The sequence below is a fragment of the Schistocerca nitens genome, chromosome 11 (genome assembly GCF_023898315.1).
Source record: "Schistocerca nitens isolate TAMUIC-IGC-003100 chromosome 11, iqSchNite1.1, whole genome shotgun sequence".
In the NCBI taxonomy this organism is placed as follows: Eukaryota; Metazoa; Arthropoda; class Insecta; order Orthoptera; family Acrididae; genus Schistocerca; species Schistocerca nitens.
In genome coordinates this window covers 30,356,765-30,500,943 of record NC_064624.1, presented here as the reverse complement: position 1 = coordinate 30,500,943, position 144,179 = coordinate 30,356,765, and the positions used below count along the sequence as shown (strand labels likewise).

At 42.9% G+C, this 144,179-nt stretch overlaps 1 protein-coding gene across 1 annotated transcript; it reads right to left on the bottom strand.

The window, feature by feature from the left end:
* Positions 1-32,800: 32,800 nt before the first annotated feature.
* LOC126212586 (uncharacterized) lies at positions 32,801-118,769 on the bottom strand. Its single transcript, XM_049940016.1, has 7 exons — positions 118,435-118,769; positions 94,555-94,718; positions 78,069-78,175; positions 67,580-67,752; positions 64,873-65,081; positions 48,581-49,072; positions 32,801-32,937 (listed from the first exon to the last, which is right to left on the bottom strand). The coding sequence occupies exons 1-7, from the start codon at positions 118,767-118,769 to the stop codon at positions 32,801-32,803; spliced, it is 1,617 nt and encodes a 538-aa protein (XP_049795973.1).
* Positions 118,770-144,179: the final 25,410 nt, after the last annotated feature.

Sequence of the window (144,179 nt, the reverse complement as noted above, 5' to 3'; positions counted from 1 at the left end):
CATTATAGCCATTAACATTTACGGTCGTTCCCTTGAGCCACCGCCTTATATGTCAATTTAGCTTGGATGGGTAGTATAAAGAGAGTTACCATAAGGAATTCGAGTTCCATGACGATCACCCTTTCCCTGACACCCTTAGTAAGGCCAATCACTTTGCCTCCTACCTCTCTGATGTATTTTCCATCACCGATGATCCCCAGTTCGATTACTCCCTCTTCCCGGATATCCGCGATCGCACTGACACCTCTGTCCCTCCCCTCCCTCCTGGTTTCCAGTACTTGGACAACATTGCACACACGGAACTCAATGCCCCTATCACTACACAGGATCTCATTGCTACACTCCGCACAAAACGCAACACCGCTCCTGGTCACGATCGTGTCACCTACCGCCACCTTCGTGAAGCTCCTGTCTCTTTCCTCTCCACCCTGGCCAGGCTCTACAATGTAGTCCTGTCCACCGGTTACTACCCTGACCTGTGGAAAACCTCCCGTATCCTCATGTTCCTTAAACCTGGCCAACCGCCGTCCGCCGTCTCCTCCTACCGTCCCATCAGCCTTACCTTGGTCTTCAGCAAGGTCCTAGCATCTATCCTCACCTGCCGCATCCACCAGCATCTCCGCCAGCACCCACTCTTTCCCGTTACCCAGTGTGGCTTACGGCCGTCTTTCTCTTCTGACGACCTTCTCCTTCACCTCACTCATCTCCTTTCTGACCAGCTTAATTCCCGTCGCTCCGCAATCTTCCTCTCCCTGGACCTCGAACGTGCTTATGACCGCATATGACATTCCGGTCTCCTCTTCAAGTTCCAAACCTTCGCCCTTCCCATTAACTATGTCCGTCTGATCGGCTCCTTTCTCTCCCGCAGTCCTTCCTATGTCACCATCCATAACACAGATTCCTACACCTTTCTCCCCTCCGCCGGTGTGCCCCAAGGCTCCGTCCTCTCCCCCCTTCTGTACCTTTTGTACACGGCGGACATGCCGCCGCCGTCACCCCCCGTCCCCCTTCTCCAGTTCGCCGATGACACCACCTTCCTTGCCCTTGCCCTCACCCTGCAGCGCTCCCAACACCTTCTCCAATCCCATCTTGACCAGTTCACCGCTTGGTGCAACCATTGGTTGCTCAAGGTCAATCCCTCAAAAACCCAGGCGATCATTGTAGGCAAAACCACCCCTTCCTTCCGCCTCCTTGATTTCTATCTCACCATATATGGCCGTCCTATCGCCATCACTCCCACCCTTAAGTACCTTGGCGTCACCCTCGACCGTCGCCTCTCCTGAACTCCCCATCTCCAGACAATCCAAGCCAAGGCACACTCCCAACTGTCTCCTCAAGCTCCTTTCCGGCCGTACGCGGGGTCTGGATCCCTCCACCATACTCCACACCTATAAATCCCTCATCCGCCCTATCCTTTGTTACGCCCATCCAGCCTGGATCTCCGCCCCCCCTACCTTTTATAAGTCCCTTCAGATCCTTGAATGCCATGCTCTCCGCCTCCCCTATCGCATCCGTCTCCCCTCCCCTGCGGATCCTGTACGACCGCATTCTGTTCCCCCACCTCATCCTATTCCTTGAAAGGATTCAGATCCTGTACACCTCCCGTAAACTCGATCCTCCCCACCTGCTTGTCTCACCCATCCTCTCCCGCCCCCGCCCGCTGCCGCGCCAGTATTCCCATGTCCCACCCGGTCTCCATCTCTCCACCCTCCATACCCTCTCCCAAGGTGGCTTCCGCCAGCTCCCCTCCCTGATGATGTCCTCCTCCCCTCCATCTACCCCTCCTACCAACTTTGATCCTCCCTCCCTCTTCCTGTGTCTGCTCCTTTGGGCACCCTCCCTCCCTTCTCTCCCCCCTTCCCTCCCTCCTCCATTTCTCCCCACTCCCCCCCGGGCTTCCCTCCAGCCCTTCCTCCATTTTTCCTCCGTCTCCTCCTCCATTGGCATTCTTGCTCACCCCTCTCCCTCCCACTCCCCTTTCCTCACCCTTGGCAGGTCCCTGGACTCGTACACAATCTGTGGACTTTCGCGCGACGGAGATCATAGCCATCAGTTTCACGTGGGTGTGACGTCATTTGTGTTTTTAGCGTCCGCCGTCACGCTTCTACGTTGACTTGGGCCGTCGGATTCATCAGTGTTACGTGCGCCGTGTCAACGTGTTTCCAGTGTCGTTATCGTCGAGTGTGAACGGCTCCGTGTTTTTTGTGTATCTGTGACCACTATTTTTTGCCCGTCACTATGTTCATTCTGATTCTCCATTCTGTGTTCAGTTATTGTCAACACTATGGCTGAAGAGCGGCGTAGTATGCCGCTGACAGCCTACCTGATTGTTTAGGTATGAAAATAACAATAAAGGGAAAAAAAATTACCTCTGGCAGTTATCGTTATTGGCTCACAGCTCTCATTCACTTGCAGTTATCGGGCTACCATTACAGGTAACCTGGAAGTTGGTAACGGAATAACTGTGTGTCTGTGTTCCTGACACAGTGACTCCAGTTTAAGACCCCAGTGATATTTCCAGAGACGATAGTTACGGGAGCGAACAAACGTGTACATACTTCTTCGGAAATAGCCGCTGGCCATCGCGAATGACAAATAACATGTCAGAAAGTATAACATAAGACAGTTGAATATAATAATTACTATCCTCATCATTTGTCAGGAGATTGTCAAAATATGTGAATATATTACAGTAACTGCTAATGTTTACAGAATTGATACACTGTCAGAATAAAACACATTTACGCACTTTTAATAAATTTATCATACACAGAATACCTGATCTTGACTGTTGCGACCAAGTGCTGTCAAAACTGAAATATAGCAGAATTTTTACCTAAGCTGGTCTCTGTTACGATATTCATCTACAGAGTAGACGGAGGGGTGAATGGAAGCGTCCGATTCCACCCGTCTGCTTTGACATGAGTGTGTGTGTGTGTGTGGAGGGGGATGGGGGTGGCTGGCCGATCAAGTTTGCAGTGCCGGAATTTGCTGGTGGTGGTAACTATTATTATTTTTTTTTTCTAGTTGTGATGTTTTGAGAATTTATGGAGTATTGAATGTGATTTAATTTATGTAGGGATGTTTGATTTGTGGATTTTTGGGATTGTGGTTTTATTTTTCGCTGTTGTAGGTGTTGGTTTTTTGGCATCAGTATTTGTGGTGGACCTATATAGGTCACCGGAAATGACCGATTCCCATTTTCATAGTTGTAGTTGTTGATGTTTTGGTATCGTCATTTGAGGTTGACCTATGTAGGTCAAGGGAAATGTCCGATTCCAATTTTCGTACTTTTAGTTGTGGGTACTGATGTTTTGGTGTGGTCACCTATGGTTGACCTATATTGTTCAAGGGAAGTGTCCGATTCCTGCAGATTTTTCTTGGTGTAGCGGAATGCTCTATTTTTTTTTCTTTTTGTTCTTCATTTTGCGTTTTGGGATCATAGTGTGTTTTTTTTACTAGCTTATCCTCACCCTAAAACCCCCAACTTCCTGCAGTTGTCCCATTGGTTTGATTGTATTTTTAGTGGAAGATATTATTGTATTATTTATATGTATCTTCGTGTTTGTTGCCATGTGTCTGTAGTGACGTCATAGACACACTTAAAATAGCCTTTTCCGGGATATTGATGACGTCCTGGGTCAAAGCAGATGGGTGGAATCAGACACTTCTGTATCAAAAAGTCAAACACACTGTAAACCGTGCTTTATCTGAAACCAAGTTTTTAATGGTTGCTGACTTGCTGGAAGTTTGTTGAAAATGCATCGTCCTGAATATTGGACTCCTTTTGGACCAAGGTAAGTGATTTTAGGTCTTTATGTAGATTGCTGTTCCTATTTCTAGTGCTGATATTATATGTTGAGCTATTGGTTGGAAATACTTGTAACAAATTTCATTAAGGAATAAATATTCTAGGAAGCAGTGGTTAGAATACAAAGTTCCTTGAACAGGTTCCTACATGATGATCTTGAATTTATACCACAAATTGTTTTTATTACACGCTTTTACATGCGAAAAACTTTTACTACGTTTCATGAGTTACCACTGAATATGCTCCCTTATGAAATAATAGAGTGAAAATATGCAAGCTTTTCTATATTTATGTCTCCTACATCTAACATCATTCAGACTGTAAATACAGACTTGTTTAGGCGCTTCATCAATTCTGTGGTATGCCCTTCTCAACTGAATTTATTATCGAGTTGTAGTCCCAGAAATGTAACACTGTCAACCTTTTCGATCTGCACGACTTCATATGTTATAGACTTGCTGTAGCTGGAGAAATCTTGCAAATCTCACATAAACCTTGGATTAGCGTACTCACACTTTCCCCAATGGGCCTATCTTGTACAAGACAGGAGTAAACGAATCTGTCACATTACGTATAGTTTTTGTTGTATTACAAGGCTGTACGCTTATTCTGTTAAGTGAGCAGAACAAGAAATGAAGCTTTGAATTTAACCTAGAGTTTTCAGTTTACATATTACTTCATACTTAAAAACGCTGGTTGTTAACATTTTACTTAAACAGTGCTGTGTCGAAGTTCCGCGTACTTTCTGTTGCAGCTGCGGAGATAATATTTCCAATAGCGACCGATAACCTACAAACATATAATATGAAACACTAAAAATCGTTCTAACATCAACTAAAATGTACCCGGAGTTAATTAGCTAAGGTTATGACACGATTCATACGACATTCCTGCCATTCCACACTACTCGCAGTTATACTGAAAACTAAACTGATGGATTCCAACTATGTCGTTATTTAACTGCATCCCCATCGGAGTATTCGGTATACGCTAGCGGAAAATAAGTTCACAGCTATTAATAACCGTTAAAAATAACGATTATCAAAGAATAACTGTAACTGTGATAACGGATACTCCAGAATAACTGTTTTGGCCCAACTCTATTTATCACCCATTTCCGTACTGTATCATGACAGCCACCATCGCTCACGCGATGTACTGCCCGCAAAATATCAGTAATCATAAGTAACATACAATACGAGCTACGAGTAATATAACACACTTTGTAAACCGTTTGACTGAGCAAGAAGCATGCCCACGAAAAAGATTTAAGTATTAGAGTCACATATATCAGCCGTACAAATAAAAAGAAGAGCAAGTAATCGACGCTACTGCGAAAACTTCAGTTGGTTGAGATATTTTCCTCTAAAAGTAAAAAGAAACAAAATGAAGTCGGTTACGGCTGGTAGTGACATCTAACGGCGCATTACGCAACTAATTCCCTGTTGCAAGCTATTGCCACGAGATGGCAGAACAATAATCAGCCTTACGCGATCATTACTCGACGAAAGTTTCGACGTAGACGGCGACGTCGTCAGGTTCCGGACTCTCAGAACTCTGACACCTGTAATTCGCACAGCGTGGAACCGCGCCGCGGCCCCACCGCTGCCGGTACTTCACGAAGCAACGCGACTGGCGCCACAGCTCTGCAGGCTGCGTGGCTGAGCGGTCGGCGTCTCCGTCACCCAGGCCTCCATCTGCAACCAACCCACCAATGTTTAGGACTAAACCTCGACAGAATACTAACATGGAACACACACCTCGTCATCGCTCATCAGAAGTCACTGCCATCGCCTGCAAATCCCTCCTCAGTCGCTGTCCCACAGAACGGAACGAAACTGATCCTGCCTGTGCCCTTGGCTGAACTGCCAAAGCTGCGCCCCCTCCATTCCCTCCTACCGAAAACTACTTCTTTGCAAATGGATGTATTTATGGACCTTTTTAAGTTGTAAGGTATGTTTAATAAAAAAAGAAGCGTCACTGAAAAGTATTACTTGAATGCGCTACATAACTGAAAAATTAAGTATCATTGGTGCAAATAAAAAACAAAATGTATAATAAATTTCCCAAAACAATTGCAAGCGAAACAAAAACTATTTCTATTGTTGATGGACCTACTACTGGAGTTCGATATGATGTATTATAAAGAATTGGTCCTCATAAATTATTATTAGCCATGAATTATTAATCCATATATATATATATATATATATATATATATATATATATATATATATATATATATATATATAAACCACTGGACCAATTTCAACCAAACCTGGTACACAAATCACACAGCTATGGTCTTAAAATTAGGAGGAAGACTCCTTTCTTTACTGTTTGTACACATCATTTGCAGTTCTCATTAGTTAGGTAAACTATTCACGCATCAATTGCTGCAGTCACCCCACACTTTTCTTTTTAAATTTTCCACGTATTGTCGCAGTTATTAAAAAATCACTGGTGGACATTTTAAGAAAATTTAGGAATGTATATGCGGCTAAGGGAAGTTATTTTATACTTTCTAGTCCGTTTTAAAACGTGTTAAATAAAGCATTTCCTTAATTTTTCAATTTTTCTGACAAGAAATGGAAACTGGGTGAGCTGAATTACGCACGACCCTCTTCTCTTCGTTGTTTGTCCATTCTGTTGTGTTTCACTCTGCAGAACCATGAGTGCAGAAAGCTGCAGGAGGTAATGACGGATCACACACTGCCCGCTCCACGTAGTATACGGGGGCGATGAGAGATGGCAGCAGCTGTTGGCCTCGGCTAGAGAGCCTGTATAGGGAGAGTGTGTCCAATCGGACGATACGGCGGCCATTTTTCTGCCAGACTGCGGGAGGGACTTTTGAATGGTCAGTACTGGAATAGTGGAGTACACACTCACCGAATCAAAAGCACAAGACAATATGGCGAAATCATTCGTTAAATGCCTTTCTTTAAAGCTATAATATACTCATAGTATCCTACTACGTACAGCACAGGAAAATTTGATACAGTGGCTGTAAAAATTATTCGTTACTTGCATTTATCTCCTTTAAAGTTCGTTTACTAGACATATTGCAATGAAAGTAACGTAAATAAAAAAATATAGTGTATAGCATTTGCTTTGTATCGGAAGTGCATAACGCTAAATATTTAACGTACCTGTATTACGTCAAATGAATGAAAGTCGTAAGCAGTTGTTTACTTGTGACATGCAAAATGTGTGAGACGTATTAGTACTGCCTGTCACGTCTTCAAACTTTTTGCATGTCACAAGTAAACAACTGCTTACGACTTTCTTTCATATATATATTGAATACCTCTCGTAGATAACAAACGAAAAAGATTACAAAAATCAGGTAATGTTAAATGTAGGCTACCGTAATAACGACCAAATGTAACAAGAAAACTACCGTATCCCTTCTACCCCACAGTAAGTAGGCCTATTAAAAACTGTCGTCAAGAGTACCTACAATTATTTACTACGAATAATGTTTCAGCAACCACGACAACTGCGGAAAACATGCTTACAACTTGCCTTCGTCAACAGTCAGGCAATAATACTGAAACCAAAATAATGCCTAGCGTTCTGATTCGGAACTAAATAAAGTTTGACGCTATAAAGTCGAATGAGCATAGCACAACAATTACAGGAACTTTCCGTTTCCAGCAAGGACTGTCAGATATTGGCTTCAGAAAAGCTTCTGATGCTACCAGTATGCACGCAAACGCTAATTACGTACTAAAAACGATATACAACTAAATCGAACATGCATGCACAACGCGTAACAAGTCTCTCAATAATTCAAATACCTTTTAATCGTTTCCAAAAGTCCTCTGAACTTCAATTCAACTCAAAAGCACGGCGAACATAGGAAGCGTGAGAGACGTTTGGCAGAAAAATGGCGCCAAAGCTAATCAACCAATTACGGGCAACTTCACCTATGGCCACTCTCTCTGTATACAGGCTCTCTAGCCTCGGCTAATGGTCTGCACCTCATAGTAAGAACTGCCACCGACAGATGGCAGAATAGACTCTTTGCCACCTCCTGCAAGTTCCCGGCCACCTGGTACTCCACAGCAAAACGCGATTTCACCAGCAAAAATGGATCCTTTTGTTTTTGGCTGGAGACTACCATTATTTGCTCAAAGTGAAAAAAATCAAACGCTGTTGTTAGCAAGGGAAGAACAACTCAGCCATGACAAACACACACACACACACACACACACACACACACACACACACACACACGCACACACTCAGATACCATGATTTTTTATGGTAAATTTTTGTTGTGAACAGGCAGAATACGGCCCAGCGGTCGGCAACGTCTATATAAGACAACAAGCGTCTGGCGCAGTTGTTAGATCGATTACTGCTGCTGCAATGGTTGGTTATCAAGATTTAAGCGAGTTTGGAAGTGGTGTTACACACGAGCCATGGATGGATGGGACGCAGCAGCTCTGGGGTAGCGATGAAGTGGGGATTTTCCCGTACGAACATTTGAGGAGTGAATATCAGAAATCTGGTAAAACATGAAATATCCGACATCGCTGTTGCCGGAAAGAGAGCCTGTAAGAATGGGTGGAACCAATGAGGACTGAAGAGAATCGTTCAACGTGACAGAAGTGCTACACCTCCTCAAACTGCAGCAGATTTCAATGCTGAGCGTGAGGGCGTGAACCTGAGGCAACCTGATGAATCTAAGGCCCTGCACGGCAGCGGGAGACTGTTCAAGCTGGTGGAGGCTTTGTAGTGATGTGGGGTGTGTGCAGTTGGAGTGTTATGGGACCCTGATTCGTCTAGATACGACCCTGACAGGTGACACGTATGTAAGCATCCTGTGTCGTCACCTGCATCCATTTATGTCCGTTGAGCATTCCGGCGCACTTGGGCAATTCCAGCAGGACAATGCGTCACCCCACACGTCCAGAATTGCTACATTTCTGAGTTTAAATACTTCCGCTGGCTGCCTAACTCCCCAGACGTGAACATTATTGAGCATATCTGGGATGACTTGCAACGTGCTGTTCAGAAGGATCTCCAGCCGCTCGTAATCTTACGGATTTATGGACAGCCCTGCAGGATTCATGAAGTCAATTTCCTCCAGCATTATTTCGGACATTAATCGAGTCCATGCCACGTCGTGTTGCGGCACTTCTGCATGCTTGCTGGGCTCTGCACGATATTAGGCAGGTGTACCAGTTTCTCTGGCTCTTCAGTGTATTTGTGCAAGGAGCAGCGAAAGCGTTTATAATTAGAAAAGAGATGTCGTTACTTTCTTTTCAGAGGGACAGGCTGTGTAGTTGCAGTAACTGAAGCTTACATTACGTGCTGCCACCTCATGGTTCTTGGAAGAGGGACGATCACATGAGCTGTGGCAAGCGTGTATCGTACATTATACCAGGCGGGAAAAGGTTCAGCTGCGTACGGACGCGGTAGCTCGCCACTGAAGACGCTGTAACCACGTTGCCGAAGACGGCCTCAGAGCCTTCTGTTGGCGACGCGAAGCCACAGCTGTGTAGCCCTCGCTCGGTAGCAGTCGATCGGTAGCAGTCGAGAGCAGTCGATCAGTTGCAGTCGCTTCTGTGTCTCGCGTTTTGACGTTCTGTGGAAGAGTAAATCAAGTTAGCGCATGGCAACATCTGCACATTTCTTTTTCTTTAATGGTGTTGATATAAGTGAACACAGATTTGCAATGCTTTAGCCGAGAATGTTTCATACTCGTTCTATTGATTCGTTGTGAATGCTACCCACACCTGCTCTATTGTACGCAATTTCTGATGGATTCAAATCGTATAAACACTACTGGTGGTGCAGGACGGTAATTCAATCGTATGAGTAGTAAGGGACTTGTTGTTCTGTAACTGTGCACTTCGCTGTGCACCACAGGTTTTTAATAGTGACTTTCTGCAACTTTGGAGACTTGAATCGTACGACTTCTCCTAAAAGTAATGGATACTGCTTTAAGTCAGCTACAGACCGTTTTAAATAATAAATTGCTTCGATAGGTATATTGGTTTCACATTGTTCAACCATAACAAGTTTATAGTGATCACTTTCTGTATCTGTGGCTTTCACTTGTGTTGTGGAATTCTCAGCAACCTTCGTATTCAGTTTGTTTCTGCAGCAAAGTTTCTGAAATCATCTCCTTGACGATCTTAATGTCATTTAAAGAGGTAAATGCATCTCGAAAATGTGTAGTCTTGAACTGAGGAGCCGAGAGCGTGGCAACAGCAAAGATATTAACATTTTCAGTGTGTACCAATTGTTTTTTAATTTCGGCAGTTACGTTATTTTTAAAACTCTCTGCAATTGTTTTTTTCGGTTGAAAGCCAGGTACTTTTATAGTAAGTAATCTGGTAAGTGGTATTACTTTACTACAGATTATAAATCTTTTTCCACTGATTTTACGAGTCCTTATCTCAATTGGTCATAATATCTCGTACACTTCGCTTAAATCAATTATTTGTTTTGCATTTAACATTTCTGGTGCACTGGTGTGGCAACTAATAATCTTGTTGATGTCAGGTGGCAGTTTTAAACCTAGCATTACCAATGAGCTTTTCCATAACCCGTAAAACCATGGTTGCAATGGACGGGGGGGGGGGGGCACTTTATGTTCACCAACAATAAAAAAAAAATAAATTACTTAGCAACATCAACGCATTTTTCATAACGCTTACGTCAAGTGGTGGGGTACGTTACAGTCATCAGAAAAGATTCTAAAAATTTAAAATTTTGTTAATTGTTAGTTTCCGTTCAAAACAGACTTCTTACAGTTATGCAGATGTGTAAGAAGATTTCTGAATTTGGAAATATGAATAAGACATTTGTTGCAAAAAGTCACATTAACTAGTAAGACAAATTGCTGGATTACATTTCACTGAAAAATTTAAAACGGTTTCGTAATTTGATACAAGAAACCAACAAAAGCAATAAATACGATTTTTTCAAAATTTTAAAATAGAAAGTGCCAGATTCGATTACGATATTTTGAAAAGGTGGACACAAATTACTCCCTGCCCATGGAATTGTGAGGGAAAAATCTTTCAGTCATATGAAATGTTGAATTCCTAAGTGTGGGAACATCGTGAATAAACTTCAAATCGGATTCCTACCTCAACTCGTAATTAGCGGTAATACATTGTTTGAACCATGTTACTATTCTTTTAACTGCTGCTACTGAGTGAAGCAAATTAGACGTTCTGTCAACTGAGTCTTGTCGTACCAAATGCAACGTGTGTGTATAGCAGCCTATATGGCGATTTCTACTGAAAACAATATCTACTGCTTTTGCGATATTGACGCCAGTGACACTGAGAACTGGGAGAATTATACTGATTTCAGAATTCCAATGTTCGCTGGTCTTCAATAACGTATTTGCTAATTATTCCACACTATGGGATTTAGTTATTAGGCTTGTGCATAAGTTTATTAAATTTTTGATTTTCATGTTGGTGTCTCGGTTGCTATGGGTTTATTTATCGTGTGTCATTTTCGTCTTCAAATGGTTGTAAATTAAAAATAAAGCAATAGCTGTAATTATTTACCATCTGAGAAAGGAAACAAATTAAAAAACTGCTTTAAATAATTTAATTTACTGAAAAAAAGTAAATATTTAGTCTCTGCCAATCCAAGCAATCTAAAGAAGTAACAAGAAGTAATGTGGCTTCGCTTCTCAGAGTGTACCCACGTTTCATTAGACCGACAAATTGAGTGTGGAGGTATCGATGTTCCAATACTACTGTATTCTCATACCATCAATGTGTCGATGTTTTATAGGACTTAACAGCGATGTAAAGGCATTGATGGATTCCCACTAAACATTGATGTTTATAATTAAGATAGATGGTTGACGATCATCCCTAGTTTGTGAGTATTGCTACATGTTGGCGTACTGTCATGGATAACAAGCACTGATGAAGGTGAATGATGCCGCAGTGTAACGGTGATGCCAGATGACACATGAATAACTGTCACGATGAAGGCGTGCTTATCAGTATGACTATGTGGCCCTGCAGAACCGCATGTAGCGACTAGAAGTCAGCAGTGTGGGTGAAGGGGGAAGGAGAAAATAAGGAGGATGGTGTGAGGTGCTGGATTGTGATGAGGGTTGGAAGCGGGGTATATCTCCAGACGAATTCCATTGTTGGGGGGGGGGGGGGGGAGTTGGTTAAAATTCCGGCTGGAGGGAGTCGATAAGGCATGGAGGTGCATGGAAGGTGGAACATGGGTCTACTGTCGCAGCAGGACACGAGGATGGGTTATTAGTGGATGGGAAGTCGTGTTCCGAGAATGGGTTTTGCGATTGATGTATCGCATCCGAAGATGCTCTAGGAAGAGAAATGTTGCGGGAAGTGGATAATTGGTAGGAATAAAGAAGGTTGCGACAACCTTTCATGTGTGGATAACAGACAATTAAGTGCTGCCACTGATCAGCTTGATGTCAGGTGGTACAAGGCATCCATTCTGGACCTGAGAGTAAGTGAGTGAATATGAAGATTACCCGGTGTCTTAGTATATAGGTGTGTGTGAAGCATACAGATTCATTTATACGAATTTAAGAACCTGACAAAACATGACAACTGTTTCGTAGTGAAGAATGCTGCAGTGTTGTGCAGGAAACTGCTATTCGAAAGCAGAGGGTTGTAGCAGATCTTTCCAAAGGCGGAAGGACTCCCGAAATATGAAAGAGATGGCTGCATCGAATTTAGAGGAAAGATAATTATCTGTACGAGTCTGCTGGACCATGTAAAAGAAATAAACCTTTCTATGTGCAGTGCTTAGCAATGAGCGTATGTATTCACTTACACGAAACTCACAATGTGTAAACACGTGTAGTGCAGTTATTAGCGTGCTGCAGCGCCACTACACTATTCGCAAGGCAGATACTCAGTTACACCAGCCTTTTTTTTTTTTTTAATTGCTTTCCTGTTCACTTAATACTGTCTCTTTAAGTTTACTTTTTTCGTTATACAGTTACATATGTGCTTTAAATTGGGCATCTTATTACATTTTAATACCTATTTTAATTTTGAGGTGAATCACAAGGATGGTTCTGAGAATTTTGTTTCACGCCTGATGTAGCACTTTCTCCGATGAATGTTGGAAACCATTTAACAATTTCCGACCACATTAATCTTCCCAAACAAGTAGTTGAAGACCACAAGTTGCCGCATGCAGCTGCCCCACTCATCCTGTCGTAAAGCTGTATCATTTCGACAAAAGAGAAATAAACTGATCATTGCTTGGAACCTAAGAGAAATATCTAAGAAGACCAGGGCATTACGATCAAACGAAAGTTGGTCCCGCTTAAGCACTTTTTAATCACAGTGTTTCGACAGCACTGAAGTACGCAGCAGGAGAACAGGTAGTTGAAGACTCTACTGTGTCAACTGCGTGTTTTATAGACGTAGTTTAAGTTAATCACCTGGAGGAACACGACAGTTGTAACACGTGTCAAAGTGCCAAACGAAAACACAATGATGTTCTGCAGCTACACATGAACGTTATTAGGCTGTTTGCGAATTTAAAAATCTGGGAAAGAGGTACCTGAAAAATAGTAGCAGTTCTGGCAACAACCACACCAATTAATAATCACAATTAACTCTTGAATGAGAAAGGTTTGCACTGTATTTTATTGTGCCTCTTTCTCAAGATGCCTTGGAGTAACTACTCGGCTTGTTTTGAGCATATAACCCAGTATTAAGAAAACTGTGTAGTTTATTGATGTCATGGTATTTTCGTTCTAGTCACCATGGCAGTTATCAGACAAAAAATGCACAGTTCCTCATCGAGTGCCTAGAACACATAGGCACTTGCGAGGTGTCACAAAGCAACCACTATGCCGCCGTGACCGTAGGTGAAAATTTAGACACAAGTGACGTAGGTGACATTCCAGTCGAGGAAAAACAAAATTATCTGCGTAGGAGAATGGTAAAACAAGTTAAGCTGAAATACGTGTTACTGATGTGTACCGTGCATAACTTTCAGTCTGAATGAGAAAGAGTTCCTAGATTAACCGAACTCAAAATTATGTGACCGACAACAGCTTAGAACGTGTATGAGAACTAGGGGTGGTGGTTGTCGCTGGAACAGACTGTTTTCGGTTATTTGGTTTTTGTTTTTCCACGTCTGTTTAACCTGATTGTTAAAAATGTTGAAAGTAACCGATTTCTGAAATAACCGATTTTCGATTTTTATTCTTATTTTTCTCCTGTAACGAACGTAAGAACTGACTAAATATTGAAAACTTTTGACCGTCTCAATTTGAAGATATATAGAATCAAAACATTAAATGAAACAGACAAATAAAAGAAAACATCCGTCCATCGTACGCTGCTTTTCTCGAAAAGTGAGAAGCGCTAGAATCCTACAAAAAAAATCAGGAGTGTTCTATTGTTTATTCCAATTTTTTGAAACTCTGCTCAAAAATTGAGTTGTAATCGGGGATCATACCATTATTTTGGCGTCATGAGTAGTCAATGCTAAAGGATGAAAACTGAGGTCGACTCTGTTCTTCTATTTCTTTTTTTTTTCTGTTTTTGGGGGCTACAAGTAGATGAAGGCATGTTATGTAGACACTGGCAGTAGATTAGCTACTCCCTATATTTATTGTGTACCATGGATGAACTGTCGCTAAGTTATTAATTTATTGCTGTTACTATAATTTCCTTCCTCTTTTATTATTTCATAGAAGTGGCAGACAAATCATTGATGTTTTAAAGCAAATGAAGCATTGCACTTCATTTGTACGTCACATCGTAAAAATATCTCCAGACTAGCGTCGACGCCATTCTGCGCTACAGCGGATGTCGGCGGGCGGCAGCGAGGAACTGCCGTACAGACCGCGTGTGGCTGAAGTCCTGCTCACTGCACGCACACCGCGTGCTTCAGGCCGCGACACAGGGCAACAGGGGCAGGCAGCGCCGTCTCAGCGACGCCGTACCAGTTCTTATGCCATGCGTTTGTTGCTCCTTTCTGTCGGCATTGTTAATAAAATAGTACTGATCGTTTTCCCGGTTCTCTACAATAGTGCAGTATTTCCTAGCAGTGCCAGTTTTTCAATTAAAACTTATTTCTTTTTTTTAAAAAAAAAAAGGTTTGTTTAAAACCGAAAAAACTGTTTCACTGTTGCTAAGGGTAATTGATATTTCATTTATTTTGCTCGGTCATTAATAAAAAATTAAAAGCTCCTGTTATTACCGAGACCAAACATATACCAAAAATACTGGATATTCAGGTCTAAAATAACAGCATCGTCTTTAACTGATCGGTTTTTCCCATCCCTGAAAGTAAGCCTCAAAACAGGATGGATAAAATCATGACGACCAGGTCTCAGAAAAGGATTAAAAATCGGGAAATAAAATACTTAGGCGCTACTACATAGAATATACCTTCATGGAATAATAAAGGTAAGGAAATTGTTGTGGAAATAGAAGTACATAAAATAAGCGTATGCACACTGACCGAGATGGAAAGCAACGGGAAAGGCTCAACCGTAAGAGGAAGTAACACACACTATTCTACTCTGGTGCTGATAAACATCTAGCAGCACATGCAGGAGTGGGAATTCTAATTCACAAGAAGTCAGGTGTGTCAAGAAAAGGATAACCAAGATGACAATGGAAAAACTAAATCTGTATGTGCGGTTGATGTGGGAATACTTAGAGAGACAATGAGCTTCAAGCTGTAATTGACACTGTTTCCTAAACACGGCAAATTTTCCTCGTAGGAAATCTCAGTGGACAAACTGGTGATTCGATTATCCAAGCCTCAAGTAAAGATTTAGCAAAACAGAAATAAATGAAAGTGGGGGAGAGCTAATTAATTTTTGCGCATTGAACTAACTGTGTATTAATAACTCATAGTATTATGTAAATGATGTAGTAGAAAGCTTTGTGTGCCGTTTATGTCGGTTAACTGCCAGCGTTTACGTTACGTTTTCGTTGCTATGTTTTATTGCAAGGTACAGGAAGATTTTGCTTCGGGAGGCTTGCGAGTTGGTACAGTTATTCCACAAAGTATTCGCCTAATACACGACTGTATGTTTAAGGGTTCATAAAGCGTGGAAAACTGTGGGATTGAGGTAAAGCAGGGACAAGAACATCTTTATTGATCAGTGAAGATGAGAACACAATAAAAAACCGCAGGTTTCTATATAAATAAACATGGTTAAGCATTCAGAAGTCCAGATAGGCAATGTAAGACTCAAAATAAGTATTCGTCTACAGTACTGAAAATCACTCTTTGAACATAGAATGTTGTTGTTAGTACTTAGTAGGGCCTCGTTTCCTCTTTATAATCGCTTGCATTCTTCTTGGAATGGATTTCACCAGAGATTCTGTTGTTTGAACTGTAATTATACGCCGTACGCCATTCCTCTTGTAGAGCGGTCTTTTGATCATTTCTACTCGATATCTGACGATTCTTGATGTTTTTGTCGCGTAAATGTCACAAATTCTGGATAGGATTAGTGTCTGGGGATTGCGGTGGTGTCTGCATCCAGTGGGGCGTGTTGTACAATAGCCACAGCTTTGTGTCGAGAGCCGTGTGTTCTGGATCACTATCTTGTGTGAAAATATAATACCCACTAAGTCCTATATGATTCACGCTACTGGATAGATGTGTTTTTATGATATTTATGTAGATCTTGTGGTCCATAATGCCATCAGTAAAACACAAAGCCCCCACACCATTTGCACTCATGCACCCCCATACAAGTACTGAACCTCGTTCATGTTTAACTGAGGCTGTTATATTTCTCTCTTCAAGTTCACAATTCTTTTTTCTCCACACTGTTACGTTCCCTTCGGACTTAAATAGCTGAAATTGACTGTCATCAGTAAATACAACCTTCTTCCAGAAATCAAACCCATCTGATTAATGTTCCCTTGCAAATGCTAGTCGCTTTCTTCTGTTGATGTTACTGATGTACCGTTTTCTACGGGCTGTGTGGCCTCCATACCCAACTCCATGAAGCATATTACTTACAGTCTGTGCTTAAACAGACCTTCCTGTACGCATATGAAAAGCAGTAGCAAGGTGTAGAACGCTTAGTTTCGGAATTTTGATGACTTTTCGAAGTAGCTGTCTTTTCTCCACCTTGGATAGAACTACAGGACGACAACTTCGTGATTTGTTTTCGAACTTTTCGCACTCATTAGAACGTATATAATATCCTTCACTGTACTGGTAGGTCTACTGACGGTTTCTCCGATTTCTTGAAAATATTTTCCTTGTCGAAACTACCTAATGCAGATCTCTCTCTGCCTCTTCCTTGGTAGTTTCGCAACGTTTTTGACCCATATTGCGTAAATATCACTCAACGGCTTTCAGACCGGAGAGAGAACTATTCACTGTGCTGGATAGAACACAACTGCATAACGAACGTGAGAGGGCCGTGTTTCAGTGCCGCCCAGTACCACAGATATTGCTTACTAGACGAATACTTGTTTGGCGTCCGCTGCAGTGTGATTTTACACAGCGTGTATTTGGTCACAGCGCACCAGATGGTCGCATAGCGTGGGAGGGGCCGGGCGAGCGACAGCCGTACCGTACTGGAGCAGAGGGAGGCACAGTGGGGACTCAGTCACCTCGCTGGCCATCAAGAAGCGAATCTTTCATCAACTATATTTACTATTTAAACAGCCGTACTGATGACGTTACTTGCACTGAAAACTTGTTAGTAATAATTTCAGTATCACTCCATTAGAAAATGATAATTATAAATTTCAGTTACTGTCAGCGCTTATTGATGGAAAGGATGGACCAGGCGCCAAACTGTTAAGATAGCTCTCGACTAGTGGACGATCGGTTTCCAAAGTAGCACCACGTGAACTGAAATGCGAAGTGCAACTCCGGATAAACATAGAGTAAACTGTTCTGTTGTCTTGGAAAATATATTTGTGCCATTTCATGTTGATTCTAAGATCGTGTGAAGCATTTTTGAGACTTTGTCGGTGTTTGGGAACTAATGAATAATGACTGGGAAACTAATTTTTATTATTAACGGTAGACTGGCTCTATAAATCATCTTACTAATTTTGTGATTGGTGAAATAAAACATAATTAGTTGGCATCCTAACATTTTACTATTCTTATTATGCTTATCATTTAAACCTACTCACTCGTCATATTATTATGGACTGTTTGTGATAGAAACGTTACAGATCGCGACCGAAGGAGAAGAAACCTAGTGGGGCAACGTCTATGAGACGCCAGGTAAGCAAGTCGACTACAAACCAGTTGCGAGAAGTGTGGGTGGACGTAAATAACACGTAGCACCACCGTGCTTCCCCGTGAACGTATTGTGGGAGACGACATTCACTCCCCTGTGTGCTGTGCGTGGACATGTGACCAAAGTGGCAGACTAAATTCTGAACAAGCGCTTCTGGAGCTCTCATGTGACAGTGTTACAGCTGGAAGCTCTTTAACACTGTTCGCGCACGATGCGGCTGTGCATAAGGAAGTAGTGACGCGAGAAGACAGTATCACTTAGCTGAAGGACCTGCAGAGGACTGATGAATGGTGCAGGCTCTGCTAGTTCACCCTGATCGTAAGTAAATGTAACATACTGCGAATACATAGGAAAAGAAATCGACTACTGTACAACTACAATATTGATGACAAATTGCTGGAAACAGTCTCTACCATAAAAATCTAGGACTAACTATCCAGAGCGACCTTATGTGGAACTACCGTATAATCCAGTTGTTAGGAAAACTGGACACGAGACAGATTAATAGGGAGAATGTTCAGGAAATGTAACTCACCCACGCAAGACGTGGCTTACAAGGCGCTTGTGTGACCGATTCTTGAGTATTGTTCATCAGTCTGGGGCACATACCAGGTAGGACTGACGAAAGAGACAGAAGATTCCACAGAGAGGGGGTTCGTTCATTCCGCGAAAAGCGTTACACAGACACTCAACAAATGCCAATGGCAGCCGCTGCAGGAGAGGCGTTGTGCATCACAGTGAGGTGTCCTATTGGATTTTAGAGAGAGCACTTTCCATAAGAATCTGACGACGTGTTACTTCCTCCATCAAACTTCTCGCGAAATGACCACGATAAGAAAATTCGATTTATTAGAGCCAGTACAGACGCTTACCGACAGTTACTTTTCTCCATTCGCGACCGGAGCGGGGATGGGGTGATCAGATTCGCGACCAGAGCGGGGAAGAGGGTATGAGTCAGTGGTACAGTAGCTACCGTCCGCCAAACGCTGTTACGTGGCTTGCGGAGTGTGATGTAACTCCGACCGAACAGGCATTGGAAGGCCCAGCGGTACCGACCGGCCGTCGTCAACCCACAGGCGTCACTGGATGCGGATATGGTGGGGCATGTGGTCAGCACACCGCTCTCCCGGCTGTATGTCAGTTTACGAGGCCCGAGCCGCTACTTCTCAATCGAGTAGCAAGCGCTGGGTGCACCCCGCTTCCCAACAGCGCTCGGCAGACCGGATGGTCACCCATCCAAATGCTAGCCCAGCCCGACAGCGCTTAACTTCGGTGATCTGACAGTAACCGGTGATACCACTGCAGCAAGCCCGTTGTCGGAGTATGACGTAGATGCAGATTAATTTTATGTGGTCGTTCCAGTTCGTATCGCTCTGTAAGCATACTCCGAGATATTTTACGGTAGTAACTGCTTCCAGTGATTGTTCTTTAACTTTGCAATCATACAATAAAGGTTTTCCCTGTGTCTGTATTTGCAATACGTCACGTTTGTTTGTGTTCAGGGTTAACGGCCACTTACTGCACCAGTCATCGATCCTTTGCGGGCCTTCCTGCATTTCGCTACAGCTTTCTAGCATTTTGACGTCTCTGTCTATACCATCACCTGCAAAAAGCCTCATTGAACTTCCGGCTTCATATACTAGGGCATGTGTACGTGTATTGTGAAAAGTGACGGTCCTGTAACATTTCCCTGGGTAATACCAGAAGTTTCTTTTACGTGTGAAGACCTCTCTCCGTTCAGACTGATATTGAAACGTCCCCTTTGAACAATTATACACGACTGTCCTTTAAACTGACACACAATATTTTTAGCGCAACGCAATCTGACTTTCAAAAATCCCTACAAAAGAATGGCCCTGACTAACATTAAACTATACCTTTCACAAATCACTTACCTCACAAAAATCTTCATTACTCGAACTACAGCAATACAGCGAGCGCCACTACTGCCAGCTAAATAAAAGATTCAAACTACGGAAGGCACTAACTACTGATAGGGATAGTTAGCAAATGAAAGATATTAATAGAGAACAAACAATGTATTTACCTTAATAGTCATAATATATATAGCAGTTCATGACAAATTACAAAACTCCGCCATCTCTCTCCCCACATCCACCACTGCTGGCGGCTCACCTCCAACTGCGCAACGCTACACACTGTTCACAGCCAGCTGCCTAACACTACAATGGCGAGTATTACAACAATGCAAAGCAGCCACAGACTGCACACAGCACAGCCAGTGATTTTCATACAGAGGTGGCGTTACCAATAAAAAAACCTAAACAGCCTACTTACATAGCCCCCATGCTCCCAACAAAAAAAATTTTACAAATGGTTTTGGGCACTGGGCAATACATATTTGTTAAAATTTTTCATAATCGTAATTACAATAACAAAGAAATCAAATGCACACACTTATTGATACAATGGTGGTCAAAAGCTAAAATTTTCTCACAGTCCATAAAGATAGTCCTGATCATTCATCATAATAGTAATTACAGTTTTTTTTCACAAAGTCTCATTAGTAAAAGAAATTGCACACAGAAGTAGTGGATTTCCATACAGTCTTGAAGAAGTAGTGTTGTCCTTCCAACGGAAAGACAGTGCTGACTCTTGACATGCTGACAGGTAATGGGCCACAACAGTGCAAAGCCACCTCAGAGTCAGTCGAAGTTTTGAAGAGTATTGGTAGGTAGGTCATCACAGAGCTTACCCACTGTAGTCCTAGTAGAGATTACGGTACTGGTGGGCCACCAGAGGTGCAGACCCACTGTCGTCCTGGTAGAGATTACGGTACTGGTGGGCCACCAGAGGTGCAGACCCACTGCAGTCCTTGTAGAAATAATGGTATTGGTGGGCCATCAAAGATGCAGATCCACTGTAGTCCTTGTAGAGACGGCCAGCAGCCATCTGTTGCGACTGTGCAGGTGCACAATCACCATTGAAGAGTCTTGCGGATAATATAGCAAGTCCATAACCACCACTTGTGCACTCACAAAGTTTTTGGAATTGTCCTTAGAACCAGCAATGCTGTTATCCAGTCCCTTGCTGAATTATTAATACACGTGCAAACACTAACAGTCCCTACTTCTCACATATTGTCCATATACTATGACCAACAGAAACGTGTGCAGTGAAATGTAACTTACTAGTTAATAATATGATGAACTGGTGTCAATTACAATTTTATAACATAAGAATACAATTACAAAGGTACAAAACACATCATTAAAAACATAATAATACAGATAACATTTGTAGTAATAGGGGCTTTACAAAAGAATAGAAATAAACATACACATCAGTGTTACAGGAATTATGACATAAGTACATACATAAAAGATCAGAATAACTTTTGAAACATCAACTTCACACCTAAGCATTAAAACAAAACAGAATAAATACTGTCTTAGCATCTTTACAAAGTAAATAACATATTATCAATGCAAATTATATTTGAGGATAACAGTATTCCTCATCATAGTGAATGTAACTTAGTATTAGAAAAATTCTACAACATAAGTGTTATCAGATAAACATATAAATACAGGAAAAACATAAATACACAAGGAACATAAATACACAAGGGAACACAAACACATAGTGGGATAACACAAGGAAAGGACAGGGTTTGTTTTACTGCAGTATTTTGCAAACAAAACTTTCTTTACTTCTCAGAGATCTCCCTTCATTCATCATTATTCCCAAAACGTCCTATCTATACCTGCTTTCTATATTCTATTCATATTTCTTTCAAAATAATTATTTCTCAGTGCACAAAACTCATTTTTGCCAAATCTGTTTCTTATAGCTTCTCAATGCATTTCTTCCAATTCATCATAGTTAGTTTCTTATATAGTCTACCCCGTCTTAAGCTAACTTAAATCTACTAAGCTCAGATGCTAAACTAAGGAACGAGGCAGTGCAGCAGCACAAAACAATTAACACAAACATCAATGACAAAAAAATGGATAATTGCAAAGCAAGCTACAGGAAATCTAAATTACCAAGCAATGCAACGTTACAACTAATATGAGCCAATGTGCAGCAACAAGAAAAATAAATCAGTAGTAAAACTAGCTTAACAGAGTAATACAAAGTTAAATTCAGTAACACTATGCCTGGCAAACAGCAGCAGGAAATAAAATTTAAACCTAGACCTCAAGCAGAAAAAAATATTACACTAAAAATGGCCATGCCTAATACCTATGTCACATCTCAACACTAGAGTGATGCATCACGATAACTTACTCTATGAAATAAATTACCAAGTATTGTAAAGAAAATTATGTATGCAGTTCCTGTGAAGGGAAATGTCTTTTTGTGCTCCCTCATTTTTTGGAAATATATCACAAAACTATTATTTACTGGATCTGTAGACAGAAAATATTTATATTAGTACACCTATAAAATTTTATTTGAACCAATGCAGCAGTGCAGCTAGAAACTAGATATCAAATGAAATAAGCAACTATGTACAAAGCAAAGCATAAGAACATCGTTCAATAGCCATGTGGCATTTCATAAGTTAGTAGAAAAATCTCTCAACTAGAGAGACAGTAGTCATAATCAGGTGTATAGACATAAAAATATTTCTCGTCATTTCATTAGGCATCCAGTGTAATCATATGTTTTCAAGTTCGACCGTGTCGTTTTTGCGATGCTTTCTACAAAGGAATGTCAGAAGCGAGGTTAATGGCGTCCCTTTTTTTTTTACCTGTGCCGCTGAAAAGGGCTCGCAATAATGGCTTTTCCTCCAGGCAACTGGCACACCTGGCCGCTCGTAACGCATTACGTCACGGTCACTTACCATTCTTACCGACATATTTACGACAGCAGTATCCGCTACAGTGACAGTCTCATATAAACATTTCACAGGTCGAAAATTTGCGTAACAAATGTGTAGAAAAAAAATCCTGTAAATATAACAGTGTCTAAAAAAATTTCGTCAGCATTGTGATACATTCAAGCATATACACACATTTCATAACTCGTAAAGTACGATTCTTGGTTTCCAACATCCTTTTTCACAAGTCAAAGTCCCAGTACTCATTACTCCTTACCTTATTACACATATATATATTCGTCGACACGTCAATCTTGCGACAACACTTCAATATGTCATCATAATTGCATCAGCTTATTGATCATAAACATACCTCAACAGCATAATACACATAGTCATTGTAATAATATCATAACACCTCAGTCAACTCTCAAAATCGTCGTAGCTTCCTCCAATAATTTCAAAACCTAAAAAAAAATTCTCTGCACATGTCAGTAGTGTCATTTACCTCAAACGTACTTTAAAAATCATGCTCCCTTACCTAATACATCATTCAAAGCTCTCATAGTATCACAATGGTTCCAAAAAAATATGAACATTTCACAAAGTACAGACAAAATACAATTTCATAAGTGTGAAGGTATCCAACTGTGAAATTGCGTAAACATGAAGTTATCCAATGGTGTAGTTACGTAAACATCTGTCACTGACGTAGTAAAAAAAAATGTTTATCTCTCAGTTAAATGATCAGATAGCTGTGTAATTTGTGTGTTACAGAAATATGGTACCGATGTGTAAAGTTGTATAAGCAAATACCATATTAGGTAGGGTTCCTTGTGGTTGCCACACACATGGTACACAAAGTAGGCGTGTACCCCCCTGAGGATTAATGTAATTATACCCTCAGGTGTTACAGATTACAGCAATGGAATGAAATGTATCACAGAAAACCCTTGTATCATTGCACTTCAAATATCTTAAAAAAATAAATGTTTTAAGTGCGAAGTTAATCACTCAAATACGTGTACTGTAGCGCTAAACTGTGCGTCATGTTGTAAGATAATCTCTGTGGAAGTGTCGTAGTTATCGCCCTCGAAAGCTAAGTTCCGCAAAAGTCAATGTACTTACCTCATGATAAACAAAAGTGAAATGCTTTGCGTATAGATATATTAGTTATTACGCTTATTGCCGTGATGAAGAAAGTACTGTGCTGTAACGTATTGTTGTGCTATGGAAAAGGCTGTCTCATTGTAGCTATACCACAAAAGTTACTACTAAAACATGTTTTTCTTTCCAGAAGAGTTCAGAAAACTGTGCAGATATAAAACAGAAACACCGCAAATCAACATTGTAAATTGTCACTCATTAGTAGCGTCGTGATAAAATCGTGTAGCTGTCAAAGAAACCAAATGCTTAGTCATCTTTAATCCCACAGAAAGTACTTCAAATAAAGGATGTATTTTCAAGCAAACCAAAATGTTACATGAAAATCTCATTAGCAGTGCCAGTATATATTCTAAGTATGTGAACCTGATAGTTGTTACGTAATCGTGCAACTAACAAGCAAGAATGTACAAATACAACACTGTGTCGTCTGTTCACTATAACAATGCAATCGTAATTTCTGTTTAAAAATGTTCCCTAGGTTTTAGACTGGATATTTAACTTCAAACATTGTTGCATGTTAACAGTTTCTTAAGTCTGACAAAGCATACTAGAAATGTGAAGTGAAAAGTTTTATGGCAAAGACAAAGTTAAAAAGCAGATTATTTTTCAATAAACGGTTTTACATGTGAAATATGGTGTAACCCTTTGCTCTTCCTAGTACGCAGAGTTTCAACTTTAACGCAATTGTCAAGTGGTATACGTCGGTAAAGAATACTGGAATTTTTCTCAAGGTTAGCGTCTATGTTATTTTTCCCTGAGCCAGCTGGTGCATGCGGCTGCCTGCTGTGCGGGTCATTGTCTGTCTCTTTGTTGGCGCGCGTCGTTATTGGGATTAGGAGACCTAACTTCTACAAATTCGCCTTGCCGAGAGGGCCCAGCTCTGTTAGAATCCCGCCAGTTCTGATGCAATTCAGGTCTGTCGTTACGATCATATCGTCTATCGTCATGTTGGTAGTTCCTGTGGTTTCTTTCTTGTCGGTTAAGTGGTGGAGAATTTCTCCCTGAATCGCAACTGCGCGCTGGACCGTTGCGTCTAAAGTTATTCTGTCCCCCGTGATAATAATTATTTTGGTTCCCAAATTGTCTGTTTCTCTGATTGTCTCTGTGATAGTCACTACCACGGAGAGGTGATCTTTCCCTGTAATTATTACTACTCTGCCAACGGTTGTCATACGGGTGGTGTCTGTTTTGGTCACGATTTGCGTTGTAAGAATAGACTTGTCGTGTCCAGTTATTTTTTCTTTCATCGCGGAACTGCGACGGATGTGATCTGTAATTGTTGTGCTCGTGCGCTCCGCGATTGTCAGTGTCAATTTCCAGTTCTTGTAACAGTCCCTGAAAAGCTTCAATGTCGTCTTTGCAACGTCCTGCCAAAATAATATGTCGTAAATGTTCAGGTAATTTGATTAAGCAAATGCGGATGAGTTCTGAGGGGCTGTATGGGTTTGACAGGTACTGATTCTTGTGCAACATGTCTTCAAAATATTTCATAAGACTGGAAAATTCAGATTGTTCGAAACGTTTCATCATTATGATGCTATGTTTCACTCGGTCTTGTGTGGCTTGAGACCAATACGCTGAGAGGAAGGCATGGTAAAACTCTCCTTCACTGTGGCAATCGTGAATGACCGACCGCATTCTTACAGCTGGTTCATTCTCTAAGTAGCCACACATAAATTCTAACCTGTGCTCCAATGACCAGTTGGGAGGAAAACAATGAGAGAATTGATGGAGCCATGCTTGTGGATGAATGTCGTTGCCAGAATTCTTAAATGTTTTGAATTTACGTGTGGTAATGAACAGCTTATAGTCAAAATCATCATGTCGGCGAGTCGCATGTCGGTCATTGTTACGTCGTTTCAGCGGTTCCATCTCATAATTCGGTGTACCTTGCCAATTTCTTTCATAGTTTCCGAAATGCCCTGTGTTATTATTTTGTGGCTTTTCCGTATTTCTATGTCCCTCTTCCCGTATTGGGGCGCGAGTGTCCTCTGAAATACGTAACTCTTGTATTACCTGTGTCAGCTGATCTTGCACTTCCCGGATTTCTCTTTGGTGTTGCGTATTAATTTGATTCAGATTTTGTTTCAGTTTCCTAATTTGTTCGCACTCTTCTGTGTCATTAAAGACTATCGGTTTTGTGTCGTTCAGATTATCATCTACCTTCGTAGATAAGTTAGTGAACTGACCCGAAAGTTCGGCTACTTTCTCCGATAGTGAACACATTTCCTCAGTGTGTTTTTCTGAACCAAGTTTCAGAGTGTCCATTTGTGTTGAAATCGAATCTACTGTGTCCTTTAAGTTTTCTTGAGTTTTTGCAAGTTGCGTAACCGAATCGGTAGATGCAAGTGAGTCAATTTTAGCCGACAAGGTCTCATGATTTTCATGCACAATGGTTTGCAGTTCTTTTATGGCTGCTTCGTGATTCTGTAATGCATTTTCATGCCGCGAAAAAATAGGTTGAAAATGCTCACAAATTTGTGTTTTTACGTCATTACAGACTTTTTGACATTTCGATTCGATGTTATGTAACTCAGTAGTTAAATCTTCACGTGTTTGTTCAAGTGTGGTGTGAAGATTTTGTTCCATTGCGTCTAACTGTTGCTGTGTTTGTCTCTGGTGTTGTTCCATTGTGTCTAACTTTTGAAGATTTTGTTCCATTGTGTCTAACTTTTGAAGATTTTGTCCCATTTGTTTCTGATTTTGTTCAAGCGTTGTGTCTAGCTTTTGTAGCCTTTGCCCCATTTGTTGCATTAATTGTAATAACAATGCACTGGTGTCTGAAACATGTTCCACAGTGCTTTTCGGCAGTGAATTTGCACCGGCAACATTCACATTTTGACAAGTGGAAAATGTGTCTTGACTCATTTGAGAAAACGGTGTGAACCCAAAACCTGAGTCTACAATATTTGCAAAATTGTGTCCTGTCATTCCCAATTCCTGAGGCGAGCTGTTGCCGACCGATCGATCGATAATGCTTCCCTCTTCACTAATTGTTTCACTGTCCACGCCATTGTTTGACGCCCGCTCCATTTCCCTATGCACAGTTACCAAATTACTACTTTGAACGTCTGTTAATTCATTACTCGGTGGCGCTAACACACTGCTTTAGTTTTCACTGTCATTTCTCAGTTTACTTTGGAGCCTAGTATTACGTTTTTCACACGCCATTATTGTCACAATATTTCACACGACAACACAGAAAAGCACAATTTGAAGAGCAAAAATAAGAGAACACATTAACATAACACTGAAAATAATATCTAGTTAATTGCAGCTGCGAAATACTTGGTGCAAATCTACATGCATGCCACAACTGTTTTACTGTACAACAATGAAAGACTGCAACTACAAAAGAAATTCTCTCTATAATTACGCGCTAGCAATAAACAAAATCTGCACTAATTACACAAACTACAAGAGAAAATCAGAAGATTCCAGTGAGGGATCCTCGGCTAAGGGTCGACATATGAAACGTCCCCTTTGAATAATTATACACGACTGTCCTTTAAACTGACACACAATATTTTTAGCGCAACGCAATCTGACTTTCAAAAATCCCTACAAAAGAATGGCCCTGACTAACATTAAACTATACCTTTCACAAATCACTTACCTCACAAAAATCTTCATTACTCGAACTACAGCAATACAGCGAGCGCCACTACTGCCAGCTAAATAAAAGATTCAAACTACGGAAGGCACTAACTACTGATAGGGATAGTTAGCAAATGAAAGATATTAATAGAGAACAAACAATGTATTTACCTTAATAGTCATAATATATATAGCAGTTCATGACAAATTACAAAACTCCGCCATCTCTCTCCCCACATCCACCACTGCTGGCGGCTCACCTCCAACTGCGCAACGCTACACGCTGTTCACAGCCAGCTGCCTAACACTACAATGGCGAGTATTACAACAATGCAAAGCAGCCACAGACTGCACACAGCACAGCCAGTGATTTTCATACAGAGGTGGCGTTGCCAATAAAAAAACCTAAACAGCCTACTTACAATATGTTGTGTTCTTTTTGGTAACAACTCTTCAGTCCAGCCACACAGCTGGACTGATATTCCGTGCTCTCGTTATTTTGTTAATTAGGCGGCCGTACGAAACTGAATCGAATGATTTTCGGAAGTGAAGGAAAATTTTTGAGTTAAAGCAGATACTTTTCTCCCATACTGGACAATCATTTTGAAAGAAGAAGTAGATATACGAATCGCACCTGTATGCCTTTATTTAAATAGTTCCCTTCAAAATGTTACTATGTGCTTTGACGTATTCGTGGCAAAGCTACTGCAAAACTGACATATGCATTGTGATTTGCATTTTTCGTACACAATCATGCTATTATTTTATAATTTGTATTTCTTATCATGGTAATAATAGATCTATTTTATTATTTGAATTGTAACTGTGTATGTTTATGTGCACAAATATCGATTATTCTGGAAATATTTATTTGGCGCCAACAAGCACACACATTTGATGTCTTCAAATGGTGACAAGGAAGCTTGAGCGTCTTTCAGTATTTTTGTATTTTACATTTTTAATATGGAAAGTTACATTTATAATGAGGATGTAAAGACTTAGGATCACTTCTTAACAAATATACTGTGTACCCTTATCTTATGCACTCACTTATTTATTTATTTATTGTATATGTACACAACATCTGTTAACAAATGTGCAGTCACTAGCTAGCACAATCTTACACCTCCTGATATAGCTGTTTTATCCATTAGATTGCTTCATGTGATGCATGGTGAATGTCCATTATGATTCCTTTGTTGGCTCGAAGACAATGGTCAGCAGCAATATGGTGGACTGACTGTATGGAGGTACCACAGTCGTAGTGTGCATAACTAGCTCATCCCCAATTGTCAGTTAGATAATATAGGAGAAGTGTTCTTTTAAAGACAATTCAAGGTTCGTATCTAATTACGCCAGTTGCAGTAGTCTCAGTACTGTCATAGCAACAACAAGGTGACACGTTGCAACACCCCCTGAGGTGGCTGTGTCTCCCCCCCCCCCCCCCCATCTGATGTAGTGTCACACAATGACACAACTCTGCTAAGTGGTGAGACCTCTGGATCCATAGATGTTTTGGTTCGATTACCTGCATGTTTAATTATCAAATTATGTTGTTACCCTCCTACTATGCATGGATCCTGAGATATATGTCATCATGTCGTCAGGTAATTATGTAAGATATTACACAGGCCAATGAAAAACTTTTTTTGAAAAACATTTTTTACTTTAATAGCTCTTCTTCATAGATTTTTGAGAATTGAATCTCAATGTAGCCTTAGTTTTTTTGTATCACCCATAGTTTTCGAGTAATATCCTTTTTATTATGTAGTATAAAAATCCTATGCTATATAGTAAACAGAGAAGCTAATGAAATGCTTTGTTACAACATAAGCATGCTTTTTATTTAGAGTAAGCTACATAGAACAATGTTATGAGTTAATAGAGGTTTCACTTGTCAGCTGGTATTGGTTTGTATTTTCTTTCTCTTTTTCCTTTGATGCTTTTGTGTAGCTTCTTCTACAATGAGTGGCTTGCTGAACTTCTTGGTAAAGTGGCCAACCGTAGTCCCCCATCATGTTGTTGTTCCAGCGGCCTTGGTAGCATTCCTGGTGAAAGCCAAACTCATTCATCAGACTGTGAATGTCTCATCAGTACACTAAATCACCTTCTCGTCAAAAAAAAAAAAAAAATTAAAAACTGCTGTTCTCTCTTTCTATACATGTATACGCTGGTTCCAACTGCCAGTAAGTTCTTTTCTTTTAATCTAGAGCCAAACAATTCAGCTTTTTCTTTCGTTACACCCAGATCCCTAACCAAATCGTTATGCTGGGTCTGAGTAAATAATTTGGGCTCTAGACTTTCTGTATTACAATGGGATTCATCATCGTCTGGTTCATCTCAATCAGATTGTACATCAGAAAATACTTCTGTTGGAATAGAGTTTAAATCTCCTGGTGGTTCAGGAACCGGCAAATGTACACCATGCCCTACTGGTCGGATGCCAGACGAAAGGTTAGGGTAGCTTAGTACCTTCATTTTTTCGAATTATTACCTGTACTATCAACAGTACAGTGGAATGATTTCTTGGCTCCCTCCATATCATAGGAACAGCAAATCTAAAGGATTTTTTTCTCCTTTTTGGACAATTTTCTCAGATCTTCAACACACACACGTAACATACGTTATGCGGCGCCCAAGATTTTTTTTTTTTTTTATCACCAAGTTTAGATCCAAAGTATGGTAGACAAACCTTTTCCACTAAGTCTGTAATGTTTCTTTGGTGTTTTTTAATCACCACAAGTATAACAAAAACTGACAGCAGAGTTTTTACAACCACGATTAGACATTGTACTTAGCACATGTACAGGAAAGGGGAAAGTGAGGTTAGGTTGACAGTAAACAAGACACCATCTGTTAACAAAATATAGGATCGGCCTTTTTTGCCAGCAAATGTTTTTCAGCAGTGCTACCAACGTCATCTACATTCATTACACCTCCTTTTTAAATTATTTTAACTATATAAAAACTGTTAAATTCTTTAAAAATCGCTTAATTTTATAAATTTAGCTGTAAAATGTGAAGAAATGGTGGGCAATACAGTTTTTTAAGTATCATATTTGGATTTCCCTCCCTATAAACATAAGAATGAGGTATTTTCAGCAAAAGAGTTATTCAATCGTTGGCCTGTGAATTATCAGACAATTATGTTGCTCCTTGGGTCCTGGGATTTTGTCCTCAGATGTATGTCATAAATTTGTCAGATAACTATGCTGTCCATAATGTGATATTTCCCGTTATACTCTTTGAATATGAAATGCACTTTTCAGGTTCTTGGCTATAACATTAACCGAATCATCAGGCAAACGTAATTCACTCACTGAACAGTGAGAAAATGAACATGTTATCTGCTCAAATTGTATGTGTCAGGGAAGTTTATAACTCAAATTACATGAGTTGTGTGCTGCACCACACAATTTAATAATTAAATAACAGTGATTCCTAACAACTTTTTCAGTTGTTTTATCTTACAGTTGACTGCAAACGCATTCTCATATAATGAATGACTTTCAGGTGTTTTGAGTATGTGAACAGAGGTGTTATAAAGATCATCAGTCTCACTGCAAGTTCTTCCAGCTCAGCGAGCAACCATCTCGCAGGACCTGTACCAATGTACAATTCGATATGGTGAAGTGATGGATCGTATGAACATATGGCTTTCTATGCCACTGCAAAGAGTACATGTTGTTCTGTGATAGCGGTTTGTGAAATATTGGGATCTACTTCATATTGTACTACAGGTATGAGCACAAATTCCAAGTCTGAGTAAACAGTGAAAGGTAGTCGCTGTTTGAGGAGAAAATTTTTAAATTCTGTGTATTTATCATCACCTGTCTATACAATGGGGAGCTTTTATAGAACTGTCATACTACTGCTCAGAAAAATTTTCGCTCTTGTCAAATGTACTCAAATATCTACTGTAGATGTACTGTACACCATGACGTTTATTCAGCTGTGATAAAATAAGATGTGACAACAGGTTTTTTATCAAACAGTAATGCTGCTTTGTATTGTTTTCATCAGAAATGATCGGCAAATCTGTAAGTTTTTCTCGATGAATGGTAAATTCTGAAAAATGTGGGAGCCAACAACTTTATGAGCAATCTTACCATCACTATCCTTGCATGCATCCAAGGTGTATACATGAATAGAGATATGCATATTCTGCTCTTCAAATTATCGATGAGCTGAATTTGAATTGGATAACCAATGCTTTTATAGTTATAATCACTGGGAATGTCGTAGATGCCATATTTACCAGGACACTCCAGATGGTCTCCAAATTATTCTCACAGCTCACACAATGCAAAACAGAATTCATCTTTATTTATTACTTTAATAGCCATATGTTTTGACACAGTATCTCCTGGAAGTTTTATGTATGAAGAACTCTCATTACGTTGATAATGGATGTATGCAAAAACGTCCAAAAACAGCATGTTACTTTATACTTTCCAGAGCCTCTTTCTTCAAATTCTGATAACCTTGTTCGTAAGTGGTCGTAGACATGTTTCTCTTAACATTCACTGAGCGAGGTGCTTTGCAGTACTACATTTATTCTGCTCTACAAATGTATGACTGCCATCTCAGTCACATTGCGATGTGTAGGAATTGCTATCTCATAGCATAGCATTGCTTAAACTTAATTGAAGAATACTGAGAGTTCTTTAAATTTTAGACATCCTTCGCCTCCAAACAGGTTTACATGCACCAGAAGTATAGGGGGAGGGGGGGAGTCCAGATATCCAACAGCACTCTTAATACGAGCTTGTGCAATTCTGTTTCTAATAGAATACCAAATCACTGGTTAATTTAGGTTTTCGGTCTGGCTGATCACAAGCAAGTGGTCTTTATTACTGGAACTGCTGCTGGTACTTCTGCATTGACCACTGATGGAACTCTACTGCCATCGCATCGTTTGCACCGATTGTGCACCTCCAGCATGGGTGAGAGGTGGGTGTGTTTCCCAGAGTGAACATCCAGGTTGAGGTGATGTCACGCTGCTTCTGCCACTGCTATGTGACGTAGGTGTTGGAGTGAGAATAGCAGCGTATTTCCCACTGGCATCGTGCTGCTGCCCCCACCATGGCCACCTCCTTGCCTATGTTGATGTAACGAGTTTACACACAGAAGTGTTGCTCTGCAATGTGCATATACCACATTTATAGCATATCACCATCACATTTTTTCAAATGTAGTTGTAAGATTATTTCTTCTCCACAGAAGTTGCAAGTTGACTGTCTTGGTTAACAACATTCACCTCAAGCACATGCAATGTTTGAACAATTACAGGGAGGTACGTAACACTAGATGGAGTCTCTAATATTTTGTATCCAGCACACACTGCAGGAAAAAAATAAAAACAGAAATTGTATGTAGCAGCTTATCCTTTAAATACATATCTCTTGCGACATTGCATTAAACATGAATTTTCAGGAATATACACTCCTGGAAATGGAAAAAAGAACACATTGACACCGGTGTGTCAGACCCACCATACTTGCTCCGGACACTGCGAGAGGGCTGTACAAGCAATGATCACACGCACGGCACAGCGGACACGCCAGGAACCGCAGTGTTGGCCGTCGAATGGCGCTAGCTGCGCAGCATTTGTGCACCGCCGCCGTCAGTGTCAGCCAGTTTGCCGTGGCATACGGAGCTCCATCGCAGTCTTTAACACTGGTAGCATGCCGCGACAGCGTGGACGTGAACCGTATGTGCAGCTGACGGACTTTGAGCGAGGGCGTATAGTGGGCATGCGGGAGGCCGGGTGGACGTACCGCCGAATTGCTCAACACGTGGGGCGTGAGGTCTCCACAGTACATCGATGTTGTCGCCAGTGGTCGGCGGAAGGTGCACGTGCCCGTCGACCTGGGACCGGACCGCAGCGACGCACGGATGCACGCCAAGACCGTAGGATACTACGCAGTGCCGTAGGGGACCGCACTGCCACTTCCCAGCAAATTAGGGACACTGTTGCTCCTGGGGTATCGGCGAGGACCATTCGCAACCGTCTCCATGAAGCTGGGCTACGGTCCCGCACACCGTTAGGCCGTCTTCCGCTCACGCCCCAACATCGTGCAGCCCGCCTCCAGTGGTGTCGCGACAGGCGTGAATGGAGGGACGAATGGAGACGTGTCGTCTTCAGCGATGAGAGTCGCTTCTGCCTTGGTGCCAATGATGGTCGTATGCGTGTTTGGCGCCGTGCAGGTGAGGGCCACAATCAGGACTGCATACGACCGAGGCACACAGGGCCAACACCCGGCATCATGGTGTGGGGAGCGATCTCCTACACTGGCCGTACACCACTGGTGATCGTCGAGGGGACACTGAATAGTGCACGGTACATCCAAACCGTCATCGAACCCATCGTTCTACCATTCCTACATTCCTAGACCGGCAAGGGAACTTGCTGTTCCAACAGGACAATGCACGTACGCATGTATCCTGTGCCACCCAACGTGCTCTAGAAGGTGTAAGTCAACTACCCTGGCCAGCAAGATCTCCGGATCTGTCCCCCATTGAGCATGTTTGGGACTGGATGAAGCGTCGTCTCACGTGGTCTGCACGTCCAGCACGAACGCTGGTCCAACTGAGGCGCCAGGTGGAAATGGCATGGCAAGCCGTTCCACAGGACTACATCCAGCATCTCTACGATCGTCTCCATGGGAGAATAGCAGCCTGCATTGCTGCGAAAGGTGGATATACACTGTACTAGTGCCGACATTGTGCATGCTCTGTTGCCTGTGCCTATGTGCCTGTGGTTCTGTCAGTGTGATCATGTGATGTATCTGACCCCAGGAATGTGTCAATAAAGTTTCCCCTTCCTGGGACAATGAATTCACGGTGTTCTTATTTCAATTTCCAGGAGTGTATTTACAGGCAGGTCAGATTTGTAAACCTTTTCAGCATCCAATGCTAGATGTTCTCCTCTCAAAAAGCCTAAAAGTAGTATTACTGAACCTTCATTAACAAAGTCAATACCCTCTTCAGTTGCTCATATCACTGCTTTAAGTGTCTTGGTATTTGCAAGTAACTTGAACCCTTTTTGTGCTGTTTTAAATGTGTGTTAGTATTGTCGAAACTTATTGACTCTCTGCCATACTCAAACCATTCAATCAGTGAGTGAGTATATTTATGTATGTATGTTTAAGTTTTTGCAGAATAGTATGACCTATTTATCATATCTGCAAGTATCTTGCGTAATATTTGTTTCCCAATGCCTTTGTTGCAATAAAAAACAAATATACATTGTAAATAATTATGTTTTTTAACGTTTTTACATACAGGAAATAAAAAAATATGCCCTTGATACATTTCTTATTATTCATTCTGCCTTACATATCTACAGAATTGTTGAAATAGCATTTTTATACCCTATAAATGCTGCTTGCATTATGTTCAAACCAACAGGATGAAGGATATATTTCGTTTCTCCATCTGTAAACCAAGTTCTATAGATTTAATATTTATAGGAGTTATGGTAGGAGACTTCAGTACTGCAAGCATACATACACTTATGCATAAGTGATTTTGTATAGTACATTTCATGTACATAACTTATAACATCTTTAAATAATGCTTTCACATATCGTTGCCACTGACTACACTGTTCCAATTCATATTGCACTTTATTGCCACTACAATTTCATAACTCTTCAAGTTTTAAATAAATACATTGTGAAGAGTCTTGTGATGATGATGATGAGAACTTCAATACTGGATTATCAGACAGATTGATCATGGTTGCCTTATTTCTACAGATGTTCATGTCAGGAGGAATTTGAGACAGAGCATAGTCTGTTGTCATCGACTTCTCAGTGCGCTTCATTGGCTACATTGCTCTCCCTACTTCATCTCTGTAAATTGTGTTTCAGCATTATGACGAACATTCTCAGTTTCTACTATAATTTTACATTCGCAAAGATATACTAATCTTGCATTTGCATGTTTGGAACCATATGCTGTTAACATAAATATCCTGATGATTAAACATGGAGATAATAGAATCTTTTTGGGGATAAAGGGATCTCTGGATTAGCACAATTGGATCATCATGTGATGTCATGACAGGGGGCAGGGCATGCACCCGCCTCAGAGGGTGTTGCAACATGTGACCTTTCTGTTGTTATGATAATATTGAGGCTAGGGCAAATGGAATATTTAGAAAGTCACATAGAATTGTCTGTAAAAGAACACTGACTCCCTACTTTAGATAAGGACATCTGCCTTGTACAGTGCTAATCCAGTTCATGATCCTCTACTGACGTCTGGGGAGATCGAATCCTTCTGTCTGCATGACAGCAACCTTGACTAGATGTTTGTTCGCTACTGACGACTGCGCTTACTAAATTTTCCATGAATATTTGACAATGAAAGAGGACACAACAAGGTTTTTTGCTGTGCACCATGAGATTTTCCTAGATTTCAAGCGTTGGTGTTCTGCTTGTGCAATATCTCGATGAATGGGTAGCCGAGATTTCCTGTGAATGTTCTTCCAGACCTTTAGCAGAGCTGATCTTCTTACAGCTGGAGGTGGGGCGATGCTGAGAACAGGAAGTGTTAGAGTGTTTGTACTCTGAATACATCTCGTAATGCCTGATTGAGTTGCACATCTATCTTCTTAGTGTGAGCACTATTGATCCTTGTCAAACAATAATCTTCAGTAAGAGAGCACATATAATAAAGTTAAAGCTGTGGATCTTAAAACACGAGCACTAGCTCACCATACGGTGCCACCAAATTTTTGAGGACTTGCTTCTCGTTTTGACTTTAGCTGCTACAAGTGAAAGATGCTACTTTTAAATTAATATTTTTGCCTAGAGCTATTGACCTCTGAATCTGACGTCTGGTATGTAATCTGACTGTCTTGTGCATAGATGTAGTGCGAATATAACTGTTTTCTGTGGATTTAGGTACAGTCACCATTTCCTGAGGTATACATCAAAGACTTCCAAATCAGCGGATAAAGAGGTTTCAGCATCAGAAACGTTGTGGCTCTGGACAACCAAGCTAATGTCATCAGTATAAATCAATATTCTTGAAGACTTTCTGTTAAGCCATGAATGTACAGACCAGAAAGGTGTGACCCCAGCACATACACTTAAAGTAAACAATAATTCAGTTTAAGTACCATGCTTCTGTCTTTGTCAGAGTACATATGGAATTTTGTTTGCTTAACATGTTATAAAGTAAGTCCTTAAATGTACGACATGAGATAACAATCGTGAATTCCAATTTAGACAAAAACAGAATAGCAGTTTTCGAGATGAGGTGCTACAGAAGAATGTGGAAGATTAGGTGAGTGGATCATGTAACTAGTGAGGATATGCTGAGCAGATTTCAAGGGACAAGAAATCTGTGGCACAACTTGACGAAATGGAGGGATCGGTTGGTAGGACACGTTCTGAAACGTCAAGAGATAACCAGTTTAGTCTTGAAGCGAAGTGTGTGTATGTGGGTGGGGTTAAAATCGTAGAGGAAGACAAAGTGGTGAATACAGTAAGCAGATTCAGAAGGACATAGGGTGCAGTAGTTATTTGGAGATGAAGAGGCTTGCAAAGGATATAGTAGAATGGAGAGCTGTGTTTAAAACCAGCCTTCAGACTGAAGGCTACAACGTCTTTCTGCGTTATAACACCTTATTTCACAGTTTCTGTATTTCTTCATTGTTTATAACTGACTGGCAGAATATGTCTGATGTAACTCCAAGGATGGTGTGTGGGGAATACAAATGTATTTAAAATATGGGTGGTTGAAGGTCCCAGGTTGGTGCTGAAGGACAGATTTCGTTGATCCAGTGTATTTTAATCTATTGAGCTTATATTAGCGTCTTTCCCTTTTCGGTATTGAGTGTGTCGTTACAGAGGCACAGGGAAAGTCATATGCTAGATTTTGAGTTACTCACAGGATCATCTTGTTGTTAGATATGATTTTCTTAGTTTGATTGCTTGTCATTAGCCATACCTATATTGCATGTTCAAGTTCTGGGTGAACGAGTATTTGATTTGTAAACAATGACACTGGTTCAACATTGTATGTTTCACGAGTCATAATAGCATGAGTTCTCTGCTTTTTTGGTCTATTTTGTTTTTCTCCGCATTTAATAGTTCGTCTAAGTTAATTCCAAGGGTTTTACATGGGTTTGTGGGGTGGTCTCGGACAGAGAGTAGAATATTTAGCTTGTTTGGTTTCTGTGCTTGCAAATTAATATGGTGTCGGTGCTAGAACAACGTTAACTGACTTTTTGTGGGGTTGGCTCTTAACATCGACTTGCTTAGCGAAGGTTCCTGCTTGTTTCTGAAGTGGCTGACCTGCTCTTTAATTCTGCCGCATGTTGGGCCGTGACACCAGTATTCAGTGCCGTCTGTGTACATGGCTGTTCTTTCATTCCTCGACCGAGCTTTAGCGATGTCAGCTGTGTCGTTTGTGTGTAGCAGTGGAGATGTGGCTGTTCCACGTGGCGTCGCTGCAGATGGCGTAATACTTATCGAATGGTGGTCACCAGGCAGCGCTTATACTTACCTGTTTCGAACAACATTTTTTAATAAACTGCACAGTTTGGCATGGGAAGTTCAAAATTAACGTTTCAAAGAACAGCCCAGCATGCCACAACCAATGGAACGCGCGTTCGCCGTCCACCAGGTAGCGTGCTGCCGTTGCTTCTGCCTTGCTGCGTTGAGCCGGCGTCGCTTTGCTGCTCAGTCCTAGGACCGGGTTACCTGTGCTGTGGTTGCCGCTGAATCCGGCTTGTTCTTGTGGTATTATGTTGCTTTATTCCTTGAATTTTTTTATTCTGTCTCCAAAGTTTTCCGTATCACTAAGAGCACGGTAATCTATGAGTTCAGGTTGCTTTTTGGTCTATCGGGTTTGGAAATGACCTTCATTTTAGCTTGCTTATATTTTAGAGACACTGTTTTCAGTTTCATGGCCGGGCTGAAGAAACTTTTTAATGTGTTTGAAGCAGGTGTCTTGTGAAAGGTGTGATTTACGTTATTATCTTCTTGTGACTCTAGTCCCTCGGCTGCTTTTCTTCCACTTCAGATTCCTTAATCTTACGAAGTAGTGGCTGTTAAGCGGTTGCATTCGGTTTTGGAATGTCGTTTCTTCGTGAGTTTTGTCGAATTTTGGATACTATGGATGATCGCGACTCTTTTTTTCTAGCTCTTTGAGGAACTCTCTTGTGGTGGTCGCTAATCGTATGTTATGGCTCGTTTGAAATTTTTTCCAAAAACGACTGGCATTACGGGGCCTAATTCTTGTGATTTTCTCGCCCATCACTTGGTGGGTTTCTTTTCGTATTAGGTCATTGAGACTATTCATGCCGATCTTAGAACGTCTGTTTGGTTAGTGCTGTATTGTCTGCAGTATTTTCCTTCTGTTTAATTTTGTTTATTATGCATGTAAGATGTGTTTCTCTGTGTTGTGTTTTTTCTTCTTAGGGCCGTTTTCAGCTATACCAGGTTATATTGCTTCAACTATTTGTTGTTGTAATTGTTATAATAAGTGGTTTCAATAGTTAATACGTTAGGTTTTGTGCTGAACCCTCTCAATCTGAATTTTTCGATGATCCGATTTCGTGAGTCGATGATTCTTTAATTTTTTCCTCTTTTTTGTGGTTAATAGCTGAAGTTCATATGACAAATGGCAGGTACTCATTAGCTATGCTGTCACCAAATTCAGTCTCGCTTCAGCATCTTGGTACTTATGGTGTACATATTATGTGATCTAAGATAGAAGTGCCATAGTGATTGATAGTAGCTGGGGGCGAGTCATTTCTGAGTTTGGTGAGATTCAAACTGGCTACAAGAAGTTTACCATTTTTATTGTTCGATTCTGTCAGCAAATATCATGGATTTAGCACGGAGTCTCCTGTGACTTTAGCTGGGGCGAGTGAGGGTACATAAATAATGAGGTCAATTAGCAGTTCCTCGATACGAGGTACATATATACTGTGCTCTAATTTTTAACTCGATGGCGTGGTGAATGTTTAGATTTTACTGTAGGTTGAATTGTATTGCAGCTAGGTGTTTAAAATGAAACACTGCAACGCATCTATTTCAACTTCTACCATGGCCTGGTTTGGTTTCGTCAAGTCGGTGACAGAAGTAGCTATGTAGATTGATTTCTTTGCCTGGGCATCAGGTATGGGCTACGACTATAATGCTATCTTCTTTGTCTCTTACTAAGTGTTCGAGCAGTTTGTTTTCCGCACAGAAACCAAATGCATTCACAAAGCAGACAATGGCAATATCTTTCCTAGGTTTGAATGTGAGAGTTGAATTGTGTTTCCCGGTGTCTCATGCAAGGATAGGTCCGTCGGCTTGGCGATATAGATGTGGATCCGTGTTCGCCAAAGAACGTCGTAGGAACTTTTTTGAAACTGTTGTTATTCTTTGCCTCCTTTCAGATATAACGTTGAGGAGGGCTCTAGTGAAGGCTCAGAGAAAGTTTTCCGTTTGATTGCTTCTTCATGCTCTGGCTCAAAGATTATAGTGGTTTCGTCAATCCACTTAACATTCTTAGTTTCGTTATTGAGAAAGGCTTTTTTGGTCCTTCTTTGCAACTCTCATCGTTATGAAAGTTATCAGTGTAACCGCTGCTGCATTTTGGTGCCTCTTTTTTCGGGTATAACTTACAATTAAAAATTCGATGTGGTCGACTCCATTTTCTACATTTCGGTTTATTACGGCTGTTTTTTGTGACGTATTGGAAAGTGTTGCAACTTGGACCTTGCTGTTATTGAGGAGGTAGTGTTTTGGATCGTTTAACCTTGTGAGGTGTACAATGCATTCTGAAATGGCGAGCAAGTTGGCTGTTCTGACTGTACATGACTCGAATTTCTTAATAGATCTTGGACTGATGTCTGAAATGATAGCACGGAGTTTGGATTTAGTCTCCCGGTACTTCTAGGTTCTCTTCAGTTTTTTCATTTGTTATATCACAGTAAACCTCGGTTATCAGAATGGTGAGCGTGACTCTGTGTGGTTTCTATTTTTCTTGCTGTTTGGCGTGCTGTGTGGTTGTTGTTATGGTTGCCTCTGATTAGTAAGTAGGTCAGACTCTTTTCTCGGATTTCGAAATGGGTGTGCTGTGATGGTGGCAAAGTTTTTTCGGAATTTTTGGTGAACGACTTGGTGGACGGCAACTGTTTTAGTGTAGGTTACAGCAATTTTGCGGTTTCTTTGCTTATTTTAACGTTTGTTGAATTGGCATAAGGTGTGTTAGATGAGCTGGAATTCCAGCTGCATCTAACCGGTTGTAAACCCTGTTCTTTGTGAGAGTAGGAGGTTAATGTAGTGGAACGTCGCTTGTTTAAAAGTTGTTGACAGGTTGTAGATGAATGAGTGTGAACTTTTTGTAATTCGAGTGTCATGTTTGTGGCTGCTTTGGCCGTTTACTTCGGATTTCTTGTCGGAGTTCTCGGCTAGTTCACGTAGTTTTGCGTTTTTCAGATCTGGTGCAGATGGCCTACTTACAAACCCTCGGCCTACTTACAAACCCTCGCACTCAGCCTTGAGTTCTGCGTCGTTAGCCTCGCCAGATGCGGGTTGGTCGTCCATCCCTGCCTGTCGCCGAGTTTGGCGGCTGTGCAGACTGCTGACCCCAAATCTGGAGGGCTCTGGCAATGCACGCGACGGTGCCGCATTTTACGGCAATGGAACGAGTTACGTACGATGTAGTTGGCAGCAGTTTTGTCTGAATGACACGTGTGATGTCGAACAACTACGTACATGTAACAACAGTTCACACATTTTCGGCTGCGAGAATGCTTGTCTCCAGATATGTCAGAGGAAAGGCCTTAATAGGTACATTGGTTCCAGAAGTTAATGTTTGATACGCCACGAGTGAATGCGTTGTAACAGGTGATTTCCCGAGCACCCGTGTCTGCTAGCTGGTTCACCTTTTTGAAGATCAGAACGTGACAGAAGCGGCTGTAAGCAGCAGCAGGGAGTGGCGAGGGGTGGGGCTTCCAGTTCTCTCCTGGTCTAGACTGGTTGAGAGGCCCTCGTGTAGAATGATTTCGTGGAGAGCCTCGGAGCTCGGGAAGTTGACAAGTTGGCCGTCGGCACCCGTGTGGCTGACGTGGCGGATCGCGGCTTCTCTGGAGCGAAGTTTTGTGTCTTGACGCGGTTACCACACCAGAGTTCTGGACTTTCATAACGCGTTCTCGTGTGTGCGCATCGATTACTGCTCAAGGACTTTCCTGTCGTTCTCTGCGAACATTGCAGAGCAATGAGTGCGGCTGTTTTCGGCGAGTTGTAACTTGATGATATTAGCTAAGTGACAGTGGTGGTTCGGTTCAAAGTAATTGACTTGCCTGGGGTAATCGTCTCAGAAACGCAATAACTCTAATCTCATATAACTCTGTCATTCGAACCTTTGCGTTCACTTCAAGCCACATTTCACACAAGAAGTTATTTATTACTTTGTTACCATACCTGTTTGAGCCACTCTATGGAATCGAACCACTAATAAGCTCAACAAACCCATTTACACGTTCATCCACATACTGCTTCCATTGGATTCTCTTTCGATTTTGTAAGGATCTGACTGTCTCTTCTCATGGTACTTAAATTTCAAATCACATAAAAGTACAACTTTCACGCACATATAGAAAATTTCCTTGTTTGAGACAACATATGTTATATACATATATTATACAATGTACATTAATAAAACCGACAAACTGCAAAGACAGCGCCCCAGCGGAAAAGGGAGAAAAAAAACATCCTATGAACATGTGCCACAGAAAACTTTCGAGTAGGGGAGGAAACGCCCGCGACAGTGCCGAGGTGTCTGGCAGTGGGAAGGGGAGTCAGGCTTATCAACCGCTATTGGCAGGGAGGAAGCGATGCCCGAGGTATCCATGACAGCCGATCCAGAGTCCCGGGTGGGGGAAGGAGCCACCAATCCTCCCGGAGGCCCTCAGGGAGATGGCAACCGGGGGCAGGGATGGTGACTCGAGGACCACGTCTCTACCAGAAGGACGTAGGGAAAGAGGCGGCAGCACGTGTCCCGTGGGGGCACACAGGCAGAGCTGATTATGATGGCGGCGCTGCAACCCTTTCGACGTCTGCACCGACGTCACCCGCCACCCATGGGCCGCGATGACCGTGGCACGAGTCCAACCCACCTTGCACCCATACTCGTGGGCCCATATTGCCATGCCAGGGTCATACCGCTGCAAGGGCCAGGAGTGGGGACAAGAGAAGGAGGGTATCAGGAAATGGAGCAGGGTCCACGGCTGTCGCCCATTAAGGAGCTCTGCTGTGTCCATCAATTGGCGTAGTTCGATAGATGCTCAAAAACAGGGTGAGGGCCGATGTGGACGGAGGTGTCGACTGCCTTAGTCAAAAGTTGTTTAAAAGTGTGGACAAGCCTCTCTGCTGCACCATTGGACGAAGGGTGGAATGGGGGGCTACAGATATGTTTGATACTGTTGGCCCAACAGAAGCACCGAGCGAGTTGGCGCAGTGGTTAGACACTGGACTCGCATTCGGGAGGACGACGGTTCAATCCCGCGTCCGGCCATCCTTATTTAGGTTTTCCGTGATTTCCCTAAATCATTCCAGGCAAATGCCAGGATGGTTCCTCTGAAAGGGCACGGCCGACTTCCTTCCCTAATCCGATGAGACCGATGACCATGCTGTCTGGTCTCCTTCCCCAAACAACCAACCAACCAACCAACCCAACAGAAGTTGTGGGGGAGAGCGTCGTGAATTGGGGACCATTATCGGAGACCAATGTGCATGGCAGACACTTGATGGCGAAAACTTGGGCCAGGGCCGTGAGTGTAGCCTCTGTGGTGTTGGATGCCATTCGGACAACATATGGGTATTTGGAGTAGGCATCAATGATGAGTAACCACATGGACCCCAAAAACGGGCCCACAAAATCGATATGGATGCGATCCCAGGGCTGGCGAGGCACAGGCCAGGGTGCAAATGACTGAGGAGGGCTCGCCTGGTGATGTGCACAGACTGTGCACCCATGGACCATGCGCTCAATATCGCCATCGATGCCAGACCAATACACATGCTGGCGAGCCAAGACTTTCATATAGGACCCCAGTGCCTGTGGGGTAACAAACCAAGCACCCGAAGCCATGATTCTGGAGGGATGACCACCCGATGGGCATCTGACTTCGTGGTCAATAGAAGGACATCATCGACCATGGAGAGCCTGTGGGACAGGTGGCGCCAGGGGCTGAAATCAGACTGCATCCAACGAGTAATGGAGGATGGCCACCAGTCGACCACATAGTTGAGAACCTATCACAAGACAGGGTCGCCAGCGGGTAGCAGCAGCAATGTGAGCAGCCCTAAGAGACAGACCGTCCAGCACATCCTGGCAGGCGGAATCAATGTGACAGCAGAGGACCTCCTGTTGGTCAAAGGCAGGATCAGGGCCGGCTGGGAGACGTGACAAAGCGTCAGCGTTAGCATTGTGGGTGGTGGGCTTATACCGGGTGGTGTAAGCGTAATTATGTAAAAAAATGCCCAGCACTGGAGACCTTGAGCCGTCTGCTCTGGAAGGTGAGAGTGGGGTCCGAAAAGTCTAACGAAGGGTTTATGGTCCATCAGGAGGGTGAACTTTGCCCCAAAGACATAGGTGTGAAATTTTTGGACAGCAACACTATTGCCAGAGCCTCCTTTTCAATCTGGGAGTAGTTCCATTGTGCTGGGGTCAACGTCTTAGAAGCATAAGCTATGGGCTGTTCGGAGCCATCAGCATCCCAGTGCGCAAGGATGGCCCTTGCCGTATGCCGACACATCAGCTGCCACAACCTAGTGGCGGTCTGGAGAAAAGGGAGTAAGACAAGGGGCGGACTTTTGCATTACCTTTAAATGGAGGAAAGCCTGGTCACAGGCAGGAGTCCAATCAAAAGGTACATGCAAGTGATTGAGGGGTTGAGCAACGGAGGCAACCTGGGGCAAAATCTTCAAGTAATAAGTAACCTTGGCCAAAAACACCTGGAGTTCAGGTAAGTCTTTGGGATGAGGAAGGGCCTCAATGGCCACGACATTACGACCTGAAGGGTGAATGCCATGTTAGCTAAGCCAATGGCCTAAGTATTCCACCTCCGGTTGAAAAAAAAACAACACTTATCCAGCCCCGCAGCATAAACCAGGAGACTGCAGAGCGTGAAGTAAGGTGCTGAGGTTTTGCAAATGTTATAGAGAGAATAATTCTTGATTTTTGAGACTTTATCTTAATAGATCATGAATTTTCAGTATATGATATGCGGGAACACCTGGTGACCAAGATGTCATCCAGATAATTGACACAGGCAGGGATAGGCTGTGTAAGCTATTCCAGGAATCACTGGAAAATGGCCGGCGCCAAAGAGACACCAATGGGAAGGCGCTTGTACTTATACAATCAGAAAGGCATGTTGATAACCATGATGTTCTGAGATTCGGCATCCAAGGGCAACTGCTGGTATGCCTCGGCCAGGTCGATCTTGGAAAAATACTCTCCCCTGGCAAGCTTGGCAAGAAGGTCTTACTGTCAGGGAATGGGGTAAGTGTCAATGAGGGACTGAGCATTGACTGTAGCGCCAAAGTCCCCACACAGCCAAGGGGACCCATTGGGTTTCCATATGACCACCAGTGGTGTCGCCCATGCACTGTAAGTTTCAGGCTCCAGCATGCCAGTGGCTTGGAGCCGATCAAGTTCCAGCTTGACTGCAGGCCGGAAGGGGCTGGGCTTCGAAAAAGCGAGGCTGTGCATCCAGCCCTAGGGTGATGTGCGCCTAAAAGCTGGAAGCAAATCCGAGATCTGGTGCAAACAATGACACAAAAGCGGAGCACAGATCGTCCAAGTCCTGAAAGGGAACAGCTGTGGAAACGACCTTAACTTCGTCGGAAATTGAAAAGCCAAACAGTTGAAACGCATCCAGGCCAAACATATTCGTAGCCGACAGATGGTCGACGACAAAGAGGGTAAGGAGCCGGGGAACACGCTTGTACGTCGCCTGGACAACGAACTGCCCACGACGGGGAATGAAACTGTCTCTGTAGGCGGCCAAACGGCGAGGGCGAGAGGGAGGCGACAACGCAGGATATCCCAACTGGGCATATGTCGCCACAGTAATCAGGGAGATGGTGGCCCCAGTGTCGACCTGAAAACTGGCATCCTTCGCGAAAATGCGGAGCGTGAGGTAAAGCTTCCACACTGATGGGTCATCCTGTGGGACGACTGATTGCAGAGCATGGACTGTATCTTGAGGCCCTGGAAGGGCAGGATTGGAGCTAGTCGAGCGACTACGACAAACCGATCAGATGTGGCCCTCCTTGTTACACAGCGCGCACTTTTTCCAGCGGTGGGGATAATTAGCCTGCGAATGTGCAGTAAAGCACTGTGGGCATGATGGAAGTGGGCCATTCGACCGGCGACGAGGGGCAACCGAAGGTGCCGATGCCATAGAGACGTCGGACAACGAGGAGTTACGACGGCGCCAGCCTCTGTCGGCCGGGCCACGTCAACTTTGCAAGGGCGAAACCCGTCGTGACGCCACGATCGCCGTCACCTGCGGTCGCGCCATAAGACGCTCGTTAGCTGCTTGAGCAATTTCAAAGGAGTGGGCAATGCGGAGAATCACTTTCAAGGAGGGGTTGTTCAGTTTCAACGCCGCAGTACGGACCTCAGAATCGGGAGCCAGCTGAACGAAAACATCCCAGATCAGGGAATCTGCATACGGCGACTTACACTGATGATTGGTGCACACAAAATCGCATCGATGGCTGAGACCCTGCAAGTCCATGAGCCACGAACGATACGATTGACCAGGCTGTTTCTGGTACTGGTGGAACTCCAGCCGAGAGGCGACCACATGGTAGCACTGGGAATAATAGTTTGTCAGCAAAAGGCAGCTCTCCTGGAAAGAGAGAGCCACAGGATCGGACAACGGTGCCAAGTTGCGGAGAAGAAAGATCCGGGGAGGCCCAAGACAAAAACAACGACCGCTGCAAGGAGTCTTCCATGACTTGAAAAGCAGTGACATGTTGTTTCACCCAACGTAAGTAGGTTTCCCAGTCCTTGTTAGCGTCATTAAAGGGTGGAAACGACGGCGGACGTGGGAAAGCATCGGACACCCAAAGACTCTGAAGCTGTTGTGGTAATGCATCCCGGGCATCGACTTTGTCCGTTAGCAACTGCAGCGACTTTTGTAAGATGTCTAACTGGAGCTACTGCTGCTGCATGAGCTGCTGCTGTTGCTCCAGCAGACAGACCAACTTCGCTTCCATACCAACAACGACCACCTTTTACCTCGTCACCAAAATGTTGTAACGGCGACCGGAACAGTCGCAGGGTTGAAGTGGCCGCGGAGCGGCCCGCGAACAACACAATGGGAGAGGACGAACACGATCAACGAAGGACCTTACGACAACAAGAAGAACAAGACGACAGCGTCAAGAAAACCTAACTAAACAACCACGTCCACTCATAAACAAAACACGAAAGTAAATACGCTGTCTAAGATGAGGCGTTGTGTCCAGAGATGTACGCAATGTTAGACTGGCTGGCTGAGCGAGAGGCAGGCGCTTAAGTACTCTATCGAGGACGCCGCTATTGGCCGGTGCAACCACGTGTTCCACTGTGGCGCCCTCACGCTAAATGCGGGCCAGGGGGCGAGCGCCGCCACAGCTTACGGCGCGATGGTGCAGAGACCTCTAGGGGTCTTCGACGTCCATAACGTCTGGCGGGGATTCAAATTCCGCGGTGCACGGTACCAGATATTTTTGGGTACACAAAGCGTTTCCCAACAATTCTAGTAAGTAATCTCAGTGCGTTAGAATGTGTAGACAGAGGTTACCACTTGCAAGCAAGCATGCAGTTATAAATGAAGAAGACATGAGGAAAGAGAAGTACTGGCTGTACTATATCACATTTAATGAGTTTAATATTGTCATATCAGGTAGATTCAATTTTTATTGCTGGCTTTAATGCAGACTACTGTCAAGACAGTTACTTGCGAAAAATACTGAAGGAGGTTACAGAGAGGATTCTGTAACCAGAGACTGTTCATTGTTTCTCCTGGCTAGATTCCTCTCAGCTGCTGAACACAGCTCTAGCCCAGCAGGGATGCTATTTGGGTTCCACCATGCCAGTACCCTGTTCTTCACTACGGGGAGCGTCGTTCCATTACAAACGAAACAGACGAAGAGCACTGGTCCTTGCACCATTGTAGCTAGATGTACATAATACACTAACTGCGCTATCCCTTGAGCCTGGTGGAACCCAATTCTAATAATAATTCCTATTCCACTTAAAATAACGGCCTTAACTGACATAAAAAGACATTCCTTCTTTGAGGCAAATTTAGTGTTGTCAACAATTTTGAGTTGCCGCAATGAATACCGAGTACGTAGGTACATGTATCCAACCAGGCCGAGAAAAACCAAATTGAAAGCCACTGACATTGAAGTCCCCAGAAGGACTAACACACGACTGTGGATCAGGTAATATTTACTCGTCTTTTCCAAAGCAACAGCTGCCGCACATACTATACTCCACGGTATTAACACATACAACACCTGATGACAGAATAACTTGCTTACTTCAGCAGGTAGCAGGTCGTTTGGAAGCCTGAGATGACGAACACAAGCATACATCTGGTAGCAGAATGAGTTTAGCCAGATACAGCTGAGAAGTGTGAGGGCGCTATCTACCAGCACTGCTGTAGGTAAGTCAGGGACGCCTGCCATACGATACACGACCTCAGAACACAGGATCTGGATTATACACGTGATCTGAAAGGACAAGAGTATCTTTCCAGGCAAGTTACGTAACTGGGGAAGGTACATGTATACTCCGGCAGTCGAAAAACGGAAAATAATGTTTACCATTATAAATGAGATTTCTAAAGGCTTCAAGCTGTCGATTTTGAAATCCTTGTATTTTAAGGTAGCGTTATTTAAACTGTTTTTGTAATTCAGTGTTTCTTCTGTTAGCTTCTGATGCAGCATGCTGCTAGTACGATCGCTCGATAGAAATTGGAAATAAATGAGCGTACAATTATGGCAATGCTTAAAGGAGGAAAAATCGCGGCACTTCAGCAACAGAATAGCTCTGGAAACAGAGCAGATGGCATCTGTAGCGTTCGATTGCAGACACGATTGATCGTCAGGTCTATCGAAATAGCAACGAGCATCATGCACGGACTGTATCATACTAAATGGGACGCCCTGACAAATGCTGTACGAGTTGACTGCCATCCAGGCCAGCAGACAGAGGTTGACCTTCACCCTCTGCGTGTAGGCCAGGTAGCTGGTCACGGGTATGAGGGGCGACCTCTGCACCACGTCGTCCCACAGCTGCACACGGCACTGCTCGCGCTGCTTAACCGCTTCCAGAGGCAGGTCTTCCAGCGGACACGTGGGGTGGTCCAGGGCGTTCGCCAACAGCTGCACGCAGTCAGTGTCCACGGAGAGTGTAGCGCTGCTTCTGTCCTCCAGCTGCCACTCCTCGTCTGCAAAAAAAAAAAAAAAAAAAAAAAAAATGACAGCAAGTAAGTGGTGCCCATACACTGCAGGTAGCTGAATCCAGGGCCTTATCTGGATGATGAAATTGGGCGTTGTTTTCCTACATTATCCTGGAGCATTTACCCAGAATTATTTAAGGCGACAAGCCAACACAAGTTAAGAGTATTGACAAAAATAGACATCATTGTTAAGTATGCAAGTCTATTTCATCTACAGGGTGTCCAAATAGTCCTTCTAACGCTCTTAATAAAAATGAGGAAGTAAATAGGTTTTATGGATATTCCTGCTTTGAAGATGGCCAAAAAAACAATGTTATCAGAATTATATTTTTGTTTCAGCGCTGCAGTCTTTGAGTTCCAAATCCATGGAGCAGCAGTTATATTGTAAAGGAGACATTAGTGGCGGAGTTGTGGGTGCATGAACACCTGCATTAGTAAAAACTATGAAAGGCATGATGAGACCGTTTGCCACGGTCCACCTCGTAAAGCAGCCCCTCCTGATTGAGATAAATGTCCTGTATTTTCAGGCTGTCTCAAAGACAGGTCACGTATTTGAAGCAATAAAAAGTGAGAGGAAACATGTGTCATGTCTCTTAATCAGATGAGCAGTCTCCAATGAAATACGTTTGCAAATGAGTAGTTCGACTTCAGGCATCTTGCTGAACAATGCACAACCACACTAAAAAAATTTGAATACGAAAGGATTTAGGGCGGTGTTTGTTACGGAATTATCTGACAAAGATATGGAGCAACAATTTGTAGCCTACGGTACTTCGTTGTGACAACTTCTGCCATGCCTCGCTCAAGAGTGTTGCTTACTGATAAATGTGCCATATATAAGAGTTTGCTCAGGAAAAATATTGTTTTCTTGTCTAAGGGAAATACTCATTATCAGCAAGAGTTGGTAAGGAACCCACCTCATCTTATGTGGGCCATGGTGTGATTACAATACCTGTTAGGACCGCATTCTTTTGAAGCTTACATGAATGGGAACTTTCATTTCTCTGTACAACGGAAAAGCCCGGTACCTCAGCTCCATGACAATGCAGTCACAGATCGTGTGTGGTTGTAGCAGGAAGGAGCTTGGGTCACGTTTTGTTACTGAAGTGTGTGGGTTCCTTAATCAACAATTTGACCTCGGATTGTGTGCTGTTCTGCAACATTTGAAGCACATTAAACAGGTGACCACTATATCCCAATATTACCACCTCAACAACCCTTGGAAATGGGCATGACAGATTTCAGATCTTACCACGCCAGTAACTCAGTATGATGATTAATTAAGTCCCATGTGGCTCAACGTTAAGAGATCAATGGAAAATTGACGCAAGTGTTGAGGAAGTCTTTCTAAGCAGAATTACAAGGACGATCCACAATAAAGCAAAGGGGACAGCGAGACACATAGATCTCTGTGTAAGGTGTGACCGTCCATATACCGATCTGCTGGGTACGTATTTTTTATATATAAGTACGTCAATATAGAACATGCTCTTTTGACATAACTCTATGGGCATGCTGTACAAAGAAAGAGGATGCAGGCTGAATTCTCGTCTTTCTGATATTTCGCTTTCCTCCGTGAACTTAGTGACCCCATCACGCAGCGTAAAGAAAAGTGATGGAGCTGATTTGTCAACAGTTTGTTTCGCTAACGCGAGAATGTCGAGGAAAAGCCCTACAAAATGAAGTAGATGACGATTTAGGTAGCACCTTTACCACAATGAACGGTTACTCTTAGTATTCTGTTAGCATAAATTCAAAGACACCCAGAAAAATGTAATTACATCGTCTCACTCGTCTCTTGTGTGATGATAATAATGCAGCAATAAACGCAATTGGGACATATATGCCTCGGCTCCTGAGTGGATGAATGTGGGATAACAACTCCAGAGACTTGGGATTCAGGCATTGCTCCCGAGATTCCTTCAGTCACTTATCACTTATTTCACCTCTGACACTGCTTTATCGAAATCGAAAATGTTGGAACTGCAGAATTGTTCGGAGACCCAATAATAAACTGTGTCCCACAATTATTAACTGGGATAGTTAGTTCAAAAGTAGGAAGAAGGCGAGCGACCACAACCTGCAGTAGAACAATGGCTCGCAAAGCACTGTGGTGACCAAACCAGGCCTCAGCTTGAGGACAGCTTTATCGACTGCAATCTGAGAAAACCTGATAGTTGTTTTCCTCGAGCACTATTCATGTTCAGAGTACAAATCAAAGAAGAATGATACTGATACGCTATACATCATCCAATGTATATAGTTCATTGGCATGTTGAGCGCAAATGTAGACCCAGTAAGACGAATAAGTTCCGAAAGAGTCTTATACACAGGCAGATTCTGTGAAAGGTGTAATATACGACTTTGATGTAGACACAACCTTTTTTTTACTTACTTCACTCCCACCACATGATTGGGTGGTGGGCAAGCTGCAGACACGTTGCTGCTCTTCAGCCTACCCAGGTTAGAAATGCCTGTATAGTTTTTACGGTTAGAATGAATAAAATGATAGGTTAAAGAAAAAGGCATAGCGTCTCTAAAAAAACACGTACATTGAAGTTGATGATGGTGCTGTGGTGAGGATAAAGCTAGTGCATCTGGCAAGTCATTGGGAGTCAATTCCCAATAACTACTATGAGAGCAATACAGCATGAAGCTGGTGCAGGTCAGAAAGGGTGTATATATTTCAAGGTGTTGGAGTGGGCTGGGAAGTATGATTGAGAAGTTGATGTGGGTAGAGTGAGGTGTGAGGCAGAGATTACGGTGGTCAGGAGGCTGAAAGCGGGAAAATCTACTTATTGAAGAGACATAGACGCTAGGATTATAGCTGGTTGGATGAGTAATTGTCTACATACTGTTCTGGTACAGGAAGAAACAGCCAGTTGACGTTTCGCTGGAATAGGATACAGAAGGGGGGCAAATGGAGGGTAGGTATGACACGTTGGTATAGGCGCAGCAGAAGCCTAAGTATGCAGAGGATAGGCGAGAACAATCTGCTTTTGATCCCCAAGTTTATGGAACGTATACAATTTGTGACAAAGTTTGAGGAACTTCAGAAGAGAGGGCAATCTAATCAGCTGGTAGAGGTTGCGTGTGAGACGCAAAAGATGATACAGAATGCAAAGGTGTTCTAAGACTCTAAGGAATGGTAAAATTTTGAGAGTGCTGAGATCGAAGCTCTATTGGTGGAAGTAACACTGGGGCAGTTAAGGCTTTTGGAAAGACGAAGCAAGAAATAAGATTAGGGGTTAACATCCTGTTGATGAAACAGGTATTAGAGACAGAGCATAACCCAGAATTGGGAAGAATGGGGAAGCAGGACAGCTGTGTCCATCCAAAGGAATCGTCGTATCATTCACCTTAAGCTGTGGAGGGACATCACAGAGAAACTAAACTTGGTCGAAAATCAAGTTTGGAGACACCACCTTACCACAGCATTGCCTCAACCAGTGGGTTTTTCCAAGAACAGAGGATGGTTGAATGATGGAATCCCCACATTGTCGAGTTTGCTGTTTTCTTGATTTGAGTTTGTTGTAGGCTGGGGATGCATGATTATTCCAAGATATGAGAAAGAAAGTGAGAGTCCTCTGCCCATGTCAGCAAAGAGAACTGGAGCAGCAGGTCCGCCGCCTTACTGTAAACGCTTATCTTCCTCCACGTAATTGGGCACTGTTCTCGTATTTGATTCTAATTTATCTGTTCACTATAGGTGTGGATGCGCTAATAGCTTAATATCCACATCTGACACGCATGTTGTTGTGTATGCTTTTAATAAATTTACAAGTAGATAAATGAAACAGTCAATGAACAAAACGCCTTATTGTTTGGAAAGCAATACACTTATCTTTATCTCCTTTTGGCTGTGGCTGTATGAGCATGTGTGGTATTAATTGGGGTTCACATACTCAGGAACTGCAAAAACACTGAGTGGCATTACAGCGCCAGTCTGCAGATGACGGACACTGAACGTTTACTGCAGCTGAGACAAGTATGTGTCTATTGTTGGCCATCGACTCTCTATATATGCATGCCTGGTCTAGGCTTGACTGAGTGACGTTACACCAACACTGCACTCTGAAGGCAGAAGTGGAACTTTGTCACTTCTCTGCTGTCATCATGGAACTGTTGATACTCTCATAGACAGAATTCAGTCTGGTCTCTGACAGAACTCGTACCAGGCGCTGGCAGAGCTGGAGAAACTTGCCGTGTGTGGTGCCTCAAAACTACAGGAGTGGCTTACTGTTTCATTCTAATTGGTACCTGGTGATGCTGCTTAGGCGTACAGCATCTCTGTGATGATCGATTGACGATTAGCTGCAGGCAATTATCGTGGACACCACAGGTGTCACCTTCAACAGTGTCTCAGGCCCACATGCCACGATACACTGAGGAGAGGTAATTTAATGTAGAACACTGACGCAAGGCCCGGTGATGAGAAACTTTATGCTTGCATCCCCCCTCCCATTATTGGTGTTAGACCGTCAGCGAGAGAGCACCCTGAGTTCCTGCTACTAATAAGGCAAGCGCACCATCCGCTTGTTACATATTTTTTACGAGCTTCAAACAGGAGTGACTTATTTTCAGTTATCTGTGTAGTTACTAGTTTATTTTTTGTAATTTCTTGTGTGTTCGAGTGCTTACAGCATTTTATTTCAATAACAGTGTAGTATACAGTACCGCCGTTGCTATCGACCCTCGTACCGTACAGGCTTTTGTTTGTTTGGTTAGAACAACTGAGTGTCAGTTAGACGGTCAGTGAGAGAGCACTTCGATTTCCCGCTGCTAATAAGGCGAGGACACCGAGCTTCAAACAGGAGTGACTGCAGTAATGGATAGGAACTGTGATTGTTGTGTACAGATGCGAGCTGAGTTGGAGACTCTTTGCTCATAGCTCCAGGCTGCGTTGGCTTCCATCACACAGCTTGAGGCTGCTGCCAATAGGCGCCACTGTGGGGGACCGAACGCAGGATGCGAGGGACGTCTCACGTGTCCTCCGATCGGTCCACTGCTGCGACCACCCTGGGTACTGCCTGCACTGAGGTTGACCCCTAACCCATGTTCGAGTGGAAGATCATTCCAAAGTCTGGCAGGCAGCGAAAAACATTCCGAAAGGCCGATCATAGGGCTCCCTGGTTCGTTTGAAGAGCAGGTTTCGGGTGTTATCTCTGGCTGACGATGTCTGGGCATTCACAGAGGATGGGTTTGCTGGTAGTTGGGGGCTCCAACGTTAGGCGCGTAATGGGTCCCCTTAGGAACATGGCTGCCAAGGTGGGGAAGGAAGCCAGTGTGCACTTCGTGTGCATTCCAGGGGGATTCATTTCAGATGTGGAAAGGGTGCTCTTCAGTACAGGGTGCTCCCATCTGCAGGTGATGGCTCAGGTCGGTAGCAATGACGTGTGTCGCTTTGGATTGGAGCAGATTCTGTCTGGTTTCGGGCAGCTAGCTGAAATGGTAAAGACTGCCAGTCTTTGCTTCCGAGATTAAGGCAGAGCTCACCATCTGCAGCATCGTCGATAGAACCGACTCTGGTCCTTTGGTACAGAGCCGAGTGGAGGGTCTTAATCAGAAGCTCGAGCGGTTCTGTGACTGTGTAGGATGCAGATTCCTTGACTTGCGTCATTGGGTGGCGGGTTTCCGGTTTCCGCTTAATAGGTCAGGAGTTTACTACACACAGGAGGTGGCTACACGGGTAGCGGGGGCTGTGTGGAAGAAACTGGGCGGTTTCTTAGGTTAGAATGTCACAGGGGACCACAGAAGGGGCGTCTATCTAAAAGTGAGCAGGTAGAACACAGTAAGGTAGATGTAGAAACGCTTGGTATTGTAGTTGTAAATTGTCGTAGCTGTGTTGGGGAAAGAACCACAGCTCGAAGCCCTAATAGAAGCACTGAAGCTCAAATAGTTGTAGGTACAGAGAGCTGGCTAAAGCCGGAAATAAGTTCAGCCGAATTGTTTTCAAATGGTCTAACAGTGTTTAGCAAAGATAGATTAAATGCAGTTGGTGGTGGATTATTTATTGCTGTCAGAGGTAGTTGGCCTTGTATCGCAATTGACCATCAGATTAAACTATTAATTGGATCGTTTTACCGACCCCCCGACTCAGAAGATATAGTTGCTGAACAGTTCAAAGAAAACCTGAGTCTCATTTCAAATAAGTACTCAGCTCATACAGTTATAGTCTGTGGTGACATCAATCTACCCTCGATAAGCTGGAAAAATTATACGATTAAAGCCGGCGGCAGGCATAAAACGTCATCCGAAATTGTACTGAATGCATTCTCAGAAAATTATTTTGAACAATTGGCTCTTCAGCCCACTCGAAGCGTAAATGGTTGCGACAGCATACTTGACCTTTCAGCAACACCTACAACCATCAAAAAGAAACGCAAAGTATATCTATTTGAAAAAGCTGATAAAAATGCTCTTAACGCATTTTTAAGAGACAGGCTTCACTCCTTCAGATCTGATCATGTAAGTGTAGAAAAGTCATGGAAGGTTTTCAAAGTGATAGTATCGACAGGAATTGAGAGATATAAACCACATATTTAATAAGTGATGGTACTGATCCCCCATGGTACACAATACGGGTTTCATCGTCGTTGCAGAAGTAACGAAGAAAGCATGCCAAATTTAAAAGAACGCAAAATCTTCAAGACGTGCAAAGTTTTACCGAAGTTTGAAATATAGCGCGTACTTCAGTGCGAGATGCATTTAATAATTTCCACAACGAAATTCTGTCTCGAAATCTGGCAGAAAACACTTAAAGATTCTGGTCATACATAAAGCACACCACTGGTAAGGCGCAATCAGTACCTTCACTGCGCGATAACAACGGTGAAGTCACTGATTGACAGTGCCACTAAAGCAGGGTTATTAAACACGGTTTTCCGAAACTCTTTCACCAAAGAAGACGAAGTACATATTCCTGAATTCCAATCACGAACAACTGCCAAGATGAGAAACATAGAAATAGATATCCTCGGTATAACAAAGCAGCTTCAATCACTTAATAAAGGCCTCCGATCCAGATTGTATACCAGTCAAGTTCCTCTCAGAGTATGGTGATAAAATAGCTCCATATTTAGCAATTATATACAACCACTCACTCACAGAAAGATCCGTACCTAAAGACTGGAATATTGCTCAAGTCACACCAATATCCAAAAAGGGAAGTAGGAGTAATTACAGGTCTATATCACTAACGGTGATTTGCAGTAGGGTTTTGGAACATATACTGTATTCGAACATTATGAAGTACCTCGAAGAAAACGATTTATTGAAACATAGCACGGATACAGAAAATGTCGTTCTTGTGGAACACAACTAGCTCTTTATACTCATGAAATAATGAATGCTATCGACAGGGGATGTCAAATTAATTCCATATTTTTAGATTTCCAGAAGGCTTTCGACACCGTTCCTCACAAGCGTTTTCTAACCAAACTGCGTGCCTATGGAGTATCGCCTCAGTTTTGCGACTGCATTCGTGATTTCCTTTCAGAAAGGTCACAGTTCGTAGTAAAAGACGGAAAGTCATCGAGTAAAACAGAAGTAACATCCGGCGTTCCCCAAGGAAGTGCTATAGGCCCTCTGTTGTTCCTGATCTATATTAACGACTTAGGAGACAATCTGAGTAGCCGTCTTAGACTGCTTGCAGATGATGCTGTCATTTACTATCTTGTAAAGTTATCAGATGATCAAAACGACTTGCAAAACGAATTAGATAAGGTATCTGTATAGTGCGAAAAGTGGCAATTGACCCTGAATAAAGAAAAGTGTGAAGTTATTCACACGAGTACTAAAAGAAATCAGCTAAATTTCGATTACGCGATAACTCACACAAATCTGAAGGCTGTAAATTCAGCTAAATACCTAGGGATTACAATTACAAATAACCTAAATTGGAACGATCACATAGATAATATTTTGGGTAGAGCCAACCAAAGACAGCGATTCATTGGCATAACACTTAGAGGGTGCAACAGGTCTACTAAAGAGACTGCTTACACCACGCTTGTCCGCAGTATTCTTGAGTACTGCTGTGCGGTGTGGGATCCGCATCAGGTGGGACTGAGGGATGACATGGAAAAAGTTCAAAGAAGGACAGCTCGTTTCCTATTATCGCGAAATAGGGGAGATAGTGTCACAGACACGATACGTGATTTGGAGTGGCAATCATTAAAACAAAGGAGTATTTCGTTGCGACGGGATTTCCTCATGAAATTTCAATCATCAGTTTTCTTCTCCGATTGCGAAAACACTTTGATGGCACCCACCTGTATAGGGAGAAATGATCACCACGATAAAATAAGAGAAATCAGGGCTCGCACAGAAAAATTTAAGTGCTCATTTTTCCCGCCTGCCGTTAAGAGTGGAACGGTAGAGAGACAGCTTGAAGGTGGTTCATTGAACCCTCTGCCCGGCACTTTATTGTGAACAGCAGAGTAATCACGTAGATGTAGATGAAATACTAGGGACGGAAATTTCTTCCATCACCTGGATTGGAACCATCTTACCTCCGATGCGAGTGCCTCCACACAACCATGTTTATGTATGCCATGGTGGAAGTTAACGAGATAGAAATGATTGGTGGTATTTATTGTAATAATTCCTTGGGTTTTTAACATAATTGATTTTGATGTAGCAGAGGCTACACCATGAGGTGAAGTTATTGAAGCAGATGAAGATATGCTGTTGAGTAAGATTTACAGTGACAAAAGAAGCGTGATGTGTAGGACAAGGAGCTATATAGCAAACATAATTCAATGGGACACCTGCCCTTTGGCAATTTCCTCCCACAGTTCCGAATGGGGGACTAGTCTGGAATATTTCGCCAATGGAGGGGTCATCATAATACTTTTCAATTACAGGCCACTTGCCCTGTGGATACAGATCAGTGGTTCCCATTACCTTCTGCCTTTGAACACTGCTGACCCTTACGCTTTTAGGAGCAGTTACCCATGCCAAGGGCAAAAGAGCGTCCTGAAACTCTGTCCGCCCCTGCACCATTACTGATTTACTGATGATTATTTTCTAAATTTAAGCAGTAGCAATGTTTGAATTTGTATCCCAGGACGATTTGATAAGTATTCAGAGATGCTACCCTTAAGTCATGGGGATAGAAACTTGCATACAGAATGACATCACACAACTTTACTAGAGCTAGTAGCAAATAAAAGATTTTTAAGATGGTTGAAAGTAATGGCGTTATGAGCAGCGTCTCAGCAGCATTTTCTGGAATGTGTCGTTTTAGTCTTGTGTTGTAAATGCTATATTTAATTCGCTTTGTGGTGTTACGGACAGGTACTTTAAACTGCGAGCAAAAGATGTGGTCGTCGTATTTGTGCGACACTGTATGTACCGAATTGTCGAACAGTCATTAGGAACAATGAGGATCAATGAAGATATCTTTAAGATATGAGGCACTGAGTCTGGCTTGTTGAGGTTGTTTCGCAACATGTGGTTGTTATGGACGAGAGGATAATGAACAGAATGAATCCTTTTCAACGCATTGTTCATATTATGCAAAATGTGGTAGTGGTTTTCTTCATGTGTGTCACCATCCACCCCCCCTCCCCTCCCCCAGGCAGGCGAGCAGTCAAGTCAGCAGCATGCCCTGCACTCACCCCCCCCCCCCCCCCCCCACAGCCGCCGCTGCGAGGGCGACCACTGCGCCGACCCCCCTCCCTCCCGGTTCCCGCCGTGAGTGCCCACTGTAGCGCACAGTCCGGCGACTCGCGCCCGACTATCTCGCTGGTGTGCAGCGCTTTAAGAGGAACTTTTTAAAACTACTCTCCATCACGATTACACATTCGTACAGAGTTTTCTCAGACCTAGTATTAACATATGTAAGTAACTCTTCAGGCTTTCCTGGCGATCTAATGACATCTTTGGTTGTCGGGTGTTCTGCCAGATATCAGCGTCGTACTTGCACGATATTTCAGTCACGTACCTCATAACCTTCATCAGGTGTGACCTGAGACTGCTCCTCGAGTGGACCTGGTCCAGTATTTATGCCTATGGCCTTCCCCCTCCACCAACGGCTTCAGGCGCTTCCTCTGTGGTCCGCGCCCATTCCCTGCGACCTGCTGGAGCATTGCTGCTCCGTTTTCTGTCTGCTGCGGTTCTAGGTGTTCCCTCTGCGGTCCACGCCCACCAAACCCGCAGAGAGAACACCTAGAACCGCAGCGGACGGAAAACGGAGCAGCAACGCTCCAGCAGGTCACAGGGAATGGGCGAGGACCACAGAGGAAGCGCCTGCAGCCGTTGGTGGAGGGGGAAGGCCATAGGCATAAATACTGGACCAGGTCCACTCGAGGAGCAGTCTCAGGTCGCACCTGATGAAGGTTACGAGCTACGTGACCGAAATATCGTGCAAGTACGACGCTGATATCCAGCTGAACACCGGACAACCCAAGATGTCATTAGATCGCCGGGAAAGCCTGAAGAGTTACATCAAAAGTCTCTACGGGGAGGAGATGTATCAGAATATCAAGAAGCTGGACAAGCTACGGCAGAAGAAAGGGAAGATGCTGAGTTCTCTCAGTTTTTTGCTGAGGTGTCGAGATGGAAAAGTGGTACCAGTATTCGCCAGAATTAAACATCACATCAACTCCAGAGCGGCGAACAAGATAAAACGCAGAGCCAGCATGGCACTGGTGAGAGAGAGGATTCGAGATATGCGCCACAGGTTAGATGTTGTGGCCAGGGAGCTGTTACACATTCATCTGTACATGGCAGCCTCCTCAACAAGAGAAGATTGGGATTGGATAGACCGTGCCTCCTGGTCTCTAGCTGAGTGTGCTAGAAGGAATGCCTCATCTTGCCAATCTGCAAAGTTTGACCGCATGAGTAAGAAAGCACAGCAGATGGAAGAGACACGCTCTGTGACGAATCTGAGTGGTATACAGTTTGATGATACAACCTTAAAGATACTCAGCAAGGGTCTCAACTTTGCTACGACCCCTAGAAACGTACCCATTTCAGGTTTCGTCAGTGCAGTAGAGCAAGTTGCAGCCACACTTCCACCTAATGTGGCAGAGGAAGTCTGCCGAGAGACCTGCAGGGCCCTCACCAAGGCCAGGCCGCCGAAATCGAACATCACAACCGAGGAGAAGCTTGCACTCAAGAAACTCCGGGAAGACAACAGCATTGTGGTACTGCCAGCAGACAAAGGGAACTCCACTGTCATCTTGCAGCGGGTGGATTATGATGAGAAAGTACGCCAACTTCTGGAGGACCCTGCATACAGAATTCTGGAGTGTGACCCCCACGGACAAGGTGGGCAAGAAGACTAATGCTCTCTTGAAGGAAACAGGGATGCCCGATAAGACCATAAGACAACTACAGGAAAAAGCGCCAGTGCCACCTAGACTGTATGGTCTGCCTAAAATACACAAGGAGGGCGTGCCCCTACGTCCAATTGTCAGTAATATTGGGGCACCTACGTACACAACAGCCAAGTACTTGAAAGGTCTCCTGTCTCCATATGTGGGGAAATGTATTCACCACATCCGCAACTCAGAAGATTTCCTGCAACGCCTCAAGCAACTGCACATCACAGATTCGGACATAATGGTTAGTTTTGATGTGGTATCGCTGTTCACCAGGATCCCACTGAAGGACTCACTAGAACTGATTGCAGAGAAATTTGACGGTGCTCTGTTGGACCTGTTCAGCCATACACTGACATCCACCTATTTCCTGTACAGAAACCAATATTACGAGGAAACTGAAGGTGTAGCTATGGACAGCCCACTGTCCCCTGTGGTTGCCAACATGTTTATGGAGAGTTTTGAGGAGAGGGCATTGGAGACAGCAACATTTAAACCCACATGCTTCTTTAGGTATGTGGATGACACCTTCGTGATCTGGCCACATAGGATGGACAGGCTCAATGAGTTTCTTGAACATCTTAACTCATGCCACCCTAATATCAAGTTCACCATGGAACTGGAGAAGAATGGCCAGCTGCCATTTCTGGATGTACTAGTCCAGAGGAAAGCAGATGGATCAATTGGCCACAGTGTGTACCGAAAACCAACACACACTGATTTATATCTGCAGGCCAGCAGCTGTCACCACCCTGCACAGAAGAATGGGGTTCTGAAGACTTTGGTCCACAGAGCACATGCCCTGTCAGACCAAGAGAATCTACCTATAGAGACAGAACGTCTCAAAACAGTTTTCTCCAAGAATGGATACACGGACAGACAAATTGAGAGGGCACTCCAACCAGCCACTATACCACAGGTTCCTGAAGAAGACCAAGATGAAGCAAAGAAGGTGGCATATCTGCCCTATGCTGGCTCTATTTCTGCCAGAATCAGTAGGATCCTCCGTAAACACAATATCAAGTGTGTTTTCTGTCCATCCAACAAGATTGGGGGACTGCTGGGGAGTGTCAAAGACGACCTGGGGCTACGAAAACCAGCGATGTACAATATACCTTGTCAATGTGGCATGTCCTACATTGGCCAGACGACAAGAACTGTGGAGATCAGGTGCAAAGAACATCAGAAGCACACTAGATTAAGACAGGTGACTAAGTCAGCCATTGCTGAACACTGTCTAGAACTAGATCATGCCATGAAGTATGAGGATACCAAGATTCTAGCACAAACACCCAGATTTTGGGACAGTGTTATAAGAGAATCGATAGAAATTAAAATGGCTGACGATCTTAAAGGGTGTTTCAAAAATGACCGGTATATTTGAAACGGCAATAAAAACTAAACGAGCAGCGATAGAAATACACCGTTTGTTGCAATATGCTTGGGACAACAGTACATTTTCAGGCAGACAAACTTTCGAAATTACAGTAGTTACAACTTTCAACAACAGATGGCGCTGCGGTCTGGGAAACTCTATGGTACGATATTTTCCACATATCCACCATGCGTAGCAATAATATGGCGTAGTCTCTGAATGAAATTACCCGAAACCTTTGACAACGTGTCTGGCGGAATGGCTTCACATGCAGATGAGATGTACTGCTTCAGCTGTTCAATTGTTTCTGGATTCTGGCGGTACACCTGGTCTTTCAAGTGTCCCCACAGAAAGAAGTCACAGGGGTTCATGTCTGGCGAATAGGGAGGCCAATCCACGCCGCCTCATCATCGAAATATTCATTCAGGAAATTAAAGACGTCGGCCGTGCGATGTGGCCGGGCACCATCTTGCATAAACCACGAGGTGTTCGCAGTGTCGTCTAAGGCAGTTTGTACCGCCACAAATTCACGAAGAATGTCCAGATAGCGTGATGCAGTAATCGTTTCGGATCTGAAAAATGGGCCAATGAGTCCTTTGGAAGAAATGGCGGCCCAGACCAGTACTTTTTGAGGATGCAGGGACGATGGGACTGCAACATGGGGCTTTTCGGTTCCCCATATGCGCCAGTTCTGTTTATTGACGAAGCCGTCCAGGTAAAAATAAGCTTCGTCAGTAAACCAAATGCTGCACACATGCATATCGCCGTCATGAATCCTGTGCACTATATCATTAGCGAATGTCTCTCGTGCAGCAATGGTAGCGGCGCTGAGGGGTTGCCGCGTTTGAATTTTGTATGGATAGAGGTGTAAACTCTGGCGCATGAGACGATACGTGGACGTTGGCGTCATTTGGACCGCAGCTGCAACACGGCGAATGGAAACCCGAGGCCGCTGTTGGATCACCTGCTGCACTAGCTGCGCGTTGCCCTCTGTGGTTGCCGTATGCGGTCGCCCTACCTTTCCAGCACGTTCATCCGTCACATTCCCAGTCCGTTGAAATTTTTCAAACAGATCCTTTATTGTATCGCTTTTCGGTCCTTTGGTTACATTAAACCTCCGTTGAAAACTTCGTCTTGTTGCAACAACACTGTGTTCTAGGCGGTGGAATTCCAACACCAGAAAAATCCTCTGTTCTAAGGAATAAACCATGTTGTCTACAGCACACTTGCACGTTGTGAACAGCACACGCTTACAGCAGAAAGACGATGTACAGAATGGCGCACCCACAGACTGCGTTGTCTTCTATATCTTTCACATCACTTGCAGCGCCATCTGTTGTTGAAAATTGTAACTACTGTAATTTCGAAAGTTTGTCCGCCTGAAAATGTACTGTTGTCCCAAGCATATTGCAACAAACGGTGTATTTCTATCGCTGCTCGTTTAGTTTTTATTGCCGTTTAAAATATACCGGTCATTTTTGAAACACCCTGTATGAACCGTGACACAGGGTACCAGCTAAGCAGAGCCTGGGATCCGGCTCTGGAATTGTTAAAGGAGCAACGGGGCCAGCTGCAACACTACACAAACAGAAGAACCAGAGACATGGAGATGGAAAACGAGCCCCTGACGGACTGCCAGGCGCACCAGACCGAAGATGGAACACCCAGAAGTGAGACTGGTGGGCGCGGACCGCAGAGGGAACATCCAGAGCCGCAGCGGACGAAAAACGGAGCGGCAACGGTCCAACAGCTCGTGGTGAGTGGGCGCGGACCGTAGGGGGTACGCTTGGTACCCCAGACCGTAGATGAAACCCCCAGGAGCGGGTTTGGTGGGCGCGGACCGCAGAGGGAACACCTAGAACCGCAGCGGACGGAAAACGGAACAGCAACGCTCCAGCAGGTCGCAGGGACTGGGCGTGGACCACGGAGGAAGCGCCTGCAGCCGTTGGTGGAGGGGGAAGGCCATAGGCATAAATACTGGACCAGGTCCACTCGAGGAGCAGTCTCAGGTCGCATCTGATGAAGGTTACGAGCTACGTGACCGAAATATCGTGCAAGTACGACGCTGATATCCGGCAGAACAGCCGACAACCCAAGATGTCAACATATGTAAGAATAACATTAACACTACATCTTGTCCAATTAACTGTTCAATTATAAGTCGAAATATTATTCATCAAAGAAAATTAGTAAATACGAACAGTATCATACCATTATAATACATGAGAAATTTAGAACACTGCACCAGTTACAGTATTGACAAAAAATTAGTTTGTCTGTAGCCATTATGTTACAGATTCCAATCGCCATTTTTAAAACAAGCCTTAGACTTGGTCTGATAAAAACTACATGTACAGAATTTTAGAGTGTTTGTAGAAGATAAAAAGGGACACTTTTGTATACAAAGCAAATGTCGCAGATGTATGAAGGTCTTACCTCCACTGATGTTCAGAGACGGTGTTCAAAGTGCTGTTAGATGGGCATTTTTTTAGAGATGTTGCGGGGCTCCTCCTGGAGGGAGACGAGTTGTTCGGTGTACCAGGCACTGGCAGACACCCCAGGTGAGCCGGTTGCCTGTTAGGCTGAGGCTACAACCATTATTTGTGGAATACCCACATGTTTCGAGTGTGTTATGCAATCATTAGCACCCAGCTGGCACTTGAGTAATGTCTCTAAAACATCACACAGTCTCTGTACATCACTAGCGTAGGAACCCTCAAGGACCACTAGCAGGTAGAGGGTGCACCTGTGAAATTTGTGTCACATATAAATTGTTTTTTTTTTAATCTTCTCTAAACACTCGAAAATTTTGTGTATGTAGTCTTTTTTACTCCCTTATAATAAAAGAGTCAATAATACATCGAAATAGAGTAGTTAGGTTTTAACAGGTCCAGATGGAGGGTTGCCAAGCAGTCGAAAAACTGACTTTTGAAAGAGCACCAGTGATTATCTTGCGTAGCAAGTATAATCACGTAAGATCTAAAACTAGATATTCAGAAGGGTATTTGAACCTCATTCCTCAAATAATTGGACAGTCTTCAGCGCATAACCGTGAAGTGGACGGGTCCCGGTATTAAACTTACCTACAGTCTTGAATTCATCTTCGTATAATAAATCGATGTACTCAGCGGCAGCGTACCAGTAGACGCGATAGGCGGCGTACAGTGAGGCAGCTAGGCTGAACACCTGCGACAGCTCTGGCTGCCGCTCCTCGCACAGCGCACTGAAGTCGTCGGGAAAGGAGAGGTTCCACGGCTGATAGCGCAGTAGGCGTTCACTCAACAGCGGCCGCCTGTAACACAAAAGCCGCGCGGTTAAAAGTTAAAAACCAAGCATGTATGGTTTATGCAAGAATGTAAAAGTATCCAGACTGGATTTCCACTCAGCAGTGGACTAGAGACTTCCTGGCAGATTAAAACTGTGTGCCAGACTGTCACTCAAATGGTTCAAATGGCTCTGAGCACTGTGGGACTTAACATCTGAGGTCATCAGTCCCCTAGAACTACTTAAACCTAACCAACCTAAGGACATCACACACATCCGTGCCCGAGGCAGGATTCGAACCTGCGACAGTAGCGGTCGCGCGATTCCAGACTGTAGCGCCTAGAACCGCTCGGCCACGGGTGTCTAGTAAAAACAATCAACAATTAACTTGGTTTCACCTGTAGATGTAATAAGCGACTAGATGACTTCACTGACACACTCAACTTCGACCTCAATATGGACAATGTTTTTGTCTACTGCAATGAACACACCCTCTCCTGTGGCGTATAATCTGTGACTCCAATACACGTTCCATGACTCGCTAAATATCTCAGAGCTTTCCACTTCAGATTTCAGCCAGCTCTCGGTTCCAAGAATAATTTGAGCGGTAGAGCTTTCCTGGATGGCAGTAAATTCGGGAGCTTTTCTACGAAGTTACACTTTAATGATACAATTTTTGCAGTACAACTGTCTTTACTCTGAAAGCGGTCCGATTTCCCTATATCTGTACCAACTGACGAGTGTTCATGAGAGTAACTCAAACTACTGCCTAGCCTAAAACACCCCATTCCAACTCCACAAGTACTGTGCAGCTTTCTTCGTGTAGTACAACCCTGTCTTACAATATACTCATCTACACTTTTCAATCCACCTCCCCAACCGGCCGGCCGGGGTGGCCGAGCGGTTCTAGGCGCTACAGTCTGGAACCGCGCGACCGCAACGGTCGCAGGTTCGAATCCTGCCTCGGGCATGGATGTGTGTGATGTCCTTAGGTTAGTTATGTTTAAGTAGTCCTAAGTTCTAGGGGACTGATGACCACAGATGTTAAGTCCCATAGTGCTCAGAGCCAGAGCCTCCCCTACCACTCGTACCTTCACGCTCACTGCCTGACATAATATCTGCACTTTTATCGCATCCCACTATCTGCAGGTCTCCATATGTAGTGAATCAGTAACCCACTCACAATGCCGATGACAGTCGTGGAGTAGCGAACCAAAAATCCCCACACCATAACCAATGTGGAGTAAGAATAGGGTTCCTCAAAAACAGCCCCAGTTGACTGCAAATAATCCTGCATAACACTTTATCCGGAGTATGTATTTTACCACCCTAACAGACACCTCAGCTACTGACTTTCTCTGTTCAAGCCACCCTACACCACACAAGTTCCTTGCTCACACTGACCACTGCCTCTCCACACCCGTATACCACATCAGTTATCATGATGAACTTAACTGGGGATGTCAGTTGATCACCTTCGTTTGAAAAGACCTAGTCCACTTCCCAGACACATAATTCTGCAAAGTGACTCTAGTACCAACCTCTTCGGGTGTAACTGTAATTGTGTACAGTAGGTCTGTTTGGTGGTCAGGAGTTTACACTGTTTATCAGCTGCTACTGTTCGAATGCACAACGGACAACCGACAATTGATAGCAATCACGACAGATTCTAACTGTCCATCCTTATCCACGTTTTCCACTTCCATAACTACGCCACAATAAGCCACCTAAAGGAATCGGAGAACATCACCACAAGACCTACTGGGAGCTCACCCATTCCCACATAGGGAGCCACCTTGTCGCCCTCCATACTGCCAGCATATTTCCTACACCTCTCCCTCCCACGGCCACACATGTCAACCACTCGAGAGACAACTCCGCTTTCCTCTCACTCACAACTTCCAGTATTTAGTCTCTGTGCTACGAACTGATTTAAAGACACCGGCCACAGGACAAAATATGTGCGCTTTCTCCCCTCTTCTGGCGTCTTCCCGTCTTCCCTCATCACTACTTAGATTTTTCCTTCGTGTATTGAGATGAACATGAATTGTAGCCTCGCCGACTGGATGCCAATATATGGGCTAGAGCCGCTACTACACGGTATTAGCGTAATTTGTCCTGGAGATGACTTTTTTTTTCTTCCCACATAATGTGGGGACACGCTCAGTTTTCGTGTCAGGTTCCACATCACTATTTCCACGAATTATGAAAACTTCGGATGGATTTGCAACCGTCAATACTTTCTCTAGTCAAATCAGTAACACCGTTCATTGTGTTGGTTTTCTCCGCTCGTCTGCTATTTAATACTTGGCACATTTTTAGACAAAATACGAATAAAAAAATGGAAGGCTAAACAATCAAAAAACTGTAAATGACGAGTTTCCGTCACCATCTCCTACCATTCTGAATTAATTGATCCCATTATTTTCTATATCAGTAATGAATACTTCCATGGTTAAAAGTGAAATAAACTCTTAATAAATCTTAGTGAGTACAACAAAGATGTGAGTGTACACTGGTTCATACCTGAATATCAAGCGTCCTGGCCTGTCCTTTTCTTCCATCTCGTAGTGCTCTACCTGTTTGCTGACGTATTGCGCGTCGTGTACCAATCCGATTAATTTCGTGTGCAGCATGTCTTTCACACGTTCCACGTCCTTGATCCAACCGTGGAGTTGCTGACCACTCGTGTGGTTACCCTGAGACAAACAGAAAATAGTTCAAATTACTAGCATGACATTCACGAGTAGCAGCCTGTCTTAATTTACAGTTACATGTACCACTAGTACATAACACTGAAATTACTGCCAGTGCAAGAGTGTAGTACATTCAGTTTTGTACAGGTACTAAAACATTAATGCACAGCAGATGCCTAGTGGTGTTTTATTAAATATAACATTTGTGAATCTAAGAGAGCTGGAGATATTTCTTGGTAGTTGACATTACAAACGTCTGAATGTATGAAAGCAAACTCTTGTGACGGCAAGTCCGACAGAAACGTTCTGAGGCTGCCACCAGCGTCGAGTTCCCACATGTGGAGCCACATGGCGTGGCTGGGACTCTGATGAGATTCAATTCAAACACTGGAACGATTTTCCAAAATAGAATGGCCAGATTGTTGACAAATCCGTAAAAATCTTACTCGTTACCAACGCTGTGAGAAACCTGAACAGATGTTGCGACCTTTTACAAACGCAGTTATAGGCATCAGCCGCTCCATATCAGAAAAATTGTCTGAATTAATGGTGCACACATGAAATGTCAGTTTCACTCAAAATTTTGAAGCGTTTGTCCATTGCCTGGCAGCTCGCTTTTGCCGAAAATTTTCAGTTTCTTGCTCGTCATCTAACCCGATGCCGTCTATATCTGAACACGTCTCGAATATTGCAGATTTGAAGGAATGTAGCACGGTTTATTGACTTTGCAAGTTTCAGAGGGGAAAAAGTGAGCCTGTCCCAGTTGCTCTTGCTGACATTAACAGATAAACCAAATCATAGAAGATGTCTCGAAATAATTCCGGTGGATGGAAAGAGAATACTGTAGAATGATTAGGGTTCCATGTCTCAATCTGTAGAAATGGAACCCTTATAGATGCGGCCATTTGAGTCACATTTATTAATACTCGAAAACTCACTCGTCGAACCCTGGAAGGTGCTTTCCGTTGATCCAGAATAGTGAAATTTGGCAAGAAGCAAGGTTTCACAGCGTAAGTAAAGGAAAAGAATCCGAAAATTATTAATCTCTAATTATATAACACGAAAAAGTACTTTTTTTTCATGTTCTTATCAGTCTGTCTATTTGCCTGTCGGAGTGTCAAGATCATTTTTCCTGGACCAGTTTCGGGTACGAAATTCAAATTTATGTCACATATTAAAGTCTATGCTCCCTTGGCGTTGTACAAATTGTAAGCTTCTAAGTCAATGCAATCAAAAGATATGGCCATTTAGGTTACATATTTTGATACTCGGAAACTCACTCATTGAAACCTATAGGGTGCTCCTCATTGACTTAGAATCATGAGATTTGGCAACAACTAAGTTTTCTGCTACAAGCGAAGGAAAAAATGAAGAAAAAATCTGAAACTTGTTAAGTTGTAATTATATCACATAAAAATATCTTTTGCTATTTGGACATACATTGCATTCATCATCTGATATAATCATAACATACGAACATTACTGCATCCAAACATAAAATGTGTGTTGTAGTCATTTTTTAGTAGATAAACAGAAATGTCTTATTAAATCTTCTCTCCCTACATACATAAACTGAAGTCCCCTGCTCGCTTATTCTTGTTTGTTTTTGTAGGCTGAGGAGCTAATGTGGATATTCTGAACCGATCTTGGTATTCCTGGGACCAATATCTCGCCAGTATCGATACAGATTCTCGATAACAGTCAAAACTCGTTGGTATTCTCGATTCCCAGGATGGGGGATTTGTACAGAACCCTTAGTGCGTGAGTCCCTCTCGCACTTACCCATTCTGTTTTCCTTTTTTTTTTTTTTATCTACCTTAGCATCACCCAGTATGTTGTCCTGGAATGCGAGTGTTCATCACTACATCAGTAGTGGTCGAAGGAACAGTGACAGAACTACTCTTGTTCTCAATATGTGGTGTACCAATCCTCTTGGGACGTACTGAAACAGGTGACAGGGGTTCCACAACAGATTATATTGAGTTAGGGAACTAATGCTCGAAAATGCATATTTATTGTGTTAAGGACATACAGAGCAATCACCTCCTAACAACAATGGAGCTCATAGTAATCGGTCCAAGCAACGACTGTCAGACTCAATGCATGAGTTGCAATGATGCCAGCAGTTCTTTGTACTCTTGCAAGGATCTCGAGTGTCCGTTGTGCAGTTGAACAGTAGCAGCTGATAACAGTGTACACCCCTGACCACCAAACAGACCTGCTATACACAACTAGGCTCATAGCTCTCGAGCATCTCACTGGCGCATTAACCTGTGCTGGAAGCACACCACTATCTCTGCTGTCAGTGGTCCATTGCATCAGATAGCTTGTGACGTGTTCATGGTAAGGTGTGTTGCTGTGTTCAGTGCACAGTGAATAAGCAAAGGTGGAATGTGCAAGCACTGGGACAAAAGGACTTTGAACTCTACGTCTGCTTGTGTCAATCTATTATCGGCCACAGCGCTGCACAGGCAAACTTCATACAGTTTGTATTGTTGCGGATGATGCCTCATTCATCCGTGATGGTGTCTTCAACAGCCAAACAGCCAGATCTGGAATGAGGACAATCCCCGCGCCACACATATCGTTGGCCAACAGCAAAGATTATTTGTCAAGGTATTTTAGGGCATTATCCGAGATCACTCAGTAGGACCTTATTTGCTGCCTCTCTATCTGATTTGTCCACATAACCTGGTGTTTCTGTGAGATATGCTACCACATTGCTTGGAGAATGTACCGTTTCTTGCCCACAGAATTGTGTGGTTTCAACACGTCGGTAGCCTATTGCGATTGCGGTTTATCGTATCGCGACATTGCTGCTCGTGTTGGTCGAAATCCAATGACTTTAGCAGAATAAGGAATCTGTGGGTTCAGGAGGGTAATACGGAATGCCTTGCTGGATTCCAACGGCCTCATATCACTAGCAGTCGAGATGACATGCATCTTATCCGCACGGCTGTAACGGATGGTGCAGCCACGTCTCGATCCCTGAGTCAACAGATGGGGGCGTTTGCAAGACAACAAACATCTGCACGAACAGTTCGACGACGTTTGCAGCAGCATGGACTATCAGCTCGGAGACCGAGGCTGCCGTTACCCTTGACGCTGCATCACAGACAGGAGCGCCTGCGATGGTGTACTCAATGACGAACCTAGGTGCACGAATGGCAAAATGTCATTTTTTCAGATGAATCCAGGTTCTGTTTGCAGCATCATGATGGTCGCATCCGTGTTTGGCGGCATGGCGGTGAATGCACATTGAAAGCGTGTATTCGTCATCGCCATACTGGCGTATCACACGGCGTAATGGTATGGGGTGCCATTGGTTACACGTCTCGGTCACCTCTTGTTCGCATTGACGGCACTTTGAACAGTGGACGTTACATTTCAGACGTATTACGACCTGTGGCTCTACCCTTCATTCGATCTCTGCGAAACCCTACATTTCAGCAGGATAATGGACGACCGCATGTTGAAGGTCCTGTACCGGCCGTTCTGGATACAGAAAATGTTCGACGGCTGCCCGGGCCAGCACATTCTCCAGATCTTTCACCAAGTGAAAACGTCTGGTCAATGGTGGCCGAGCAACTGGCTTGTCACAATACGCCAGTCACTACTCTTGATGAACTGTGGTATCGTGTTGAAGCTACATGGGCAGCTGTACCTGTACACGCCATCCAAGCTCTGTTTGACTCAATACCCAGGCGTGTTCTGGGTACTGATTTCTCAGGATCTATGCACCCAAATTGTGTGAGAATGTAATCACATGTCAGTTCTAGTATAATATATTCGTCCAATGAATATCCGTTTATCATCTGCATTTCTTCTTGGTGTAGCAATTTTAATGGCCAGTAGTGTATTTTGATACTTCAAACCTCATTTTTTGCAGTTCTTTTGTCAGCTATACTCTTTTTCGGGAATTGTCGAGATGATTTTCCAAGTGTCTGCCATGTGCCACTCAAAACGTAGCCGATCAGCAACTGCTTGCAGCCAGCATATTCCATTTCGAGCATTTCTGTCATAGCATAATCCTACTCGTTTAATATGTGAAATTCTTCTTCATCCGAGAAATAAACCCGTTTGTGCTGCTTTGCGCCCATGCTTTGTAAGTAATGAGAGTAGTAGCAAGTTGAGAGAGGCATGTTCAAACGTGTACCAACACGCTGGGACCTGTCGCAAGGCGCTATGTGTAAGTAATGTTAGTGGTGAGAGAAGGCGCGTGATGAACTGGGACTGGAATTCTTCATCAGCGCACGCTACGTGGCTGAAGAGGTCTGTGAACTGCCCTGCGGAGGGCCACGCGAGTCTTACTCTGCCTCCGACTGCCAGGCAGCACTGAGGCCGGAGTGAAGCGCTCTTGCGGTAACCGTGCCGATGATGGTGACTGCGGTAAGCGCCCACCCACATTGGATAACAATGATGACGCCACACTGTTGTCACTATTTACCGACGATGGTGTGATGTCATTCACCATGATCAGCTTGGCAGAGGATGAAAGTAAATATACATATTTTCTATAGTGTTTTTGTTTATAAGTGATTCTTATGGCTTCTACTTCTTCTATTCCAGACGCAATCAGCCATGACTCGCTGTGGGAGCTGAAACCAGCAGCTGATAATGATGATGACGATTATAATGATCCCTAGGGACTTCGATCTTTGAGAGGCAGATACGTAAGTATTCTACAGTGTTAAATTTTTTGTTGTTATTTTTGAGATGCTCTTGTTTGTAGATGTGCTCTATGAGAATATCGGTGTTCTGACACAACCACCAGCTGCTGGTGCATCTGCATCTGTGTTGTAGTTTGAGTTTGTCAGTCTTCTCTCAGGCACATTCACCTGCCGACCTCTTACACCTCCACTAGTGCCCATGCTGGATATGCCCTTAATGACAAACAAGCCAGTTGATGACGAGTTGCTGGAAGTGTATTACAGTAATGAACACAACAACAGATTTAAGTACATTTATTACACTCCTGGAAATGGAAAAAGAACACATTGACACCGGTGTGTCAGACCCACCATACTTGCTCCGGACACTGCGAGAGGGCTGTACAAGCAATGATCACACGCACGGCACAGCGGACACACCAGGAACCGCGGTGTTGGCCGTCGAATGGCGCTAGCTGCGCAGCATTTGTGCACCGCCGCCGTCAGTGTCAGCCAGTTTGCCGTGGCATACGGAGCTCCATCGCAGTCTTTAACACTGGTAGCATGCCGCGACAGCGTGGACGTGAACCGTATGTGCAGTTGACGGACTTTGAGCGAGGGCGTATAGTGGGCATGCGGGAGGCCGGGTGGACGTACCGCCGAATTGCTCAACACGTGGGGCGTGAGGTCTCCACAGTACATCGATGTTGTCGCCAGTGGTCGGCGGAAGGTGCACGTGCCCGTCGACCTGGGACCGGACCGCAGCGACGCACGGATGCACGCCAAGACCGTAGGATCCTACGCAGTGCCGTAGGGGACCGCACCGCCACTTCCCAGCAAATTAGGGACACTGTTGCTCCTGGGGTATCGGTGAGGACCATTCGCAACCGTCTCCATGAAGCTGGGCTACGGTCCCGCACACCGTTAGGCCGTCTTCCGCTCACGCCCCAACATCGTGCAGCCCGCCTCCAGTGGTGTCGCGACAGGCGTGAATGGAGGGACGAATGGAGACGTGTCGTCTTCAGCGATGAGAGTCGCTTCTGCCTTGGTGCCAATGATGGTCGTATGCGTGTTTGGCGCCGTGCAGGTGAGCGCCACAATCAGGACTGCATACGACCGAGGCACACAGGGCCAACACCCGGCATCATGGTGTGGGGAGCGATCTCCTACACTGGCCGTACACCACTGGTGATCGTCGAGGGGACACTGAATAGTGCACGGTACATCCAAACCGTCATCGAACCCATCGTTCTACCATTCCTAGACCGGCAAGGGAACTTGCTGTTCCAACAGGACAATGCACGTCCGCATGTATCCCGTGCCACCCAACGTGCTCTAGAAGGTGTAAGTCAACTACCCTGGCCAGCAAGATCTCCGGATCTGTCCCCCATTGAGCATGTTTGGGACTGGATGAAGCGTCGTCTCACGCGGTCTGCACGTCCAGCATGAACGCTGGTCCAACTGAGGCGCCATGTGGAAATGGCATGGCAAGCCGTTCCACAGGACTACATCCAGCATCTCTACGATCGTCTCCATGGGAGAATAGCAGCCTGCATTGCTGCGAAAGGTGGATATACACTGTACTAGTGCCGACATTGTGCATGCTCTGTTGCCTGTGTCTATGTGCCTGTGGTTCTGTCAGTGTGATCATGTGATGTATCTGACCCCAGGAATGTGTCAATAAAGTTTCCCCTTCCTGGGACAATGAATTCACGGTGTTCTTATTTCAATTTCCAGGAGTGTATTATTCTTATCAGTGATCGAATACGGTTTTTTATTTCTCCTTCATTAGATACTTATCAAGTGCGTCTCTTTCTCCTTCTTCTGTGCAGAGTTATTAGGAGTTCGACGTCGTGTTGAGGAGAAGAGCAATGTACAAAATTGAGGGAGAACTGTCGCGACATCATTGGGGTGAGTCGATACCAGAGTGGCCATACTGAGTCACTTTTATGAGATGCAGGAAAGGGGTCCTGTAAGACAGTCAGCTGTATACTCTACCTTGATTTATATTCATAAGATTATTTTACCTTATTGTAGGGTCGAAATCGTAGATTGCATCCTTATCTGCGCCACAACACGCCCTGCCATACCTCTCTGCAGGGCTGTAGTGAAGAACTACGAGTGGAATTATCTGGAATATGCGTACCTCAAGACTGCTACAACTATCTGAAAACTTAAGTTTCATTTAGAAAGCAAAGTGTGTTTTTAAATCGAAACTATCTGTAAAACATTGGTTTTACGGAATGACGTTTCATAATTACATTTTTCCTAAACAGGTGCAGTATATGATCAACGAAGCGTAAGCTGCACCACAAAGGTAATGAAGAAGTCGTCCTTTAAACATTCTCGCAAGCTGTGACGTACTAAATCTACACAATATTGGATATGTATAAGGTAAATAGCCTTTGCTGACAGTGAATGCATGGGTGATGGTAACGAAAAGAAGATGCAATGACAGGACATGATACGATGTCAGCAGAAACCAGTCTTAAATACGGGACCCGCAAGTATCAGTCTTTGACATTACCATCCAGCAAACACCCATAATATTTATAGAGAAAAGATTTAATCTACCCACAGTATTATCAATTCACTGAAACAGGAGTCCCTAATTCTCTTCTCAAAGGACCCATGATGAGCGTCACACAAGACTTTAGGGATTTTCACGTTGCTACATGCGCCACAAAAAGTTACACTAAGACACAGATCATACTACGTCATTTTGCTTTCCTTGTATACTACTGTCAGAATCAAACGGTCTGAATGCTCCGTGGACATCCTAAGTGTTAAGACCACATAGCTATTATTCTCGTTAGTGGGAAAATCACTGCTAGTAGTGTTCATAAATCATAGACTTCAGACTCGATAAAGGTTTTAGTTATGCCAGGAGGCACGTGCAGAAAGACTAACGACTAAGATGAATGCTCTCAGAAAGCAGCATCCGGTTTCAGGTTAGTCTGGCACAGATTTTCATTGGCCTATTAAATTATTCATTAAATATTCTTCTTGTGACTGTAATGGCACAGTGCCTTTAACAAAGCCACTCGCTGGCGTAACACGCGCTAACTGGTGGACCTCAAATGCAGGTTTTCGTTATTGTGGCCCATCCTCTGTGGTTGTGGCGGCTGGGGCATTGTCGTGTCACATGGACAGTGCTGGCAGTGGTCAGCACACGGGGCCACTACTGGTGTCGAGTCACAAGTGTCAGATGCGTTGTCGTCTGGTCATGGAGTCGCGGGAAATGGAAAAGTGAATGTTAGGGTGGGAAGAGTTTGCACAGTTGTATCGAACTGTATAAATTATGTGGTATGTATACAGGTTAATTAGGAGACGTGAATTCGACGATCCTCCATGTTGAGCACAAGTAATTTTATAGGACCAGATGTCAACTTACTCATTTCTTATGAACCCCAATTGTTACTGTGCCATACATTATAGCTGACCATAGGGTACTTACAGACTAGTACTGAACCAACATCACCGAATTTTGGCTTCTCTGAAATAAATGCGCTTCGAATTATGAGTTGTATCACTGTGGATGAGAAAGATATACACTCCTGGAAATTGAAATAAGAACACCGTGAATTCATTGTCCCAGGAAGGGGAAACTTTATTGACACATTCCTGGGGTCAGATACATCACATGATCACACTGACAGAACCACAGGCACATAGACACAGGCAACAGAGCATGCACAATGTCGGCACTAGTACAGTGTATATCCACCTTTCGCAGCAATGCAGGATGCTATTCTCCCATGGAGACGATCGTAGAGATGCTGGATGTAGTCCTGTGGAACGGCTTGCCATGCCATTTCCACATGGCGCCTCAGTTGGACCAGCGTTCGTGCTGGACGTGCAGACCGCGTGAGACGACGCTTCATCCAGTCCCAAACATGCTCAATGGGGGACAGATCCGGAGATCTTGCTGGCCAGGGTAGTTGACTTACACCTTCTAGAGCACGTTGGGTGGCACGGGATACATGCGGACGTGCATTGTCCTGTTGGAACAGCAAGTTCCCTTGCCGGTCTAGGAATGGTAGAACGATGGGTTCGATGACGGTTTGGATGTACCGTGCACTATTCAGTGTCCCCTCGACGATCACCAGTGGTGTACGGCCAGTGTAGAAGATCGCTCCCCACACCATGATGCCGGGTGTTGGCCCTGTGTGCCTCGGTCGTATGCAGTCCTGATTGTGGCGCTCACCTGCACGGCGCCAAACACGCATACGACCATCATTGGCACCAAGGCAGAAGCGACTCTCATCGCTGAAGACGACACGTCTCCATTCGTCCCTCCATTCACGCCTGTCGCGACACCACTGGAGGCGGGCTGCACGATGTTGGGGCGTGAGCGGAAGACGGCCTAACGGTGTGCGGGACCGTAGCCCAGCTTCATGGAGACGGTTGCGAATGGTCCTCGCCGATACCCCAGGAGCAACAGTGTCCCTAATTTGCTGGGAAGTGGCGGTGCGGTCCCCTACGGCACTGCGTAGGATCCTACGGTCTTGGCGTGCATCCGTGCGTTGCTGCGGTCCGGTCCCAGGTCGACGGGCACGTGCACCTTCCGCCGACCACTGGCGACAACATCGATGTACTGTGGAGACCTCACGCCCCACGTGTTGAGCAATTCGGCGGTACATCCACCCGGCCTCCCGCATGCCCACTATACGCCCTCGCTCAAAGTCCGTCAACTGCACATACGGTTCACGTCCACGCTGTCGCGGCATGCTACCAGTGTTAAAGACTGCGATGGAGCTCCGTATGCCACGGTAAACTGGCTGACACTGACGGCGGCGGTGCACAAATGCTGCGCAGCTAGTGCCATTCGACGGCCAACACCGCGGTTCCTGGTGTGTCCGCTGTGCCGTGCGTGTGATCATTGCTAGTACAGCCCTCTCGCAGTGTCCGGAGCAAGTATGGTGGGTCTGACACACCGGTGTCAATGTGTTCTTTTTTCCATTTCCAGGAGTGTAGTTATGTTCCAGCGTTTGTAGACTAATAAACTAATGTTCTTGCTGTTTCTGCTCATCCTCTTTCTATAAAATCACATCGTCTACTTATGCTATGATTTTTGTGTCACCTGCTGTTGACCCTTGGCAAAGTATCCTTATGATATTCTCCACGACAGCATCCATATCAGTGTGTAAAACTTTATTTACCTGCTTTCTTATTAAACTTTGCAATTAGCAGGCTATGTGATCTCAGACCCCTACCTTCCTCCTTCCATTAGGAGAAGAGATTCTGAGGAAGCGAAGATGCTGATGGTGACATGAAATGCCAGACAGAGACTCCAGACCAGTCTCCACTAAATATGAAGCTCACAGGCTTCAGCTTGTAAAGCAGGATCTGATGCAAAGTTACCTGAATCTGTTAAGGAAGTAGCGAGCAAATACGAAAAAAGATAGATACACACTATTTTCTTCTCTACCTCTAACCATTCTGATCTTGGCCTCCCTGTATCATAGCCCCAAAAGGCTCACAGAAGTAGAGGTTGGTTCAGAATTCTTCCAGATGGTTAGTATTAGGACAGGAGAACCAAAGATAGCTGGTGTGTGAACCAGCAAAACTGGGAAACACACTCCAAGAACTGACCACTCGGTGTGTGTCATATTCTCACCCCCTATACATATAAGGCAGTTTATAAGAGCAGGAGAAAAGTCCACTTACCATATCTTCGAATGCGAGGGGAACCAACAGCTGTGAGTAGTGCGTCGCACTGAGCGAGAGCAGCTGCGCCACGTCTCGCCAGTAGCTGGAGAGGCGTTCCTGGAAAACTAGTGAACAAGCCAGTGGATCAGATTTCTGTATAAGCACAGCTTTCACTTTCTGCCCTCACAAAGTGTATGCAAGTAGCATTCACATTTTGAAACTAGATCAATGTTCACTGCCAGTAATTGTAAGAGTTACAGCATGGACACCTCGACCAGATGTTACAAGGCTCATATTCCAGCGACAAATTTAAAGAGCACAACAGCCAGAGCGAGAGGAGTACAACAACCTGACGTAGATTCAGTCATACAAATTCTTCATGCGTTGCCTAAGGGTAGAGATATCAACGTGCCAGAAGAAACGCAAATATACAACAGCTTCAAAAATCAACCATGTGACTTGCTCAGCAATAAGACGGCGTTAAGGAATAAGAGATCTTGAGATAATTTACAATCAAATGGTTCAAATGGCTCTGAGCACTAAGGGACTTAACATATGAGGTCATCAGTCCCATAGAACTTAGAACTACTTAATCCTAAGTAACCTAAGGACATCACACACATCCATGCCCGAGGCAGGATTGGAACCTGCATTTACAATCAGTTTTATGTGCCAATAACAGAAGGTAACGTAAATGAGGACGTGTAGTTTGCCTATTTTACTTTGACTTACTGACATGCATATGACATAATGATTTGCACAGAATCGTGTCTATGCTGGTTTCATAATATGAGTAGTCCTTATGATGTTTCCAATGAGTTGTATGATTTGTATGAAAATGAGGAAGAATCATGTCCACTCATACGTGTTTTTATATTTAGGATGCTCTTGTTTTAACATAAGTAATATATTTTAGTAGTTTTGCAAGAAACTGTATGAGGCATTTTGCAAGTGCAGCTGAAATAGCCCTCCTTCCCCTAAGCGTTCTAAGGACCATGAAAATCTATGACTACATTTGTACTAGTATGGTATATTACATATTAATTGAACATTTTACAGTTAGGTGGTATACACATAATGTTCTGTAATTTGTGGAAAGTATCCCATCATACATTTTTATCTCAGTTTATTGTACTTCTTCTTTTTATTTGTTGTGTGGATCAATTCATTTACGACAATTGTGTGAATGAGATTTATGTCTGTGTGATGTTAATCTGCTAAAATGAATACACATCATTATTAATGCCACATTTTTATGAGCATCTAAACTACTGTAAGTCATTGACAGCAGATACCGTATATGCTATTATCCCCCATCATAATAAACAAATTTCTTATTTTATTCCCTTATGTCATATGACTGTATCGTAATACAGAATGGCAAATTCTGTTCATGAATGTAAACATGATATTAAGATACTCTAACATAAAACGTTTACTGATGTACAATTACTGATGAGAGATAAGGAAGAACGACTTGTATTCCCCCACTAACCACCTAAGTTGCCACATATACAGTGTACATGAACACTGATTTGATAAGACTTATGTTAATTACATTAGCATTGGTAACAATCTACCTTATGCCATTTCTATGATCCTTACGCTCATTTAATGCTGATGTACTCTCAGAGATAGAATACTCAACATACCGATACAAAGTTGAGGTATATAAGTAGTTAAAAAAATGTATGTTCTGGCTCATTACCTCACATTTATGAAAATAAAAATATCGTTTGTTGACACTCATAAAATTGCCCTAGTTATCCAGAACATACATTTTTTATCTTCTATGCCTTTTACCTAATAATAATATAATATATTATAATATAATATAATAATAACTATAATAAAAATTATTTATTGTACATATATTTCCTATAGGTGAATGTAATGTAATTAGAGAATGAAGTATTATTTTAAAAACAAATTTTTAAAAAAGCTTTTTTTACAACTTTTTCTTAGCCACAAAAAATTGTCCTATTTTCGACTTTTGTGAAAAACATGTTTTTTAAGATTATACTAGAGAGTAAGTACATAAAAATCTTTTTTATCGACTTTTTCTTAGTCCCAAAAGTTGTCCAATTTTTGTCTTTCGTGAAAAACGTGTTTGTTAAAATTATATTAAAGAATAAGTATATAAAATTATTTCACATTGTCAACATAAGAAAATGTATTAGTTAACAGAAGTAAATTTTTTACATTGAGTAATCTATGTCATGAAATTCATTATTTCTTTTTTTTTAGTTCCTCCATTCCTTTATATTTTAATTTTATTTGTCCTCTTTTAATTATATCAAAATCAAAATCGTCAATTAATTTAGAAAATCTATTTGGTAAAATAACTTTAAAATCATTATTAAGTTCTAGACAAAGTTGTTCTCCAAATCTAGTATTTAAATATTCACAGTGTGTAATATTATATAATACAATTATCTGTAGCTCATTTACTTTTCTAATTTCTTTAGAAATATTTAAATTATTTAGCTTCTTGAATAAAGTAGTCTCCATTTATATAGAATAAATTTTATCAGATTGATATATAATAATTTTTATTAGATTTTCAGTAATGAGTAATGACCATATGGTAATGTATCTATTCTATTTTCTAAAACATATCTTTTATTATCATGAGCAGTTAGTGCTTTTTTGTTCACTTTAATTGTATATACTTCATGTTTTTCACTTTTAATTACATTAAATTTTCTATATTGTTCGATATTCTTGAATAAACAATCTTTATAATCTTCTGAGCTCATTCTGTTTTTAACAACACATTTTTTAATTCTTTTAAATTACTTTTCTATTTTGTCACCAACTTTATAAGCATACATCTGTGCTCTTAAGCCACAAAACTCTTCCATTATTTTTCCATTACATTCATCTTTCATTTTACTGACAACTTTCTTCTTTACTTGTGGAATATTATATAAGTTATCTGTTGGATAATCACCTGTATAAAAATAATGAATCACTGATTTCATAACTTCATAGAAATCTTCAGTTTCAATATTATAAATATAAGTATCTGTATCTTGGTAATATAATTCAATATTTTCTCCATATTAAGGTTTCATAACTCTGTAATGAAAATCATACATTAATTCTTTAGATAAATCAAGTATACTTATTCCAACATAAATAGGTTTATTAAATATTATTTTAGTTTTATTCATATGAATAGCAGCAAGATTTTCACCAAATATAGTTCTATATTCAAAGTTTGGTTTAGCTACACATTTATCACATACTTTACTATTTGAAACTAATTTTATATCTTATCTATTTCTTATATTGTTTTACCAAATACAGAACTATTCATTAATTTTTAGAAATCTTTTTCAAAATCATTTTTAGCTTTAGTTCTTAACTGTGTGTTTAGGTCTATATACATCATTAATGAATCAGATTGTTTAAATTTTAAAATTTTATGTATTTTTGTAACTTTCTTTCCTAAAGATAAATATTGTTTAAGATTTCGATAATGTACTACATAATTACACTTTTTATCTAAAGCAGTTATTAGTTTACTTTCATTTGTACCTGGAATAAGTTTTGATTCAGGAGCTAGCAGTAAATCTGTATGTAACCATGTAATTCTTTTGGATATTCTAAATCTACTGCAAATATATATCCATCTTCACTATTGTTTGACATTTCACTTTTTCTCATACAATTAAAATTATTTGGTTAATCCCATTTAAATCCACCATATGGTAAATACTGATTCACAGCATAATCATATAAATTATTTGCATCTAGATACATTATATAATTTTATATTTCTTTATTATAGAATCTTTTAAATATTTATTATTTGGTTATACGTATATTTTACAGCATTGTTAAATTCCACCTCTTATTCCTTTTTCAAGCATTCGAAGCATATCATAATCATGTAATAATTCAAGATTTTGATAAGTAATTTTTAACATTGCATCCCAAGATAAACCTGGTACTGTAAAACCACACGAATGATCTAGATTATATGTTTGTATTCATGTTTTTCTGAAATTTTCGAAAACATCTCTTAACAATAATACATCAGTTTTAAGATATAAATCATGATATTCACTAAGATTTTTATATTATTTTTTTCCCAGACTAATTTTTCATGTTCATGATCTTCATAACTTATGTCACAATCATTTAATTCACTATAAAATTTATCTTTTGTTGGTGATTGCATTTCTTCAATTTTTTAAGAATCTGTGTAATCATATTGATAAACACATTTTCTAATTATTAAGTTACATAATTCTGGAGAAAAATACTTTTTAACATTTTTAAATTGATTTTTCTTTAAATTTGATGAAAGTTTATTTAGTGAAGACGCCATAAATCTAAATGTATCAACGAATCTCATTTTTTTATTGTTTCGTATATTTACTAAAACTAAGGTATTGGTTTTCATTAATTTGGTATTAATTCTATTTCTTTATCATCTTAACCAAGTTCTTTTACAAAAATATGAGAGTCATATCCAGATAAATTATGAAAATAAATAGGTACAAAATTAGGTTGTTTTAGTTTTAAATTACACATATTACGTAATGGAGCAATAAATTTTCCAGTTAAATGATCATAACGACGAATTTTTTATTTTTTTTGCATAAGGACATTTACAAACTGTACAAATTGTAGATTTAAGATGTATTTAGTATTCATCAAGAAAGTGGTGGCATTTCTTCAATTTCAGATTGAATCCTTCCGATTTCTTCAACTTCATGTTTTATACATTCCATAATTTTTTTATGACGATTTGGTCCTCTATAAAATACAGGGTCTTTATAACTTCCATACACATATTTAATATAATAACATCCACTTGTTTCATGTTTTTGATATTTCATTGTACATGGTGTTTCGGGATTTGGTTTGCAATTATCCATTTTTAAAAGTAAACTTTCAAAATGAGCATAAATGACAAATGGAACTTTTTGTGTAAATTGATAATTTTTAAAATTTACAGATTCTCCTTCACCTGGCATTTCAACTGTTACAGGTTTATTAGTTAAACAATATTTTGTATGTTCATCTAGTTTTTCTTAACTATTAAAATGTAGTAAACATAATTCACAAATAGATTTTACTTCGGAATGTAGAATAATGTGAATTATTACCATTCTAAAAATAAAGTAGATTTACATGTTTTTCTTTTCTAGCTTTTGTTATGTTTAATGGATACACTTGACAACTTTCATCTTCATTATCAAATGAATAACCATTAATAGGTACATTAATTATTTTTTCTGTTTTTGGAATATGATCAACTAGTACAGGAAATTCAATATTTTAAAATTTTTTTTCAAGATCAAGACGAATATCTTTAAATATTATTATTCTTTCAGCATTTTCATCTACAGGAAACAAAGCTGATTTTATAGGCCACAGAAAACATTTTTGATCATTATTTTTCACATTAAAACAAGCTTTTAGTTTTTTTATTACTTCAGGTAAATCAATATAAGATGATCCTCTTAGAGGAACATATTTGTTAATTGCTAGTTGTAAACCAATAATTCTATTTAATAACCCTCCAGATCCTTGTGCTTGAAAATTAGATATTTTTTTCAAAAATATGATATTTACTATATTTGAATTTTTTATTAAAATCTTTTTCTGTTAAAATACTATAGTTTGGTGTTTGTTGTCCAAATTCTTGAAATTTTTCATTTATTTCATTTGTTTGTAGTTCATATTCACAATATAAATAGAAATTTATTTTTACACCATGATGAACTTTCAAACAGTCTTTAACAATCTTACAATTTTTTGTTTTTACTGCATTTAAGAAATTATTAGGATTTACTACATCTACATTATTTGCTAATTTTATATTTTGTAATCTGTTTCCAAATACCTTTTCAACTAAGCAATCATTAATTGTTTTTCTATCTTTTGGTTTTGCAAATATATTTGTAGAAAATGGAAATATACCTTTTAATGGCTTATCTTATGTAGTTAGAAAAACGTCATAAATATCATAAAATGGTAACTTTTTCCAAAGATTTTCACTACATACAGCTTTATTATTTTTAACAATACTTGTTTGATTTGCATTTACTTCTTCAGGTATATAAATCAATATATTTATAATTTTTACTTACTTCAGTTAAATAATTTTTATGATTTTCACTTATTTTAGACATTATTTTTAACAATATTTGTATTATAATAATAAATCTAATTAAATCAGCTTTACATAAATTAGAATATCTTCGTAAATAGTTTTCTTTACAAAATTCATGAATCTGGCAACAATATATCGTAGTCGATAAGCAATATTTTCTAGTAGAACAGCATTGTTACTTTGTATTTTGCTTTTCTATTTATTACTATGTTGCCTTTTAGAAAATCATACTGCATTACTTTTATGCATGTGCGATGATTTCGAATTTAGTCCGGATGCGAGCTTACTTTCAGTACTGAAAAGATATACCTACAGATGGAGAATGATGTGCGTACACAATGGTTATTGTTTGTGTCTAAAGCTACTGGAATATTCATGGGCAGATCACAAAAGAAATGTCCAAAGAACATGTACTTTCAATGTATGGGCATCTTTCTGACTTTGTAAAAGGTCTGATCTTCGACATGAGGGACTTGGGAGCATCGTACTGACACATTACACTGACATTTGGCTGTGGGGCAATGGCAGCAGAACATGGAGCGACAAGTAGAGTTCGAGACAACAGAGTGGTGAGATCACCAACCATCACAGACAGACTGATGGAATCTGGATTGAGATTTGTGGTTGCCATGTGTCGTTTACTACTGACACTATAGCACAGGCTGCGTAATGTAGAGGCAGAGTCAGCTGGGACACAGAGTGGCGTTCTGTGGTGTTCAGAGTTGGGTGTCGCTTTTGCCTGTGGCAGCCAGTTCCACGCTGCTTTGTTCCCAGGTGACCTGGTAGGAGGTCACAGCAAGCAGCAGTCGTCGAAATGGCTGCCTCCCCATCCCATATAAACAAACAGGGGTCAGAAAGACTTGTGACCAAATCATGTGGAAGGCATATGGAACAGTCCTTCGGAATTTCGAAAATTGTTGAGGGATTACGAAACGAATCTATTATCCCAATTGGTTTGTAGACTATATGGTACTGCAAAAATACAATCAGAATCTCAGGAAAATGTCATCCACACAGTTCTGATGCTTCCAAGGGCAGGTAAGTGTGAGAACATCTGCACAAAACCAAAGAAAGACTAAATTAATGAAGTGTAGCAGAAATGAAATTAGTGTTGAACTTAACATCAGTCGTACCGTAGGTGCAACCACAACAGAGGGCCATCTGTTGAGAGGCCGGACAAACGTGTGGTTCCTGAAGAGGGGCAGCAGCCTTTTCAGTAGTTGCAGCGGCTACAGTCTGGATGATTGACTGATCTGGCCTTGTAACACTAACCAAAACGGCCTTGCTGTGCTGGTACTGCGAACGGCTGAAAGCAAGTGCGAGCTACAGCCGTAATTTTTCCCGAGGGCATGCAGCTTTACTGTATGACTAAATGATGATGGCGTCCTCTTGGGTAAAATATTCCGGAGGTAAAATAGTCCGCCATTCGGATCTCTGAGTGGGGACTACTCAAGAGGAGGTCGTTATCAGGAGAAAGAATACTGGCGTTCTATAGATGGGAGCGTGGAATGTCAGATCCCTTAATCGGGCAGGTACGTTAGAAAATTTAAAAAGGGAAATAGATAGGTTAAACTTACATATAGTGGGAATTAGTGAAGTTCGGTGGCAGGAGGAACAAGACTTTTGGTCAGGTGAATACAGGGTTATAAATACAAAATCAAATAGGGGTAATCCAGGAGTGGGTTCAATAATGAATAAAAAAGTAGGAGTACGGCTAAGCTACAGAAACAGCATAGTGAACGCATTATTGTGGCCAAGATAGACACAAAGCCCACGTCTACTACAGTAGTACAAGTTTATATGCCAACTAGCTCTGCAGATGACGAAGAAATTGATGAAATGTATGAGGAGATAAAAGAAATTATTCGGGTAGTGAGGGGGGAAAAAAATTTAATAGTCATAGGTGACTGGAATTCGAGAGTAGAAAATGGGAGAGAATGAAACATAGTAGGTGAAAATGGACTCGGGCTAAGAAATGAAAGAGGAAGCTGCCTGGTTGAATTTTGCACAGAGCATAACTTAATCAAAGCTAACGCTTGGTTCAAGAATCATGAAAGAAGGTTGTATACATGGATGAACACTGGAGATACTAATAGGTATCAGATAGATTATACAATGGTAAGACAGAGATTTGGGAACTAGGTTTTAAATTGTAAGACATTTCCAGGGGCAGGTGTGGACTCTGGCCACAATCTATTGGTTATGAACTGTAGATTAAAACTGAGGAAATTGCAAAAAGGTGGGAATTTAAGGAGATGGGACCTGGTTAAAGTGACTAAACCAGAGGTTGTACAGAGTTTCGGGGAGAGCATAAGGGACTATTGACAGGAGTGGGGGAAAGAAATAGACTAGAAGAAGAATGGGTAGCTTTGAGGGATGGAATAGTGAAGACAGCAGAGTATCAAATAGGTAAAAAGACGAGGGCTAGTAGAAACCCTTGAGTAACAGAAGAAATATTGAATTTAATTGATGAAAGGAGAAAATATAAAAATGCTGTAAATGAAGCAGGCAAAAAGGAATACAAACGTCTCAAAAATTAGATCGACAGGAAGTGGAAAATGGCTAAGCAGGGATGGCTAGAGGACAAATGTAAGGATGTAGAGGCTTATCCCACTAGGGATATATACTGCCTACAGGAAAATTAAAGAGACCGTTGGAGAAAGAAGAACCACTTGTATGAATATCAAGAGCTTTGATGGAAACCCAGTGCTAAGCAAAGAAGGGAAAGCAGAAAGGTGGAAGGAGTATATAGAGAGTCTATACAAGGACGATGTACTTGAGGACAATATTATGTAAATGGAAGAGGATGTAGATGAAGATGAAATGGGAGATATGATACTGCGTAAAGAGTTTGACAGAGCACTGAAAGTCCTGAGTCAAAACAAGGCCCCCACAGTAGACAACATTCCATTAGAACGACTGACAGCCTTTGGCGAGCCAGTGCTGACAAAACTCTACCATCTGGTGAGCAAGATCTATGAGACAGGCGAAATACCCTCAGACTTCAAGAAGAATATAATAATTCCAATCCCAAAGAAAGCAGGTGTTGACAGATGAGAAAATTACCGAACTATCAGTTTAATAAGTCGCAGCTGCAAAACACTAACGCGAATTCCCTATAGACTAATGGAAAAACTGATAGAAGCCGACCTTGAGGAAGATCAGTTTGGATTCCATAGAAATGTTGGAACACGTGAGGCAATACTGACCCTACGACTTTTCTTAGAAAAAAGATTAAGGAAAGGCAAACTTACGTTTCTAGCATTTGTAGACTTAGAGAAAGCTTTTGACAATGTTGATTGGAATACTCTCTTTCAAATTCTGAAGGTGGCAGGGGTAAAATACAGCGAGCGAATTGCTATTTACAATTTGTACAGAAAGCAGATGGTAGTTATAAGAGTCGAGGGGTATGAAAGGGAAACAGTGGTTGGGAAGGGAGTGAGACAGGGTTGTAGCCTGTTCCCGATGTTATTCAATCTTTATATTGAGCAAGCAATAAAGGAAATAAAAGAAAAGTTCGGAGTACGTAATAAAATCCATGGAGAAGAAATAAATACTTTGAGGTTCGCTGATGACATTCTAATTCTGTCAGAGACAGCAAAGGACTTGCAAGAGCAGCTGAACGGAATGGACAGTGTCTTGAAAGGAGGGTATAACATGAACATCAACAAAAGCAAAATGAGGATAATGGAATGTAGTCGAATTAAGTTGGGTGATGCTGAGGGAATTAGATTAGGAAATGACACACTTAAAGTAGTAAAGGAGTTTTGCTATTTGGGGAGCAAAATAACTGATGATGGTCGAAGTAGAGAGGATATCAAATGTAGAATGGCAATGGCAAGGAAAGCGTTTCTGAAGAAGAAAAACTTGTTAACATCGAGTTTAGATTTAAATGTCAGGAAGACGTTTCTGAAAGTATTTGTATGGAGTGCAGCCATCCATGTATGGAAGTGAAACATGGACGATAAATAGTTTGGACAATAAGAGAATAGAAGCTTTCGAAATGTGGTGCTATAGAAGAATGCTGAAGATCAGATGAGTAGATCACATAACTAATGAGGAGGTATTGAATAGAATTGGGGAGAAGAGGAGCTTGTGGCACAACTTGACTAGAAGAAGGGAACGGTTGGTAGGACATGTTCTGAGGCATCGAGGGATCACCAATTTAGTATTGGAGGGCAGCGTGGAGGGTAAAAATTGTAGAGGGAGACCAAGAGATGAATACACTAAGCAGATTCAGAAGGATGTGGGCTGCAGTAGGTACTGGGATATGAAGAAGCTTGCACAGGATGGAGTAGCATGGAGAGCTGCATCAAACCGGTCTCAGGACTGAAGATCACAACTACAACAACAACATCAAAATTGTAGACGAAGGTCTATACGAACTAAAAGAATTCTGCTACCTTAAGCACAAAGTGCCTCATAATGGACAAATTAAAGAGACAAGAATTTTCAAAGAGGACATTCCTGCCAAAATAATTCACCTAATATCAAATGCCGGTCTTTGTTTGAGGACGAATAACTGGACATGTAAGTTTGGAGCGCAGGATTGTATGAAAGTTAATCAAAGACATTGGGAAAACCGGAACAGAAGAAAATCGAAGCATTTGAGATGTGGTGCTACAGAAGAATGTTAAAAATTAGATGGACTGATAAGACAAGAAATGATAAGGTTCTCAGCAGAACATTGAACAATGGAACATACAGAACGCGTTGGTATGAAGATGGGACAGCATTTTGTTCTTCATCTTGCATTCTTACCGTTCCCTCTTGGTTCTTGTACTTATTACATATTACTCGTCCTTCGCTGCATTTTACTCTTACTTTTCTCAGTATTTTGAACATTTTGTACAATTTTACGTTTCCAGATGATTTTTCTAGGTCTATAGGTCCTATGAATGTGTCCATTTTATTTTCTAGTTTGGCTTCCCTCATCAATTACAACGTCAGACGTGCTGCTATCTTGTAGTGTTACCCTTCCGACAGCCAAAATGATCCTCATCTGTCATATCCTCTATTTTCTTTTCTATTACTCTGTATATACACTATGTGATGAAAAGTATCCGGACACCCTCAAAAACATACGTTTTTCATATTAGGTGCATTGTGCTGCCACCTATTGGCATGTACTCCATATAAGCGACCTCAATAGTCATTAGATATCGTGAGAGAGCAGAATGGGGCGCTCTGCGGAACTCACAGACTTCAAACGTGGTCAGGTGATTGGGTCTCACTTGTGTCATACGTCTCTATCCAAGATTTCCACACTCCTAAACATCCGTAGGCCCACTGTTTCCGATGCGATAGTGGAAACGTGAGGGGACACGTACAGCACAAAAGCGTACAGGCCGACTTCGTCTGTTGGCTGACAGTGACCGCCGATAGTTGAAGAGGGTCGTAACGTGTTACACGCAGACATCTATCCAAACCATCACACAGGAATTCCAAAAATGCCTCATGATCCCCTGGAAGTACCATGATAGCCGGAAGGTGAAAAAACTTGGATTTCACGGTCGAGCAGCTGCTTATAGGCCACAAATCACGCCAGTAAATGAGAAACGACGCCTCGCTTGGTGTAAGGAGCGTAAACATTGGACGAATGAACAAGGGAAAAACGTTGTGTGGAGTGACGAATCACGGTAAACAATGTGGCAGTCCGATAGCGGGGTACAGGTATGGCGAATGCCCGGTGAACGTTATCTCCCAGCGTGTGTAGTACCAATAGTAAAATTCGGAGGCGGTTTTGTTAAGGTGTGGTAGTGTTTTTCATGGAAGGGGCTTGCAACCGTTGTTGTTTCGCATGGCACTATCACAGCACAGGTCTACATTGATGTTTCAAGCACCATATTGTGTTCCACTGTTGAAGTGCAATTCGGGGATAGCGATTGCGTCTTTCAATACGATCGAACACCAGTTCATAATGCAGCACCTGAATACTATAGAACACCTTTGGTACGTTTTGGAACGCCGACTTCGTGCCAGGCCTCAGCGACCGACGTCGATACCTCTCCTTAGTGCAGCACTCCGTGAAGAATAGGCTGCCGTTCGCTGAGAAACTTTCCAGCGCCTGACTGAACGTATGCCTGCAAGAGTGGAAGCTGTCATCGAGGCTAAGAGTGGGCCAACACCATACTGAATTCCAGCACTACCGATGGAGGGCGCCACGAACTTTGAAGTCATTTTCAGCCAGATGTCCGGGTATTTTTGACACATAGTGTATTATCCCTGTCGACAAATTCCATAGACGAGGTGTTATGCTAATTGTGTGATAGGCGTCGCAAGTATCTGCTCTTTACTACAGGATTCAGTCTAACAGTGTACCGTCATTCTCATGTAGTCTAGACGCCAACTTGTATGGCTCTTGGTTGACACTTGCGCCAATGATTTCTTAAACTGCGAAGGTATGTTACCTATCGCTTCTGCGTCCCAAATCTGTGTCAATCTATGACGCTTACATGGGATCTTCAGTGTTTTCCATTGCCACTGTCATTTCTTCTTCACACTTCAATTGAAGTGTTTTTTCTGTTTCTCACGGTTTCTTTTCAGTAAACACCTTATATCTATCTTTGTTTGTCCAATTTCTGTGATGGCCTTTTCATAGGTGTCTATTCCTGCCTATATGGTATTAATCACCGTAGTATCTACAGATTAAAAGAAATTCAGATGCATTTCATGATTTTCTTGTACTTCAGTGTGCCACTCCTTTCCATATTAATTCTTCCAGACCATTCCCTTCATCTTCAGTCCATAATTCATCGCTATTCAATGGACATCTGAGGTTATATCTGACCCTTGGTAGAATTACTGTCTGACCTGGACATAACCTAAGGCTGAAACTTTCCTGTGCCTCGATCCTTTTCTAAGCATACCTGCTGTGGGGAAGCAAGAGTTTTCGATAGCTAGCGACTGTTGCGAGTTAAAACAAATAGCGACAGAGACAGAGAGAGAGAGAAAAAGAGACTCCCCTCTCTTCCACTCCGCTACAAGGCGACCATGAATGTTAGTACTGCAGCCATAATGTTTTGAAATTGCAGTCTGTAAAATTTTGATATTTTTATCATTATATAATTCGTTAATAGAAAGGCGAACAAACATGTAAGAATAATGCATCCACAGTTTGAAACAGTTGCTCCAAAAATCGATGTTTTACGCTGTTGTACATCTTTGTCAACTTAAAGATGCAAAGCTAGAATTTTTGTATTACGTGTATTCCGATACAAACTATAACATATGGAATTTACATTAATTTCTGTCATCAATGATAAAACCAGCTAGAGTTGCTAAATTTTACAACTGTAGTTGATTTTATCACTGGTGACGAATATCAACAGTTGTGCATGTCCCATCAAGAGAAATGCGTGTTCATATCTGTCTGCATTGTTCATGTTTAGTAGTATAATTATCACTACTGTGTGCTGCTCGTGTACTATGCATGTTGTAATGTTGACTCACTCAGATGTCAGGTTGTATATGCCTTAATTTTATCAGGTGAAATAAAAGCGTGAAAATGTAAAGTGCTTGTTATCCACTTTAAACTATTTCTAAGGCCACCGGCTCTACCTTTCCTTGCGACTCATAGTGTCTGTTCTGCTGGGGTTGGCATCGTGTAGTGGGCCCCCATACCCTCTGGAGCGTATGTGTGTCAGTGGGCCACTCGCTGCACCAGATGGCCTCAAACCTCTAAGAAGTTCTGAAGAAAATGGCAGCACCTTCCTGCATTCTCGCTTTTATCACAAGAGCAATGTCACGAGTCAGACATTTGTGCTGACGTCTTGTGTAAGTACAGTCTAGATCGCATCACATCACATAGCGATCTTTTAATTCCGGACCTGTGCCCTAGCTTTATTCTGAGTATCCTGTGGACTCTCCCAAGACAGCAGCCGTGTTCACAGATCTGCGTGGACGCGCTCCTGGCTTGACGACTACTGAGGCGTCCTATCGCATCCCGACATACCCGCTAAACCATCCGATCTCAGCCTCACAGGAAATGTCTCACAACAGAGTGAGGAAAGCGGCGGTCTCAACGTCCCTGCGATCTGGCGGCTCTACGGGATCTGTTTGATAACGTCAGCTGAACACGACGCAACTGGAGAGACTTAGAGAGTCTCTCTGTCGGTGAACTCAGGCCCTTGTCAAGGCTAGAGGCGGTGTGCTCTACTGCTGTGTTAGCATAATCTCTCCTTATCTGACATCGACTGAAATCTGTCCTCAACCTTCATGTTTATTACTTGTAACCTTGTAAGTAAACATAACCAACATGGCCTTCTGTTTTAAGGAGAAAAAGGTAGACTTGCAATATCTCAACCCTAAAAAACCGAACACCCACTCCCTCTTTAAAAAATGGTCATAATTATGATAATCTTAGATTTCTTGAATGCATAGCTTTTAAACTTTTGCACATGCAGGTTGCCTGTCACTGGCTGCACCCTACTGCAACTGCCTAATGCACGAGTGCAGAGTCCTGTAAAGGGGGGGGGGGGGGAGTGACATCCAGAGCCCTCATACCCACTTCATGTTGAAAGTGTGGGAAGAAGTGAGTGGAGCCAATCACATCTGCCCCATGTTTTCGAAACTTTGTTCTACAAGTAGAACGCATGTTCTTCAACGTGAAAAACAGTTAAACCATATGAGCAGATAGTATCTCAATGCCATGCACGTATATGGCCGACACTGTTTAGCAATATTTTAGTATTAACATTCCGCCGCAGTTATATATAAAACATACACACACACTTCTATGTTATGGACAGAGGCAGAGTGGTTTTTCATAATATTACATCTTCAAAGCAAGCCCCTTAACCAGTCACTTCGTGATTTTATGTCTCTGTCCCAATGTACCAATGAAGTTGTTTTATGAAAGTGATTGAGGCGAGAGGGTAGCGTGATCATTGTCATCCTTTCATTATGTAGAGGCACTTCCGTTTGGGATAGGGAAAGTTAGTTTTGTGCAACATTCGGAGCACAGGTTACAGCCAGGTGCAGACCAGATTGCAGTGAGCTATGCATACCAACAGTTGCGAAGTAGAATAGAGGCCGCAGGGCCATCAAATTGCTGAAAGTGGCGGTTTTGCTTGGCGCAAATCACGTGATGCGAAACGGCATGTTTAGCAAAAGAGAGGCCACAGCCACATCTAAGTAGGTGCCATTCCACTAACATAGCATTCAAGTGTGGTAGCTCTCTTGGATGGTGGGGCATGTCACACCACCGGGCTACACGCAGCAACAGATGGGGCGCCAGCATCCCAGTCCATGGCGGGTCGTTCTTTCGACCCTCTGAGGCTGACGCAGGGTCCGTAGCCAGGCAGTCAGCCAGCGGCGGGCCACTCTTTGGCTCACTGCCACAGGCAGTCATCTTGGCTCCCAAAACATGACCCAAACCATGCTGGCGAGGAAACATGGTGCGGGCCATCCTGCATTGGTCAGTGGGCAGTGCTGAGGCAGCGCATGATGGAGGCTGTTGAATCAGCTGCCGTCGCAGTCCTCAGTCGTCATATCACTGCTGCCATACGAGGCCGACACATTAGCAGAGCATTGCACTGGGTCGCTGAGGTCGCGTCCTCAGCTTCTGGGACCGGTGACGCAGACCGGGGGGGAATGGGGGCACTGTAGTTGACCCAGACACCACATGCCATCTGAATTAACAAGAATCTAACTTCACTCAACTGTTCTTCTCTCCATTTACTGGGTCTTCTCTATGATTGTTCCAACTATATCTCAAGGTACAAATAATAGCGGAAAGAAACACTCTTAGACCTTCATTTGCCTCGTGTAAGAGTTAGTCAAATAGCCACATGTAATGATGCCAACAAGTCACAACTCACTTGAGCATTGACGTTTAAACGTTGCAATTTGCCCGTCATTGTGTACTGCTACTGCAGGTGCCAGATTATTGCTTGTTGGTTTATCAACATTATAAACAGGAACCCCTTACTTTCCGTACCATACAGAAGTTCGCACTCCGTAACTTGGTGGCCACAGAGGGCTGGAGTGAGTGAGAAACAAGTGATACACATGCATTAAAATGTTATGTGTTCAGAGGGTCATAACTGCATACTGTCAGAATTGTGGCCCGAATCTCCAAGCGAGATCTATAGTTGGGGCTGATGATTTGCAAGTGTGTGTGGTTTTTTTATATGAGACCAAGTTGATAATTTTCCCTTGTTAGATGCAATTGGTAGTGAGCAAATAACTGTGATTATTATTTAGTTCTAATGTTTTTATCTCTATGTACTTTACTTAGAACAGAATTTTCTACTCAGCCACAACTCCATCATCATGTGTTCATTAACCTAGACGAGATTTTTTATAACTACCTAAATGAGCTCATTACGCTTTGTTTAACAATAACACACTTCCAAATAAGATACTCACCAGTTTTATACATCCACTCAGAATCAGGTAGACGCCAGCCCTCACATCTCATCCTGCCGACCGTGGCTCTTGTGGTGCGCCGAACAGCTTGGAGTGACTGAGACAGGATATGCCTCAGATCATCCGTTTGCAGCGTTGTCATGTTCCATTCCATGTTGTTCAACCTTTCAAAATAAAATCGAGTCAGCTGATGTAGCAAATGATATTCTGAAACATGACTGTGTTTCATTGAATAGAATAGTGAAAACTAAACTCAATGTCACCCTTCTCCAGCTTTTACGTTTCCCATTGAAAGAGGTCACTATCCCATTAGAGATGAATCAAGGAGTCAGGCAGGTATTCAGGCGTAAATTATGACTGGTATGCGAGTCTAATAACATATTCTGGTGAACTGATCGTTTCTGAAGAAGTACAAGAATTCACATACAAACATGCAGCCAGAACTATGACTGGACAAGCACGACAGGCCAGCCGCAGTGGCCGTGTGGTTCGAGGCGCTTCAGTCCGGAACCGCGTGACTACTACAGTCGCAGGTTCGAATCCTGCCTCGGGCATGGATGTGTGTGATGTGCTTAGGTTAGTTAGGTTTAAGTAGTTCTAAGTTCTAGGGGACTGATGACCTAAGATGTTAAGTCTCATAGTGCTCAGAGCCGTTTGAACCATTTGAACCAAGCACAACAGACCTCATTTAAAAACGTGGAGTGGGCACTCCCCCACAACATGTCTCACTCTCTGCTTCTTGGCACCATAGTCACAGGTAGCACTTCCACTATTAAACCCACTTTTCAAGACGTAGTCATGTCTCCCTTGCGCCATTGGGATGAGGTTGAATCTCGAGCTTTCCTGACAATAGAGACCATACTGCGTAACCTTAATCAGTTGGTGGACTCCGCTATTTAGGACTGAATTCTTATTGTACTCTGTCTTAGGAAGCAACCACTGACAGGGACCTGTTGTAGTAATGCCATAAATAGTCAACATGGCCCCTTCTGTCTTAATTGTATGAGCGCTGTTCTCCCACGCTTTAGCACAATATGCAACAGCTCATAACCAAGAGAAATTGAAGCATTGTTTTGTTCGTCTGCATTTCCTCCCCACTTGTTTCCAGAAATGTGGTACAGTTGATCTAGAATAGGACCAAACGACTTTCACATGTTTGCGCAGTTCTGGATAAATGACAGTGACAGGTAACTAAGGAGGTAGCTGCAGGAAATTTTGGTCCCATTCAGGGGCACATATGACTGCCTGTGTGCCTCTCTATCATGAAATTAAAACTCTGTGAGCTCTGTTTCACTTCTGGTTTGCTGGAGTCTCTATTTGTAAAAGTACTCACTCCGCTTGGTGTCAACTTGGAGGCTTGTCGACACAATCAGTAAGTAGCCATTTTCACTCGATTAATAGGGTCCCTAGGAGTCACTACGAACAACAATAAAAAACTACCTAGGACCTTGGAGTGCAAAGAGATTGGCTGAAGGGTCACGTGAAACGGGACCTGGGCCAGTGGAGTGGCTTCGGTTCACCGGCGAGTACAGGTTTCGAATGACGCCTGGGGATCGTCATACAAGACTGTGTAGGTGACCAGCAACTGGTGCAGGTCTCTGTCCGTGGGTTCAGCTGGGGACAGGGCGGTCATATTTTGGGCTGCTATTGTGGATGGGTATCCGACACTGGTGTAGCTGCTGGTGGCCGAAGACTTCTAGCATAAGAATCACCCTCTCTTGCCCTTGGGGTGGGAAAGAGCCCCTAACAGGCGGAACAATCAGCAATGATCAACGGCATGAGGATGCAGAAGACAATGGCAAACAATGCATTAAATACACATAACGTGTATCCACAGGGCACGTGACCTGTAACTGGAAAGGTGTCATGATCATCCCCCCATTTGGAAAAGTTTCCAGAATAGTCCACCATTCAAATCTCTGGGAGGGGACTGCCAAAGGGTAGGTGACCTTTAGAAAAAGGTTGAATAATGAACGAAAGGATAATGTTCTTTGTGTCGGGGTGTGGAATGTCAGAAGATTGAATGTGGTAGGGCAGCTAGAAAATCTGAAAAGGGAAATTCAAATGCTCAATTTCGATATAGTAGGGGTCAGTGAAGTGAAATGGAAGGAAGACCAGAATTTCTCGTTAGATGAGTATAGGGTAATATCAACAGTAGCAGAAAATAGTATAACGGGAGTAGGAATCGTTATGAATGGGGAGTGTGTTACAGTTCAGTGATAGAGTTATGCTTATCACAATCAATAAAAAACCGACAACGATAGATCAGATATACATGCCGATGTCGGAAGCTGAAGATGAAGAGATACAGAAAGTAAATGAATGTATTGAAAGGGTAATACAGTACGTAAAGGTAGATGAAACTCTAGTAGTCACAGGGGACTGGAATGTAGTTGTAGGGGAAGGAGTGGAAGAAATGGTTACTGGAGAATATGAGCTTGGGATAAGGAATGAGAGAGGAGAAAGACTACCTCAGTTATGCTAGTAATAGCGAATACTCTTAATCACAAGAGGAGGATATATAATTGGAAAATGCTGGGTGATATGGGGAGACTACAGTTAGTTTACATGATGGTCAGAGAGAGATTCCGAAATCATATACTGGATTGTAAGGCATACCCAGGAGCAGATATAGACTCAGATCACAATGTAGTAATGATAAAGAGTAGTTTGAAGTTTAAGAGATTAGTCTGGAAGAATCGATACCTAAAGATGTCAGATACAGAAGAACTAAGGAATGACGAGATACTCCTGAAGATCTGTAAGGTTATGGATACAGCAATAAGTAATAGCCTAGTAGGTAGTACAGTTGAAGAGGAATGGATATCTCTGAAAAGGACAATCACAGAAGTTGGAAAGAAAAACATAGGTACAAAGAAAGTAACTGCAAAGAAACCATGGGTAATAAAAGAAATAACTGAAGTATTTCTTTTATTACCCATGATGAAAGAAGGAAGTTCAAAAATGTTCAGGGAAATTCAGGAATAAAGAAATACAAGTCACTGAGTGACGAAATAGACAGGATGTGTAGGGAAGCTAAGATGAAATGGCTGCCTGAAAAATGAGAAGAAATCTAAAAAGAAATGATTGTTGGAAGGACTGAGTCAGCATGTAAGAAAGTCAAAGCAACCTTGAGTGAAATTATTAGCAAGGGTGGTAACATTAAGAGTGCAGTTGGAATTTTACTGTTAAATACAGAGGTGGAAGTGGATATTTGGAAAGACAACCTTGAAGGCCTCTATGAGGAGGGAAGATTTGTCTTATGTGATAGAAGAAGAAGAAAGAGTTGATTTAGAAGAGATGGGAGATCCAGGAATAGAATCAGAATTTAAAAGAGCTTTGGAGGACTTAAGATCGAATATGGCAGAAGGGATAGATAACTTTCCATCAGGATTTTTAAAACCGTTGGGGGAAGTGGCAACAAAGCGACTATTCACGTTGGTGTGTAGAATGTATGAGTCTGTCGACATACCATCTGGCTTTTGGAAAAATACCATCCATTTAAATCCTAAGACTGCAAGAGCTGACAAGTGCGACAATTATCGACCAGTCTGCTTAACAGCTCATGCATCCAAATTGCTGACAAAAATAATCTACAGAAGAATGGAAAAGAAAATTGAGGATGTGCTAGATGACTATCAATTTGGCTTTACGAAAGGTAAATGCATCATAGCGGCATTTATGACGTTGCTGTTGGTGATAGAAGCAAGACTAAAGAACAATACAGTCCCGTCTATAGGATTTGTTGACCTGGAAAAGTCGTTCAGCAATGTAAAATAGTGCAAGGTTTTCGAAATTCTGAGAAAAACAGGGGTAAGCTATATGGAGAGACGGGTAATACACAATACGTACAAGAGCCAAGAGGGAATAACAAGAGTGGACGACCAAGAATGAAGTGCTCAGATTAAAAGGGATGTAAGGCAGGGATGTAGTCTTTCACCCTTACTTTCAATATGTACATCGAAGAAGCAATGATGGAAATAGAAGAAAGGTTCAGGAGTGGGATTAAAATTCAAGATGAAGGGTATCAATGATAAGATTCGCTGATGACATTGCTATCCTGAGTGAAAGCGAAGAAGAATTACATGATGGACTGAATGGAATGGACTACTTAATGGTTACAGAATATGGATTGAGAGTAAATCGAAGAAAGACGGAAGGAAGAAGCAGAACTGAGAACAGAGAGAAACATAACATCAGGATTAATGGTCACGAAGTAGATGAAATTAAGGCATTCTACTAGCTAGGTGGCAAATAACCAATGACAGATGAAGCAAGGAGGACATCAAAAGCAGATTAGCACTGGCAAAAAGGGCATTCCTGACCAAGAGAAGTCTACTAGTATGGAACATATCCCTTAATTTGACGAAGAATTTTCTGAGAATGTGAGTCTGGAGCAGATCATTGAATGGTAGCGAAACATGGACTGTGGGAAAACCGGAACAGAAGAGAATCGAAGCATTTGAAATGATGGGTTACAGACGAATGCTTAAAATTAGGTGAACTTACAAAGTAAGGAATGAGAAGGTTCTGCACAGAATAGAAGAGGAAAGGAATATGTGGGAAACACTGACAAGGAGAAGGGACACGATTGTAGAACATCTGTTAGGACATCAGGGAATGACTTTCATGTTACTAGATTGGAGAATACCTCCAGCAAATAACTGAGGACGTAGGTCGCAAGTGCTACTCTGAGATGAAGAGGTAGGCATAGGAGAGGAATTCGTGGCAGACCGCATCAAACCAAAGACTGATAACACAAAAAAAGGAAAGAAAGAAAGAAAGAAAGCAGGAAAGGTCTCTAACGTTTCCTCCCCAAATGATGGAGATATGTTCAGAGGCTATAAAGGGCCAGGCAGCAGTTTGAAACTTCTATAAACTCAACAAGCTGAACTGTTTGTACGCATCCACGCAACAGCCGAGCTGTGATGTCATCAAACGGCTGCTTAAGAGCGCAGAGGCACGAGTGCGTGTGTTGTCGAGCTTGTGCAGGGGAACACTTGGCGCTGGTCTCTGTATTCAGCGCAAAGGCCAGCAACTCGTCTAATTTCAGTCTTTCTTCTTTCCGTTAAAGTTAATTCATGCTTTGCAATTTATATGTCCTCTCTGTAATTTCAAGTACTGTAATATTGATTCTGCATCGCAGAGACGAATTTTTAGCTTCCCTGGTCCCTGTGGATATTCTGCAACTGCCGATTTATTTCTTTTTCACAGATGACAACTGCTTTTCTGTTCATTACGCAAAAAATTAATACTTCCGTTTGTACTTTCACATGTGTGCTTGTCCGTGTGGGCAAGACATTTTATATACTCCTCCTGTGGCAAGTGCTACTTTACAGTGTTCAAAACATTCAAGCTTCTTTGTTGCTAGTATAAACACTGCATCAATACTATGTATTCTTCGTGCTCTGATCATGTGAACGGTGACGGCTTTTACGAATGGGAGTAAATCTTTGGTTCTTCTTCACGAGTAGCTCCATACCTTTTAGGAGATATTGCCCTATTTATCTCTTTCTCAGATTAATCATTTCTTCTGAAAGTAGTGCTTAAATGGTCGTTGTGTTCCTCCAACTACTGTGGTGACAGATTATTTAAGCCACCAATGTTCTCATCACTTATCATTTCAGTTTGGGACAGTGACTGGAATTTTTGTGAATGTATCCACATGTGTGAGTGAGGTTTTTACAGACCTTCTGTGCCTAACATCTGTGGATTTTCTAAGTAGCTGTACATTCTAAAATGTTTAAACTTCTTTCTCTTCTTCTATACTGGATTTTATCTTATAACTAACATCATTTGCAAAGTTTAGAAATTCTGAGTTCTCTTTGTCCATAAGGCTATATAATAAAGTATGAGTGTCATCAATATAACAAAATCAACGATAGTCATTTTTCTTGGTAGGCTGATGAGCTGTTCCTTCCAGTTTTACATATAAAACTCCGTCGTAACTGTGTTGAGTGTGTTTCCCGTAATCACGCTACCAGCTTTTTTAAAGAGTTTGTTGTGCTATTGAAAATGAGTCAATGTGAAAGAATATTTAAATCGATAATAGTTGTCTTTGGACAAAATTCATTCTATGGCAAGAAAAAAAAAAAAAGAAATGAAAATGACGCACCATAAAAGAATTATCGGAAAGTGACGGAAATTGGTGGACGTGATGTGCACAAGCAGACAAACAAATGAATACAGTTTCAGAAAACTGGATGATTTAGTCTAGAGAAAGAGCCTCACAAACCGAGCAAAGTCAGTAACGCTTTGGTCCACCTCTGGTCCTTCTGCAAGCAGTTATTCGCCTCCGCATTTATTGGCAGAGCTGTTGAATGTCCACCTGAGGGATATCGTTGGAAATTATGTCCAACTGGCAGGTTAGATCATGAAAATCCCGAGATGGTTGGAGGACCCTGCCCAGTGTGCCTCAAACGTTATCAGTTGGGGAGAGATTTGGCGAGGACGAAGACAAGCAGGAGAAACTCTCGCCGAGTATGGGCGGGAAATTACTTTGCTGAAATGTAAGGCCAGTATGGCTTTCCATGAAGGGCAACAAAACTGGAAGTGGAATATCGTCGACGTATCGCTCTGCTGTATGGGTGACTACTAAAGAGGTCCTGCCCTGAAAGTGAATGGCACACCAGACCATCACTCCCGGTTCCTGGGCCTTATGGTGGGCAACAGTCAGGGTGGTACCCCCCAGTTTCCAAGGCGTCTCCAGACACGTCTTTGCTGGACATTGGGGCTCAATTAGAAGTGGGGCTCATCGCAGAATACTGTTCCAATCTATGAGATTCCTGGCCAAAGTCGCGTCTGGAGACGACCCAGATGGTCATGGGATACCAACCTTACTGTGGTCCGTCATATGTTCTGACAACCCTGAGTGATGCTCAGGGGTGTCATTTGTTTTCACAGCAGGACCTCTCTGGTTGCCATCTGTCGCACCCTTACAGCACACCAGTTCGTCTATGGTGTTCTACACCCCGTTTTGCGTAGTGTATCCCCACCTACCAATAGTATCACCAGGAAGATCACTTATGTGAGGTTTTGGCGGTGTCTGGAACATCCCGTTCAGCTCAGTGTTAACACGCCTTACAGCAGTTTTTACCCAGGACCGGTCCTGGCGCTGAAAGGCCTCCACAAACACGACATTTGTGTGGCCAGTTCTTGCTCCTATTTTATCCAGGTTACTCCCAATAGTACACCTTGGATTCATACCCTAGGTTGTTTCCTGCTCCCCCAAATATAATTAAATGATCTCCCTTCTCAAAGTCCCTCCATAGCTCAGCTAAGTTTTCAGACACCTGGCTAAGGCTAGCACTTGGTTTCACTGAACTTGTGACCTGGTACACTGCACTGTAATATTAGTAATTTTCGCCTCACAAACATTAATATACGCTCAACAGTAAACGGCTGATGGCCTGAAGTTATGGAACAATTGTAATGTAAAAGAAATGAACCATCGCATAGCAGCAACTAAATCTATTATTATTTATATTTGCTGCTCCTGCGCGGTGGCTGTAAATCTCTATGTACATGTATCGATTAATGATAAAAAAGGAAGAAATTGTGCCTTGATGTAGGAAGAATATTTTCAAATAATATTTATTTGCAGGTAGTCTTTCACAAAATATTTGGCCTCTACCTCAAGAGATTGCCAGTACAAGTTACTGTATTGCATACACCACGTGTTTCTGTGAATTGACTGATTCCAAATATGACTCACTGGTATGGTAATCGTAGGATAACTATTAGCTGCTTTTTTTGAGGTGCACAATTTTACATTTGCAAACAATTAAAGGAAGTTCCCAGCCTTTACAGCAGTTTAACGCTCGAGTGGGCGCGTCCATGTATAAAGTGCCCCAACCGCTAATAGCATTGTCTTGTGCAATTCTCTGCATAATAAATAAAACGTTTAATTGTTGTTACAAAATTACGGATCGTACCGATACCTCCATTATTGCTTCAGCTAACTCAGTGGTAAGTTGTGTTGTTATACGTCCAAGTGAGCAGCTGTAACGTAAAATAAACAACGCGTGTGCCATTCCAAGATGCTACTCCAGGCGGGTGTAAAATGAATTTGCGCAACGGAAAATAATAGACGCTAAAATGCTGATTTGGCCGTGTCTGACTACCCCCTGAAGCAAATCTTAGGATCTCTTAATTCTCTTTTTTATATAAATTACCATCTAAACATGAATGAATGCTGACGGCAATTTATACTGCTAAATGATAAACGTTGTTGCTCAATATATTTTTATTATAGGTTAAAAACAACCCTTTAAGTACAATTGTCTATATTTCCTAACTAAAATTGCAGACTAATTGGCCACTCTGCCCCTTTTTTTATGGCAATGAGATCTAACTTAAGTAACACGAAATGATTGACATCATCTACGCACCAAACACTAGAAAACACTACTTATAAAGATGATCTACGGTGGTGTTGAACTTAATGGAAATAAACTAATGTGATCACAACTGTGTAGCTTTATAGCCCTCATAAGCCGAAGCGATATCACCGTATGTACTGCGTCTGGTGCGTCGGCGTGCTGGTTCTCGTACTCGTCTGCGGCGATGGAAGGAACTTCAGCCACAAAGTGAACTCATCCAAACACGAGGACGGCAGAAGGCGGTCCTCTGACTAATATACTCTAATACTGTCTTCTCCTCTGTGTTCTACAGGCGAGAAACGTGAACTCCCAGCCACAGGGACGGAGTTCAGATAACGTCTCAACGTAAGTATAGGCAGAAGTTCTCTCAGTTGCTGAACGCCGCGTACTCAGCGATGACTTACAACCTGGAGGTGAAGTAGAGAATCGTATAGGTTCGCAACAGTACAGTTCGTAACTGTTCTAACTATAAACTCATAGCAAAGACAGCAAGTCCGTCTGTACCAACAAAAGCTCATAGCGAGCGACCGTTACTCACGGGAGCTCAACACGGAAGAGCACTTCTCTCCACTGCTGGCTTCCCAGCAAAGCTCGGCTCCCCACCCCCGTAACACAGAAGGCGAATCATATTCTGGTAACCACGGAATATTCTCCCTCTCTATAGATTCTTCTGAACACCGACCAACAATTAGTCTTTTGTCGTCTATCGCGCAAAGTTTGCAAGAAAATACCTATACTCGTACAATGGTACGCTTCTGAGTAAAAATCCTTGGAAATAACCCCGCCTGCGTGGTTTCCGAGGCGACACTTCTTCGTTCCTCTCAGCTGCGTCCAAGTTTTGCAGAGTTCGGAAGTATTATCCAATTATCCTTCCGGCTCTACTACAATAGCGGCCGGCCGCCCCTGTATTATGTAATCGCTCTCAGGCGTCCAGACTGTCCGTCTTGGCACATCCTGTGTGGAGCTGGACCACCACACCCGTGTCGGCCTTCCACCTAGGGCTTGAGTTTCGCCTACCATTACATTTCACTGTCGTTCCAACCTCTACTAATATAGACAATCATTCATTACCCCATTTATATAATAAAGACACTCCGTCACCTTTCATGCAATAAGCTTTACCAATTATTTACAAGGCGTACGTGACAATGTCAATCTGCTTTAAAAATTCATATATACGATGTACAACCTGTAAAATGATACCTAATTGTTGTTGTAGATCACGGCAAAGTATGTGGATGAGTGCTTGTATGGTGCGAAATTACAGCCGCCTTACACCGTCTTAGAATACAAGGTACGCAGCGCACCCAGTCATGTAAGTGATATTCCTCGCAATCTCCTCTCGCTACCTTTTGTCCACAAGCGGGCCCCTGTCACCCTCCACAGGCCACACCAAAGCTGACTGACAATGAGGAGCCTGTGTGGCCTCTCGACGAGGATTCAGGGCTGGACACCGAACCGGGCAACGAAAATGGCGACGTCGCTGAGGAAGAAGAGGAACTTACCGCACTAAGTGACAGCGATTCGGATCCTGAATGGGAACACAATTCAGACGATGACCGTGAAAAGTCGCTCTCCACTGTTTATATTTTTACTGGGAGGGAGAAACATAAAGATGGAATGAATTCTGCGCTAATCTGACCCCGAAAACAAAAAGAAAGAATGTTGTAAAAATACTTCCTGAGGCTTGAAGTGTAGGCAGGAAGGTCACAAGTGAAATGGACAGTCCTTATCCCGAAAATTATTGAGGAAATAGTAAGTACACAAATTTTTGTACTCAATCAAAGAAACAAATTGTGCAGTATTCGAGAGAAAAGGATGCTGAAAAAGAACTACGAAATGTGAAATAATGGCATTACTGGGATTGCTTTATCTCTTAAAGTCTACGCAAGGAAGTCATACCAATATGGTCGAAGTGTGGAGAGCAGATGCTGAAGGTATGGAGATTACGAGACTTGTGATGAGCTACAGAAGACTCCTGTTTATTTTACTTTGCATCCGTTTTGACAACAAAATCTGAAGGCAAGGAAGGAGAGTAATGGATAAACTTTCTGCAATAAGGCAAGGATTACAATGTAACAAAGAGAGGAGTCTACATAGTCGATCAGCTGGGAGGTGCGTATTCCATAGCACGGGTGACGAGAAGATGGCCATTGGTTGTACCCTATTCACTAACGGATATGGAGGAATTAAGAGCTCAAATCAGTTTCCATGCAAATGAGGTAAATCCAGAAAGGAAGAGGAGCATTTTCTTGGGAGATTTAGCAGTCTCCCTTACGAAGCCTCAGCTAGTAAAAACAAATAAGATTACTTCACTTCCTGGCGACGTAGCAACTTTCCTAGAGAAATTCTAAGATACTTGGGTTGAAACAACTGGTAACCTGCCACCAACAAAAGAGGACGGCGTGTGACATGTGAACGAGAAAAATAAAACGCCTCTACTACATTAAGTTGCAGCTCATGCCGCTGCTTTTTTTAGCAAAACGCACGGGAAAACAGCGCTAACACGTGAAATGTTTCAAGTAGTACTCGAAAATGCGTAAGACAGTTAACTGTTCAGATCGAAAGAAATTTGTGATAACTGACACTGTCCAACTCGAAGGTTAACATTTTATCCACATGTGATTAGGTATACGTGATGCTTCTGCTTTGGGGTAGTACTTTTGGACGTGGTGGTAGCGAGTAAAGGAATATTTTAGGGAACTGGTTTAAAGAATTTACTTCAAAGGCCCAGCGAAATCTTTACAAGTTTTCTGCCAGAGCAACTTACGCTGTGCCTACGTGACTCGAGTTGCCTGTCTTCCATGACCGTGGCAGTTCTGTCCGGTTAAGACTGCTGAGAATTGACGCCTTGAGCCCTGCACTGAAACTGCTAGTGAATTCACGTCACCGGTTTTAGCCAATAGCGTGCGTGGGATACAGGTCACTTGTGTGGACGCTGGAGCACTCTGCAGTGCAGAACACAGTTACTTCTCTCTCTCGTGATCCAGAGCTGGAGCAGAACAGACGTCTTTCTCGGGAGGCAGAGCGTCTGGCTCTCTGTTCCATGACCGGCCGCCAACATCAGTTAACATGAATCGCCTCCCCTTCCGTTGCCCACTTCAATTAGTTGTTCGACCTCATGTTTTTTTTTTTTTTGTCATCAGTCTACTGACTGGTTTGATGCGACCGAGCGAGGTGGCGCAGTGGTTAGCACACTGGACTCGCATTCGGGAGGGTGACGGTTCAATCCCGTCTCCAGCCATCCTGATTTAGGTTTTCCATGATTTCCCTAAATCGCTTCAGGCAAATGCCGGGATGGTTCCTTTGAAAGGGCACGGCCGATTTCCTTCCCCATCCTTCCCTCACCCGAGCTTGCGCTCCGTCTCTAATGACCTCGTTGTCGACGGGACGTTAAACACTAATCTCCTCCTCTTTTTTTTTGGTTTGATGCGGCCCGCCACGAATTCCTTTCCTGTGCTAACCTCTTCATCTCAGAGTAGCACTTGCAACCTACGTCCTCAATTATTTGCTTGACGTATTCCAATCTCTGTCTTCCTCTACAGTTTTTGCTCTCTACAGCTCCCTCTAGTACCATGGAAGTCATTCCCTCATGTCTTAGCAGACGTCCTATCATTCTGTCCCTTCTCCTTATCAGTGTTTTCCACATATTCCTTTCCTCTCCGATTCTGCGTAGAACCTCCTCATTCCTTACCTTAACAGTCCACCTAATTTTCAACATTCGTCTATAGCACCACATCTCAAATGCTAGTTATTAACTACTCTGTGTTATTTAAGAAATACAACTGTCTAAGAAGCGAGTTTTTGTGACTGAACTTAGATTGTAATCTTTGTATATATCGAGAGGCCGCATAAAGCTGCACTGTCAGTTAAAGGACTGTCCACACTGCCAGCGCTTCACGGAACGCTATTCACCATCACAGCATGTGAGACAATATTACAACAGAATTCATATAAGTAGCGAATGATGTTTTAGGCCAAAAGCGACCTCACCATACAGTTTGTGGTGTAATTCACATATATCAAGTACACTTTCATTTAAAGAGAGCGATATCCTCGTACTGACATGACAGCACATTTCATTTATTATGAGATTTTTGGATGCCAACATGCAGTTGCTTGAAAGGAATAGTAGCAGACGTTCAGAGTATGCAAGACAAAAGAAGGAACTGAGGTCTGGTAGAGTCGAACCTAGATACTCCGAACCTAAGCTAAAAGATTTCTCCTGGCAATGTGTCACTTCTTTCAGATACCTGAGTGCCTCATGTCTACTTCAAAAAGTATAAGTCAATAAAATACATTGAAAAACTTGTAAACTGTTTGTCAAACAACGATACCTGTTCCCTCTATTGTGAGTTAGGCTTTCTACTATTTGCCCAAATCATTAGGAAGAAATGACAGGAACATGCATATCAAAATGCCATGATTGACATCTTACCATTCCGAGAATGAGGTGTCAGAGAAAAGATAATGCCACAATTGAACCTGTGAATACAATTCGTGAGTCATGTCTCTATACAATAATTTTATCTGGAGCTCTTCCACTTGCTCCTTGTTCGCACAAAAAAAAAAAAAAAAAATCTAAATGGGAATTTTGGGTCCTGTTTCATGCAAAACGCTTTTCTTGTTTATTTATTTATTCCACAAAATATTTACAGCGACAAATATCACCATCAGCAATGGGTTCCTTAAATCTAAAACATGGAAAAATAGCATAGTTATAAAACACTGTAAAACGTGATTACATGTGTTTGTTTTATGAATATTGTTTTCTGTGAGTATTTTCGTAATACCTCATTTATTATACAGTACAACATGATTTTAAGATTGTTGTCGCTGTTTGCCGCATATTTTCTGTGTTTCTGTGTTGCCGTTTGTCTCGGAATACATCATGTCATCTGCAACTGTGTGGGCGGCTGTTAGTAAACAAATACAAAAAGTGAACTTACGTATGTCGGCGTTATGCAGTTGGGATTGTAGTAGTGTTGTGGATACAGTTTTGGTGTATACTGAGTTGTTACTTAGTTTTTCGTGAAGTCACGTTCTCTGGACGACTTGCAGAAACTTTTATACACAGAAAAACATAACTTTCTCACTTCGTTCAAAATCCAAAACATTACACCATCTTGCCGTTAGCGTGTGTCGCGAGAGCTATGAAAATTGTAGTGGAAGTTCTGACGACATCTGTTTTCCATTTATGCCTTTATGCGTGACAGGGGAATGGAAGTTCTGACGACATCTATTTTTCATTTATGCCTTTATGCGCGACAGGGGAGTGGCTCTTTCGCGTGTGTGTGCTCTCTGTTATGTGTAGATCACTTTCGATATTAATGAGTTATAGTTTCTGTTCATTAGCTGATCTGCGAAAGTGGAATGTGTGCTGTCACTTTTTAGGGCTGTCATGTGCCTTGTGTATCTCGTACGGAAATTTTTGCTTGTTTGTCCTATGTGTCGGCGTGACAGGAGTTACATGTGAGCTAGTATATTCCATCATTGCTAAATTTTTCTGAGGTTCTTTCGTCTGGTCTTAGCCTTTTTTGAACTTTGTTGATTGTTTTGGATGTTACTGGGATCCCTTGCTTTTTCAATAAGTTTCCAATTCTATGTGATATTTTATAACTGTATGTTAGTGTGTACCATCTGTTTCCGTTTCCCGATGTGGTGTGGTTTGCTGTGTTGTCTGTGTTTTGCCTGTGGGTTTTCAGATTCTTTCCTTGTGCTCTTCAGTGGGAGTCCACTATTTTTGTGTTTCATTTTTACTTTGGTGTTCAGCTTGTTTATGTGGTCTATTTTGTAGTCATTTTCAACAGTAATTTTTTTGATTATATTTAGTTCCTGTGTGTTGTCTTCCAGTTTAAGACGTGTTCTGTTTATCCTGAGGAGCATGTGTCCGAAACTGGCATATTTACACAGTGTCGCATGGATGGATGACCTATGGATAACAGTGGTTGTGGATGTGGGTTTTCTTAAGATGGAAAACTAATGATGATGCTTGTTTCTTGCAGTTGTAAGATCCAAGAAATTTAGCAAAAACAGACACAATGTCTTACGGGATAACCGCAATCAGTGATTTTATAATGTTACTTAAAATCCGTCTTGATTGCTTTTTTTTTTTTTTTTTTTTTTTTTTTTTGCAATCAAGACGGATTTTAAGTAACATTAACAAGAAATTTAGTTTCTTGTTTTCTTCTCTTTCTCTTGTGAAGTGGATTTGTGGGTGTACTGTGTCGTTGTTTCTGTGTAGCTCTTCTGTTTTGTGTTTCATCTATAAGACAATTATGGTTGGTTGGTTGGTTTGGGGAAGGAGACCAGACTGCGTGGTCATCGGTCTCATCGGATTAGGGAAGGATGGGGAAGGAAGTCGGCCGTGCCCTTTCAGAAGAACCATCCCGGCATTTGCCTGGACTGATCTAGGGAAATCACGGAAAACCTAAATCAGGATGGCCGGACGCGGGATTGAACCGTCGTCCTCCCGAATGCGAGTCCAGACAATTATGTCATCCTCGTATCGGTACCAGTAAGTTATTTTGTACCCTTCTTATTTTGAAATGTTGTTGAATATTGTTTTCTCTACATGAACCAAGAAAATGCTGACAAATGTTCCACTGATAGGGGAGCCCATGGCTAGTTTTTTTTTTTTTTTTTTGCGAATAGAAGTTGTTTTTTAAAGTCAGGCAGTTTTGTTGAGTGATTAACCTAAGAATGGATGAGATTTAATTTATTTGTATGTCTGGGAATTTATTTATTTTTGCTGTTGTTCTACAATGTTTATAGTTTCTTCTGTCGATATGTGTGTGTACATGGATGTATTGTCAGAAGATACCCAGTTTTGCTGTTGGGAGGATGTTGATGCTCTTAATTTTCTCTATTATGTCTCCTGCCGTTTTAAGGCTTCTGTTGCTTGTGTATGTGTATGTTTTCTCTAGGAATGTGTACAAGTGTCTCTCTGAAGTCCACTACTGGTCTGACTGGGGTAAGAGGTTTGTGGACCTTTGGGACGGTTGTTTAGAGTAAAGCTTTAGCATTCTTTTGTGTCTTTCTTTTTGTCTGGTTCTGTGTAGGGGTGCGTGTGATGCTTTTTAAGAGAGTCTTTAGGTTCCTTTGATATCTTTGTTGGATCATAGGTTATCTTGGTTATTTCGTTCTCTTCTAGAAATTTTTCTGTTTGTGCCAACAATAGTAGAAGAAAATTATTACATACAAAAGGCTATAGTAGAAGGGAAAAACGTAATAAACGAAAACACAACACTTTGCGAAATCACAACCTTTCCTGCTCTGTGAGAACAGGCCCAGGACACATAACAGAAAGCACACACACGAAAAGAACCACTCGCCCATCACACACAGAGTCATAAATGAGGGACAGAAGTCGTCATAACTCCAGTTCCAATTTTCATAGCCTTCTTGCAACATTCGATACATTTCTTGCGACACACGCTAATGGCAAGATAGCGTAATGTTTTGCGTTATGAACGAAGTGCGAAAGTTATGTTTTTCTGTGTATAAAAGTAGCTGCAAGTCGTCCAGCGAACATGAGCATACGAGAAACTAAGTAACAACCTAGTATACACCAAAACTGTATCCACAACACTACCGCAATCCCAACTGCATAACGCTGACATACTTAAGTTCACGTTTTCGTATTTGTTTACTGATAAGCGCCCACACAGTTCCAGATGACATGATGTATGCCGAGAAAAACGGCAACAGAGAAACACAGAAAATATGCCGCAAACAACGACAACAATCTTAAAACCATGCTGTAGTGTATTATAAACAAGTTATTATGAAAGTACTCACAGAAAATAGTATTCAGGAAACAAACTCTACACGTGTAATCACGTTGTACAGTGTGTTATAACCATGCTGTTTTTTGTATGTTTTAGATTTAAACAGCTCACCGATGATGGCGATATTTGTCGCTGAAACTAGTTTGGGGACTAAATAAATAAACAACAAAAGTGTTTTGCATCAAGGTGGACCCCCAATTCCCACATTGTTGTTCACATCTCGATACTTTATTTGGTGAGATGAATATCCCCAAAAGGAGGAGGACTGGGTTTGAGTCCCAGCCTGACACGCAGTTTCCATCTGTCAGCAAGATTTTTTGTCCGACCTATTACTGATATACATTAATGTGAAATAACTTTATTACCGTTATCAATACAATATTTGTAGCTATTTGTTGTCGTCGTCGTTAGCTCGAAGACTGGTCTGACGCAGCTCTCCTTGCTACACTCTGCTGTGCGAACCCCTTCACTTCCAAATAACTACTGCAACCTGCATTCATTTGAACCTGTTTCCTGTTCTCATCACTTGGTGTTCCTCTACAATTTTTACTCCCCAAACTTTTTCTCCATCACCAAACGGACGATTCCCTGGGACCTCAGGAGGGGTCCTGCCAACTTATCCCTTGTTTTAGTCAAGTTGTGCCATATTTTTTATTGTCTCTAATTCGACTCAGTATCTCCTCATTAGTGAAACCATCTACAAACCTATTCTTGAACAGTTTGCTCTAATACTACATTTCAATAACCCTATTCTCTTCCTGTGTCAACTGGTCAACGTCCATGTTTTACTTCGATAGAAGACTATATTCAAGGCAAGTACCTTGAGAAACGAATTCCTTACAGTCAAATTTATGTTAAGCAATAAAATTTCCTCTTTTACAGAGCTTCTTTTTGACCTGTAGTCAGTCTGTATTTTACATCCTGTCTATTTTGGCTATCAACAATTATATTGCTGCCCGAATAGTGCAACTCATCCATTGCTTTAGTGTCGTACTTCCTAATGTAATTACACTTTCGAATGTGACAGCTCAACGTTTTAGGAACCTTATTAGCTCGCTTAATAATATCTGGGTATGCTGAGATGTACACTCCTGGAAATTGAAATAAGAACACCGTGAATTCATTGTCCCAGGAAGGGGAAACTTTATTGACACATTCCTGGGGTCAGATACATCACATGATCACACTGACAGAACCACAGGCACATAGACACAGGCAACAGAGCATGCACAATGTCGGCACTAGTACAGTGTATATCCACCTTTCGCAGCAATGCAGGCTGCTATTCTCCCATGGAGACGATCGTAGAGATGCTGGATGTAGTCCTGTGGAACGGCTTGCCATGCCATTTCCACCTGGCGCCTCAGTTGGACCAGCGTTCGTGCTGGACGTGCAGACCGCGTGAGACGACGCTTCATCCAGTCCCAAACATGCTCAATGGGGGACAGATCCGGAGATCTTGCTGGCCAGGGTAGTTGACTTACACCTTCTAGAGCACGTTGGGTGGCACGGGATACATGCGGACGTGCATTGTCCTGTTGGAACAGCAAGTTCCCTTGCCGGTCTAGGAATGGTAGAACGATGGGTTCGATGACGGTTTGGATGTACCGTGCACTATTCAGTGTCCCCTCGACGATCACTAGTGGTGTACGGCCAGTGTAGGAGATCGCTCCCCACACCATGATGCCGGGTGTTGGCCCTGTGTGCCTCGGTCGTATGCAGTCCTGATTGTGGCGCTCACCTGCACGGCGCCAAACACGCATACGACCATCATTGGCACCAAGGCAGAAGCGACTCTCATCGCTGAAGACGACACGTCTCCATTCGTCCCTCCATTCACGCCTGTCGCGACACCACTGGAGGCGGGCTGCACGATGTTGGGGCGTGAGCGGAAGACGGTCTAACGGTGTGCGGGACCGTAGCCCAGCTTCATGGAGACGATTGCGAATGGTCCTCGCCGATACCCCAGGAGCAACAGTGTCCCTAATTTGCTGGGAAGTTGCGGTGCGGTCCCCTACGGCACTGCGTAGGATCCTACGGTCTTGGCGTGCAGCCGTGCGTCGCTGCGGTCCGGTCCCAGGTCGACGGGCACGTGCACCTTCCGCCGACCACCGGCGACAACATCGATGTACTGTGGAGACCTCACGCCCCACGTGTTGAGCAATTCGGCGGTACGTCCACCCGGCCTCCCGCATGCCCACTATACGCCCTCGCTCAAAGTCCGTCAACTGCACATACGGTTCACGTCCACGCTGTCGCGGCATGCTACCAGTGTTAAAGACTGCGATGGAGCTCCGTATGCCACGGCAAACTGGCTGACACTGACGGCGACGGTGCACAAATGCTGCGCAGCTAGCGCCATTCGACGGCCAACACCGCGGTTCCTGGTGTGACCGCTGTGCCGTGCGTGTGATCATTGCTTGTACAGCCCTCTCGCAGTGTCCGGAGCAAGTATGGTGGGTCTGACACACCGGTGTCAATGTGTTCTTTTTTCCATTTCCAGGAGTGTATTTCACTTCTAATATGATGGAGACATAACCGCATTTGACAGAAAATGAAACTAAGTAAATGAATTGTCGTTCGATGCTTGACAGAGCGTGACGATAATATCACAACGGAAACATTTTCCCGATGTTGTGCAGCTGTTACGAACTTAATCACAACTCATCATGTTGTCACTTGATCATAGCATAAGAACCTGACTCCTAGTTTGTGATTATGTAAATAGTACTTGCAGAACGTAAGAGAAGTTTTCCTTTATGATATTAAAAGGGCATTATGTGTTAATGAGGAGCTAAGATTTGAAATGTGTATATATTCAGTGAACAATACAAGTATGCCTCTAAAAGCAATAACAACACTTGTGTGGTGATCGTAAAACGACACGTCTTTTGTAGAAAGAAATTAATTTACCGATAATGATACACAATTTATGAGTGAAACTAAAAACAAACGAAGTGTGCTTCAGGACACCAACTACAAAGTTATTTCCAACCTGATGCTTATCATGGCGAATTAGGTGAAGGCTGAAGGTGTACAAAACCCAGATCCTCTGGAAAGCATGAAATAATCTCCTCAGACGAAACGATATGCCTGCACTTAACTGAGCACAGGGGTCGCTTTGGAGTGCTGGACGCTGTGGTGCAGGGGAGGCACCAGGCGGTCACGTGACCCTCCACCTCTGACGTCAGCGGTGACGGTGAGGTGGCGATCGCGGTGTATACGTGCCAGTCGCTCGCGTGGAATCAGCGCGGTCACTTGGGTCGACGTGGCGATGTCGAGGAGTGGCAGGAAGGAATTTTAGCCTTTGGACATGTCCACGACCACACCACGAGTAAAACTCGTCAATCTGTTATTGTGTCAACGCGGACTGTCCAAGTATCTGCGACGAATAGTGAACCACTCGTAGTGATGTAAGGCAGTGGCGTAAAAAGATTCTAGCCGACGAGGCTGGTGACGTGTGTCACTCCTAGTCACCGGCGATCGGTTTCAAACCAGACGCAAATTGCCACTGCCAGTCGAAGCAGCTCCATCTGAACCAGCTGCCGAGCAATTGTTGCGAAGGCAGCTGCACAGACTCGACATTTCGAGTCAGCGACCGTCGCTCACAGAGACACACACAGATGCGCGTCTTGAGTGGGCCAAAAACACAATGGCTGGTTGGAGGTGCGTTATACGAGTCGCGATTTCGCCTGTTCTGAATTTATTGAGGTGTCGATTGGACCGACGGCCGAATGAGGCGTTTAAGCTGCAGTGTGTAGAGGATGTAGTTCAGGGCAGTGGTGCTTCCATGGTGTTATGGGGGTGTTTCTGTCACCATGACTTTGATTAAGTCATTAAGGTTAATGTGAACCTGAACCAGCACGTTTATTTCAGCAATCTCGGTGACGAAGTGTTGCCATATTTTCTGGACACTTGCGCTGTAGCAGATGACACAGTCGTGTTCTCAGCGCTGCGTGCATACACTGCTGGTTTCACGAACACTCGGGCGCCCTTCAGCACCTCGAGACGCCCACTAGACAACCCAGTCTTATAGCCGCAGACGTTGTACGGTACTGTTTGGAACAGCAGCTGCCAGGTGGCAGCCGACTTACCCGCTGACTGGTAGCTCTACGGGATCTGATCATCAGTGGCAGGCTTCGGGTAGATGCTGCGCGTCTGAAGAAAATTTCCTTACTATCATCCGTGCCGAACTGACGGAATTTTCGAGGCTAGAGGCGGTAATATCGTGATGCCATTGCATGATCCTTCAACAAAAAGTTGGCTTGAATCTGGCTGTCTTATTGTATCTTAATGATGTATGGAAAGAATGGAAATCATGCAACCAGCTAGTTGTACGTCAAAGGTTTATTCAAATCTTTACATATGTTTCAACAGATATAAACCGGTCTTCCTTGGAATTAGTAGTAACACATGTTAACTTATTGTGTAAAAAGAGAAACCAGCTCATTAGGCTCAGTCAACACTAAAATGATCTACATAAATGCTAAGGTATAGCCACATGGCTTAATGAACAGTAAACCAAGGTAAAAGTTTGAATGAACTTGTGATGTGGCACTGGTTGGCTGTATGATTCCTATGGCTTCCATAATTTTACTGTTGTTGGCTGCTGCCATGTTAGAGATTTTAATATACAGCAGATGATGTGGAGCATTACTATTATCTTATGGTGCAGGGTGTTGACTCTATAATTACTACTTTTTTGTTGTTTTATTGTCAGCAAAATCGATTTTCGTTCACTTAGTGACCATCCTCAGTGCTGGAAGTTAAAAATTTCCACATAACGATCAGAGAGTATAAAACCGAAAATCACAATTACATCTGCGTATGAACATAACAGTTGGTAGGAACACAACTGTAATATACAATTAAAATTGGTAGGCACTGGTAGCAAGCTATAACCACAAGCTTAGAGCGATCACATAAACTGAGGCCGCTGTTTACATGCATCTGTACAGCAGACCTCGGTTTGACAGGGCTTGGAACGCCCTCTATGTGACATGTGTCGCTTGAAGAATTAATATTACTGGTATTGGAAGATATTAACACAAAATACTTCTTGTGCATTTGTCAGTCATGATGGTTTCTCGATGTATGATGTATACTACTTGTTCACACCTTTTATTTTAAATTTATTTCCATAACCTCAATTAGAATTATAGGTATTGTTAGGTCTGCTTCTATTTCATATGGGCCCAACTGCTACTATTAGTTATGTAAAATCAAATTATTTTTGTTAGTATTCAAAACCGGTTGCTTGGCAATTTTATTACTCTTTTATCAACCTGTGAATGTATATATGGGTTCTGACCCAATGCTGATGTGGAAGCGTACAACCAGTGTTATAAAAAATGCTAGCTTGTCCAAATGGGACAAATGATATGTACACCATCGCATCGTTAAGTATAACAAAATTGTTAGTCTGCACCCTCAAAACGTTTTTTTTTTTCTTTTTTGTTGCTGTAATGAATATTGTTTCATGGTATTTGAATTGTTTCTTAGTGGCATTTTTCGTACTATTACTATTTCTTATATATTTGACACCATAGTTTTAACGTAATATTTTACGTAAATCAAGAACGATATAGGTACTTCTGACTTCCCACGCCAAATTGTGGGTGCTATGTTTTACATTAAGCAACCGTATATGTTTGATGTCATGTATGTATGGGTTATGACCCAGTGCTTATGCAGAAGCGTATAACCATTGTTATAATAATGTTAGCTTGTCCAAAGGGACATTATCATGTCGGTTAAATATGATAACAAAATTCCAGAAAGAGATTTTCACTCTGCAGCGCAGTGTGCGCTGATATGAAACTTCCTGGCAGATTAAAACTGTGTGCCGGACCGATACTCGAACTCGGGACCTTTGCCTTTCGCGGGCAAGTGCTCTACCAACTGAGCTACCCAAGCACGACTCACGCGCCGTCCTCACAGCTTTACTTCTGCCAGTACCTCGTCTCCCACTTTCCCAACTTTACAGAAGCTCTCCTGCGAACCTTGCAGAACTAGCACTCCTGAAAGAATCTCATTCTGGAAACATCCCCCAGGCTGTGGCTAAGCCATGTCTCCGCAAGTGCTAGTTCTGCAAGGTTCGCAGGAGAGCTTCTGTACAGTTGGAAAGGTGGGAGACGAGGTACTGGCAGAAGTAAAGCTGTGAGGACGGGGCGTGAGTCGTACTTGGGTAGCTCAGTTGGTAGAGCACTTGCCCGCGAAAGGCAAAGCTCCCGATTTCGAGTCTCAGTCCGGCACACAGTTTTAATCTGCCAGGATGTTTCACGGTAGCAAAATTGTTTGTCTACACCTTCAAAACTTTTTTATAATGAATATTGTGTTTCACGACATTTTAATTATTACGTAATGGCATTTTCGTACTATTACTGTTTTTTTTTTTTTTGTATATTTGACTCCTTAGTCTTAACGTAACGGTTTACGTAAATCACGAACGTTGTAGTTCTAACTTCCCACGCCAGATGGTGGGTAATATGTCTCTTAAAAAACTGTGTTGTACCTCATTTCATGTTATTCATGTATTATTCTTTTTCCTTTTCTTTATCTTTTACTTGTCCTGCACTCTGACAACTTATTATCGATCTGTCTTATGTTTTGTAAGTTGGTTTTTTAAAAAAACAATACGCCGGTGTATTTTAGATGTTTCTTTCCACTTTCGTCTGCTATGTTTTTTACGTACATTTTAAATTTGAATTACTTCATGAGTCACAAATGCACAAGAAGTATTTTGTGTTAATATCTTCCAAAACCAGCAATATTAATTCTTCACGTGACACACGTCACGTAGAGGGCGTTCCAAGCCCTGTCAAACCGAGGTCTGCTGTACAGATGCATGTAAACAGCGGCCTCAGTTTATGTGATCGCTCTAAGCTTGTGGTTATAGCTTGATACCAGTGCCTACCAATTTTAATTGTATATTACAGGTATGTTCCTACCAACTGTTATGTTCATACGCAGATGTAGTTGTGATTTTCGGTTTTATAGTCTCTGATCGTTTTGTGGAAATTTTTAGCTTCTAGCACTGAGGATTGTCATTAAGTGACCGAAAATCGATTATGCTGACAATAAAACAACAAAATACGGCCAATGCTGATTTTCTTTCCAATTCTATCCACTATTTGGTCGTGGTGCACACAACACGCCATGGAGTCGCCAATCTATAATTACTTCTTTCTAAAAAATAATTAATTTAGCCACTGTTTGAGTTTATTGTTCATTTTTGAACTTATTTACAACTAACTACGAGATCAAGCTATAGCTGTTGTCGTCGCAAGTGACACAGTAGTTTTATTGATTTTTGATAATACGGTTAGGAAATAGGGATATAAATTAAATTTTAGTAAGGCAATCAATCTCGATCGCAAAATTTTTTATTGCTGGTCACCGCTTTCAATGTTTGACTATCTTCATGAGACCATTTACTGTCTCCTGTAGCGATATGTGGAGACAGCGAACGAAGAGAGACATATGCCTCAAGGCACATTGAATAATCGGTGGAAAGTGTCAACAGAAGAGGCGGAGGCAAAAGGTATTAGCGAGCTGCCTCCTTGAGTCTCACTAATGAGTACTTATTGCCAGAGGTTTAGCCTCGGAAAATATGAAATGTAGGTGAGAGCATTGAGAATAAATTTAAGGGAAGGGGAACAGGATTAGTTGTACAGTTAAGTAGATACGGCGTCGAGTGGCGTACGTACCTCGGCACAGAGCAGGAGTCGATGCAGTCGCCGGCGATCCGGCAGTCGAGCTCCTCGACGAGCTGCCAGGCTTCCTCCCACGCGAGGCGGCGGAGCTCGGCCAGGGCGCCGGCGCACCCCCCTCCCCCTCCCTGCCGCCCACCACCTGCGGGCGGCGGCGGCGGCGGCGGCGGCAGTCCGTAGTCCCAGATGCGGGCCGACAGGCGCTCCACAGGTGAGTCTGCGGCGGACGGACGCTCCGGGGTCCCGAATGCTACGGCCACCGGGAACCATTCTGCAAAACGCGGCTCACTCACCTCGAGGTCAGCACGCTGACAACTGACACGAGCTTCCATTGACTACTGCTATCCACACCAGTACTAACAGCCACTGAAAGTGAAACACTAAGAAAGCAGCGGCCAACAATTCTCGACACGGCGCGAGGTGTACTGCACACTTTTGCAAGCAAACGGTCAGCAAGTCAGCTGACTGTCAGCACGGCGGCCACTGCTGTGGATCCCCTTGACGAGGAAGCGGGCAGAGCTGCGCCGACGCCACAACACTGGACACTCAACACTGTGCCGTCATTCCAGACGAGCCTTCGTTCTGATCGCAGCATCGCAATGGACGATCCGTGCATCAAGGACCCGAGCAGAGTGGAGGGTGGCACGTTGCATTCTTCGTTCTCATTCTCGCCCATCTCACGGGGAGCCACTTGGTATACAATACGTAATTGGTTACATGGGTCGCAGCTGTTACATTTCTGAGTCTTTGAGACAGTTCACTTGCAACATTTTCGATATCCTTTCCAGAAAATAATTCGAGGCCGCACGTCAGCCATGCTGCTCTGCACGGCTACAATGGGAACGTGGGATGTTACTAGCTACGCGCAGACAGTATTATGCAAGTCAAAAATACACTTATCGTTAAATGATTTGATTGGCGAGATTGGGAATAAGACATATGGACCCGTGCTCATAAATCTTCGGAGAACGCCAGGGGAGGGACAGTTTTACGTTGGTATCGGAGCTGGCAGTGCGGGACTAGACAGGAGACTCCAGGCTGGACGAGAGGCAGCTGGACTGCAGGCTCCAGGCCGCTCCAGACGGCGCCCCTCCCTGCAGCGGCAGGCGGCGGGAGCCTCTCCTGGTGACTCCAGAGCTCCAGTCCAGGCTGGGTCGTCAACGGTGACTCCAGACATTCTGTACTCTCGTGTCCTAGAGCGCCACACAGTTAGCCAATCTCATCACAGTCTACCTGCCAAGGATTGCATCAAAGTCACAACAACCACAGCCAGAAAAGCTGCAATTCTCATTGATGTAATCGGCATACCACTCTTTTTTCGCTCTAATCGCTGGAATACGCCTCTGAACAGTATTTTACCCTTAGTTGTGGCCGTTTTTACCCAGGGTATCTCATTAGGTAAGTAGCAGACGCGCTGTCGTTCGTTGTTCTCTACACTTCCGAGGCAGTACATGCACTTTTGTTCCTTTGTACTTGTGTGGGAACGTTCAGCTATTACGAAACAGGGAGAAAACAAATGTATAGCGAAGTGCTCATCTAATATTGAGATCATTTTAGAAATAATCGAACTGAAATTGTCGACCGATGTGCTAGTGCGGTTGGCAAACGGTTCCTCGCCGGAAGTGAAGCAGCAATGAAGGCACTGAGTGCCAGAGAGTGGCTCTGCACTAAAAAGTGCTGATCAGTTTTCATCTGCCAGAAAGTTCACGGCAGAGTCTCTGGACACACAAAATGTATTGTGCCTGCTCATTCTCTCACGAAGGACGAAACAACAACGGACGAGGGCGACTCAAGTCTTTTTGAGCAAATGCGTGATAAAATCCGCAGTGAGTTAGACTGCAAAATGAAGCAAAAGGTAAGAAGAAAGCGTAACGTCACTGTAGGGAAACGACGGACGGCCCGCGCAGCTACACCCGACAGATCCGCTTCGCTGAGGGAGTCAAGATGAGGTTACCTCGCCGGTGAGCTAACCTCGCGAGCAAGCATTCTAAAAGTTTCGTACCTGTCCAGTGAGCCTGCTAATTCTGATGACGTCCCTCGCAGTCGGTGTGACTACTGGGCTGTAAACATAAAGTCGCTTGTGATGGGACTGCGTGCGGCTACTACTTAACCGAAAAATCGGGATGCCAATAGCGTACGTCTATTGCAATTAACCACTGTGAACGTTCGAGTAATACACACCTGATACCAAAAACGTAATTGACTCGTACAGTGGAGAAGTCCACGCTCCTGACCCAACACGGAGACCTCGGCCTCGTCGTGTCTGAGAGCCGACTGACTCACTTGGCGCGCTACGTAACCTGCGACGTATTCTTGTGTTTCTCGTATATTCTAGCGAGTGCCTGCTCCCGTCAACTGAGCAGCGAAACTTGAAGCTTCCCGTACTGGAATAACACCACAGTTACGGCCAGTGACTGAGGGACTTTCCCTGACAAACTCTGTAACGAAAAGAAACTGCTCCTTACATCACTGAGCGAGCTACGGCCGGATGGCGCGCCCCCTCCACGCACCCCCCGGCCTGCGTGGCCGGCTGCAGGCAGGGCGGCTCCCCACGGCCCGCACCCCCGCACTGGGGGGCTCGCGCCGGAGGGCCGCTCGCGTTCTCCGGCCGTTCTCCAGCCACAACCTGGAACCACTACAGGCCCGGAAACCCTATAAGCCCTGGAAAAGAGCTGGCTGTGCAAATTACAAATGTATGTAACTAAATAATCGCCCTTCGATTCTGCCTCCGTATGAGATCGTTTTATCTGTATCTTCAGTTTCTATCGTTTGATAAACTTTTACGTTGTTCAGATACCAAGCGTGTTTCTGAAAGCATTACTCGGGGACTGCTAAGGTTCACTTTGTCCTCTGAACCTCTGCGAGTAAGTTTTATGGGCTTTCCTCCGGCAGAGACGAGCGATGGGATAGCTCGCCAGTAATACACTGGCGGAGAAAAATCGCAGCACACAAAAAAAAAAAAAGAAAAAAAATTAGAGTAATGAAATTTCGGTAATACATTTCTCTAGATGACACACCTTAAAGCTTCGAAGGGAACTGTGAAACAAAGGCATTCTGCAGCTCCTTTAATGTAAATGTATGTAAAAGGAACATTGGGATTTCCTGCTTCACTGCTACCAATAACTCATCTTGTTTTCCGTGTTTGCTGTTAGCGAAGGGTAAAGATACTACCTTCACATGTACTGGCATGTCAGATCTAACGGCATTCGATGCCCCATATATTGCCTACCATGGAAGTGATTGTATGGCGTTGTTGGCTGGGATTTTCGGCCGCCGTATTGCAAGTCCCTTTTAGGTGACGCCACGCCGGTGACTTGCTTGTCAATGATGATGAAAATGGACACACAACACCCAGTCCCCTGCCGGGTATCGAACCCGGGCCCCCAGGGAGCTAGGCGGTAACGGTACCGCTACGCTATTGAGGCGGACATTCCTAACCCAACACTGGCTGCTAATGCCAACAGGGGCGGGACTGGAGGTATCGAATGCTGTTCACAGCACGAGGGTGCAGAGCGTAGTTGGACTGATTGGTCGACGAGTAACTCACGACAGTGCCACAGTGCTACTGGTGGTGATACAAAGAAGAGCAATGGCAACGATAAACAAAGCAAACATTCCATTATGTCTTCAATAACACTAGCCGAAGTTGAGATTTCGTCAGAAAGGAACCCAAGAAATTTCGCTGGGAGAGAAAAAAGCCGCGGATGAAAGATTAGCCTTTCTGCAAGATGAGTCAGTGGAATGCTTGGTGCCGTGCGAACAATGCACGAGAGGAGTGCAGTGATGACGACACGTGCATAGCAATAGAAAGTGGTACTGAAACAGGTGTGGTGTAGTTAATCGTCGTTGTCGGACAGGGAGCCGCAACTCCCGTCTCCAGTGAAACGTAGTGAAGGACAATCGTTGTCCAATGAGCGGGTGCTAAACATAATTGCGTACTTGGAAAGTGACACACAGCATAACAAAACAGCAATTACGAACATTTTGAACAAGTCCGCAGAAATACGACCGTTAGTGCGTAAGAAAAACTACGGACATTCAATGCAGGACAAGGCGCACTTATCGCAAAAACTGATGTTTGCACGTTTCAAGGATGCTCGATGCAATTTACGGGCTGTACATGCTAGTGACCCACTACGTTATCTACATAAAATTGCGCGCGACATACATTATAGTGATTTCAAGAGAAGCAGTGGATGCTTGCATAACGTCAAACAGTGCCACAGAAGTGGAAGGCATGAGATAATAAAATTTCAAACAAAGCGTCAACTTGACGATGCACAGCAAACTACGGAGTCGGCCCAAAAATTTGTAGAGGAGATAAACAAACTTATCCCATTGTTCAGTGATGAATTTGTTTTCAACTGCAGCCAATCGGCATTTGAAGAGGAAACGTACGTGAAAGGGACCCTGGAAATTTGAGGTACCTAGAGAGATCTATCAAGATCATCTGATATCAATTCCTTGACGCATTGGTATACAGTTATGCCGACTGATTAACCGGATGGTAAATTGGCTGGAACGCTATTTATTGCTCTGCGTCCTTTGATTCTTTCTCGTGTGTGTGATTTTGGCAAGGGCAATAGGGAATATTTATATCACAGCAAGAGCGGGAGAACGGGTGTGAGAGAACTACAGCTATGGTATGAACACTGCTTTTGGCCAATAGCTCGTCTGAATGAGTTGCTTTTGTTTGATTAGCCGGCCGAAGTGGCCGTGCGGTTAAAGGCGCTGCAGTCTGGAACCGCAAGACCGCTACGGTCGCAGGTTCGAATCCTGCCTCGGGCATGGATGTTTGTGATGTCCTTCGGTTAGTTAGGTTTAACTAGTTCTAAGTTCTAGGGGACTAATGACCTCAGCAGTTGAGTCCCATAGTACTCAGAGCCATTTTTTTTTTTGTTTGATTCCTAGTCTGCGTATGAGAATCATACTCCTAAAGAACAAACTATCGCTTCTGGAAAGTGTCAGAGCCGGCTGAAGTGGCCGAGCGGTTCTAGGCGCTACAGCCTTAGGCATGGATGTGTGTGATGGCCTTAGGTTAGTTAGGTTTAAGTAGTTCTAAGTTCTAGGGGACTGAGGACCTCAGAAGTTAAGTCCTATAGTGGTCAGAGCCGTTTGAACCATTTGAAAGTGTCAGACATTGCAGTTCATACCACCTGGAACCACCAAATGAATTCAGCCTCCAGATGTTTGTCTTTTCTGTGCGTATGAAACATATTACCGCACTATCTGCAGCAACTCCTTAAAGGACAGCCAGTTTTACGATTAGCTCCACGACAGGCTGTTTCGCATTCGGTTGCACGCCATCACATTCCATCAGTTCCCGTCACCCTGTTACACCAATGTGATTTCTATATGCATTCCTTAAGAGTGGACACCTAGCTGAACGTTTTACACGGTTTGTAACTCCCAAGCAGCTCGCTTTTGATCTTGATGGTGCTAACCTTTGTTATCATTGAGACGAGCCATTTTTATTCGGTTTTCATGGTCCAAGTTAATGGTTTGTTTCGAACATTTCTTGAATGTCGACAATGTCCATTTTGTGAAGTGTAATAATGCATCCCATAGAAGGTTCATCTCCGCACCTCCTGGACTCTCGTTTTCTGTGGACGTGCTGAGTCATTACTAGTTAATATTTTTCCTGACGTAATTTTCACTTTCAAATAAGCCTCACTAAAGGTTGCTCTTGCGAACTGGCACTCAACAGGTTCCTTGTAAGTCATCTAACGGAGAAGCTTAAGAAGCTTGAGGAATCTAATGGACATAAGAAAGCTTATTTAGGTTTATCAGTCGTTGGAAAAACAGAAATTAAGCAACACCTTAGCTTTCAGGCAAAATACAGAAAGACAGAACTGCAATACAAGAGAAAATCGCAATGTTCTTTCCAAGATAACTGGCTGTATTAACTTATGCAGTGAGTCTGAACCTGCGTTACGTGTACATGATGAAGCAGTAGAATGTAACAATCCTAGAATATTCAGAAAGCGGGTAAATTTCACTTCCGCTTTAGCTGCGGATGTGAAAGAGCACGTTTAACAATGTTGCTGTCTTTTAGGTGCATCCAGTGGTATACAAAAGAATTTACTAGAGTGTACGTTACGTGTGTGTCAGGACGAAAGTAATTCAGAAATACCTAAGACAGATTTTGTGTCTGTAACAGCAGATGAAACATCTGATGTACGTTCTAAATTTCAGTTGTTTGTAGTATTTAGTTTTCTGTTATCTACTGAGGACCCAGTTGAAAGTCTTTGCATATTTTCAAATCAATCGCGTATCAGTGCTTCCTCCTTGGCTGATTCAATTAAAGATGTACTCGCCGATGTTGTCCAAGAAACGAAAGAAAACGTAAAATCTCAAATTTATGATGGAGCCTGCGTCATGCGTGACTGTCATACAAAAATCCAAACAAGTGTAAGAGAGGAGCATAATTTCGTGTATTATGTGCATTGTTGTGAACGCTGACTGAACTTAATTCTTGCCCAAGCTACAAGTCAAAACAAACAAATAAAACTGTTTTCAGAACTACTGCAGAGGTAGCAATATCTTTCCGTCATTCAGCACGAAAATTGTCTGTTCCATATGCAACTGTGAAACGAAGAATCCTTCATGTATCAACCATGACGGATTAAATCGAAAAAAGTCCTCACAGTTCACGAGCATAAAGAGGCCCTTCAAGAATGTTAAACACATTGAAGACGCCAGCAATCAGTTGTGAATCAAACATATGGTCTAAGCCTAAAACTCGATGATATCACAGAGCAGTCAGAGGCTTAAATTCTGCAGCCACTTGTTGGCCTCCAATTTACTTAACCAGCACTTCTTCCCTTCACTGTAAAATAAGTCTCCTGAACAAATTCTTTCTGCTGTTGCGCAGTCCTTTCCATTTTTGAAGTAAAGCTGAGTTAAAAACAGAACTACAGACCATTTGTTCTGGAAATAATTTTCAAGAAAAGAAAAGCGCAGTAGCCCTCATAAAATTTGTCGTTGAAAATAATCTGGAGGAACCTTTTGGAGACGTCATGAATCTGCTGAAATTAGCGGCTGTTATCCCATGAGGACGTGTGAGGCAGAGAGGTGTTTCCGCACTCTGTCGCACATCAAACAGTTTCTTAGAAGTACCATAGATGAAGATAGGCTGTCCGCTCTTGCCATGCTTTCCACTGAAAAGGAGAAAATTCACAGGTCTCCAGATTTCAACGATAGAGTCATTGATCCTTCACGAAAAAGAAAAGGAGGATGGACTTTCTGCGTGCGTCTACAGGTGATTCAGTCCCACGAACTTTCTCAGGCTCATTGTAATGTAATTTTAGAGCTACATAAATATTTTACTTAATTTAGAAAATTAAATTATTCGGAAAGGTAAGATGTAGATTGCGGCGAGGGTAGCGAAATCCGTCCCAATCACTTTAGGCATCAGCCGACGCAGGCGACTGTTAATTTCCAACGCGCAGAATGCTGTCCGCCATTTTCCCTTGTCACTCGGAACTCTCCACTCTTGACTGTGTTTGCGCAACGATTGAAATTTTGTGCTCAGTTTGTATTTCATTCTCTTTCTTGTCGATGTATCCCTGTACTTTAAATAGTTAAGAGCCGTTTGACATCGCTATATTGATTCTGAATTGTTTATTATTGTACTACCAATCTCCATAATTATTTGTAGAATACATAACTGCAGAAAATACGTAAAGAGTGCGATAATGATCAGGCACGTCAGAACCTCTGCACGAAAGAGTTTTGGTTTTACAAAATGAATTCATTATATTTGGCAACATCTTACTTCCGTGTATTCTCACACATATGGAAAAAGTTTTGGACTCAGTTAGGAAATATAGATGGTTAATTTACCGTCTTTCGAAATCGTACATCTTGTCACTCGGAATGGGATGTTACAAAGTTCATTGACCGAAAATGTTGAGAACGAAATGCAGTTTGCCCCTAATAAACTGTCAGGGAGAAAACGTATAATCTTTGATAACAGCATGTGTAGGCCGAGCCGCCTGCCAGTGTGTGAAAACTGCACTGTACATAACGTCTTGCCGATCTGTGCTGCACGAGAAAGCACTTACCGGGATATTCACAGTAGTGGAACCAGATGTAGCGTTCACCGGCACTCGCTCCCCAAATGTTGCCAGAGGCAGTGACGTTGCGGAGGTGGGTGCAGACGCAGTCCAGCACCGTCCCGTCTGATGCCAACAGAGCCGCCAGCGTGGCGACGACGACCGCCGGCTGCATTGTCTGCTCTCGACACTGGGGAGCAAACAGAAGCAGTGCGCGTCAGCAGGGAGCGCGGGCTCGATATGAGGACAAGCGCAGCGGAAGTTACCGCAGGACGGCCAAACCACAGGAAGCGTGGCTTCTCGCATCCGGATCACAGCCGTAGTCCCATTTGCTTAGTAGCAACTCACAAAAGTCGTCGAGTAAAATAAAAGTGATATCTAGGCTTCCGCACGGAAGTGTTGTAGGCGTCCTGCTGTTCCTAATCTATAAAAACGATTTAGGAGGCAATCTGAGCAGCCATTGTTTGCAGATGATGCTGTCTTTTACGATGTAGTAAAGTCATCAGAAGCTCAAAACCCATTGCAAAATGATTTTTCAGAAGGTATCGATGTGGTACGTAAAGTGTCAGTTGATTCTAAATAATGAAAAGTGTTACGTCATCCACAGGAGGACTAGAAGGAACCCTTTAAATTTGTTTTACTCGATGAGTCACACAAGTCCAAAGGGTGCCATTTCAGCTAAATGCCAAGAGGTTACGATTAGGGTCAATTTAAATAGGAACTATCAAATAGAAAATCCTGTAGGGAAGACGAGCCAAAGACTGTTTTGCTTGCAGAACACCTAGACGATGCGACAAGACCACTAAGGAGACTGTCACTTGGTGGTGCTAGAAGCACCCTCCACCACACACCGTCATGTGGCCTGTGGAGTACTGCTGCAGATGTAGATGTACGTCTACATCTCCACGCATACGCCATAAGTCACAATATGGTGCATGGCGGAAGTTGTTTTGCACCATCACTAGTCATTTTCTTTCCTGTTATGCTCGTAAATACAGCGAGGGAATAGCGACTCTATGCCTCCGTCATCATCAGTTTTCTGCTATATTAGCAGGTCCTTTGCCTCTCCATTTTCTGCGATCCATTGCTTCCTTCTTAAGGCTGCTGTATCTTGTACCATCCATCACGTCATCCAGTATCTGAAATCTCCTCCTTCCTCGCTTCCTTTTCTCTTCTACATAACTTTATAAAACTGTTTTTATCAGTCCGTCATCCTTTATTAATATTTGCCCAATTCCATTTCATTTTCTTCTTTTTATTACATCTAGTAACTGTCTTTTCTCTCCTGCTCTTCTCAGTACCTCTTCATTTTTTGCTCTGTCTATCCTACTTATTCTTTCCATACTCCGACATGTCCACATCTCAAAAGCCTCGAGCCTTTCTCTCTCTTTCTTCCTCAAAGTCCATGTTTCAGGGCCATACAGAAGAACACTCCATACAAAACATTTTATGAGTCTTTTCCTTACTTCACTGTCCAGACTGGTGCAGAAAATTACCCTTTTCTTATAAAATGCCTGTTTTACCAATGCTATCCTTGTTTTAATTTCTATGCTGTACTTCCAGTTGGTGCCTATCTTGCTTCCAAGATACTTAGAATTTTGCACCTGTTTTATATTTCTCCATTCAGCATAATTTTTATGTCTTTATTTGCTCCTAATGCCAACACTTTTGTTGCTTTGTGTTAATTTTAACTCCATAATTTTTTCCCTTAGCTTCAATGGTTTCCACTAAATCCTGTAATTCTTTTTCCCCTGTGGCTAGAATCAAACCTCAAACACCCTACTCTTCTTCCACCAATTTCTACTCCTTCGTCATCTAATGTGCATTGTCAATCATATTTTCTAAGTAGAGGTTGAAAGGGATAGGTGATAGACAGCATCCTCGTCTTACTCCTTTTCCTAGTCCAATCGAGTTTCTACTTCCTCCTCTCACTTTAGCTGAGGCTTTTTGATTCAGATATAATGAGCTCACAACTCTTCTGGTTTTCCAGTCCACTCTCTTTTCCCTCATTACAGACGCCAGCTTGTCCCAAGTCACATTGTCAATTACCTTTTGTAGATAGATGAAGCACATATAGAGGTCTCTTCCTTTTTCAATAAACCTTTCTCCTACGATTCGTAGGAGCCCTATTACATGTCTGGTGCCCGTATTTCGTCTGAAGCCAAACTGCTCTTCGCCAAGATTCTCTTCCATTACTTTTTCAAGTCCCTCATTAATTATTCTTAACATCACTTTGGCAGCATGTGAAATGAGGCTGATTGTCCTGTGCTCACTGCATTCTTGGTTCCTTGTTTTTTCGGTAATGGAAACATTACTATTGTCAGAAAGTGTTCAGGCCATTCACCACTGTCATATATTTTATTACATAACCTCAATATTTCTCTTATTCCATCTTGGTTCAAGCATTTTAATATTTATCCCGGTATCGTATCTGTACCTATTGCTTTGCCATTTTTCATTGCAGCTATGGCATTATGATGGCTGGTCCTTTCTCGTCATCACTCACACTGTTGAGTAATTCAAGTTCCAGAGTTTCTGGTTTGCGATCTGTGTCATATAGCATTTTACATATTCTCGCTATCACTGGAAACCATCGTCACGATCTTTGTACACTACCTCTTCGTCTTTGCTCAGAATTTCCATAGTAGCACTTCCTGTTTTGATCCCATGTCATAGTCTTTACTCTGTTGCATAGTAAGCCGTATCTTCTCTTCCTGTCCAGTTCTTCAATTGCATCACATTCCCCTTTTAGCCAGTTTTTCCTAGCCTGCTCTGTTTCTCTTCGCAGTTCATTACTTAACCTTCGGTAAATCTTTATTGCATCTTGCTGTCCTGCTTTAATGAATCCTTCTTTCAGCATATTCCAGTAGTCGTTGACAGTATCAGGTCGGTTTTTGTCTCGTAATGTGGATCCAAAACAATCCAACAACACTCAAGAATGGGTTGTACTAGTGTCCTATATTCTGTCTTCTACTGATGAACCGTTCTTTTTTCAAATTCTCCCATTCGAAGTCGAGCATTCACCTTCTCTGCTGCACCCTTACATGCTCATTTCATTTCAGATCGGTTTGCAACGTTACACCTAGACATTTCATCGACGTGAGTATGTCAAGCGGCGCACTGCTAATGGTGTATTCGAGTATTTCTACATTTAGAGCTAACCACCATTCATCTTACCAACTAGAAATTTTGTTTAAGTCATCTTATACCCTCCTACAGCCACTCAACACTTACGTCTCCCCCTACACCACAGCATCATCTGCTCATCCTGTCTGTCAGGTTATGTTCTGTGGGACTCCTGGCGATACCTTTGTGTCTCATGAACACTCGTTGCCGATTGCAATGTAAGGGGTTCTGTTATTAAGAAATTTTCGTACCACTCACGTATCTAGAAACATATTGTGTATGCTCATTCATTCGTTAGCAGACTGCAGTGAGGCACTACAGCACGCGATCACTGTGGCTTGTGAGCCAAATCGCTGCCTCAGGATCTCTCAGTACTTCTCTTTCGGTGTCATATCACAGCAGACACCACTGCTTATGTCACCCTCCTGTCCGCTCACCCTTCCCTCCCCACTCCAATTCCCCTACATTCCCCTCCTCACACTGCTCTCACCCAATAAGGATCATTTCGGGTCTGTATACAGTAATGAAAAGAACATCACAAAGCGCTGTCAGCAGGGATGGGCTAAAAACCAAATATATTCCATTATACCTATGTATTTTTTCAGCAGGGCTTCGAAATCCAGCTGGAATGCATCAGCAAGCCACAGACTACCTTCCAGATTTACCAGACCTTCAGTCTTTCTACTGTTTCACACAGACATCAGAGCTTCCTCAAGTGGCCAAGTCTCAGTTAAGTTGCAGAAGTGTACCGCTTTTGACCAACACATATAATTTGACTGTTGGTCTATCTAAATGTGTGAATGTAGGTCCAGAACCCGACAGTGACTTTGGGATGGCTGTAGAAGTAGAAAACTTTCGACGCGTTTTTGATAGCACAGGACTATCTGTGTAGCATGAGGGAGTATACAAAGAAGTAGATGACAACAGAGTGTGGCGCATCACAATCACCAGCTGACATTAAAATGTGTGGGAGGAGGGTTTCAACAGTGTATACATGGGAGCTATGAGTGTATCAACTTCAGGGGACACAAGCACTTAAATAAAGCATTAGAGTGTGCAGAATTTGGATGATTTATGCTGTGTGTTAGCGACTGCTACAGACAGACTACATACAGGCATCTGAATGTAAGAGGGGCAGTGTATAATTGCATGTATTATCGGACTGCCAGGAGAGCCTATTAGTATCAAGGGCACTGAAGCAGAATTCAGGGATGGTGTATGTACTCATATACAGGGTGTTACAAAAAGGTACGGCCAAACTTTCAGGAAACATTCCTCACACACAAAGAAAGAAAATATGTTATGTGGGCATGTGTCTGGAAACGCTTACTTTCCATGTTAGAGCTCATTTTATTATTTCTCTTCAAATCACATTAATCATGGAATGGAAACACACAGCAACGGAACGTACCAGCGTGACTTCAAACACTTTGTTACAGGAAATGTCCAAAATGTCCTCCGTTAGCGAGGATACATGCCTCCACCCTTCGTCACATGGAATCCCTGATGTGCTGATGCAGCCCTGGAGAATGGCGTATTGTATCACAGCCGTCCACAATACGAACACGAAGAGTCTCTACATTTGGTACCGGGGTTGCGTAGACAAGAGCTATCAAATGCCCCCATAAATGAAAGTCAAGAGGGTTGAGGTCAGGAGAGCCTGGAGGCCATGGAATCGGTCCGCCTCTACCAATCCATCGGTCACCAAATCTGTTGTTGAGAAGCGTACGAACACTTCGGCTGAAATGTGCAGGAGCTGCATCGTGCATGAACCACGTGTGATGTCGTACTTGTAAAGGCACATGTTCTAGCAGCACAGGTAGAGTATCCCGTATGAAACCATGATAAAGTGCTCCACTGAGCGTAGGTGGCAGAACATGGGGCCCAATCAAGACATCACCAACAATGCCTGCCCAAACGTTCACAGAAAATCTGTGTTGATGACGTGATTGCACAATTGCGTGCGGATTCTCGTCAGCCCACACATGTTGATTGTAAAAATTTACAATTTGATCACGTTGGAGTAAAGAGAACATTTGCACTGAAATGAGGATTTACACATTGTCAGATGAACCATTCGCAGAAGTGTACCCTTGGAGGCCAATCAGCTGCTGATAGTGCCTGCACACTCTGTACATGGTACGGAAACAACTGGTTCTCCCGTAGCACTCTCCATACAGTGAGGTGGTCAACGTTACCTTGTACAGCAGCAACTTCTCTGATGCTAACATTAGGGTTATCGTAAACTGCACGAAGAATTGCCACGTGCATTGAAGGTGTCGTTCTAGGTCTTCCCAGTCGCGAGTCATAGGCTGGAAAGTTCCGTGCTCCTAAGACGCCGATCAATTGCTTCGATCGTCTTCCTGTCGGGACACCTTCGTTCTGGAAATCTGTCTCGATACAAATGTACCGCGCCACGGCTATTGCCCCGTGCTAATCCATACATCACATGGGCATCTGCCAACACCGCATTTCTAAACGTTGCACTGACTGCAAAACCACGTTCGTGATGAACACTAACCTGTTGATGCTACGTACTGATGTGCTTGATGCTAGTACTGTAGAGCAATGAGTCGCATGTCAACACAAGCACCGAAGTCAATATTACCTTCCTTCAATTGGGCCAACTGGCGGTGGAGTGCAGTACATACTGACGAAACTAAAATGAGCTCTAACATGGAAATTAAGCGTTTCCAGACACATGTCCACACAACATCTTTTCTTTATTTGTGTGTGAGGAATGGTTCCTGAAAGTTTGGCCGTACCTTTTTGTAACGCCCTGTATATGTTGATGGAATTGCAGGACTGAATACTGTACAAGCCGAATTTAAGACGCATATAAAGCAACTTCTCGGAGAACATTGCTCAACACAATGAGTATAAAATGTAAATAAAAAAATACGAAATAAATTGTTCTTCCTGTCCCATCACATCCCAATCCTCACCATTCAACTGCCCATAAACGTGCCAAGACCAATGTGTTTACTCGAAAGTCTCCAGCACTGTCGTCACTATTCGTTAACAGACTGCAGTGAGACAATACAGCACGGGATCACTGTAGGTTGTGAGCCAAATCGCTGACTGAGGACCTGTCAGTACTTTTCTTCCGGTGTCATATCACAGCAGACACCGCTGCTTATGTCGCCATCCCGTCCGCTCACCCTTCCCTCCCCACTCCAATCCCCCTACATTCCCCTCCCCCACACTGCTATCACCCAATAAGGATCACTTCAGGTCTGTATACAAAGCGCTGGCAGAAGGGTTGGGCCAAAAACCAAATATATTCCATTATACGTATGTGTTTTTTCAGCAGGGCAACGAACTCCAGCTGGAACGCAGCAGCAAGCCACAGACTGCCTACCAGATTTACCAGACCTTCAGTCTTTCTACTGTTTCACACAGACATCAGAGCTTCCTCAAGTGGCCAAGTCTCAGTTAAGTTGCAGAAGTGTACCGCTTTTGACCAACACATATAATTTGACTGTTAGTGTATCCAAATGCGTGAATGTAGGTCCAGAACCCGACAGTGACTTTAGGATGGCTGTAGAAGTAGAAAACTTTCGACGTGTTTTTGATAGCACAGGACTCTCTGTGTAACATGAGGGAGTATACAAAGAAGTAGATGACAACAGGGTGTGGCGCACTACACACACCAACCGACATTAAAATGTGTGGGAGCAGGGTTTCAACAGTGGATATAGCCGGCCGCGGTGGTCTAGCGGTTCTAGGCGCTCAGTCCGGAACCGCGCGACTGCTACGGTCGCAGGTTCGAATCCTGCCTCGGGCATGGATGTGTGTGATGTCCTTAGGTTAGTTAGGTTTAAGTAGTCCTAAGTTCTAGGGGACTGATGACCACATATGTTAAGTCCCATAGTGCTCAGAGCCATTTGAACCATTTTTTTGAACAGTGGATACATACAGGGGAGCTATGAGTGAATCAACTTCAGGGGACACAAGCATTTAAATAAAGCATTAGAGTGTGTAGAATTTGGATTATATATGCTATGTGTTAGCGCGTGCTGCAGACTACATACAGGCATCTGTATGTAAGAAATGGTACAAATGGCTCTCAGCACTATGGGACTTAACATCTGAGGTCATCAGCCCCCTAGAACTACTTAAACCTAACTAACCTAAGGACATCACACACATCCATGCCCGAGGCAGGATTCGAACCTGCGACCGTAGCGGTCGCGTGGTTCCTGAAGCGCCTAGAACCGCAGGGCCACCGCATCCGCCTGTATGTAAGAGGGGCAGTGTATAACTGCATGTATTCTCGCAGTGCCAGGAGAGCCCATTAGTGTCAAGGGCACCGTAGCAGAATTCAGGGATGGTATACCTACTCATATATATCTTGGTGGACTTGCAGAACTGAATAATATGCAAAACCGAATTTAAGACTCATATAAAGCAACTTCTCGGAAGACATTGCTCCACACAATGAGTATAAAATGTACATATGTAAATAAAAAAATGCGAAATAGAGTGTTCTTTCCGTCCCAACACATCCAAATCCACACCATTCAACTGCCCATAAACGTGCCAAGAGCAATGTGCTTACTGGAAAGTCTCCAGCACTGTCGTCGTTGTCAGGGTGCGAGACGCCTCTGTGGGGAAACCGCATTCCGGCAGACCGGCGGAGAGCTGCTTTATGCCGCGGGCCCCACCTGGCCACTGGTGGCGGCGAGCAGGAGAAGACCTGCAGAGAATGGAGAGGGCGGTAGGGGGGGGGGGGCGCAGCCAGCTCCCCACCCAGCCTGTGCCTCCACGGTAGTGCCGGCGCCACAGCTCGTGGTGCACACAGAAGAGCAGCTAGAGAGGCGCCACGTCAGAGCATGTGGCCGGCAGCAGTCAGCACTTTAATGTTAATGATGAATTATATGTAGTTAATGTAACCCAGTTTTACGAAGCTGCTATGACTGTACGTAATACTAATAATTCCTTTTTTTTACCTAGAAGTTTACTATTGAACACAATTTATGCTGAGAGATAAAGGCGTCTATTCTTGAAGAAAAGACATGCGTAATGCAGCACACAGTAAATAACTAGCCGCATCTTACAATATTGATTTAAGGAAATCCTGTTTTTTCGTCATATACATCTGGCTAGTCGTTTGTAGGGATTACGTTCTTTTCTCCGAAATAACAATGATATAACAAAACAATAACTAATGGTTTTTCAGTTAAGAAACTTTTTTTGTAAGAAAATGATCGATGTGTACTTTTTGTTATGCACATTTCGTATCCGACTTAATCACATATAATATTTCACATTTAATTCCATATACGTTTTTAAACTGACAAACAATCTGTTTTCTTCCATTTAACTGTGTACCATATTTGCATTTAATTCCACATATAAATTGAAAACTAATAAGGACTCTGTTTTCCCAGTCAACCATTTTCTCTTTTCTGTTTGGTATCTGTATGTAAAAATGATATTGGTGGAATAGCAGCAGTAGGTGAAAAAGAACCAGTCATAGACACATGCACACATATATACACTGAAGAGGCAAGGAAACTGGTACATCTGCCTAATATTGTGTAGGGGCCCCACGAGCATGGAGAAGTGCCACAACACGATGTGGGTCGCACTCGATTAATGTCTGAAGTAGCGCTGGAAGGAACTGAGACCATGAATCTTGCAGGACTGTCCATAAATCCGTCAGAGTCGGATGGGGTGGAGATCTCTTCTGAACAGCACGTTGCAAGGCGTCCCAGATATGCTGAATAATGTTGACATCTGGGGAGTTTGGTCGGCAGCGGTAGTGTTTAAATTCAGAAGAATATTCCTGGAGCCACTCTGTAACAATTCCGGAAGTGTGCGGTATCGCATTGTCCTGCTAGAATTGCCCAATTCCGTCGGACTGCACAATTTACATCAATGGATGCAGGTGATCACACAGGATGCTTACGCATGTGTCACCCATCAGAGTTGTATTTAGACGTATCAGAGGTCCCATATCACTCCAACCCCACACGCCCCATACCATTACAGAGCCTCCAGCCCCTTGAACTGTCCCCTGCTGACATACAGAGTACATGGATTCATAAGATTGTCTCCATACCCTGGAATAGTCTTATTTGATGCACAGCCCAAGATCCTCATGAACTAGCAGAAGAAGTTATATAACTTTTGCCGCCAAAGGTAGCTCTGTGTTTATCTCTCATTTAAATTCTATGTCTAGAAACAGGCCATGGAAAATCGCGGAGGTAGTTACAATCAAGAAAGTCCGATAGATCTAGTTGCTTGCTGGATGTTCTGTAAAAAGCATCTGAAAAGCTAATTGGCGTCAGACGGTCGACTCACGGGCTTCTGAGTGGTGTGAACTACTGGCAGCTCGCTTTCCGTGCAGGGAAGACCACTAAGAATGTTGTGAATGCAGTACAACGACTTGTCTGTCCAGCCGCGTGAAACTACGTAGTCGGCGGCACGGTGTCGGTACCCCGGAGGCTCACGACGACTCACGGTGGCGGCCGGCGCTGTTCTCTCAGACAGTGGGGGCCGCGGTGTGAGTGGCTGAGCCTCACTGTCGAGATTGTCGCCAGGGCTACGGCGTCGTGGTAAACGTCCTGGGAAACCGATGCGAGTTAACCGAGTTATCTGTGACACCAGTAAAGGCTGCATTTTCTTTTTTTTCCGAGTCTACATTTGGACAGCCAGCGTCCGCCATCTGATAATTTTTTGCGGACCTTAGTGCTCCACTGAGTGGGCTCAGCCGATACCATCAGCCCCCGCCTCACAGTGATGGCTGGCTGCGCAGGTGACGTCACGGCCACCGTTGCCCGTGCACTGCCGCGTGGAGGTCTTCTGTCCTTTTTTGTATAAGATACAGCTGTAATCAATTACTTCATGAAATTATAATATGTGCAATTTCGAAAAGGAAAATTATTAAATTTTTAATTTTTGAGAAGAGAAAAAAAGCAAAATAGGTATGAGTAGCCGTTGTCCCCTCATCGGCGCTACTGAGGAAGGTGGTCTCAGAACATGTCCTGGAGCCAGACTGCCCTGGGCAGTGCCTCCCATAAACTAATAAGTTTATCACATGAGATATTTCACGCCTCGAATGTCACGACACCAGTCATCCCTCACATAACTGTTCTAATGTCTAAATGTACTCGTGGGAAGACAGAAAAGACGATAGAAAAAAAGCACAGAATGTGGCGAGGTATCCAGAATTACTTACCCTGCAAGGTCAGCTTGATGGTATTACTTGCAGCAATTAACATCCACCAGTTTACCCATTGCTCACAAGCCACACTGAACAACGTAGTCCCTGTTTTCCAGTTGGATTGATCACACAGCAATACACAAACTTTGCCACAGCCAACAACTCCCACTTGTTCCTCAGGATGTAAACGAAGCAAAGAGTGTGACTACGGCTGAGGTTCAAAGACGTTACGTTTGAACAGAGCTTCTCTTTCGTCAACAGTAGTGATCCTGAAAATTGCACACGGATGACATTAAACATACAGGGTGTGCCAAAAAGGAGCTAGTAGCTTTGGAATGATACAGAGATATACTGAGAAAACTACAGAATCGATTGATGTGTCATTTTGTAGCAAAGAACCTCAAGTTTTGATTTGACTACCATTTATGATGCGGAAAACATCTCACTGGTAGTCAATTTCTTCCCACATTCGTTGCAGCAAATCGGGCGTAACTTGCTCAAGAGCAGCGTAGATTCGATTTTTCGGGTCACCTAAATTATTTGCTAGGCGAGGAACATAAACACGGTCTTTAATGAAACCCCTAACAGTTTTTGCAGCGTTCGCTTCGTGGAACCAGAACACAGCGAGCACATTCCACACCAGTGAAAGCAGCCATCTTGACTGCACAACGCTGGCGCTCCTGGTGGCGGAATGGGGTACTGATGGACTGATGTACCTGAGGTTGTTTCCTCCAGAATCATGCATCTACAGATTCTAGAAGTTATCTCAATAAATTTCTATATCATTCTAAAGTAGCAATCCCTGTACATCTCTATTTGGATTACATTTATTATAACGAAAGTGACATCTATTGGATTACCTGGCAGAGAGACAGTCTTGTAGAAGACGTTCTGTAACTTCAAATGGTGAAGTCTTCTGATACAAAAACTTTACTTGCGGAAATCGCAATTGGTTGTACAGCGATGACTAGTTTCGGCTAACTTGAATTGTCATTTTGAAATTATTCTCCCTTAATACATATGGATTAAAAACTATCCGTCAGAGCTTGTAGCCCACACCCACTATGAGTTGCAAATCATTGTCGTCACATCAGAATTACAGCTAGAACAAGCCTACAAGGCTTCCACAGACATTTGCAAAAAATGTTGCAAATCGTTCTGAGGACTATGGGACTTAACATCTGAGGTCATCAGTCCCCTAGAACTTAGAAGAACTTAAACCTAACTAACCTAAGGACATCACACACATCCATGCCCGAGGCAGGATTGGAACGTAGCGGTCGCACGGTTACAGACTGAAGCGCCTAGAACCGCTCGTCCTCAACGGCCGGCAAAGTTATCTATTTTAACTAGAAGTTACTTGTGATTTTATGTGTATGGAGAGGGTGGACTAGAGGTAGAAGATGGACGCTGCTGACCTCACACTATAGGATTATTGTGTGCAAATGTTGCAGCTCAAGGTTGCTAATACACTGCCAGAAAAAAAAGTTGGTGCTTTTGGAGGTTGATAGCTCAATCAAGATTTATTGTTGCAACATTGCATGTGGAGTACGTGAAATGATAACTCATACAGACCAATAGCAGCCGCTGACTCTGCCATCCAGTCGATCGTACAGATGGCGAATACAGCCCTGGCATATGTTATGCCACGTAGTTGTGTAAGAGTTCTCGCTTCACATGTCGCACGTATCACTTGTCGTCCCATCATATCCCACACATGCTCAACTGGAGAGGAGTTCAGAGATCGTGGCAGGCATGGAAGTTGGCACACGTCTTACAGGGCACAATGAGCTTGAAGAGCAGTATGTGGGCGAGCATTATCCTCTTGGAAAAACACACCATCTTCCCATTACAAGAAAATCGGAAGAGCATGTTTAATAACACTTTGCATGTCCTCTCCAGAAACACCATAGGTGAACGGAAAGTCTTGCAAAGTTTAAGAGTACGTGGCGGAACGGCATATAAGTTTGACTGATACTGCGTTGCAAAAGGAAAGAAATGATAGCTGTTCAGGTATTTAGTCGAAAGACAGGCTTTGACAGTAAATATAGTATTATTTTCACATGATATCCTTACTATATTAGTGAAGGAATTGAGCTACTGTTGCTGGATATTGCTACCGAATTATTAGGCGAGTTGTGGGTGTTGTGTGTGTGTGTGTGTGTGTGTGTGTGTGTGTGAGAGAGAGAGAGAGAGAGAGGGAGGGAGAGAGAGAGTGGCAGAAGCTGGAGTCAGGGCAGCCACGACTGCTGGAGCAGCTGGACGGCAGGCGCGGCCGCCCTGCGAGCTGCCGCGGACCCCCAGTGGCAGAGCGGTCAGCGCCGGGGCGCCGTTCCGCCCCCACACGGCGGCAGTAGAGGCCTGCGCTGCGCTGTCTTAGTGCGGCTGCCTAACCCGCCTCAGTTAACGCGGAGTTGCAGTCGGAACCATTTCACATAGGACGGCGTACTGTAGAGTGTTATACACTGTGATCAATGTTGGTTCGCTCGCGTGTGTAAACCGGAGGGACGTGAATAACACGTGGTATAACACGAGTTAACAATAGTGGTGTACGCCGAAATTCTACATTCGCGTCGGCGATTTGTTCACTAGATTGTTCCGTAAACTTGTGTCTGTGGTCCTATTAGTGAACGTAATGCAGTACTACGCTCGCTAGAAGTGTTGCTTGATGAGAACTAATACCGACCACAGCACGACACACAGTATGGTGAACACAGTTACTTGTTAAATCACTGATCCTGTATCAGCTGAAACAAAGAATAGCAAAAAATGGTTCAAATGGCTCTGAGCACTATGCGACTTAACTTCTGAGGTCATCAGTCGCCCAGAACTTAGAACTAATTAAACCTAACTAACCTAAGGACATCACACACATCCATGCCCGAGGCAGGATTCGAACCTGCGACCGTAGCGATCGCCCGGTTCCAGACTGTAGAGCCTAGAAACGCACGGCCACTGCGGCCGGCAAAGAATAGCAGATACCCACCGTGTTTTCTTAGCAAGGCCAGTGGTTGTAAGCTATTCAGTTACAGATACGTCTACAGTACGTACGACTACGCTGTCGATGACTGATTTGCTAATTTGTGACACAATACAACTTTCACCTCTCCAAATTGTTCGTTCTTTTAAGCAGAAAAGCTGTTTTAGAAAGTGAATAGAATTATTCTGTTGTAACATAGTTTCAACAAATTTTTATTTTAAATGGTGGACGTCTATGTAGTTCGTTTTTAACCGTGCCGGTTGCAAGCCTCGTCAAAACGATCGCGCGACCGGTGTTGGCGACGTGTTTACAATGGTGGCTTTTCTGCAGATGTGAAGACAAAAGATCCGTTGTGAAATCTATTACAGGCACACCACATTCAAGTCCGCGCAATATTTTATTTTTCTATAAAAATCCCCAATCTTGGTGATATTGCGTTGTCTTAAATTTCCCATGCCCTTTTTTTCTTTTCTTCTGCAACAATGACCCTTTTTGTGCACCAAGGGACAACAGTGCCGTCTCTTATTAACATGTTTGGTATAAATCTGTCGAATAGTGGGAAGCTACTTCGTATAGCAGGATCGCGATTTCTCGCGTCCAAGTCGTATTTGCCTAAGTGGACCATTGCGGATGTGCGCCAGGCATACTCCAGGCGTTGACGTGTGTGTGTGTGTGTGTGTGTGTGTGTGTGTGTGGGGGAAGTGCGTCATATCCTTGCTGTGACAGCATGCGGTTAGCGGTCAGCGGTCAGCTAACATCCCGTTTCTGGTCTGAGCAGCTTCCCGCTTCCGACAGACCGGCTGTGGGCGTCACAGCAACACAGGGCGAGGGAGGTCAGCGCGCGACACGGAGAGAGTCCACACAGTACGGCGCCAACTGTAGGGGCCAACCCAAAATCACTGTAGTGGTGATACGTGACTGCAGACTACGGTTACCGGTACGCCAATAAGCAGTACAGAAAACGAAACATAAAATTCAGAATTTTCATCGTTTGCAAGAACAGTGAATCGGAAGGCACTGCACACTTTTGAATCAGCATCTTCCAAAACGTTGAAGCCGTCGTCCTTGCTATGGCGGCACTGCGCTCTTTGACATCGAGACCTAAATTTTGGGCGTGACACCGTGTCCGGCTTCCATGTTGCGTGTGTCACCATGGGCTTCACGCAAAATGCCTACAAAGAATATGAAATCAATTTCCTCTGTTTCGAACAGCTGTACCCATTGGTAACGCCTTCATTAAGTTTTATCTGTGTATCTACATATGTACCTAATTAATTTATAAATTTTTTATAAGCATATAAGGAGAATATTAATACGATTAAGTAGACATATAGATATCAGAGTAGCAAATTTTACCTGGCGATTATCAGTGGAACGGAGAATACAGAAAATCTGTGATACCCTCATGTCGTTTATGCTCTAAGTAAAATATTCGACAATGTAAACTAAATTACTCCAATCCCGACTTCACCTCGAATGTTTAGCGAAAACACCCTCGCCATCGTGGGGTGGGGTGCGTGCCTCAGTGATGCAGACAGCCATACAGTAGCTGCAGCAGCGTGGAAGGGGCGTCTATGCGCGAGACAGACCAACATGGCGTTCCTGTTACCTATTTTTCAAGAGTTTCTTTACACCGCCCAACACCAGTTAGTAACCTGTTGAGGGACTTGCAGGCACACCAGCTCTCTTTATCACCAGGGAGGTAGTTGTTCTTTTGGTTGTCTCCAGCCTAGAGGAGCAGTCTCTGCTCTCTTTCTCCACGAGCCTAGCCTTTGGTTTGTGTTGTTGTTCTTTACATAGACACTCACAAAACTTTTTCTGGACTTGAAGCGAGACGATGCTGGCAAATGCCCAAATAATGGCTGAGTGTCAGATGTCCAGGCCCTACGTCACTTCACTGACCCTCACTATATCTGGACTGAGCCTTAGGATTTCATTTTTGAGTCTTCTGACGTTCAACGCACCGACTCGTAAAATGTTACCCTTTCACTATATAATCAGTGTCTTTCTCATGGTCTCTTCACCCTCGGCAGCCCCCTCCACGAGATCCGAATGTGGGATTAGTTTGAAATCTTTTGCCAATGCAGTGACAGTCATGACACTTTTTCAGTTACACGCCACATGTCCTGTGGATACACATTATGTGTCTTTAATGGAGTGGTTTTCATTACCTTCTACATCCTAATGCTGTTGATAACTACTAATTCTTCCGTCTTATAGGGGCAGTTTCCCACTCCTAGGATAAGAGAGGGTCCTGCACCACCATCGCCTGTCCAACGTCTTCCGTCTTTGTCAAGGCCATTGGTGAAACGAGGCTGACTTAATTTCTTACGCCGGAAGTCTTCAGCTGCCATTGCTGTTGATTTTTATTCAAAAATTAAGCAGAGCCGAGGTTAGAACCAGCGACCCTGGACGTTTTTATTACTAATAAAAGACACTAACCCACTTTTTTGTAATCTTATTATGGGAGGTTTGAAAGTGCTTAATAAACTAAGGGATTTAGCACCTACTTCTTACTTTTCTTTTTTTTTTAACAGTTTGGAAAAGAATTACCCAGACAGGATTAGGTCCTGTGAGCCTACGGTTCGTAGCTAAGTGGTCTACCACTTTTACTTTTTTTTTAAATTCCATAACACATTTTCTATTCAAAAAAGAATAAAACAGTACTTCCAGCCGTTTTCTTTTTTCTAATTTGAAACGAGACCAACAATGTCAAAAGATTTGATAAACTGTGAATTAATATACCTGATGGGCGATGACGAGAAGACTGGCTAACTCAACCGATACCTTGAAAATACAAGGCTCAACATATTGACAAATAAGTCGCTATACTGTGCAGGCACACACGCTTCCAGTATGGTTCAAATGGCTCTGAGCACTATGGGACTTAACTTCTGAGGTCATCAGTCCCCTATAACTTAGAACTACTTAAACCTGACTAACCTAATGACATCACACACATGGCGCAGGATTCGAGGCAGGATTCGAACCTGCGACCGTAGCGGTCGCGCGATTCCAGACTGTAGCGCCTAGAACCGCTCGGCCACCACCCTTCACATTAGCAAAAGTGTGGCAGTGGGACGCTGCCTCTGTAGAATATGAGTCCCCATATAACTAACAGAAATATAAAATTCACGGTCACGTTTTAACTGAAAATTCAACAGACCAACATCGACATGCGTATCTAGACTCCCCGGCCAACATTTTTAGGCTGAGAGCGCAATCAGATGAGCGACGAATGAGGAGCCCTGAATTCTTGAATTATATTACAAGATTATTTATCTCAAAGATTCATCCGAAACATTGTAATCCATCCACTGCTACCATACTGTGTTTATGCTGCAGAAAGCTTGCAATCAAATTTTATTACACACTTATGCCCTACATACACTTCTTGGCGATTCATTACACACATTAAATTTGAATGGTGAAACCTGAACCATAAATGTTACCACCAGTCACACATTTACACACAACACAAATGGCGGCCATAAGGACAGACCCGATAACAATCTTTACAACACAAACAGATAAAATAGACAGATACAGTATGTATATCCCCGTACAGGGGAGACATGTTAATTGAGAGTGGCTTGCCCAGTGTCGGCAGATAAATGCGATGCTGCAGTTCCTGTGTTGTTCAGAAATACGAAGCAGTGTTTCTGCGGATATGCATGCGTGCATATATCCATGCATGTCCGAAAGCACATTGCACTGTACTTGTGAGGAACACAGAGTGTAAGTAGGCTGTTTAGGTTTTTATGTTGGTAACGCCACGTAGCGCTCTGTATGAAAATCACTCTCTATGCTGTGTGCAGTCTGTGGCGGGTTGGACTCATTGTTGGAATATTCGCACATGTAGTGTTGCGCAGTTAGATGTGAACAGCGCGCAGCGTTGCGCAGTTGGAGGTGAGCCGCCAGCAGGGGTGGCTGTGGGGAGAGAAATGCCATAGTTTTGAGAGATTGCTATAAGCGGACGATCTGGACGTGTGTCCACCAGAAAAAGGATATTTGTAAAGATGGATGTCATATATATATATATATATATATATATAGTGTTCAAAAGTCATTATATATATATATATATATATAGTGTTCATAAGTCATTATATTATATATATATATATATATATATATATATATATATATATATATATATATAATGACTTTTGAACACTATTAAGGTAAATACATTGTTTGTTCTCTATCAGAATCTTTCATTTGCTAACTATGCCCATCAGTAGTTAGTGCCTTCAGTAGTTAGAATCTTTTATTTAGCTGGCAGTATTGACGCTCGCTGTATTACAGTAGTTCGAGTAACGAATATTTTTTTGAGGTAAGTGATTCATGGAAGGTGTAGGTTATTGTTAGTCAGGGCCATTCTTTTGTAGGGATTATTGAAAGTCAG

Coding starts and splice junctions, on each gene's coding strand:
- LOC126212586 (XM_049940016.1), bottom strand. CDS start 118,769: ATGGAAGCTCGTGTCAGTTGTCAGCGTGCTGACCTCGAGGTGAGTGAG. Junction 67,753..78,068: donor CCCTCGCATTCGAAGATATG/GTAAGTGGACTT, acceptor TGTTTGTCTCAG/GGTAACCACACGAGTGGTCA. Junction 65,082..67,579: donor CCAGGACGCTTGATATTCAG/GTATGAACCAGT, acceptor TTTGTGTTACAG/GCGGCCGCTGTTGAGTGAAC.